Raw genomic sequence first — 144,179 nt, forward strand, 5'->3', positions numbered from 1 at the left:
ATAATATGCAGAACATTCAACTCCTCATGTTCTTTTTATGCATGTGCTTAAGGTCTGTTCCTACTTTCTGGCTGGTTGTATTCTGAGTGTTGCAGTTTCTATATGGATATAGAAAGAGATTTATAATGTCCAGGGGGGAGGGAATGCATGAGAATATCACCTTGCTGGCCCCTAGAATGGAATCCTTACAACTGCAGGACTTGGGCTCAATGTTTTGGTTGGTTCATGTCCTTGTTCTGAGTGGGACAAGCAGTGAGGAAATAAAAAGATATTTTCTTTTCCATTATCTTGCTTTTGCAGAACAGATTTGCTTTCTTTCCAGAAGGAAAATATGTGTGCAACAGGAGTCGTGTTTTGCAGTCCCATTTCATCAGTTTAATCTAGTTTTAGGGAATTATATGAGTTTTTATGTTTTTCTCAGACCTCTAAAGTGGCAGTCTGTCTTGTCATCTTACTTCTGACATATTCACAATGTCTGGAATACCCAAGGTACTTGATAAATAATTCATTTAATTAGTGAATGAAAGTCGCTATTCTTATATTACTGGATTATTAGGACAATTAGGTAGAAGAAATTTTAAACTAGTCTTCCCTACTTAAGTTGATTTCATTAAGTTTTAGTGCCAATTTTATTTCCATCCTACCTAAGTAATGTGTCTATAATTTTAACAAAGGGTAATCACTTGATTTGGAAATTTCAATATAAAAAAATTATATTAAGATCAATAATTTATTCCATAAACATGTACTGAGTGACATTTAGGCTGGAACTATGCCAGGATAAAATTCTTTCTAGCTCTGTAGGGGATACGGGTTTGGGGGTAGCTGTATAAATATGAAGAGCATAGGTTAAATATACAAATATATTTTATATTAAACATAATTACAATGTATTGTAAAGTATAACAGAAGTACAATGTATTGTATTGTATAACAGAATTATGTGAAGTGTGCAATGAAATACAGAAGCAATGGCACTTAAGTTATGTTATTGGCCTTGAGAGAAAGCCATGAAGATTATAAGTTGTGAAGGATGAAGATCTAAGAAAAGGAACATTGTTGGGAAAGGTAGTGACACCTGGGTCCTGGAAAGATCAAGAAATCGCATGTAGTTAACTGTGATTTATAAAAGAGAGAGTGGATGATAACTGGAGGGGTTTGAAAATGCAGTTACCTCTGGGTCACTAAGGATGAATTAGACCCAGAATGTGTGGGTGACACTAGATTCAGAGGGGGCCACATGCTAAAGTGATAATGGCTGGGCAAGACATGTATGTGTGAGGGGTTGTTAGATGTATGCATGGGTAAGGGTTATGTAATTTGAAAGGCTTCCTGTGAGGAAGTCTATTTAAAATAGCACTGTATAGGTTAGAATAGAAAGTGCTGAGATAACTATTTTGCACTTATGGAAAGAAATGTGTGCGTGTGTGAACATAAGTGCATGTGAACTAGAGTTTGGGCTGTGTAGCTGCTTCAGTCAGCCAGCATTGGTTTGGTATCCCTTGGAGCCATGGTTTAAAACACTGGCTCAAATCCAAGACAGGAAAAGTACAGATAAAATTAAAGAATAAGCTAAGAATGCTTGAGGAATAGAACAAAAAGAACTACCAGTGACATTGTTGGGGAAGCATCACCACAGATCTCCCAGGACTCTAAGCTGATATCAGAGGATTGGTGTAGAGTGAATGCATAACCTTAAAGAGTAAATATGAAGATGGGAAACTACGATTAAGTAAGGGGTTTACAGCAAGAGTGGGTCCAAGCAATCAGAATTATAATGTTAAAATCATTAAGAATGATTTTTTCACTTGACATTTTATACTTGACATATACTATTATACTTGTTACAGGGCTACAAAATAGGGGTTACACATTTTATAATGGTCTGATAGTCTGTCTGGAAAAAGTCCAACCATTGTTAATATAACAAAAATGGGTTGTGTGACATTGATATAACCTGGCAGCCAAGGAGAAGGAACTGGAATGGACATGCATGAACAATGATGACTTCACTGTACCAATCAGTGGGGTCAGTAGATGCTGCTGAGTGAGCATGTGAACTGTGTGGCTGCCACATTCAAAATGACTGAGTGAGTAGAGCAATGAGTCTGCATCAAATTTTGCATTAGGCTTGAACATTCCTCTGTGAAACTATTGGATAATTCAGAAGGCTGCAGCTATGGGCAACTGGTGATTGGCAGCTTCATGACAACAACATGCCTGTTCAGGCATCATGTCTCTTGCAGAGATTTTTGCAAAACATCAAATCACCTAGATGACTCAGCCCCCCTACAGCCCAAACTTGGTGCCCTGTAACTTCTGGCTTTTCATAAAATTAAAATCACCTTTGAAAGGGAAGAGATTTCAGATTGTTGGTGAGATTCAGGAAAATAAAACAGGGCAGTTGATGATGATTCAGAGAACTGTGTGAGGTACCAGTGTGCCTACCTACTTTCAAGGGGACTGAGGTGTCCTATGTTTCTTGTATCTTGTATCTTCTTCAATAAAAGCCTCCATTTTTCATACTATATGACTGGATACTTATATAAACATCATGCTCTGGTCTTGGTTGGGTGGAGCCATGGGAGAGATAGGGGAGTGATGGAGGGTGGGGCTACTTTTTTGACTAACAAATGTTTATGTTCACTGTAAAAATTAAACATAGTTTCAAAGTTAACAAAGAAAATAACAATGAGAGAAATGTCATCTTTTAGTTATGAATTGATATGCTTATTTATTTCTGAGTTTCCTGATAACTTTGACAAATTGGGAGATATACCAGGGTGGAGCAAAAGTAGGTTTACAGTTGTTCATATGAAAATAATATGATAATAAATAACATTAAGAGAATAAACTCTGTGTTTTGAGTACTCCCAACTGTAAACTTATGTTTGCCTTACTCTGTATTGGCTTTATGTTGCCTAATAAGAGAAATAATACCAGCTCATCTGCCAAGACAAACTTTGGTGGCAAAAACTTAAATCCACTGTATGATACAGAGAATAGACTGACAGCTATCGGGGGGGAGGAGAGCTGGGGGGCTGAGTGAAAAAGGTGAAGGAATTAAGCAAAAAATTAAAGCTTTATAGACATAGACAGCAGTATGTTGATTACCTGAGGGAAGGGGGAGTGGGGGAGGTAGGTGAGAGTAAAGGCGGGGATAAGTGGTGATGGAAGGAGACTTGACTTTGGGTGGTGAACACACAATACAATACACAGATGATGTATTATAGAATTGTACACTTGAAAACTATATAATTTTATTAACCAATGTCATTTCAATAAATTCAATAAAAGTAACAATAATAAAATAATAAAAAATAAAAATAAATACATGTGTCAGTCTTTATATTAAAGGGCTATGGAGAACCAACATATCCTGCAATGTTTTCTGTTAGGATTTTGCAAAGGACACATCTATGTTGTTCAAAATGGAGTTTTATGTATCTACTATCTATAAAACTTGAGGGAATGACATTAAACCATCACTTGGGGAAGGCATTTCTGCAGAAAAAATGAGCTGGATTCAGGAATATTGTTTCATAAAGGTCTTTCTTAATGCAGGCATTAAGATTAGAGAATCTAGAAGAATGCTTAGTTAAGGTACTCATATGTTATTTTTCTGAATTATCAGTGGCTGAAGAGTCATTCACAAATGCTCAGAGTTGACTTTTGGTGCTTATCTGCTAAGAACCTGAAGCAGAGCTATTGCCAAAGGAATCTGATTTATTGGTTCAAATGAGACTCATGTGTTTGACTTTCAGGAGTTGTGCTTTCTATTGACGCTCACTTCCATCTGCTTCTGTAACGTTCTCTCTCTAGGTTTGTCACTACCCCTGATACTATTCAATCTTCATTTTCCTTCTGCCCATCTTTTAAACATTGGTGCTTTTCCATTGTTTTATTTTCACTGTGTAAACTCTTTTTGTCACAGCATATCCACTCTCTTTAACCACCATACATGTGCTGTGATGTCTCAAACTGTGTTCCCAGTTGGGATACCTCCTCTGAGATCCAGGCTTTTAATTCTCACCACATCTCCACATGGAAGAATATGTGTATATATAAATAGATATTGCAAACTCTACTTCTTCAAAATTAGACTTATCAGATTCACTCTCACTCCTGTGTTTCTTATACTAATACCACTATTTAGTTGGTTATTTAAGGGGGGCATCCATCTGGGAGTCATCCAAGATGTATTCCCTTTGCTCAGCTTTCATGTCTTACATTGCAGAATTCTGTCAACTTTCCTGTTCTTCTATCTTTATGGTAATTGTCTTAGTTCAGGCACTAATAAAATTTAAACAGAACTGTATTAATAACAGCCCCCCACACACAGACACACACAGTAGATTGGAGCACCTTAATAGAATGAATTTCTGTCTCATTTTTGCTTTTCTCACACTTACTTTTAGCTGATAAATGTTTACTGAATTAATACGTAATGTGAAAAAATGTAATTAAATTATGAATATTTCTATCCTCTTTGTTTAAAAAAAACAGGTTAAAGATTTTGTCATTTCATTTATTTCCTGTTCCTTAGTTACCCTGAAGGTTTCCACATTTGTTAACCTGCAGGTTTCCTTGGGATTCTGAATAGAGAATTAAAATAAGAAACCAGAAAAAAAGAGGAATCTTGAGAAAGGGCTTGAAGGGCAATTACTCTCAGAACCTTTGAGAAAGGTAAGTGTATTATATGACTAAAATGGATATGGCAGAAAGAAGAGATTTCAGGGTATGTTGCTACAGTCAGGAAATCTCCCTCAAGTATAGAGTAATGCAAGCAGAATAAAAGAGATATAGAAGACAAAATTTAAAATGACTTTTTGTTACCTAATTGTGTATAGACTTGACGGAAGAGTCACAGAGTCAATGCAGCTATTTGAATGCAAAATATATGAAAAAGTGAATAAATGAATGAATGACTAAACATCTCACCAATATTGTTATCTGAATGGAGGGTATTTCACCTGCATAGAATTTATTGCAGATTGTCCACAGGTAAGGGTTTGTAACAGGAGAATTCTGTGGCATTTAATTTAGAAGAGGCAATTTTGATTTAAGTTTTTTTCAAGGTCAGGTGATGATTATCTCATAATAGTAAAGATGGTTGAACAGAACCATATCTTGATGAGCCTATTAAAATAAATTTATATGTGAATACATATCAAAGCACGGAATAAATTTATCTGTTTGATGAGATTGCTTAATATTTTTAATTTAATTATATTTGTGTATATACTGATCTCAATTTTAATGTAGTTGGTGGGGAGTTTTGTGAATATATATATATTTTGTTATGGATAACATTCAGCTATTATGTTCACCTTTCTTTAATTCACCTCCTAGTTATGATAGTATAACTGCTATTAACTTAGCAAAGAGTAAATGCTGTAGCAAATGCATCCAGTCACGTAGTAACTATTTAAATTTTTATTGTAGATTGGGGACTTTAGGACATAGGCTTGATTTTCACATCATTAAAAATCAATTTTTTTCTGTGATAAGTTTCTTTGCACGCACTGTGATATCAGCAATTTTATTAGAAAATAGCCTCAAGGAAGCATTAATAGGGTGAGAGCTAGAGAACAATGATCCCATTTGGTACACAGGTGGTTCCTTCTTTATAAATATGCAACACAATGAATGGTTGGTAAAATTGAAAATAATCTTACCTTATCTTTTACTATATTCGTAATAATTATCTCACTGTTGATGCCAAGCAGAAATATCTGCTGGGCCCACATGAAGGATTTTAGATTTTTAAACCTAGTTGTAATCTTTTTTGAGAAGAAAACTGGAGAGTAGGAATATCTGGTAGGGCAACTAATTTGTAATTGAAGATATATTTTCTTTATAAAAATCATATAAATGACACATTATTTTGAAGAATTAATTGGATAGTTAGACAAACTTTGATTCCACCAGTAAGGACTGGTTCTGAGCTATCTGACATTTTAAAGCATTACCTTATATTCCTGCTTCCCCTTTTCTTTGGGAATGGAGGTTCTAAATCCGAGGATTGGGGTCCCTAGACTCCTTGGACCTGTGCTAATAAGGTAGACATTAAACACTATGGCTGTTGAACATCTGAATGTGGCAACTCTGAACTGAAATGGGGTATAGTTGGAAAATTTATTGTGTACCTGATTTTCAAGACAGTTTGAAAAAAAATAATGCATTTTTTCAGTTTTAAAATATTTTTATTTTTCATATGCACAATGGAATAATTAATTTCATTTGTTTTTTCCAGTTTTTGATGTGGCTACAAGAAATTTTAAATTACATGTTTGGCTCACATTCTATTTCTGTTGAATAGCATGGCCTTAGGCCCTGTCATAGGATTATTAGTCTAGGTGATATAATTTGATGATGGGTCAGTGGATATGTGAGCTTTAATAATTTTATTAGTTGAAGTGGTATTTCAAGATTCTTAGGATATATTCACTGAAGTGGAATCCCTGAGTCAAAAAGCAGATCCATTTTTTAAAAATTTTTTGAGGAAATTCCATATTGTTTTCATGGTAGCTGCACCAGTCTGCATTCCCACCAACAGTGCACTAGGATTCCCTTTTCTCCACACCCTGGCCAGCACTTATTGTTGATTTGTTTATGATGGCCATTCTGACTGGTGTGAAGGGATAAAGGGGGATAGGATTGAAGGTGGGGCAGGGGAAATTGGTGGTGGGAAAATGGAGACTACTGTACTTGAACAACAATAAAAATATTTTAAAAAATTAACCCTTGTCTAATGTATCATTGGCAAATATGTTCTCCTATATAGTCAGTTTCTCTTTCATTTTGATGATCATTTCTTTAGCTGTGCAGAAGCTATTTAATTGCAGTCCCATTTGTTTATTTTTTCCTTTAGTGATGAGAGATATATCAGCAAAAATATTTTTACACAAGATACCTGAAATTTTACTGCCTTTGTTTCCTTCTAGGATTTTTATGGTATCACAACTTATTTTTAAGCCTTTTATCCATCTTGAGTTTATTCTGGTATATCATGTAAGATGGTGGTCTAGTTTCATATATTGGCATATACCAGTCCAGTTTTCCCAACACCATTTCTTGAAGAGGTTGTCTTTATTCCATTGTATGCTCTTGCCTCCCTTTTCAAATGTTAATTGACCATAAGACATGGGTTTATTTCTGGGCTCTCTATTCTCTTCCATTGATGTATGTGTCTGCTCTTATGCCAGTACCAGACTGTTTTGGTTACAGTGGCCTTATAGTATAGCTTGATATCAGGTATTGTGACCTTCCCAACTTTGTTCTTCTTTCTCAAGATCGTTGAGGCTATTTGGGGTCTTTTTTTTGGTTCCACATAAATTTTTGAAATATTTGTTCTAGGTCTGTGAAATATGCCATTGGTATTTTAATAGGAATTAGGTTGAATCTATAGATTGCTTTGGGTAGTATGGACATTTTAATGATGTTAATTCTTCCAATCTATGAATATGATATATGCTTCCACTTATTTGTATCTTCCTAAATTTCTTTCTTTAGTGTCCTATACTTTTCTGAGTACAGGTGTTTTTACCCCCTTGGTTAAATTTATTCCGAGGTATTTTACTATTATTTTTTATTGCAAGAGTAGATGGCATTGTTTCTTTAGTTTTTCTTTCTGATAGTTCATTATTGGTGTATAAAAATGTCATTGATTTCTGAATATTGACTTTGTATCCTGCTACTTTGCCAAATTCATTTATTAGGTCAGGTAGTTTTTTGGTGGAGCCTATAGGATTTTCTATGTACACTATCATGTCATCTGTGAATAATGACAGTTTCATTCCCTCCTCCCCAATTTGGATGCCTTTTATTTCTTCTTCTTGTCTGATCACTGTGTCTGGTACTTCCAGTATGTTGAATAAGAGTGGTGAATGTGGACACCCCTGTTTTGTTTCTGATATTAAAGGAAAAACTTTTAGTTTTTGCCCAACCATATAAGGTTGGCAATAGGTATTATATATGGCCTTTATTATGTTGAGGTATGTTCCCTCCCTTCCCACTTTGCTGAGTGCTTTTATCATAAATGGGTGCTGGATTGACCAAATGGTTTTGCTGCATCTATTGTTATGATCATGTGATTTTTGTCTTTCATTTTATTTATGTGATGTATCCCTTACTGATTTGCAAATATTGTACCAATTTTGCATTCCTAAGATAAATCCCAGTTGATTGTGGTATATAGTATTTTACTGTATTGCTGGATTAATTTGTTAATATTTTCTTGAGGATTTTAGCATCTGTGTTCATCAAGAATATTGGCCCATAATTTTCTTTCGTTGTTGTGTCTTTCCCTGGTTTTGGAATTAGGATATTACTGGCCTCTTAAAAAGAGTTTGGAAGGCTTCTCTGTTCATCGCTTTTTTGGAGTAGTTTGAGAAGGACAGGTGTTAGTTCTCTGAATGATTAGTAAAATTTGCCTGTGAAGCCATCTGGTCTAGGATTCTTGTTTGCTGGGAGATTTTTAATTACTGTTTCAATTTCATTAGCTGTCATTGGTCTATTCCAGTTTTCTGTTTCTTCCTGATTTGGCTTTAGAAGACTGTATGTTTCTAGAAACAACTATTTACCCAGGTTTTCCGCTTTCTTGGCATATAGTTTTTATAGTATTTTCTTATAATCCATTATATTTCTGTGGTATCAGTTGTCACTTCTGCTCTTCTCATTTCTGATTTTTATTGTTTTGGTTCTCTCTCTTTTTTTCCTGATGAATCTGGCTAAAAGTTCACCAATTTTGTTTATTTTTTCAAAGAACCAGGTCCTGGATTCATTTTTTTTATTGTATTTTTAGCTTCTATGTCATTTATTTCCACTCTGATCTTGATTATTTCCTTTTTTCTACTCACTCTCAGATTTTTTGTTGTTTTTCTAGTTCTTTTACATGTAGGGTTAGGTTGCTTATTTGAGATTTTTCTGTCTTCTTTAAGTAGGTGTGTAAAGATACAAACTTAGGTCTCAAGACTGCTTTTACTGTGTCCCATAGGTTTTGGATTGTTATGTCTTCATTTTCATTTGTTTCCAGGTACTTTTTGATTTTTTCCTTAATCTTACTATTGACCCATTCATTACTTAATAACATGTTATTTAGTATTTAATATTCAAAGGCTCCATGTATTTGAATATTTTTGAGTTTTTTTATTGAGATTGATTTCTAGATTCAAGCTATTGTGATCCAAGAAAATTTTTTGCTATGATTTTGCTATGATTTTTTTTGTAGTTGTTAAGACTTATTTTGTGTCCTACCATGTGGTCTGTCTTTGAAAATGATCCATGTACACTTGAGGAGAATGTGTTTTCAGTGGCCTTGGGATGAAATGTCTGTAAATGTCAATCAAATCCACTTGATCTTGTGTATCATTTAAGGTAGCTGCTTCCTTGTCGGTTTTTTGTCAGGTAGATCTATCCATTGTTGACAGTAGGTTGTTATAATTGCCTATAATGACAGTATTGCTCTTGATCTCTTCCTCAATTACTCCAAGATTTTAAAAATATATTTAGGTGTTCTTATGTTGGGTGCATATATGCCTACAAAGGTTATATCCTCCTGTTGGATTGATCCTTTTAGTATTATGTAGTGACTTTCTTAGTATCTTGCTATGACCTTTGTTTTGAAGTCTATTTTGTCAGATATAAGTACTGCCATCACAGCTTATTTGCCTCCATTTGCATGGGGTATTTTTTCCATCTCTTCACTTTCAGCCTCTGTAAATCTTTTGTTCTGAGGTGGGTCTCTTGTAGACAGCAAATATAGGGGCCATGTTTTCTTAGCCATTCAGCTACCCTATATCTTTTGATTGGAGCATTTAATCCATTTACATTTAAGGTCTTTATTAATAAGCACTTATTCATTGCCATTTTTCCCCTTTGAATCTGTGTTCCTCTCTTTCCCTAGTTCTCCTTCTTCTTAAAGCAGTTCCTTTGGTATCTCTTGCAAGGCTGGTTTGGTGGAAATGTACTCCTTTGGCCTTTATTTTATTTATTTATTTATTTATTTATTTATTTATTTAATCTGGGAAGCTCCCTATTTCACCTTCTGTTTGAAATGATAGCTTTGCTGGATAAAGTAGTCTTGGTTGTAGGTCCTTGTTTTTCATTACTTAGAACACTTCATTATAATCCCTTCCAGCCTGTAGTTTTTCTGTTGAAAAATCAGCTGACAGCCTTATTGGAGCTCCCTTGCAGGGAACTGTTTTTGTCTTATAGTTTTTCAGATTCTCTCTTTGTCTTTAAACTTTGGCATTTTAATTATGATGTATCTTGGTGTGGGTCTCTTTGGGTTCACGTTGATTGGACTCTCCATGCCTCCTGAACTTGTGTGACTTTTTCCTTCACCAAGTTAGAAAAGTTTTCTGTCATTATTTCTTCAAATGGGTTTTCTATACCTTACCCCCTTCTCCTTCTGGTATTCTTATGATGTGAATATGTTACATTTTGTGTTGTCTCCAACCTCCCTTAAATCCTCCTCATTCTTTTTAAGGTTTTTTTTTAAATGCTCTGACAGGGTGTTTTTTCCTACCTTGTCTTAAAAATTGCTGATTTCATCCTCTGCTTTATCTAGCCTGCTTTTAATTCATTCACGTGTATTCTTCATATCAGATATTGCATTCTTCATTTCCAATGGGTTCTTATTCATAGTTTATGTGCTTTTTTTATGCTGATGTAGTTCCTTGAGCATCCTATAGTTCCTTATAGCTCACTAAATTCCTTGAGCCTCCTTATAACCATTACTTTGAGCAGTATGTCTGATAATTTTCTTGCCTCAATTCCATTTAGCTCCATTTCTGGGGATTCTTTCTTTGCTTTTGTTTGGAGGTTTCTTTGTCTCTCCATTTTAGCCATGTCTTTTTGTTTGTTTGTTTCTGTGTATCTGATAATTTACTTTGACTCCCTGCCTTGGTGTGATGGACTTAAGTGGTAGAGATCTTGTGGGACCCAGTGATGCAACCTCCTTGATCTCTTGATCTGGGTGCTGTAGAAATGTCCTTTGTGTGAATTATGTAGACTCTCCTGTTGTATTTGGGTCCTGATAGCTGTTGGCCTATTCTTTGGTGGGATATCCTCTCTGGCTGGCTGACTGAGAGGCTCAACCCCTTACCACATCTTGTACACTATTGTATAGATGCTGACAGAACAAAGCAAAATAACAAACACATACACAAAGCACAAAAACCAAAACAAGCAACCCCAACAACAGCAAAATCAGTGACAAAAAGAATACATAATTATACAAGTGGAAAGAGAAATAGAATATCACAGGAAGGGGGAAAATGAATGAGAAGACCAACAGAAAGAAAAGTGATTATGACAGGAGAAAAGAAAGAGAACTAATATGAGTAATGAATAGAAAGAAGTAAACGGGAAAAGGGACAAAGAAAGAAAAAGAATAACAAAAATATGAAAAGGAAAGAAGAAAAAATGGAGTAAGCAAAGGTAACAGTAAAATAAGAGATTGTAAGAAAAATATATCAACAAAAATAGAAGAAAAATTAAAAACTCAAACATAATAAAAAGGTTATGAAAAAGAAAAAATAATGAAAAAAAATAGAATTTGTCTCAACACAGTTTAGTACTTACCTGCTGGGTTCTCCCTTTGGATATGGCTCTGACATTGTCTGAGGCTGGTGTGAGCCATCTAGCCCTCACCAGCCCATTCAAAACTACAGGCAATCCCCAGTTTTTGGCTGTTTCCTACTGGCTTGGCTGCATGCAGGATGGGCCAACCTTTGTTCCCGAGCTGTCTTTTATCAGCACTGGGTCCAGGGGTGGGTCAGCAAACATCCCAAGCCATTGCAGCATCTGTGTCTGCCTGCCTTTGTCTGCAAGCCTATGGTCAGTCTTAGACTAGTCTCTGACCTTACTGTTTCTGATGGGGCTTCTGGCAGAATCTGGGGAATGGGACTCCTGAATCTCCTGTGGAAAGTGTCTGTGCTTTTCAGACTTCAGGGCAAATGGTGGTTGTGTTCCCCTCCCACTCTCCAAGTGGCTTGTCTGAGTCTGTTGGGGTTTATTTCCCTGAACTCAGCAAGGTAGAGCCCATAGTGGGTGGGGTCTCTAAAGTTTAGACTTTGGGTCTGCTGGAAACCAGGAGGATTTTTCTCTAGCTCTCTCATGAGGGAGAAGAGCCAGTCTGGTTCCCTGGGAAAGTGTACAGAACGGCTGTGCCCTAAAGCCTGTTTCTGACACCCCCTGAGTCTGCATATGTTGCTGTATCCTCAGCAGAGGTTAAGATGAGGGAATGGGGGAGAAAAGAAAAAAGAAAAGGGAAACAAAACAAAATAACAAAACCAAACAAGAGATGCAGAATGGGGCTAGCAGTATCCCACAGGTTGGGGTAATTACTTTTCCCCTGGGAGTGGCTTGCTCTTCTCAAGAAGATGGCTGCTGCAGTATGGAGGTATATTACTGCACAGAAATCCCCACAGCCGCTCCCTCACCTCCCTTCTCTATGCCTCCCACTCCAGACTTTCCTCACATGACTCCAATCTGTACTTCTTTCCCTTTGGTCAAACCCAAATTGAGTGTCTGTGAACCCAAAACATGTGCTTTGGCTCCTTTAAGAAAAAAAAAAAGGTGTCCCTGTCTCTGGTGGGTTCCATTTCTCCCAGCAGACAAAACTCCGTGGCTTGTCATAGCTGAAATCTACACGGGTGGCTGATCCAGGCATTGGCACTGTTCTGTGCTTGGGAGCCCGGTCTGTGGTCCCCACTGCGCTCCTCTCAGGGGCAGCACTTATAGCTAGGCCACAACCTTGGTCGCCTCCTGCCCTTGGGAACAGGGCTGTCCCATTTCACGTCCCTGGCCTTCCTACTGTCTCTAGTTGGTTTATGGCTGTCCTTGGTTAAAAGTCCTCTTTCCAGCTTGCCTTTGGCTATTTATTTTGTGTGGTAGCTTCTCTCTTTCATTTTATTTCCAGTTTTGTTCTGGGAGGAGGTACATGACATATCCTCCTACTCTGCTGCTATCTTGCGACCCCCACCTCTGTATCTTCAAAGTTCCAGTTCAACCTTTAATTCTGTCTGCTGAGTGATTCCAAAATTGAGAACTTAAAAACAAATCTTACATTGTCATGATTATGTGAAGTATATTCACAGCAGAATCTAGCAGTGAGGTTGTCTTTCTTCAAAACAGTTTTTGGACAATTCTACTGAGGCTTCCTTCTTGTGGACTTAAAACACTATAACCTAAGTGTGATAGAGAAAGCTTTATAATATTCTATTCCAACAGAAATTTATGTATAAGATGAACATGATAATATTAAATACACTTACATCATCATAGCTTGTATTTCCCTGAGAATTTTTGCTTACATAAAACTTCATAATGTCTTTTAGAGAGTAATGGAGACCTGCCTCCTGATGCCCCTAATAGGAAAATGTGGATTGTAATTGGCTATTACTGTTGCCCATCACCTCGGGATAAAAGAACTGGACAGGTTGCCTCACAGAAGAGATTCAATTATCTATAGATCTTGGCCCTAGATGAATCACATTTTTAAAATCCACCTTTTTAAAGATAGAAGCAGAGTTGGTGAGTACAGAAAATGCCAGGCCTTTAAAACAAGGACGATACTCAGGTGACTGAAGTTTGAGAATCCAGTGTATCTAATCATTGATTATTAATTAAGTTGAGTAGCAAATAAAAGGATTTTTTTCCCCTGGAAGTCCTTAAACTAATGTTTGTATTTTAAGAGTGTGAACTTTTATTGTTTTACTAAAATACCTTATTAATTAATTTGGCTCAGCAAAAACAAGGGAGCCTTTCTTGATCTTTGGCCAAAACAATTTCTTAAAATAGGTTAAGAGCAGGAAACATAATCCTGTGTCATTCAACTGTGCCATTTGAAGTATGCTATTCTAAGCATCAAAAGCACATATGTTCTTTTAGAAATATTCTTCACTGTGTTTCTCCTTTCTTCCTGCATTAGAAAATAATTAATAAAGCAAAGTAGAAAAGATCTGTTGCATTTTCCTTAAACTGTTTCTTACCTCCGTAAGATAGTACTTGGCTGAACTATATTTAGTTTCTTCAATGCCTATGGAAAAGAGACAAAGCTTTTCTAGTATGTGGCTTTTATTTATGTTCAACCTTGTATACCAAATTACTTGTATTTATTAGCTCTCTTTTTTTTTGTTTTGAAGTTACTGTTTATGCTTGGTTTATTTGCTAGGCATTGTACTAATCTTCTCAAAACCTTAATATTGCCATTTTAGAATTAAGAGGATAACTGATGGAACCTAGACTCAGCTCATGTCTAACTCTGAACTTGTCATTTATTTCACTCCTGTGCATTGTACACACTGTATGCAGCTGAGAGAACAAGCAATATCACATAACTGATAGTGTTCCATTTAATCACTCCAGCTCACCTGCCTATTTCAGTAGTAAACCTGAAAAGCCCTCCTCTTTAAGCCGTCATATCTTCTATACTAGACAATAAGCTCTTACAGGGAAGTAACGATCACTTATGACATATTTTCTTAAATCCTGTGTTTAAAATAACATGCTGGACTAGTAGGAGGTAATAAAACTAAATTATTGATGACAAAAATAATAACTATTAGCATTTGGTATTAGTAGATCATTTCAATTTCTGTTCCCTTCCCATGAGCATTTCTTAAAACTTCAACTTTGAAAGCTTCCCACACTTCTCTATCCAGACAGTTTGACTTCAGTTTTATACTTTACACTCTGAACCACCACAGAGTGAGAAGGTCAGATATCAGAACTTCAGAGTCACTGTTCTTTTTTTGAAATAAAAACTTATGCCAATCCTAGGGAGTGGGCCGTATCATAATAATGGGATGGAGCTGAGATAGAGCTCATATTTCTAGAATGCCAGAGTGAGGTTCAAAACTTTTCTGAACATAATTCCTAAGATATTAGAGGCATTAATTAAAACTGGCGGCTCCTTGCTGCACACACACATGACAAACAGTGGTACTGCACTCAGCAGATCAGTGGGCTTTACTGTGAAGCCTGAGGAAACTTCCTCTGTGCCTTGTCCTATCTATCAAATCATCTAAGCTCTTTGAGGTAATTAAGTGACATAGCAATGGAAACAGTAATGTAGTGGCTGATAGTATTTGTTTTAAATGTTTTTATTTGCTTAGTTTTATATTTTAATTTTATTTTAAAATTAAATTTATTGGGTGACATTAATAAGATCATTTAGGTTTAAAGTGTATATTTCTATGATAGATGATCTATATATTGCAATATTGCATTGTGTGCCTACTGCTCAAAGTTAAATTATCTTCTGTCACCAATATTTGGCCCCCTTTATCCTTTACTATCTTCCAACCCCCTTTCCTCTGGTAACCACCATACTGTTGTCTGTGTTTATGAATTTCAGCTTTATATCCCACATATGAGTGGAATCACATGGTTCTTAGCTTTTCCTGACTGACTTACTTCACTTAGTGTAATATTCTCAGATTCACCCTTGTTGTTGTAAATTTCATCTTTTCTTATGGCTGAGTAGTATTCCATAATATATACGCACCACATCTTCTTTACCCAGTCATCTATAGAAGGATAATTCAGTTGTTTCCATGTCTTGGTCACTGTGAATAATGCTGCAATGAATATAGGGGTGCATATATTTTTTCAAATAAATGTTTTCAAATTTTTTGCATAGATACCCAGAAGAGAGATTGTTGGGTCATATGGTGAATCTATTCTGAATTTTTTGAGGAACCTTATACTGCTTTCCATGGTAGCTGTACCAGTTTACATCCCCACCAGCAGTGAATGAGAGTACCCTTTCTCTACAAGCAGTCCAACACTTGCTATTACTTGTCTTGCTGATAATAGCCATTCTAATAGGTGTGAAATGCTATCTCATTGTAGTTTTGATTTGCACTTCCCTAATAGCTAGTGAAATTGAGCATCTTTTCATATATTTGGTGTCATTTGTATGCCTTGAGAGGAGTGTCTCAGGTCTTCTGCCCATTTTTTAGTTGGATTATTTGTTTGGTGTTGAGTTGTATGAGTTCTTTATGTATTTTGGATATTAAGCCCTTGTTGAAACTGTTGTTTGCAATATCTCTTCCCATTCAGCTGGTTGCCTTTTTGTTTTGGTTGCAGTTTCCTTTGATTTACAGAAGGGTTTGAGTTTGATATATTATCATTCATTTATTTTTGCTTCTTCTTCCCTTGCCTTTGGAGTCAAATTCAGAAAATGTTCTTTAGGATCAAGGTCCATAAGTTTAGTATCTATGTTTTCTTCTATGTAATTATTTCAGATCTTATGTTTAGGCCTTTGATCCATTTTGAGTTAATTTTTGTCTATGGGGACAAATTGCAGTCTAGTTTTATTCTCTTGCATGTGGCTTTTCAACTTCTCTTGCAACATTTACTGAAGAGTGTGTCTTTTCTCCATTGTATGTTTTTGGCTCCTTTGTCAAATATTTTTTGCTTATATACATGTGGTTTTATTTCTGGGCTCTTAATTCTGTTCTATTGGTATGTGTGTCTGTTTTTCTGCCAGTCATGCTGTTCTGATTATCAGTGCTCTGTAGTATAATTTGAAGTCAGATAGTGTGATACCTCCAGCTTTGTGTTTTTATCTCATGATTGCTTTGGGCATTTGGGATCTTTTGTGGTTCCATACAACTTGATGATTTTTTTGTTCTGTTCCTTTTAAAAATGTAATGGGTATTTTAATGAGGATTGCATTAAATCTGTATATTGCTTTGAGTGATATGGACATTTTAACTTAGTTGATTCTTCCAATCTATGAAAATGGAATATTTTTCCATTTCATTGTGTTTTCTTCAATCTTTTTAAATAATGCTTTGTAGTTCTTCATTTATAGGTCTTTCACATCCTTTGTTAAATGTATCCCTAGGTATATTTTTGTTGTTGAAGTGCAAAAGGAATTTTTTTTCATTTCTTTTTCTGAAGTTTCATTGTTGGTATATGGAAAGCAGTGAATCTTTGTACATTGATTTTGTATCCTGCAACTTTACTATATCTGTTTATTATTTCTATAATTGTTTAATTTTTTGGTGGAGTCTTTAGGATTTTCAATGTAATGAATTATGTCATCTGCAAAAAGTGACAATTTTACTTCTCCATTCCCAATTTGGATGCCTTTATTTCTTCTCTTCCTTGATTGCTCTGGCTAGGACTTCCAGCACTATGTTGAACAGCAGTGGTGATAGTGGACATTCTTGTTTTGTGCCTGATCTTAGAGGAATAGCGTTCAGTTTTTCACCATTAGGTATGATATTAATTGAGGGTTTGTCATATATGGCCTTTATTATGTTAAGGCACTTTCCTTCTATAGCTATTTTATTGAGGGTTTCAATCATAAATGGATGTTGTATCATATCAAATGTGTTTTTTGCATCTATTGATAAGATGTTTTTTTATCCTTTATTTTGTTAATGTAAACCCTTCAGGGTGCCAACATCTGTAATTTAAATTCACACAGCCTTACTATAGAATACTATAACACAAGCAAGAGAAACCTGTGCTAATATTTTACAAGCACCACAAAGAAGCTGTATCCTTTATCAGAATGCACACACACACAGGCTTAGTTTGTATTTGTGAGCAAGAAAGTGAATGGGTATCATAAAGGCCAGTCAAGACCTGACCCTAAATTTGAATATACAGGTAAAGTTTTATACTTAAAACATTGCAAACATTGTTTTATGTGTACTTAAGTGGAGGTGATCCAGGCTCATATTTGGTGAACAAAATAACTATGTTTACAGAAATCAAGCAAATCCATATTTTAAAAAAATTCTCTCAAGTTAAACTTCCTATGGGTTTTATCCCCATTATGAAAACTCAGCCCTAAAAGGTAGCGATAGTTAAAAAGATATCTAGCCATAGGTGTGTCACAGGTATTGACTTACCAGGACAGATGGCCTCAAAAGAACAAGAATGGTATGATTTCACTCATATGTGGAATGAAAAACAGAAAACAACAAATAAAACAAACAAACAAATAAACACAAAGAATGTGGTAGTTGCTCGAGGGGAAGGGGAGTTGAGTGAGGATGTAGAGGGTAAAGGGGTCAAATATATGATGACAGAAGGAGACTAGACTATGGGTCGTGAGTACTCAATGTAATAGACAGCTGAGAACTACTGAATTGTATATTTGAAACTTATATAATCTTAGGAACCACTGTTAACCCCAAATATTTAATTAAATTAAAAAAAAAGAAAAAAGTCATAGAAAGAAAAAAAACTACAGATGGGGTCACTTTTGCCAGGCATTAACCCTTTAGGCGCTGGATCTTAGAGAGATGTGAGGTCCCAGGGAAGGGACCAGGAGGGCTGGGGGATGGGAGGGGCACCCGGGGAGTAAGTGAACTCAGCATAGCAGCTCTTTATCAATGGTACTAAAACATTTCAATATTTAACACCTTATCAGACAAATGTTAACTTTGCTAAAACCTCATTTATATTAATAGGTGACACTAGAATTTTGATGCTTAGAAATATAAAAGATTTCTAGTGGTAGAATAGAAAGGTTTAGAAATTATTTCAGTTGTTGGAAAAGGATCTCAGGCTTGCCCATTAATCTTGAATATAAATTCAAGTAGTTTTAATGCTGATTCTCACTGAGAAATACAAAGAAGGAAAAAGTTAATTTCTTCTGTCCCCAATACATTATAATTTCATTTCATTATCTCAATAACCCTGTAGGAAAACATATTAGTTTACTAGGGTCACTGTAACAAAGTACCACAGATTAATGGTATGTTTAAGTGGCTTAAACATCAAGAATTTATTTGCCACAATTCTGAAGGCAAGAAATTCAAGTTTAAGGTGTCAAAGCTTGTTTCATTCAGAGGTGTCTTTCTTTGGCTTGTAGATGGCTGTTTTCTCCCTGTGTCTTCATGTGGTTGGTCTCTCTCTCTCTCTCTCTCTCCAAATTTCCTGTTCTTAGAAGCCAGTCATATTGGATTAGGGCCTACCCTAGTTACCTCATCTAATCTTATTTATCACTTAAAAACCCTATCTTTAAATTTAGTTACATTAAGAGGAGGTATTGGAAGTTTGGACTTCAACATATGAATTGGGGGTAGGGGGTGAAGTACAATTCAGCTCATAAAAGAAAGTTAGGTAATATGATCTCTCCTTTTTAAAAAAAATGTTTATAAAATATTTTGTAAAGTTAATTTTATTAAGGTATAGCATACATATAAAAATACATCCACATTCAGTGTTTGGCTTGACTGCTAGCAAATATATACACCCATGTACCAGCAGCAAAATCAAACTACAGAAATTTCCATCATCTCAAAAAATTCCCTTATGCTTCTCTCCTGGCACTTCCATTTCATCTCTGGCTCAGGACAGTCACTGGTTTTATATAAATGGAGTAATAAAGTATGCATTCTACTATGCCTGGCTTCTTTTTTTTTGTAGCTTAATGCACAATATTTTGAGATTCATCCATTTTGTAGGGTGTATTAGTAGTTTGTTCCATTTTACTGCTGAGTGGTATTCCAGTCTATGACTATACCATAATTTGTTTATTGCTTATAGCTTTTGGCTAGAGTTAATATGAACATTTTTGTTATAGATATTTGCACAGCTAGGACATACACATATTAAAAGGTTTTATTCATTTATTTTTAGAAAGAGTATAAGAGAGGGAAATAAACAATAGATGCAAGAGAGAAACATCCATCGGTTCCTCTCCTATGTGCCTCAACTGGGGACAAAACCAAAAACCCAGGCATGTGCCCTGACTGGGAATCAAACTGGCAACCTTTCATTTTGCAGGATGATGCCCAAACAACTGAGCCACACCAGTTAGGGCAAGACATACATTTTTTATCTCTTAGGTAAATACATGAAAGTGGAGATACTATGTCATATGAGAAGTATGCATTTAAATTTTTAAACTTTTTTTCAAGAAGAATCTGTTAAATTGTTTTCCAAACAGTTGTATGATTTTACATTCCTACTAGCAATGTATGAGAGTTCAGGTTCCTCCATATTCTCACCACCAGTTTGTATCATTGGTGGTTATAATTTCAGCCATCCTTGTGGATACATAGTAGATATATAGTCTCATCGTGGTTTTAAATTTGCGTTTTCCTGATGACAAATAATATTGAGTATCTCTTAATGTGCTTATTGGAAAATCATGTTATCTTCTATTCTGAATTGTCTTTTCAAATATTTTTTCTATTTTTTAGTGATTAACTTCTTAATTTTATGTTTTTGAGTTCCTTACATGTCCTATATGCAAGCCACTTGTCAGAGGTCTATATAATGTAAATATTTTCTTCTATTTCTTTGTCTAGCATCATCAATATACTATGCTCATTTGAAGAACAGAATTTGTAGTTTTGATAAAGTTCAACTTTTTAATTTCTCTTGAGAAATTACCTGACAGCCTTATGGGAATTACCCTGTAGGTAACTAACTGCTTTTCTCTTGCCACTTTTAAGAATCTCTCTTTATCTTTAATCTGTGGCACTTTAATTATGATGTGTCTTGATGTGGTCCTCTGAGTCAAAGTTGTTTGGGACTCTCTGTACTTCCTTTCCAAATTAGGAAAGTTTTCTTTCATTATTTTTTCAAGCAGATTTCCAATTTCTTGCTCTTTCTCTTCTTCCGATAACCCTATGATGCAAATGTTGGAATGATTGAAGTTGTCACAAAAGCTCCTTACACTACCCTCGTGTTTTGAATTCTTTTTTCTTTTTGTTGTTCTGATTGCTTGTTTTTTGCTTCTTTATGTTCCAGATAATTAATTTGATTTTCAGCTTCACCCACTCTACTGTTGTTTCCTGTGAATTGTTCTTTATTCTAATTACTATATCTTTTGATTGTGACTGGATTTTTTTAATGCTCCTAGATCCTCACTAATTTCCTTGAGCATCCTTATAACCTGTTTTGAACTCTGCATCTGATAGATTATTTATCTCCATTTTGTTTAGTTCTTTTTCCAGAGTTGTTATTTTTTCTTTCATTTGGGCCATGTTTCTTTGTCTCCTCATTTTGGCAGCCTCCCTATATTTGTTTCTATGTATTAGGTAGAGTTGCTATGACTCCCTGTCTTGGTAGCATAGCCTAATGTAGTAGGTGTCCTGTAGGGTTCAGTGGCAGAGCCTCTCCTATCACCCAAGCTGGCTACCCTTTGTGTAGGCTGAGTACACCCACCTCTTGTAATTGAGATTTTGTTGCTTTTGGCAGGTCAATGGGAGTGATTTACCTAGGCCAGTCAGTTGAAAGGACTGGCTATGACAACTGACTACCAATCCCACATCCATGGAGGATCAGCTGTGCAGGGGCAGGGTGGTAGTGCTCCAGCATCGTTTGTAGCTGTCCACTGGGTACACTGGCCCTGGGATTTCCTGGATGGTGAGGGCCAAGGTCAGACCCCACCTGTGTTTTGCCCAGGGCCACCCTGCCTGAGCTATAAAACAATCTGAGATGGCTGCTACTTATGCTGGGTCTAGAAATTCCCAGGTGAAGCCAAGCTGTGAATCTCAGATGGCTATTGCTAGTGCTGGGCCTGGGGCTCACTGAGGCCAGCTATTGCTTGTGTGAGAGGATTTAGGAAGTTATACAGCAAGAGTCATGGGTGACTTTTTTTAGGAAGTTATGCAGCTTGGGTGAACCCTTAAGTTGGGTTTGGTGGAATCTCTGGGGATCTCCAAGGTGGGTCAAACAGTGTTAGCCAGATTGATGAAGTCTCAGATATGGCACCAGCTTGCTGGTTCTATGAGGTTTAGAAAAGAGACACTGACCTCTGCTCACCTTGATGCCAGACACTTCAGTCTCTCCCTGTGTACCACTGGTGGTTTTCAAGCTGCTACCACAGCGCTGATCCTCAGAGAGAGTGAGTCTTAGTAGGTGAGTCTTTGGGTGGGTTCTTTAATGGAAACTGCTTGGGGCTCCAGAAGTTTCTTCCACTGATGCTATCCCTGCTGGTTTTTGCAGCCAGAAGTTGTAGGGATTTATCTTCCTTGTACTGGAATCCTGGGCTGGGGGGCTTGGTGCTGGGTGGGACTCCTCACTCCTGAGATATCCCTTCTGAATTTGTATCCACTACATGGCGTGGGAGTGGCCTATTCCACATCTCCACCCCTCCTACCAGTCTGGATGGATGTGGTTTCTTTAATTTTGTAGTAGTCAGACTTCCATTCAACTCAATTCCTGACAGTTCTGAGTGATGGCTGTTCTATATTTTAGTTGTAGTTTTGGTATGGATGTGCGAAGGGCCGAGCCATATCTACCTACACTACCATCTTGACAAAAATCTAAACTAAATTATGATTTTAGGTCAATAGTGTACTGTCCTGATTACTGTAAGTTTAAGGTAAATCTTTAAATGTAGTAGTGTGAGTCCTTTAACTTTAAATAAAATGTTTCAGCTATTGTAATTTTGTTTTATTTCCATACAAATATTGGAATCATCAATTTCTTTTCAATCAAAGAGAAAAATTGGTTTGGACTGAAATTGTGATAAGTCTATAAATCAATTTAAATAGAACTGACATGTTAATAATATTAAGTTTTTGAATTTTTGATATGGTATTCTTTAATTTCTCTCATCTTAAAATATATAGGGTATATACATATGTTGTAAAATTTATCCCTAAGAAATTTATATTTGATGGCATTTTTGTAAATGATATACTTTTGCAGCTTTCATTTCTTTGTTACTAAGTAAAAGAAATCAGTCTGCAACCACAACAAATTCAATTATTAATTCTAGTAGTTCTTTTGTAGATATTAAAGGATTTATATATGATTGTCATCTTCCTTTCCAACCTCTGTAAGACTTTATTTTCTTTGCATAAATGCATTTGTAGGACCTTACTCCCCCACCACTCAGATTTAATGTAGATTAGAAGGGACAAGAGTGAATATATTTACTTTGTTTCTAATTTTAAATAAAAGCTTTTCATTTCCTCCTTTATATAAAAGTTAGCTATAGGTTTTCCATAATTTTGCATTATCAAATTGAGGAAGTTCCCTTTTAATCCTAGTTTAATGAGAGATTTTATCATAGACTAATATTGAATTTTGTTAAATGTTTATGTCTACTGAGATAAGAATATGTTTTCTTCTGTATGCTGTTAATAAGTTGAATTACTGATTACTGATTACTGTATGACTGATATTCAAATGTTAGACCACCTTAGATTCCTGAGATAATCTCACTTTTTATTTTTTTATATTACTAAATTTTATTTGCTGATATTTAGTTAATGGTTTTGATATTTTTGTATTAATGTTCATGTGGGCTAGAAGCCTATAGTTTTATTTACTTTTACTTGCTTGTAATGTCCTTGGCTGGTTTTATTATTAAGATAATACTGTTCTCATGGAATTAATTATGAAGTGTCCATCCTTTTTGTCATTTCTGATTACATTTTTTAAAATATATTTTATTGATTATGCTATTACAGTTGTCCCATTTTCCCCCTTCACTCCCTCCACCCTGTACACCCTCTCCCACCCATATCCCCCCCTTTAGTCATGTTCATGTGTCATACTTCTAAGTTCTTTAGCTTCTACATTTCCCATACTATTCTTACCCTCCCCCTATCTATTTTCAACCTACAATCTATGCTACTTATTCTCTGTACCTTTTCCCCCCTCTCTCCTCTTCCCACTCCCCTGTTGCTAACCCTCCATGTGATCTCCATTTCTGTGGTTCTGTTCCTGTTCTAGTTGTTTGCTTAGTTTCTTTTGGTTTTGCTTTAGGTGTGATTGTTAATAATTGTGAGTTTGCTGTCCTTTTTCTATACATGTTTTTTCCTTTATCTTCTTTTCTTAGATAAGTCCCTTTAACATTTCATAAAATAAGGGCTTGGTGATGATGAACTCCTTTAGCTTGACCTTATCTGAGAAGTGCTTTATTTGCCCTTCCATTCTAAATGAGAGCTTTGCTGGATAGAGCAATCTTGGATATAGGTCCCTGCCTTTCATGACTTGGAATACTTCTTTCCAGCCCCTTCTTGCCTGTAAGGTATCTTTTGAGAAATCAGCTGACAGTCTGATGGGAACTCCTTTGTAGGTGACTGTCTTCTTATCTCTTGCTGCTTCTAGGGTTCTCTCCATTTTTACCTTGGCTAATGTAATGATGATGTGCCTTGGTGTGTTTCTTCTTGGGTCCAACTTCTTTGGGGCTCTCTGAGCTTCTTGGATTTCCTGGAAGTCTATTTCCTTTGCCAGATTGGGGAAGTTCTCCTTTATTATTTGTTCAAATATGTTTTCAATCTGTTGCTTTTCCCCTTCCCCTTCTGGTACCCCTATAATTCGGATGTTGGAATGTTTAAAGATGTCCTGGAGGTTCCTAAGCTTCTCCTCGTTTTTTTTTGAATTCTTATTTCTTCATTCTTTCCTGTTTGTGTTTTTTTTTCTTCCTCAGAAGGTCCACTCTATTGTTTTGAGTCCTAGTTTCCTTCCCATCACTATTGGTTCTCCGTGCATCTTCCTTCATCTCTTTTATGGTAACCTGCATTTTTTCATCTAATTTGTGCCCCAAATCAACCAATTCTGTGAGCATCATGATCACCAATGTTTTGAACTGTGCATCTGATAGGTTAGCTATCTCTTGGTTGCTCAAAAGGATGAGTCCTGGGACATTGATTTGTTCTTCTGTTTGAGACATGTCTCTCTCTCTCTTTTATTTGCGGGGGGGGTCTGGTCACTCCCATTAAGGTGAGGGATGGAGCCTTAGGTGTTCATCAGGGCTGGGCACCCCAGTCGCTAGATTGTGACATTGTATGTGAGGGTGGGGTCAAGAGGGAACAAGGGCGGTAGCTCCATTCTCTGTGGGACCTCAGTCCCTTCCCTGGGATCCTGGGTTGTGCGCTCTGCCCTGCTCCACAATTGTTGCCTTGCTGGGTCTGCCAGCTGCCGCTTGCGTACTCAGGGTCCACCCACTGCAATCTTCTGTGCCCCAGATGCCTTATGAGCTCCTGGTTGCCTTATGCACCCAGTTTTCCCTGTTCTCCCTGCACAGAGACCCGAGCCCGGCTATTCCTCTCTGCCCCTCCTACCAGTCTGGATGAACGAGTCTACTTCAACTTCTTGGCTGTCTGACTTCCATTCAGATAAATTCTCTATCAGTTCTGGGTGTTATTCTGCATCTAAATTGTTGTTCTAATCTTGGTTGTGCGTGGAGGTACGGTGCATCCACCTATGCCTCCATCTTGCCAGAACCAGCTAATTACATTTTTATTAACTAATTTCTCTCATGGTTATAGTTCATCATTTACATCTTCAGAAGCATCTATATAATTTTTAATTGGAAGTTGAATATTTGGAACTTCATGTTGTTGAGTTGTTGTTTTGCTGCATTTAGTTTGTTTATAAAAGATCATCAGACTTTGTCCTGGGAGGCCTTTAAATATTTTGTGGATTAGCAGCTGTTTTCTTTCAAGGCTTGCTTTTAGGTCATGTTAGAGCTTTACTCTAGGGGTATTATTTTTTAACTGTAAATAATTTTTTATTTTTTCAGTATTAATTGGCATACAATATTATATTAGTTTCAGGTGTACAGCACAGTGATTAAACATTATATAACTTACTAAGTGATCATCCCCCAAAATATCATAACCCTGTGACACCATTCACAGTTGTTACAACAATAATGACTATATTCCCTATGCTGTAGCTTACATCCCGTGGCTATTCTCCAACTACCAATGTGTACTTCTTCACAATGGAACTTTTTTCACTCATCCCCCCCACAATCTTCCCCTCTGGCAACTGTCAAAAAGTTCTCTCTATCTTTGAATATGTTTCTGTCCTGCTTGTTCATTTATGTATTTTTTGGAATCAATTGTTGATATATATGTTTTCATTGCCATTTTATTATTCATATTTAGATCCATTTTCTTCATTTTAAAAGTGACCCTTTAACATTTCATATAACACAAGTTTGGTGGTGACGAACTCCTTTAGCTTTTTCTTGTCTGGGAAGCTTTTCATCTGTACTTCAGTTCAAATGATAGCTTTGTTGGGTAGTCTTGGTTATAGATCCTTCCTTTACATCACTTTGGGTATTTCTTGTCAATCTCTTCTAGCCTGCAAAGATTCTGTTCAGAAATCAACTGACAGCTTATGTGAACTCCCTCATAGGTAACTGTTTTTCTTATAGTTTTTAACATTGCCTTTTTTCTTTTTGCTGTTCTGATTGGGTGCTTTCTACTCTTTTTACTTCTAAATTTATCAAAACTGGGTTTCCCTTAAAAAGCATCTAGAACAGGAAATAGGTATGTTGAAGTGCATAGGACAAAACCCCTTAGAGCAGTGACAAAGCATGCTCATTTAATACAACATAAGAAATCTCATTTGTGCTTGTGGGAAAATTGCTAAGGGGAGACCTCTGGATAATCCATCACAAGTTCTCAGTTCACGGTAACTATTTCTTAATCACAATGATGGATATCTTTAATATTAGGCAAAAATTAACAGTTTCACAGTCTTGAGACTATCATTACTCAAAACACAACTTTTAAAGGACATACTCAGCTTTCTTTTTAGGACCTCATAAAGACTTGAATGATCATAAATAGAGCTTAACTAAGACAACAGTTTGGCTTGATAACAAAATGTCCTACTTCAATAGAAGTTTAAGATGATTTATAAGAATGCTGACATTACCTCTGAGATTGATGGTACAAAAATGCCATGAATATCTCTGCAAATTCCTCAATCCTCTTATCACTTTTTAAAAAAGATCATATTTATTTATTTTTACAGAGAGGGAAGGAAGAGAGAAAAAGAGGGAGAGAAACATCAGTATGTGGTTGCCTCTTACATACCCCTACCTGGGACCTGACCTACAATGTAGGCATGTGTCTTGACTGGGAATTGAACTGGTGACTTTTGGTTCACAGGCTGGCACTTAGTCCACTAAGCCACACCAGCCAGGGCATCACTTCAATTTTTTAAATATATAATGTAGTTGTTAGAATAAAGCATATTCTTTATGTACAATTCTTGAACCAGAATGAATTTTATTTTTTCATTACCATTAAAAAGCTTTCCCTTTCCCTTAACTGTTGCAAATTCTTCAAAGAGTTCTTACTAAAAGTCAAGAAAATGTTTTTTCTAGGTACCAGAATAACATATCACTTGTAGTAATTTATGTTGCAGAAGAGTTTGTTTCTATGTAGTACATTCATTCTGTTTAACAATGCTTCTGCTGAGAAGCTCAGCAGAGCATTCCAGGGGTACCTGGAACATTTTCCTTCTGGAGACAAATGCCGCATGGATGGCATACTCTGGCCACTATCACACCGGTTTAAAATCTTGCGGGTTAGAGTAAAGCAGGGACAAAGCATCTCTCATGGGAGAATGTATGTATTGAAGGTCCTTGATCTTATCTCTACCCTCTTACTTTCTTTTTCCCCTCCAGTTTCCCATCTTTCTTTCCAAAGAAGCAGGAAGGGACACCAGTCAGAAATAGAAATATGCTTGCTTGGTGTCTTGATGTCCAGACATCAGGAAGCTAAAAGTAGGATGATTATTTGTATAATCCCTAAAGCTGAACATTTTCAGATACACTGCAATAAAAGAAATTTAAAGGGCAGTTTTATATACAGCATTCTGTCTCTACTATACTGCCCTCATATCACTAAGATGATTTAGCATCGAAATCAGTTTAGTTCATCATAAAAGTTAAAGAGCTGCTGCTGGCAGCTTACTAGTTTCCAAACTTTCCACAGAACTTCAGCCAACATGACATTTTGATTGTATGTGTCCAAGAAGTGGTCAAGGTTGATCTGTCAGCTTTCCACAGAGGAACGTGCTCCTGATGGAGTGGCAACTATAATTGTGTGTGTGTGTGCATGTGTGTGTTTTAGGAAAGGGATACACTGAAAAATAATATCACAATTATGTATTTATAAGGTGTTCATTTCTACAAACTGGAAATTTAACAATAATTGCTAGAACAAATTATTACATTTCTAAAAGAAATAAAAAATGCACATATAGTATTAACCAAAAAGATTAAGAAAAACTTTCAATCCTGTTCATCTTCTTAATTAATGCAGTACAGAGAATCATAAATGCCCTATATCCTTGTTACACAGCATGAATTACAAATAGACCAAAGAAATGGTATGACTTACTTCTAACGGGGTCTGATATGTGAATCCTTTGTCCCTTTCTCAATTATTACAGATGCCTTTCATTATAGAGTTCTCATAATTCATCCAACATAGTCATAATTATGGAAGACAATACCATTGCCATTTTCACAGTTGCATTATGATTTTTAGTGTATTGAATAGAGTAATTATTTATTACAAGTAACACATGAAAATACAAATAAAATACCTTTATGTACAAGGTGGCACGTCATGATTTCTATCTAATATTTAATAATACACTTGCAAATTTCCCTGCATTAACATGGTGGAAAACAATAAATACAAATATTAGGTAATAGAAGAATACTAAGAAAATAGAAAAGTCCCTATGGATAAAAACTGTCAGCTCTGGAAACTTTAAACTCAAGGAAAGGTCCTAACATTGTGGAGCCCTCATGCCTGGGCTCCCAGGTTAACTGCTCACAAACACCTTTCCTAAAATTTGTTCTTCTGAGAATGTTCTTATAAAATGTACAAATGTGACTTTTCCTGTTTCGAAGGACAGGGGATATCCAGGATTTTTTTTATTCTATCAGATTATTGTATGTCATCTTGGTGTCACTTGGTTGGGACAGATGATTGGTATAGATTGGTGAGCCGGATCGAAGTCAGGATAAATTCCACAGGGCGTTCTCTCTGTCTATTCCTGGAGCACAGAAGCTGAAGATTAAGCCTGTAGGGGAAAAACAGTTTATATTTCAAGGAAGTGAGGAAGTGGAGATGTTGGAGATGATGGGGCAGAACAGCTGATTTTTTTCCACCTAATGGAGTCCCTTGAATCTCTCACAAGCACTTCAAACACAACACACCTGAAAGGGAAACCACTATACTGCCTCCCAGACCCGTCCCCTCTCACTCCACGATTCCCGTCTGCGCCCTTACCTCCATGAGTCATCCAGACACTCATGCCAGAAGTGTGGACATTGTCTGTAGTACTAATTTTCCTCATTTCCCACTGCCCACATTCAGTTAGTCACCACCTCTGGAGACTTTTATTTGCTAGACATTTCTCTATTCTGTTCTCTCTCTTCATCTCCATCCCCATTGTCTCTGCAGACATGGAAAAGCCCTTGTTTCTTTCCTAGAGAATGTTGTACTAGTCTTCTGACTTCTTTGCTTATAGTCTCACTCCCTTTGAATTACTCTTCCAAAGTAAACATTTGCTATGTGTCTCAAGCACAAATCTCATCATATTTCTATTCTGATTAAAATTCTTAACTACTCTATCCACAGTGGAATACAATTCAAGGTCTGTTGCTTGGGATGACCATTTAATTAAGAAATTTATTGACAAAATCCATTTTTCTCTTAATAAGTCAGGAAAAGAATGAACAGAAAACTCTACTTCTCTTTCACAGGAGAGCCAGGACTTTGGTTGACCACATTTTTTCAAGCAGGACAGAAACAGCTTTCTCTATTTGTCCAAAGAGAAGCAGGAGATAGCGGCTTCTGTGCCTCAGCTGGGAAAGGGGTAGTGGCCTGACCGAGCTGAGGTTAGATGTTTTCTGCTGCTATGGCAGTGCTGGAGGTTTGCTGGAGTCTGGGAGGAGGATGGTAGGGTGGGCGTGTGGGTTGTCAGTGGTGCTGGGGTGGCAACCTGCACCCTACTCTTTCATGGCGTGGTTGGCAGAGGCAGGGTCTTTGGTAGGGATGGTTGCACTGTGGCCTTGCATAGGGAAAAGCTGGCCACTGGCAGCCATGGCTTGGGGGACAGTTTGAAGGGCAGAGAGTGACCATAGGCTCTCTGTCAAGACTTTGCGGGAAGAACTGTAGAAGAGAGTATTTCTGATGTTCTACCAGACCATCTGCCACTGACAGAGGGTCCAGGACACACCCGAGCATGGTGTGGCTCTAGAAGGAGCACAATGATTATAAGGATGACTGCAGAACACACCCTCCCTCTCTAATTTTGGACTCATTTCCTGGGTGAGCTTTATATCCAAAGTTGGAGGATCTCCCAAAATGAGTAAGTGAATTATTGATGGCATTAATGAAGGAGGAAAGAATCTGATTTTATTCTGCTTAGAAGAAGAAGGTATTTTACTAACATCCTGTGAAGACTTTATAGTTTACTGTGGTAAATGGAACTTCGTATGAGCTTCTGGTCCCTTTTCTGCTCCAGCCTACTTTTCCCAGCCCTCTGGAATTGAACTCTATCCTGTAGGTGAGTGCTTCCTAAGCATTCTACAGTGAAGAACCTGGAACCATGTGCCATGTGATTTTTTTTTTTAAATTTCTAATCAGCTGCCAAGTGATTTTTAAAAAAATACAATAACATGAATGGAATGTTGCAGCAATATCAGATTGCTCTAACAATTTTTTATTTTTTTAATTTTTAAAAATATTTTTTTTATTTATTTTTAGACAGAGGGGAGGGGAGAAAGAGAGGAAGAGAAACATCAATGTGTGGTTGCCTCTCACATGCCTGCTACTGGGGACCAGGCCCAAAACCCAGGTATGTGCCCTGATTGGGAATCGAACCAGTGACCTTTCATTTCGTAGGCAGGTGCTCAATCCACTGAGGCACACCAGCTGGGTTTAACAATATTTTAAATATTTACACTCAGTTTCTGAGTGTAAATATGCACTCTACACTCTATGCACTCTACATATCTGTTGTTGGGTCAGCAACAGATATGTAGAGTGCAGCTCTAGGCTAGCCAATTATTTATGAATTATTTCATATATCATGCAGTTTTATAATTCTTTGCATTTGTACATATTGTTCTCCACCTCTAGAAAAACCTAGGCCACTTTTTTTTAATTATTCTGTAAGTCTCAGACCAAATACCATCTTCTCTAAAAAAATTGCCATTAAACTTCAAAGTGCCATGTCTATCTTTCCATACCACTATCTTATTTCCCATATTATATTAAAACAATATTCCTTATATTTATTTATCTCCACTTTTATGAGCTCCTTGAGGACATTAACCATGTCTTGTCCCTCTTTATACCTGGCTGAGTACTTGGCAAGGAGTAAGATCTCTGTCCCTTTTGGCTCAACTGAATCATGCTCCTCCATAGGTGAGTTTCCAAATGAAGTCAAGAGTTTGCAGCATAGATCAGCAAGGTAAACATCTGAATTTATGTGAGTAGGATAATGCTCATGATTAATATTGCATTGACCTTTTTTTTCAAAGATCTACCATGAATATAGGAACAAAGTGGAGTTTTTATCGGAGTGTCCATAATAGCATTTTATGAGGGGCTGGACAGGATACATAGATAGTGGACACAACAATATTCATCCCCCCAGACTCTACCCCAATGTCTGCCATTTTTGCCAGGCCAATTATAGGCATATGCGTATTTTTGTTTTTTTAAAAAATCTATGGTTTTCAGAGGGCCAATTCTTCTGCACATTCTAAAAAGCATCAAACACTAATTGTGTGGGCACTTAATGCTTCTTATGAAAGCTAAATTAATCAGAAAAAAAAATCTCCTTAACAACTCTAGGAAAGAAAAAGACAATCCCATGTTAAGCGTGGATGGTTCATTCTAGCAGGCCTCAAATCGGCCTGAGCTATTTTAGTGAACTAAGAAATATACCTACTTTGCATTGATTTCTGGTCAAAGCATGAAGCATGCAGAATAACAGTGTTGCTTGCAACCAGAGTTTTGAAAAATTTCAACTATTTATAGATTAACTTATTGTAATGAAATTGACCATCTTCTTGTGGTCTCAGTGAAACACCTGGAAGGCTCTGTCACTCATCTAGTTTCACAGCAAGAATTTTCCTTCAGGGCCAGCTGAGTATAAGAGAGCCCAGGTGAGACTGCATTTTGGACCATCTTCTGTGAGGTGTTCGGTTTCTGGACCCAGAGAAGAAGTACATCCTGGTACACCCCTACTGAGGAAGGACAGTCAGACCCCTCAGCTGGCCTCTCTGGATTTCATGGCCTGAGCCAGCCTTTGTCTGTGATGTACATCTCAACTTCAATGGAACTGTTGTTGCTTACCCTTTCCTGCAATAAACTACAATTTGCAGGCTTTGTCATTTGGAGTCCTGCAAGTCTTCAATAGCAATAGAATCCTGGCTAACCCCCACTGTCAGCGTGTGTATAGTGGCCCAGGTAAAAGGAAACTCCGGTTAGAAGGAAACATTGCCAACAGGCGGGAAGAGTGAATTGTGTCATTCCTGAGGTAGGCAGGGCAATGGGAAGAATTCTTTACAGCCCCCAGGCCATGTATTTCTCTGGCAAATCATTTCAGTGTTTGTTTTTAGACAAATAGACAATGATGGTTTCACTAACACAGATCATTAACTTTTCATCTTATAAAAGTCTTTAAAAATAATCTAAGCTGTAGCAGCCTAACAAAACAGATATTAATGAGTAACTCAGTGAATGAAATTGGGAAACTTACATATTTACTGCCCGAGTGTGGGGAGGATTCACCACGCTGTCAGTTCTTTGTTTTTCCTTGTGCGGAGTGCTCACCTAAAAACAGAGGATATGTTTTCATCTGTGAGCTGAGAGAGTGAATAAGGATGAAAATAAAGTTTCTTGGCTTGTTCTTTGTTTTTCAAGAAAAGTCTAATTTCCCTGCAAGAATGACATTAAAGCCACAATTTACCTCTTGGTAAGGTCTGGAAACTGTTCACAAAGATTTATGAGCTTTATTTGGCCATCCTCTCTTTTTACCCTAAAAGAGCAAGGCTAACTAACTCCCTGGGAGTGGGGAGGGGTGTGAGTGGGAGGTGATAACAAGAGAGGCACCCTAGGGGATGAGTTATTGATTTTTGGTTGTTCTATTAGCTGGCCCTGCCTAAGGAAAACTATGTCATATATTCAAAGTATCATTTTATCAAGAAGACATTCTAGGATCCTCTGTTTAACTCAGAGTTTTGTGAAAATGAATTTATAGGTCAACATGAACACTTTGGTGACATACAGGGGACATTACTCAAAATAAAGTGTTATTCCACTGCCCAGTATAAAGACAACTATTAACCTAGGAAGTTTAGAGACATGATTCCAGATTCATGGTCAATACATTTCACATAACCTGTGTCTCTCAGGTAGATTCAAGTTTCAACACCAGTCACACTATATAAAAACAACATGGATTAAAATCTCCAGCTTTGAGAATAAATGTCATCATTTTGCTCTAGGTTTTAGCTACCATATAGGGAATCTGTCTTTTGGGGATGTCGTTGATGTCACCTGTTACCTGCATGGTCATGGAGGCAATAAACAGTGCCAGAAACCTATGAGGGGAACAAACTGGGTTTGCTCTGGGAGCTTTCCTTGGGTCCCATGCTCTGAGAAACTCCAGACCCAGAGCAGTGGCCCTCATGGCCCCAAGGCCAGAGCAGCTCTTTGCCCACTGAAGGCACAGCCCCTCTTGGAAGCTGTGGATATGAAGTACAGGAATGACAAGTAAACAAAATAAACATGTATTGAACACCTACTGTCTTCTAGAAGTCATGTGAGACAAATTATACGCAAATTGTTACAATTCTTACTCTCTCCCTTCAAGGCCTCTCTGGGACTAAAGAATGTGAAAAAGATTCGACAGCAATCTGATTTCAATAACAATGAGAATAATGACATCAATGGTAAAAGCAAATGGAACACATGTACCTAGAAAAAACAAATGGAAGAAAATACTCCAGACATCAACAGTGAGTGTAACAAGGTTGTGTTTCTTGAAAATTTTAAATTTTTTTTCACTTTGTATTTTTCTATCCTCTACTATGTATAATGTGGTCAAATATTAAAATGGGAGTTGAAGCCATAAAGAGATATTCCAACATGGTAATGTATGTTGATTTGCCAGAGTAACAATAAGAGGAGAGAAAGCTCGTGTACAGCTGGGGGAGCTAAGGACGATTTAGTGAAAGTGCATGCAGAGTGAGACAAACACTGAAGGACTGAGAAGACAGAAGCTGAATCTATGTATGGCTTTACAGATCTAGTAATCTTTTTATTGATCTTTACACCTTTGCTTGTTTCTTATTGATGAACTTTTACATGTAAAAATAAATAAGCAAATACAAGTGTGCCTGCTAATAATACAATGGTAATGGGTAATTACCCTAATTTTAGGAGGGGAGGGGAGGGAGACCAAGACACCATCTCCTCTTTCAGAAGACCTTGAGTGCATCAGGGAAGACAGGGACAAGCAGGGAATGAATGGCATCTGGGGAGTATGCCCTGTTAAGTGGCTCCAAATGGAGCCAGGGGAGTCTGGTGCACCATGGCCAGCCTGGCAGACACACTGAAGTGTTTGAAGTTAATCTGAGCTAATAACACACTTATTAGAATTTTCTAAGCAGAGCAATATTCTAATGAATTCAGATCTGCCTTTTCTTCTTCCAAATGTTCCAAAATCAAGTAATGTTTTGAAACTAAATTCAGAGATGCTATGTTTTGTTTCTTCTGTGGAGTCATGTAGTCCTTAACTAATTTAAGCAGTTTTCTTCAAGATTCTCATCGCCTTTAATATTACAAATGAGATAAGGTGTTTTACCGTTCTCAGATATGATGTCAGTGGAAATCGCATTTAGCATGCATCGTCTCACGGGCATATCCTGCAGTCTGGCATAGCATGTTGAACTTGGCCTGATTTCTTACTGAAGCTGTGTGGTATCTCATGTTTGGTGTTCATTTTTTTCTAAAAGCATGTTCTTGTTATAGTAGGCTTTCTCTTTTACTTAAAAAAAAAACCTCCTCATTTAAGTGATCAAATTTTGAACACATATGGGCTAATATTTTCCACGGAAGATCCCTGCCAGAGAAAGAACACACTTAAAAGGAGCAGGGGTTTGGAAAGATGAACACTGCAGCTGATCTGAGGAGGCTTGAAGGCAAGGAACTGTCTTATCAGCAATAACCGTGGTGCACGGAGGCTTCTAGAAAACCAGACAATTTAGCACCCACTGACATTTCCTTTGAAGGTAGGTGGCTGCAGGGCTGTTTCCTTGGAAACACAATTTCCTGACCTCTAAAATGACACAATTTATTTTCAGATATAAGACTAGAGTTTATAAATTGAAACACTGACCAATCCAGTGAACTATTATGGTCACAGAAGCTCAAGTTCCATTTTGTTACCACTTAGGCACATTAGTGCCCACTGTGTTTCTTAGAAGAACATCACATAAAATGTATCACTTATCAATTCTGAGTGATGGGTAGTCAGGTATTTGTTCTATCAAATTATTTTTAAAATATCTAAAAAAAGTCTACACAAGAGTTAGGGGAAAATTGGGCTAAATCTGTGAACTTAGATCAAACCTAATCATTTCAGATTTTATTTTAGTTATATTTTAGGAAAGATGTCACTATTGGGCAAAAGACATTAAGTAAAGATAATTATAACATAAATTCTGTTGAGTGTAGTGAACATTAGTTTATAGAAAGCATGTTTGAATAAGTTTGAAAGGCAGTGGAAAGGGACTTGTGAGTGTTTCAGGGACCAGATTTCGATAAAACTGGTAGCACAAAGAGCATTTGGAGACCATTATGTTTTAGATGATTAACTCTAGCCTGTGGAAACCGACTCCAAATCACCAATTCAGTCTTGTCCTCTGACCGAACATTTTCCATGGTAATCAGCTGGGTTGACCATTAAGAGGTTATTTTATTAAATGAGGTGTGAGTTCTGAGTGGGGACTGGCAGAAACAGAAGTACCAGAGAACAGATCTCATTATTTCCATGATAAGTGGGCCTCCCTATGGAGAAAAGGGAGCTTGGAGAGCCAAGGGTCTTGACTGTCCTGCCACGGTCCGTTCCACTTATCGCTGCAGCTGCTCTACGAGAGGGAGGTACCAGCATGTGCAGCATTCTCCTTGGGCCTTAAAGAACAGTCAGATATTACATTTGTCATCAAGTAACAGAAGGTTCTTTAGAGATTTCTCCCCCAGAAGCCTCAATTCAGGTGTCAGTTGTCTTTTCCATGGCAGAAAAGGATGGTGCGGTAGGGGGTCCTGATCCCAGCCCCCTCTTCTCAAGGAGGGCCAGAGGCTCCTACACGGAGGCTTCATCCAAGTGCAGGTTAGCACACCGATCCCAGCCTGAGGAGCCCTGGGGCTGCAAAGTTAGGTTAAATTCCCACAGGAGTAAGGGAAAGTGCATGAAATTGTTGTGATGCCTGCATGCAAGTCATGGGCAGGTTCTGAGAACCCTTCTTGACAAGTGGGATAGTCATGCTCAGGATTCTGCTTGAACTTACTCAGGACTAATTCACATTTAGGCTGCTTTTCCCTGGCCTGGTAGAATAGGCCTGGCTACTCAGTGGCACCACGTGAATAGCCAGGGAAAACTTGTGAGTAGTTTCCAATGATCCTATGAATGATGTTTACTCCTCTGCCCATTCAGATAGTTACCTCTGAGAGAGCAGTGTAGGAATAAAGGAACTATGTACATTAAAGATTGGAAGGATACATGAATGAAGACAGTCTCTCTTAAGAGAGTGGCTCATGTGAAGGGTTTGGGCATGTCTGCGGGTTTTGGGTGCTCGCACTTTTCACATCTTCTGTTGTCTCCCTCTTCTTTTATTTTGACACTGTTACAGATATCCCCCATTTTCCTCCCCTTTGCACAGCTTGTAGTTTGTTCTAGTTAGAATTTCCTTACTGAAATTTAATGCAGCCTTTCATATCTTGCTCTTGAAGTGAGAAAATATAAATTTTTGTTTTACAAAAAAAATTTTGCTGCCGTGGCTGGTGTGGCTCAGTGGATTGAGTGCTGGCCTGAGAACCAAAGGGTCACTGGTTTGATTCCCAGTCAGCACACATGCCTGGGCTGTGGGCCAGGTCCCCAGTAGGGGGCGTGTGAAAGCAACCACACATTGATGATTCTCTCCCTCTCTTTCTCCCTTCCCCTCTCTCTATAAATAAAATCTTTAAAAAAATTTGCTACATATTTATAATGTCATTTGTCATTCTATAATTCACACTTTATATAACATTTATATTCTCAGACTATTTTGCATTGATAAAATTGGGAGAACTGAAATGTGTTAATGTAAGTTGGTATTTAAATTAGAGCCACATGAATTTTTTTGTAAAATTAATAATTACTTCTTATTTATCTGTTTTGTAATATTGATGTTTTAAATATGTGGTCTACTCAAAGCAAGAAAATAATCTGTGCTTTTTAATTTTAAAAGCTATATAATCTCACTTATTATTGCTGTTGATACAATATAACTCATAGAAATCATATCTATATTTTGAAAAAAAACCTTTACGTTTCAAATTAAGCAAAATTGAAACCTAAGAAAATGGAAAACGAAAAGCAAATTTTATCAACAGAAAACCATATTTTATCCTCATGGGGAATCTCAATTAAAATCATATGAAATTATACAAAACGTGATTTACATTTTAACTGACAAATCCTTGTTCCTGTGGACTACACACAGCCATTACCGAAAATGAAACAAAATAACGGTGATAATAAAAATCCTGTAGCACATGTAATGTTCTTTTTACCCCTACTAAGGAATGGAAAATCCCCCTAGTTATCACCCGTTCTTTAGAACACATCTACACATTATAAAAAGCAACCTCTAAAAACAAGATAATGCAGTAATTTTACCAAAAATTATATTTTGGGTGCTTATCTTTTCCTTATGGGAAAATTTGGTATTTAGTGGGAATTACTAATTGACTATTCTGAAAGAAGTTATACTTTTCAGTTATGTTTTAACACAAACAAAATCCAAGTTAGATTTTGAAATAAACATTTTTCATCTAATCAACAATTTGGGAGCTTACCAGACTCATGAGAAATTGTCTTAACGGTGAGAAGCTTCACACTTTCTTTATCAGACTGAGGTCTGTTTGGAACAGAAAACATTAAATTAGCGCCACAGTAATTAGCATCACGTGTCTGTGATAGAAAGTAAACACGATATACACAGAATGAAGAAGATACACAAGCGTACGTACTTTATGTGTTTCTATGGCAAAACCTGTGCTTCACATACAAATTCACATACTTTTATAGCATTTTCCACTTCTGAAATTAAGCCAATAAATTGCCATCACTCTGATACAGCAATGATCATCTGATAAATTGAACATCAAGATGGATCATGTGAAACACTTGTCACAAGATCTATATGGCACGTCTCCAGTCCTGAGTTAGGAAAGGGAAGATATAGAAATGCTTCTGAACGTTGAGGGCTACCACTGAGTTCTAGGGGTATCCCTTCTGATGTGGTCCTGGATTCTGCAGTGTAGGGTCTGAGCTATTTTAACTGAGTTCCCACCTATCCCCTCTCAGATTCTAAACAGTTTCAAACTGCTGCTCTTTTCCATGGACATCTCAAAAGCCTTTAGGCCTAATTAAGAAGGGTAGGTGATCTACAAATTTTACTTCAAAAGTTCATAGCCTGATAAGCATACAAAAAACACCTACATAAAGGCAGGGTACAAACTCAAGTCAACAAAGGAAACCACAGAAATGGTTTCTGACATTACAAACCACAGAATTGTTTTTTGACAGTTTGTCTCTTCGTAGCACCTTGGTTGCACCAGCTGGCTGGACTGGTAACAACTATTTCATTTGCTTTTAAAAAGTCAACTCAGAACACACTCTACCATCAATAAAGCCACTCAGAACTGTCTCAAGGGCAGCCATATTCTTCCCTAATTGTGAGAAATGCACTGAAAAATTCACTGCGAAAACTATTTTAAATTCTAGGTATGTTTTCTATGATATTTATCTTTGTAGTTATAGTCATTCCTCTGTGTTTACATTTTATTTTTTGATTTTCCATTTTAATGCTTTATTCAAGCTTAAGAACAATCCTCTTTTAGTTGTTGGAATTTCCCTGTTGAAAAGAGAGAGCTCTGACAAATAGTCAAACTCCATTTACAGTACTTTCTACACAAATTCTTTAAAAAAAAACCCAGAAAGTATAAGTAGAAGATCAATATTTTTCCTATGTAAATGATACTGTCAGAGCTTCTGGGAAAAAAAAAGTGATATAGCCTTACTTACTGGTCATTTCCATTGTCTGGTGTGCCTAAGGAGAGGAGAGAATTGTTACTAGAGTTGGAAAAAGCTTGGCTACAAAAAACAAAAACAAAAACAAACCTTAGACCATGCCATTTTCTATGCAGAAATATTTCTAAAGCCAATTTTTACTTTTTTAATTCTCTCCACTCCCTGCCTTATTGATCAGTTTCTCAGATAATTGTATGGTTACAACTCATTCCTCAGGAGTGTGGCTAATACCAGGCCAACCCCACTGAACTTAGTTCTGTGCTGATGTTCATCCTGCAGTTTCACATGGTGATGTTATCACACATTCCACAAACACCAGAAACTGTCTCTGTTTATTTCCATATCTCTGGAAAACATTCCCCTCAAAGTATTGAATTACCTTTTTATATCAGAGAATTGAATTTCTGATATTTCTTCATCCATTACTCTTTCTGGGGATACAAATCACTGTATTTGTGGTGAACTATGATGTCAATATTGCTTCTAACTGCATTTGAATCATACTAATTCAGTCTCTCAAAAGTGCCCTGCAAAATGTCACTGAGGCAAGTAAGGGCAACTAATCTTTTGTAGGCTTTGCCAGACTGCTCTGCGGGGTCTGGCAGAAACCAGCCTGGGCTTAGAGTGAGAACTAGGGAGATTCGTTCTGCACAAGAGCATGGCCCCCGGAAGCCATGGTGGTAAAACCTCGCATTAGCTGTGGGCTATTAGGTAAAATATACAATCACTTAAGGTCTCCTTTGTTTTGTCCCCAGTTTTGTTGTGGTTTTATTCCATTGCTCCTCAATTCCTCTCTCCTCTTTCCTTCTTTAATCCAGCTCTTGTCATTGGATACATAAAGCCCTTTAAATATAATTTGCCTGCCTTTGAGCATCATTATTTTATAAAGACCTTGGTTTCCCCTAATATTTTGGCTACTTCTACCTCACCTTGGCTAAGACATACCACCATGACCCTTAACCCCAGGATTTAGTTCATGTTACCATGTGCTCGCTCACCACTTAGATTGAACATGGTTTTTCCCACCATCAGTAGGGTTTTAGCAGCATTTTAAAATTCCTATTGTAAGTGCTCTATAGGATACCACCTGTGATGCTCATAACCCTGTTCCAACATGAGTTGGTATTTTTTGTATGCCTGTTTCAAGATTTTTTCCTTGGAACACTGTAATATAAGTTTATTACCAGATAGATGTGTACCAACAGACTCTATGCAGTTCTTACTTGGGCTAAAGCTCAGACTATAGTCAACATTATCCAGATAAGCTCAGTTTCATACTGAATCTGATTTATGTTGTCTTCCAGTGAGCAGAGTAGGTTTACTAATTTTCTGAACTTAACAGAGTCTCACCAACATACTGAAGAGTGGTTACTGTGGGTGTTTAATGGTGCTAATTTAATGATAACAATGCTATAAATTCTGTTTGGCAAACAAAGTTAATGATAACCAAATAGATTTGGCTAATTGTGCAATTGCCAAAATTGGTTATAAAGTATTGTATGTCTTTAGAATAACTCTCCATAGTGGTAGAAATTTTATTTTATTTTTCACAGTGGTAGGAATTTTATACATTTCTTCCTGAATGATTTGATTCATTCATAGAGTCCTGTTAAATAGCAAATGTCAACTTTTCAGATAACTTATTTGCAAATCTTCCTCTGCAAAGCAGTTTTCAATAAAGGGTATTTTTATAAATGGGTCTAGCACATTAAGTTTTTACTTCTCCTTTGCACTCCATAGACTTTAACTTGAATGGTTGATTTCCCATAAAAGATAATATTGGTGGTTTAGAAATTTAGAGAAATTAAATTGATTTATAAAAATGATACTTCCCCTCTGGAAACTCAGTAAGAAAACATATTTTAGACATTATTAAGAAGTTTATTCACTAACTCCCCAAGGGAGAGTCATTGATTTGTTTCCTTATTACTTTCCACTAAGGGCTAAAATGAACACTGCTGGTTTTTTCTTTCTTTCTCTTTGCTCATAACTTCCCGTACATTGTCATGCTCTTGTATGAAGCCAGCCGTGCAATGCATGGTGAAGGACTGGCCTCAGGACCAGCATTCATTAGCATCCTGGGGACACACTGTCCATGGGGTAAACAAAGAATAATATAGCTTATATATCTTATAAAAATGGATTTTTACTTTTTAATAGTATTAGAGACTTAGGTAGAGTTCTGTTAGTGAAATATTTAGAATCAAAGTGAGGAAAGACAAGGTTCTATTTTACTGATACTTAAAAATTCAACTCAGCAAGTATGTAGTAGGTTCCACTATATATTATACACAATGCAGGGTGAATACTACATGATGTATGGCTGGAGAGGCTGCCTGATGTTATGGACTGAATGTTTGTGTTCCCCTAAAGTGCCTATGTTAAATCTCCAAGCCCAATATAATGGTATTAGGATGTTGGGCCTTTGGAACTTGATTAGGTCATGAGGACTGAGTCTTCAGGGGCTGAGTGCCTTTATAAAAAAGACCACAGAGAACTCTCTTGTTCCTTCCACTATGTGAAGGCACTGTGACAAGGTGGCCACCTGTAAACCAGGAAGAGGACCCTCACCAGACACCCAATCTGGCACCTCAATTGGATCTCTCAGCCTCCAAAACTGTAAGAAATAAAAGTTTGTTGTTCAAGCCACCCAGTCTATGCTATTTTTGTTATAGTACTTGGAACAGACTAAGGGGGAACAGGCACATAGAAAAGTACTGTAACTATACTATAGCATGATGAATATTATAAAATTCTATAGCACTTAAAGTGATAATACCCCATTCTGCTTAAAGAGATGGCATGTTGTAAAAAGATAGGTTAAATTGGTGTTGGAGCTAGATGCTAATGGACAACCTGGAGACTGGGCATGGTATAAAAGTTAAATGGCAGGCTGGATGTTCTGGGAGAAAGACTAGCGTGGACAAAAGCACAGATACACAACGCTGCATTACACAAGCAGGGCAGGGGTCTGGATGGAATGACTGACTGATGCTTAAGGTACCAGAGGGGATTGTGAGTGATGGAAACTGAAGGGCAATTCAGGTGAAGTGAAAAATAAAATCCTCCACTTCCTGGAACAGAAAAAAGACAATAAAGATTGGAAGAAATCTGACAAAGTAGGGACCTGAGTTAATAAGAATGTATCAACCAATATTAGTTAGTTATGATAAATATATCACAATATTAATAAAATAACAGCTATAGGGTATATAGAAATTCTTTGTAACTATCTTTGCAGTGTTTCAGTTAATCTAAATCTGCATCAGTTAATCTAAAATCTGATTCAGTTATTCTAAATCTTCAGTTAAAATAAAACATTTCTGTAAAAAAGGATAAAAAATATAATGCCATTATAGGAACTAGAAGTATTTAAGAGGCAGGGAGAAGATGAAATAACAAGACAAAAACAAAGAGTGGGGATGTTTAAAAGAGAGCAGTGTCATTTTAAAGAAAAAGAGAAGAGATGTGAAGGAAGATAATAAAGAATTTCAGACTAGAATCCCACTAAAATTTGCAATAATGTTCAATCCCGAGGAGCCAATTCAATGAGCAGAACACGCTGCCATGGAAGACACTTCATTGGTTGGAAGCTGTGCCTCCCAGGGAGGGACTAAGTCACAGAACGTTCTTCCTGAGATTATGGGCCCCTGAATTAGATTCTTAGCAAGACTTCCCTTTAGCCTCTATTCCATGGAAAACGAAAACAAATATGCACTACAAAAAGCATGTCTTTTTTGTGTTCTTTGCTACCACATTCCCCTAAACACCCACAAAGCTGGAGCTATTTCATTAAAAAGAATCTGTCCCCATCTGATAATATCTGCCACTAGTCCTTATCCCTACCCCTTACATTCACCAGCCTTTCATGGATTTCTCTGTCCCTTCCCCATTATTTCTGTGATCACACAATATGGCATTTTATTTCTTTCTATAATTCTTCTCTCCCCTTAAGAGTTTAAATTAAAGTTTTGATATAGCATGTATATTCTCCTTTCAGGAAAACAAAATGAAACAAAACACTGTTACCCACCTGGGTCTGTCTTTCTGCACATTCGGTACAAGCCCACCAGAGCAAATACTGAAAGTGTTAGTACAATCAAAGTAATAACCACCGGCAAAATAATACCTAAAAAGTATTGGAGATATGGTCAGTTAGCGTGGAATTGAATTTCACAAGAAATAGTTTACGAACTGAGTAAAAGCATGCATGCTTTCTTCTGTAAACATCATTCTATTTAAAATACTGTATTTCAAGCAAAGAAAATTTATCTGATTCATGCGTTTTGCCTCAGTTGTCATTTCTGACATATCCACTGGATGTCAGTCTTGTAGCCTTTCTGAAATAAAATTTCAAACCTTAAGGAGATAGTTCCCTACTTTCCTGGAGACTGGAGTGAGGAGAGGGGAAACAAGAGGCAGAAGATGTTCTCTAGAACTAGAGTCAGCTCTACATTCACACATTGTATTCTTTACTACTTTATATTATTACTTCATAGTGAAGTTATTGGAAAAAAGAGCATATACAGCCTACACTGGGTCTGCTTTAGTTATAAAGCCAGCTTTCTAAAATACTCATAAATATCCTTCCATAATAATATCTTAGAACTAGAAAAGACATAAAATAACATTAATGAATATAATTATATATCACAGTGCATATTTCTAAACATGAACGACAGTTCAAGAAAGATGTGCATATATATATATAAAAATATATATCTGAGTGATTGTGGTGTTTCCTCCTCTTATTAAGAGGAGGGTTTTATTTTTTTTTAAGCATCTGCCTTCTTTTCTGACAGTTGTTTCTCAGGTTAAAACAAGAGTGATGAAAGGAGAACACTGTCCCAGCGATATAACTAGAGACATAGAAATTACTGTTAGCATTCAGTTAGGTGTTCTTATCTGCTTCCTTATGTATTCATTATGTTTATCAGGGAATGAAAATGGTTATCCAACTCATTTGTAGGGTGGTTTACACTTCCATTGTTATTAAATATTTGTTTCAAGTAAATTCTTCTGGGTTCATGTGAGACCTTGAGTGACGCCTCCCCACATGGGACGTGAGTCAGCAGGTCAGTAAAGGCAAAGCTGCCCTATGGAATAGAATGGCTTTTCCCAAACCTAAAATAACCTTTTAGAATTCTAGCTTCATATGTATTCACCATACTCTAAATTTCCAGGGAAATTAATGAATATTCTCCATTTAGTCCCAGCATACACACATATAGGGTGGGGCAAAAGCAGGTTTACAGTTGTGAGCATGTGAAACACAGTTTATTCTTGTATTATTATTTATTAACTATTGTACTCTTGTCCATATGAGCAACCATAAACTGGCTTTGCCCCACCTTGTATGTTATATGACATATATCTGTTTTTGCTAAAATGGAACACTTATTAAAAGGCCATTTTTAACATAAAGGCAGTTTTGTAAAGGTGAACAATTCATTTTTATGGAGACCTCTGTGCACTTTGGCTTATCTGAGATTAGTCTTACCAATTCACCTTGAAATTTGGTGGTAATTGCTTAGCACTAAGGTAAGAAAATAATCTCAAAGGTGTGCTCATTAAAATCAGACTCATAAGCAAGAAATTCTCAAAGCAAGTGGCAGTTAGATAGGATTATAGTGGGATTGCGGGTTTAGGAAAGCTGATAAAAGTCTACTTATAATCCAATCCCATCCCTTATTGGTAACATTCAAATATCCCACATATCTATTATTATGAATGTTACTCACTGGAACGAGACGGGTTGGTTGAAGAAGGACTTGCATTTTTTGCATTCTGAGTGCCTATTATTTTAAGAAAGAAAAAAAATAAATTACTTTTGGGTAAGGTGTGCCAATCCTCACAATCCTCCCCTCATTCCCCCATAACCACTCATTAAAGTGAGCTTCTGTGATCTATAAGTAGGATACTTCAAATAAGTACATTTGATTTCATTCTGAAAGAACTCTGTTTTGCACATCAAGACTGGTAGGGAGTTCATGTATACACTTTGATGAGTTGGGACATACATCCATGACACCATCGCCACATTGAAGTAATAGGATATGTCACCTCCAACAATGTCCTGGTGTCCCCCCTTTTGTGGATGTGCATTTTTGGATATCAATGATAAGTTAATAAAGCTTGTTTTTTAAAAAATGATAGGGTTTTCTTGGTGAGAAGGAATTAAACAAAGCGAGTTTCTAGTCATGCACACAGAAGTCATACCGTGAGCCGTTGAGGCATTTTCTGGAATTGTTGTTGATACTAAGGGAGATATACTACTAGTTTCAGAAGTTGAGGCATCTGGTTGTTGAGTGCTAACTGTAGAAAAAAAAAATCAGAAATCCAGAGTCAGATTATAGTATTAACTCTTCTTATTGCATTTCTTTGCAGATTCAAATACTTTGCATCTCTGAAGATCAGTGAAAACTCTTTCATGTTGAATAATAGGATACATATAATTGTACATTAAATCCTAAGTTCTTCTATTATTCTTGTAATGATGATTAAATTTAGCATCATAAAACCTGAGTATCAGTATTATGTTCTCAAGAACTGCCCAAAAAACTTGGGCACATCTCTTATCTTAAGCTATAGTCTGTATCACCCGCTGCACAAGATTCTTCTGGGATGAAAATCTATGCAAGAGCATTAATCACATTTCAGATATAGTAACTTTGGGTGATAGTGATCTTTTCCCATCACCCATCCTTAAAGTGAACATAAATACACATGACTTCATTTCTCTTCATTTCCATAGTGTTTTTAATGGTTGAAGAGAAAAATTGCAGTAGAAATTACGGTTAAAAGGACTGGGGAAAAATAAAAATATTCTTTTATTTTCATCTTTAAAGCTCAGCAGGCACAAAAGGAAATTTATGTATCTTATCTAGAGAAACTGCTGCTTGGTTTCCACTATTATCCATGATCTTTCTCCCAAGAAAAATGTAAATTAAACTTATTATAATTTTTGTGTGTGTAAGTCAACATTTGCCATCTTTAGTGAGAAGGACTGAAACACAAAATAAATAAAAATATATTATTCAAAATCCAGAAATATCAAAAAATTTCAATGAAATATATATAAGCAAATGTTTCATAAGAATCTAGCACTTATTTTTATAACTTTGGGATAAAATGAAATTTGCATTTAGAAAATTTTTGAAAAATCATTCTCTTTTTCTTTTAGTATGAAGTGATATCTTTTTATCACAACTGTTTGCCTCATCTCTCCACTGCATTGCAAGTTCCTGGAATGGGAAAGCCACCACTCTCATCACACCCCACATGGAGCTCTGAGTACACTGGGTGTACAGGAAAACATAGCTTACAGCCTGGATGAACTAAAGAGGCATCTCTTATAATTATGGCTCCTTGAGGAGTATTGAGGCCATGTATAATTCCCTCAAAGAAATTGATATTGCCTATGGACTGTCTTGGATTTTTCCTTCTGTGCCACCCACAGCCCAGCACGTATTGCATGCTCATGCATTTTTGACATCTGTGGGGGAAGAATAATGTTTAAAGTCTGTACCATTCTTGCCATGCAAGAGCTATGTGGGAGGAAGCTAGATATATGCCCCTAAGAACAAAGAAAAGTGTCAGGCTAGTGCACAGGCAGGCCAAAAAAGGAATATTAAATAAGAGTGGGATTTAGCTGAAAAACCTTGGTACTTTTAGTTGCTTTTTTCAGTGTCAAGTGTTTTAATAAGGATGAATGACCTTTCAGTTGTTTTGGTAGAGAATGAGATGGTTGATTAAATAACCAATGGCATTAATCCATCTGGAATTTTCCAAGGGCTAAATTTCAAGAATTATCTTCTCATAGACAGGTTAAATGGCAGCTTCAGTTCTGAGTATAATTTATCTGGTTCAGATGAAACTCCAATTTTCCTATTTAAAATGTGTTGATGACCCAGTATCAACTATTACAGATAATGTTCTATAGGTAGGCAATATAATTAATTTTTCTTAGAAGGAGAATTCCTTGGACCCCTGAACAAACACTTAAATTTTTTTTTGTTTTACTTTTAACCTCAACCTTCAGTTAGTAAATCATTTATCAATCCAGCACGCACACACACTCACACACACACACACACACATACACACACACTTTACCTCTATTATATGTAATGCCTTCTGGAGTTTTCTATTCTTTCATTTGATTTTTTAAATACTGGTCATACTACACTAATGGAAGTTAAGTCATTATTATATTAATGAAATTATGGGTCTTGGCTGAATTCATCAATTGTGAGCCTAATGGGATTCATTGTGTGACTAAGAGAGTGGGAACCACAATGTGTTCAGAACTAATGATCTCTGCAGGTTTTGTTGATATTCTTTTATCCTACATTACTACTAAAGTAGTATTGACAGAGGAAGTACAAGAGAGGGATAATAGATAAAAGCATAATTCTGAAGACTGAGTACGTGGTTTCAAATCTGATTCTTGTGCTTATTTGCTGTGGAATCTTTGGCAAGTCACCTAACCTCTTTTTGTCTGAGTTTTCACATCTACAAATGGTGATTATAATAATTCCACATCACGGTATTATGAAAATTAAATGAGTAAAAATAATTTAAATTGCTTAAAAAGAACTTGATAGTAACATTTTTATATTATACATGTTATAAAATTATACATTTTAACTTATACTCTATTAATGTGTTATATTATAACATGTTGTTATTATATTAAGATTAGGCCCCTAGAGAGCTTTACCTTTCAACCACAGTCCATGTGTCTAATTTTCTCCAAAATTTTAAGTGTAAAAATACATGAAATACACTTTTAAGAAATCTCCATGTTTTCAGATGCTTTACTGCTCTAGTCAAGAACAAGAGGAAAGAAAGTGGGTGATACTCCTTGATGACTTGGGTTTGTTCTTGAACTCTGACTTTTGGTGATTGGAATGATTATTCAGTTGCTGACATTTTGTGTCATGATTTAAATCCAATTTGCAAGCTTCAGGCCAGAACTTGCAGCTGGCTGTTTGAGGTAGAGACCCTTAGAACAAAGTTTATTGAAATGAAGAGACCTTCAGAACCCAGACTGTTATAAGAATATGTATGCAAACTTATCCTATTGGTGTCTGACAGTGGTACATATTTGGCCCTTACTGTAAACCAATTACTAGATAAATCATTGGGAGTTTTAAAGACAGAGACCTTTTTGATGTCCCAGGGCACCAAAAAGTAAGACTGCATTCTATTTTTATTTCCCTTATGTATTCTATGCTTTTTATTGTTATGTGTACATTCAATGTGTCTGAGGGGCTAAATTCAATGGAATTGAATGATCATTAATTGTTTTGAATTATTTGTAAATAATTGAAACTAGTCTCTAATTGCAATTTGATGGATTCCTGTTCTATTTTTAAAAAGAACTTCTCAGTATTTGAAACTAAATCATTTACTTCTTAAAATATTTTCTTCATGTGGCTTCTGGTAAAGCACATTCTATTTCTTTATCTCCTACCCTATGGCCTAATTCTTCTTGGTCTTTTTGGATGGTTCCTCCTTTTGCCTCTGACTCACAGTTGTGGTGGTCCCAGGACTTACTCCTCATCTCTAACTACACTTTCTTCCGTGATTAAATTCAATTTCAAGGTTTAAATACAACACTAATGCTAATGATCCCCAAATTTATATTCCCAGCCCAGACCTATTTCCTAAACTCTAACTTCATAAGCCCAGATACTCACTCAGAAAATAATAACAATCTAAACCCAACATGTCAAACTTGGGCCTCTTCTTTATCTGTAGCCATCTCATCTTAGCTGATGGCAATCATCCCTTCCAATTGCTCAGCCCAAAGACCTCGGAATTATTCTGACTCACCTCTTTCACCCTATCCCACACATAATCATCAAGAATATCTATTGAAAGCACCTTCAAAATTTATCCAGTATTTGGATATTTCATGCCTTCTACCCTTACACAACCTCAGTCTAAGCTACTGTCATCTGGCTCTTGGAAAATTTGCAGAAGGTATCCTTGCTTCACTGGATGGTCTCTCCTCAGATCTCACAACTACACTTATGAAACATGAGTCAGATCATGTCACCCCTCTGTTCAAAACCTCCAATACTTTTCCATTCCATTTTTATAGAGAGAGCCAAAGGCCTTCCAATAGCCCTTCAAACAGTGGGTAATGTGCCCAGCCAATCCCCTGCCCGGCCCCTGCCCATGTATTTGGTGCAGTTTCTTAAACATACCAGACATCTTTTCAAGTTCTGTCTCTACTTGGGTACTCTTCCCCCACCTATTGGGTTGCTTGTTTCTTGTATTTACACAGATCTTTTCAGGGACACTTACCTGACCACTTTTTTAAGTATGCAAACTGCACCTCTCCAGAACTCATGACCTCTCCTTCCTAAATGGCTCTACACCTTCTCTTTCTCATAGCACTTACCATCTTCTACCTTACGGTGTAGTTTAGTTAATTAATATATTTATTGATTATAGTTTTTCTGCCCTACCAAAATGAAAACAATATTTAAGGCAAAGATCTTTATTTTGCTCACTGATGTTTCCAAATGTTAGAACAGTGTACAGAAGAAGGGTCTGCACAAGTCTTTGCTAAATTCACAAACTTCTTGGCAGCAAAGGTGACTGCTGTTGAAGACTAAGTGTATTAATGAGATGGCCTTTTCAATCCTAGTATTAGGTTTGTCACATATTTAAAATTACTGCATTATTAGTTTTTACATTCACTTTGCAATAACAGAAAAGAATAGATACACACTCTAGGCCAAGAGTAGATGTTGAAGGAAATACAACAGAGTACAAGAGATTAAGGACTTCTAGCACAGCCCAAAATTGATAGATGTGAAAAGATAAAGAGTAAAACTAAACAGTATGTCAGGGATTAAAGTAGGAGAGACTATGTTATTGTTTATTGACTCTTACTTAAAAATTAACTCTTATCAAGAAGGATTTGAGGAATTTAAGCAATGATATATATTATAAAATGAATACAATAGAAAAGGAAATCAAAACAAACACAAGTTGAAGAAACAAACAGGTACCTTCAAAGAGTTAATGTAGTTGCTGGCATCACCAAAAGAATGGACTCTGAGCACCTTGCCCCCCCGGAGAAAAGAAGCATGGTCTACTCTAGGCTTTTGCTATCATAAAGGAAAATGGTTTATTATAAAATAAATGGCACGTAAGTGTTACAGACAATAAATGCTGTGAGCACATTTGGTATCATCCTGTGTTCTGAGTAGGGAATGTGCTGATGTAATCCCTGAAGTCTCTTTTGCCTTTAAGATTTTAGATTCTTGTCAGGGTTCTTTTCAATGCAGACTTTGTCATGGCTAGAATGCATTTGCACCCATAATGGCAGACCTGTCCACTTAATGGGCAAAATATCAAAGGGGGAGATTTCTGCCTTCACGTGATGAGAACTGATTTCTGCTCTCATCAGACCTTACCTTTCTTACACAGTTGTGTTCTTAATGCAAGAAAAAAGTTTTATCTCCAATATCTTTTACATCTCCATATCTGGGCCATCAATGTGACTAACCTGAGGTAATAGTGTCCTCTAATCTGGCAAAAACTGTGAATAAAGATTCATTTAATTTAAATAAGTCTGTAGAAATGTATGTTGAGGAAGGAGGATGTATTTTTCTTTTGTGATTTAAATATGACTAGGTATTAATTTATATAAAGTTATATAAAATATACAAAGAATGAATGAGGCACTGTGCTAATTACTTCCATATGTGCTAATTCACCTTATTCTTAAACATTTTAATCCTGTGCTTTAAAGGTGAGAGATACTGTGGCTCACAAAGATGAGGCAACACATCTGACAACAGTGGAAGAGCTAGACCATAAGCCAAGTATAACTCAAAACCCTTTTATTTCCTTTCCATCAACCCATGTAACCAACACATTTGAAATGAGTTATCTCACTTGCTAGTGGCATCATTATTAATGATCAATTGAGTTTTTTCTGAGCATTCTGAAAGGTTTAGAATGTTCTCACTCCTCCCCCAACATGCTGACTCACAATTTGAATAGTGTGACCTGAAAACACTGAGAAGCTTTTCAACACTTAACTGCATCCTTGCGATACACTTTCTGAGAACAGGAATGTAAGCAGTCCAGGTGATAGACATAACAATATTTAAAAAGATGTGATCATCAAGCCCTGGACACTGTGTGCCAGACATTATTTGAAGTATTTTACAAATATTAACTTACTCAATTATAGTATTATTAATATTTGCATTGTACAAAGTGAAAACTGAAACGTAGAGAGATTAACTAACTTGCCTAAGGCTACAAAGCAAGTAGGTGGCAGAGCCAGGATTTGAATGCCAGCTCTAGCTCTGTGTAGTCAGCCACAATGCAGTGCTCCCTAAGCTGCTGCATTTCAGTAGGAAAAAGTTATAAATGCATGCCCAGTAGTTTTGTTACATGGAATATAATCTATTTCAGTTTAGGCTCTTGTCAAGAATGTGTTTTTTCCTTTAAGACAAATTGAACACCCCCTTCCTTCAATAGGCCAAACTGGACCATGCAGATGCATGCAAGGAGACAGAGAGAATTATTCTTAATGTGTTGAAATAAAACATGCTGTAGAGTTTATTGGGGGAGCACACACCCATAATAATACCATTGAAAAATATTGGCTCATAAAGTGAATGCTGGTGGGTTGAGATTGAGATTTTGTGGCCTTTCATTGTGGGCTGGAGAGGCACAAGGGCAGTACAGAACATTTCAGAGACTTAGCAGATCTCAGAACCAGAGGAGACTTAGCCATACCCAGATTTATACCATTTAAGTGGACATTTACAGAAGACCCTCCCTATGACATAAATATTGATATACTTCTCATTCTATAAGTGAGTTCTTTTATTCTTAATTAATCTTTCAAATATCATAGAATTTCCAAGTTAAAAAATATACACCATTAGGTATTGCTTTGGTATATGTGTATTTTCAGCTTGAGTAGATCTTAACTGAACAATAGTGCCAAGATTCTGTCGTTCAAAATTAGAATACTCAGATAAACAATCCTATGTATATAATGAATCATACTTCATGTTATATGAATTCTGGGAAATCAGCAACCAATCTCTAGGCAGCACATAGGATGTTAAGCACAGAGAACATGATAGGGCAAAGTATCTCCTTTTCAAAGACCAGTGGTCAGGATGGGTGGTACTTTTTATATCTGTTCTGGCTTCTGATTTTCCATTAAAATTAATGTCTACAGTGCAATAGAGTTTAAAATACAGTGAAAGAAAGTGAAGAAAATAGGTACAATGAGATCATTTGAAAGTTGTGCTGGTCACTACCAGAATATTGTTGTAATGATTAATTTCATATGTCAACTTGACTTGGCCAAGGGATGACCAGATACTTGGCCAAATGTTATTCTAAGTGTGTCTGTGAGTGTGTTTTTAGATGAGATTAACCTCTGAATCAGTGACTGAGTAAAGCAGATTCCCCTCCAATGTGGGTTGCTCTCATCTAATTGGTTGAAGCCCTGAGTAGAAAAAAAAATTCTGCCCCTCCATTGACTATGAAGGAACTCTTCCTGCCTGACTGCCTTGAGCTGGGTCATCGGTCTTTTCTGCCTCTTGATTCAAACTGAAATACTGACTCTTCTTTATTTTTTAAAGTATATTTTATTGATTATGCTATATAGTTGTTCCAAATTTTCCCTCTTTGCCCTCACTGCCTGGTACCCCCTTATCTCCAGCAATACCTGCCCCCACTCCCCACTTAGTTCATGTCCATGTGTCATGTGTATAATTTCTTTGGCTTCTCCATTTCCTATACCGTTCTTAACATCCCCCCTGTCTATTCTGTACCTAACAATTATGTTTATGTATGTACCTGTACATTTCCCCCATTTCCCCTCCTTTCTCCTCCCAGATGATAACCTTCCAAATGATCCCCATATCTATGATTCTGTTCCTGTTCTGGTTGTTTGCTTAGTTTTTTTTTTTTATTTTTATTTTTTTAGATTCAGTGTTGATAGTGGTGAATTTGTTGCCATTTTAAAGTTCATAGTTTTGGCCCTGGCTGGTGTGACTGTGTAGATTGAACACTGGACTGTGAATCAAAGGGTTGTTGATTTGATTCCCAGTCAGGGCACATGCCTGGGTTGTGGGCCAGGTCCCCAGTAGGGGTTACTCAAGAGGCAACCACAACTTCATAGTTTTGATCTTCTTTTTCTTAAGTAAGTCCCTTTAATATTTTATGTAATAATGGCTTGGTGTTGATGAACCAATGCTTTACCTTGTCTTGGAAGCATTTTATCTGCCCTTCCATTCTAAATGGTAGCTTTACTGGATAGAGTAATCTAGGTTGTAGGTCCTTGCTTTTTATAACTTTGAGTACTTCTTGCCAGTCCCTTCTTACCTGCAAGGTTTCTTTTGAGAAATCAGCTGACAGTCTTATGGGAACTCCTTTGTAGGTAAGTCTCTTCTTTTCTCTTGCTGCTTTTAATAGTCTTTCCTTATCTTTAATATTGGGTAGTGTAATTATGATATGTCTTGATGTGGTCCTCTTTGGGTCCAACTTGTTTGGGATTCTCTGTGCTTCCTAGACTTGTATGTCTATTTCCTTCATCAAATTAGATAAGTTTTCTTTCATTATTTTTCAAATAAGTTTTCAATTTCTTCCTCTCCTTCTCCTTTTGGCACCCCTATGATTTCGATGTTGGTACTTTTGGAGAATTCCCAGAGGCTTCTTATACTATCCTGTTTTTTTTTTTAATTGTTTCTTTTTGCTGTCTGGTTAAATGCTTATTTCTGACTTATGTTCCAAATCATTGACTTGAATCCTGGCTTCCTCCCCTTCACTGTTGGTTCCCTGTAGATTTTTATTTCACTTAGTGTAACTTTCATGTCTTCCTTTATGTTGTTGCCATACTCTATAAGTTATTTGAGCATCTTGATCACCAAGCCTGCTGACTTTCAGACTGGTATCATTGGCTGTCCTTGGGTACCAGTACAAAGAGGCTTTGGAATGAAACCATCAACTTTCCTAGGTCTCCAGGCCTCCAACTTGCCTACTGAAGATCTTGGGACTTTTTAGCCCGTATAGTGCATGACCCAATTTCTTATAATAAATCTATCTGTTTCCTTCCTTCCTTCCTTCCTTCCTTCCTTTCTTTTCTTTTCTTTCCTCTTTCTCTCTTTCTCTCGTCTTTCTTTCATCTATCTATCTATTCTATTTGTTCTGTTTTTCTGGAGAACTCTAATAGAGTTGTATTTTCTATAAATTGTTTATTCCTTTCCTAATTCATGGAGGTATGGTATATCCATTTTTTTCAGAGCTGAGCTCTCTTATCAAAGAAATAAAGAGGTTCATTTGCAAGGAGAAGTCTGTGAAAAAATGATAATGCTAAAGAAAAGTGAATTTCATCATTGCTTAAACTTGTAATGGCCGCATGCCTCATGATGTCTGCTTACATCTCTAGGGAGTAAACAGCCTTTCATCACTTTGTAGTAGGTATTTCCATCCCCTCATGAGCACAGTTAGAAAAATGAGTAGGCAGAATAATCTGGCAGTTAGAAGGTCACTTCTTTCATAAACTCATTCCTCATCCTTCTTAAACTTCTTTCCACATACATAATGAATAACATAACCCCAGCTAAAAAGAAAAAAATCTTTACTTCCACCAATCTTAACATAAGTTTATCTGAAACTTTTCTATCATTTTATACCTACACAATTACTAGAGTTTTATAACTATGATGCTGACAAATTTCCCTTGGGGACACTTAATGGAAGGCTTCATATTATTAAATGCCTCAGTTAGTGATGGTTACAATTAATCTGCAGTTAGTGGAAAATATTATTCTATATATTTTATAGGGTATCATCCTAAATTTGAAGTCTTGCCAGATCTGTTATAATGGGCAGCTGAAGTTGTATACATGCTTTAGACATTGAGCATATTACCTCATGGTTAGCATTGTTAACAACAGCTATCTACTGAATACTATTGAATGGAATGAATGGATACGTCTTCAGATCTGTATTGATCATTTCCATACAACTACCTTTCTTTTATGTTTTTATATAATATTAAACATCATATGTTTGTATAATTTCTTAAAATTTACACTTTATATTCACTTACCTTACTTATTTTGGATTCCCAAAAATGATCCTATATAAAACAATCATCAACTTCTAGACCCTTACTAATATTTTTTGAAGTGGGTGGTAAAAACATCACTTTTCAAGAAAATTACAGCTATATGCATATGAAAAATGTCAAATGTGAGGAATATGTATGATCTAGTCAAACACATGCATACTAGCTCATATTTATAAAAAAAGCAGTATTAATATTTCTGTAGGCTGGAATTCTACCTCAGCTTCTACCCAAATAGAGAAATACTAATTATTTTGAGATTCTTGGACCTCTGGCCAAAATGGAGGCATAGGTAGACAAACTGTGTCACCTCTCACAACCAAAAGAAGGACAACAACAAATTTAAAAACAAAATACAACAGAAGTGACAGAAAATTTAACTGTATGGAAGTCCAACAACCAAAGAGTTAAAGAAGACATACTCATCCAGACAGGTAGGAGGGGCGGAGACAGCAGCCGGGCAGAGAGGACTGTGGCAAGGTGGTGGCTGCAGGACCTGGGCAGGCAGGGTGACAGCTGGCAGAATGGGCAGTCCCACATTTTCATGCAGATAAACTGGGAGAAACAACTGAGGAGCAAGACAGATCACATAACCCAGGGTTCTGGCATGGGGAAACAGAGCCTCAAAACCTCTGACTGAAAACACCTGTGGGGGTTTAGGCGGCAGCAGGAGAAACTCCCAGCCTTACAGGAGAGTTCTTCATTGGAGAGACCCACAGGGTCCTAGAATGTACACAAACCCACCCACGTGGAAATCAGCATCAGAAGTGCCCTATTTGCTTGTGGGTAGCGGGGGAAGTGGCTGGAAGCTGGCAGAGAGTGGAGCAAGTGGCACTGTTCCCTCTTTGCCCCTTGCTCCACATATAGCATCACAACCCAGCAATGTGGGTTGCCTCGCCCTGGTGAACATCTAAGGCTCTGCTCCTTACTATGTAACAGGCATGCCAAGACAAAAAAGAATGGTCCAAATGAAAGAACAGATCAAAGCTCCAGAAAAAATACAACTAAGCAATGAAGAGATAGCCAACCTATCGGATGCATAGTTCAGAACACTGGTAATCAGGATGCTCACAGAATTGGTTGAATATGGTCACAAAATAGAGGAAAAAGTGAAGGCTATGAAAAGTGAAATAAAGAAAAATGTAGAGGGAGCCAACAGTGACAGGAAGGAAACTGGGACTTAAATCAATGGCATAGACCAGAAGGAAGAAAGAAACATTCAACCAGAATGGAATGAAGAAACAAGAATTCAAAACAATGAGGACAGGCTTAGGAACCTCCAGGACATCTTTAAACATTCTAATATCTGAATCATAAAAGTACCAAAAAGAAAAGAGGAAGAGCAAGAAATTGAAAACTTATTTGAAAAACGAATGAAGGAGAACTTCCTCAATCTGGCAAAGGAAATAGACTTCCAGGAAGTCCAGGAAGCTCAGAAAGTCTCAAAGAAGATAGACCCAAGAAAGAATACTCCAAGGCACATCAGAATTACACTACCCAAGATTAAAGATAAGGAGAGAATCTTAAAGGCAGCAAGAGAAAAGGAGGCAGTTCCCTACAAAGAAGTTCCCATAAGACTATCAGCTGATTTCTCTGGGAGTAAAAGACAGAAAACTGAACTTGAACAACAATTAAAATAAAAGTTAAAAAAATTAATTTGCTATTTTCCTATCAATAAAGTTTTCCTCTTCTGAAAAAAGAAGAAACCTCACAGTCAAGAAGGGGATAGAAAGAAATATTTGAAGTCATGAAAGGCAAGGACCTACATCCAAGATTACTCTATACAGCAAAGCTATCATTTAGAATGGAAGGACAGATAAAGAGCTTCCCAGATAAGGTAAAGTTAAAGGAGTGCATCATCACCCAACCCTTATTATACGAAATTTTAAAGGGACTTAGCTAAGAAAAAGAAGATAAAAAATATGAACAGTAAAATGACAACAAACTCACGGCTATTAACAACAGAACCTAAAAAATACAAAAACAAACTAATTAAATAACTAGAACAGGAACAGAATCACAGAAATAGAGATCACATGGAGGGTTATCAGAGGGGAGGGGAAGTGGAGAGAATGGGGGAAAAGGTACAGGGAATAAGAAGCATAAATGGTAGGTAGAAAATAGACAGGGGTAGGTTAATAATAGCATAGGAAATGTAGAAGCCAAAGAACTTATATGTGCAACCTATGGACATGAACTAAAAGGTGGGAATGTGGGTGGGAGGGGTGTGCAGAGAAGAGGGGAGTAAAGAGGAGAGACTGTAATAGCATAATCAATCAAATATATTAAAAGAAAAAGAGATCCTTATCCTTGATCTTACACGTGAATATTTCACAAATTTGATATATGATCATCTTTGATAAACATATGTTACAATATTTTAAGTAAACAAACACAGGTACAGTTTTTAACAGAGGTATAATTAATATCTTGTTAATAAATGTTATTATTTTTAAAATGAATTTTGATTTAGTCTTTAGCCACAACATATATCTGAAACTGGAGCCTGACTTTCCTTGTGGCTTAAAAATCAGTCTCATTCCTTTTTAGCCCACTATTCAAATCATTGGCTCATTTTATTTTCTGTTTTAGGAGAACTCATTTCCATAACTCAAAATTAAAATCTAAATGGGCTTTTCAATACATTTAAAATAAATTATAGTTAAAGATGGAATTTTGTAAATCAACTTTTCTAAACAAAACAAAGCCTGCTTCATCCCTCCTTAAAAGGAGCTGAGGATTTTGGCAGCTCCCTATTTTCCCATCTGCAGCTTCTCCAGGATGACGGATCTGTTAAGCAGAGGGGAAGAACTTCTCCAGAGTGTGCACAGCATTGGCCAATGCAAAGAGGCCCTTTTTGCCTGGATGTACTGTTTTTGTGTTTTGTTTTGCTTTGTTTTTCTCAGTTCTCTTTTGAGTGCATTTCCAGACTATGTGGATGGAAATAAGAGTAAAAATGTGGTGATGAGATGAAATACAGAGAGTTAATACTATAAAATAACTTCATTCATGAGGAATATTATGTAGAAAATAAATACTTAAAAGTTAAAAGCATAATCAATTCAGTTTTGAAGCCTTCAAACACAAAAAGTAGAATTTAGACTGATGATTATTTTGGACATTTGTTGTGAGATTGTTATTAGATTCACTGAAAGTTTTCATAGCCTTATTTTTTCAATTTTTAAAAAAAGTTACACAATCTTCTATCTTTATTTCATATATTTCTCATTTTATAAATACCAAAGGTCACAAGGATTGAGAACCTAAGAGATTTGTCATTTGCTAACGTACCAGGTAGGATGTAGAAAGACAAGAATTGTCCAAATAATTTTGACTTCAAAACAAGAGGAAGATTTAACATGACCATCTTCCCCTGCCCAATGATCTCTTTCAGTTCCTATTGCTCCATCATCTGAAATCTGTTCAGCTTAAAACTAAGGATGGCAAGACAAGTAATTTGAAGTGACAACATTTTAGGCTGTTAACTGTGGTTTATTAACATCATCTCTTTGGATGCCAGGACCAGGCTTAGTTTGGAAACACAGAGAAGACTGTTCACATATACTTCTCACTATACTTCTGCAGAGGACATGCCAATCATGGAAACAGACCAGAAACAGCAGGTTCTGGTCAGAGGACAATTCCACATGCTTCATCCATTTACCAGGGCTGGTCCCACTCATGAAAACCACAGAACATTCAGGCACAATCTTGCATGTTCCCTGGTCTGCATTTATTTTCAGGTACAAGGTCTCCTAAACATTTTAGTTGCTATGTAATGTTTTCCCTGTATTATCTCACCTTGCCCTCTAACTGGTTTTGTCTCATTTTTGGGACTTTACACATGAACATCCTCAAAGGATAAAACCTTAACTTACCTGGTATTTGTGTTGTGTTGATTGAACTTGGATTCTTAGCTTTAAAGGAAAGAAAAGAAAATTACTGAAATTGAATGCTGAATATCAGACCTATTCTTATAATTATTTCAGATGGCACATGAATACAGAACTTCTATATCTATGCTCATCTATGAATCACTTTCTCTTAAATAATAAAATCACAAAGCTTCATGATTAAAAGATACTTTAGAGCAAGGGTCAGCCAAGTTTTATTTAAAGGGCCAAATAGTAAATATTTCAGGCTTGTGGGCCATATGCCTCTGTTGCAACTACTCAACTTGAGTGTTGGAGTGTTAATGCAGCCACACATAATACCTGAAGTATAGGTATGTCTGTGGGCCAGTGAAACTCTAATTGACAAAACAGGTGAGGGCTGGATTTGGCCAGCAAGGCACAATATTCTGAATCCTGCTTTAGAGCATCTGGGACAAACTTGCATCTTGAATACACCAAGATAACACAGACAACTACAGATCTTTTGGCAGGTGCTCTATGTGTTGTATGCCTAATAGGATATGATGCATCTTCTGACCTGGGGAAAATCCAGGAAGGTTCAGACAGATATCTCTGAAACTTATGGAATTCCTTTAAAGTAAATATAATCCAGAAGATCTTCCTACAAGTCAAATTACTTGATATAATTATGATCAAAATTCATTTCAACAACTTTGAGTATATTCACCATGAAAAATATTTGCCATGTGGAAAATATAGAACATATTTTTGAAACAAATTAGGAGCCCAATAATAAATGTTTAGCATACCCATTTGCCTCCTTGGTACTTTCACTTGACTGGTATCCTTAAATCTGCTTTTTCCCCTGCCTTCCTGGTTCAGTGCACAGCTCAACAGTCCCCTAGTTACACAATGCCAAATGTAGTGGCCTTTCATGATTCTCTTCTGTTTCTCACCTCCATCACCTTTAGCTCCAAAATATATTCCAAATATGTCTTATCACTTAATTGCCTACTATTCCTCTGGAACCCATATCTTTTCCCTTGGTAGCTACAATAATAGCCATCTAGAAAAATCTTTTTAGATTTAAACTTGGCTGCTTCATTAGTTTCCTATTCTTATTATGGCTGGCAAGTCTTTACAGGAAGTAGTCCTTGCCTTGTTCCTTAATTCATCTCCAACAAGTCAGCCCCTGTTTAGATCAAAGTCAGGGGGCTCTTCCTGCCTCAGGATTCTCTGCTTTTCTATGCCTCAGTGTTGTTCTCTCAAGCTGACATCAGCTTCCTTCGACCTTTAATGACTCTGCTCAGATATCACCACTCAGATAAGCCTCCTCCAACCACCTTAGCTAAAGTTGTGTCTTCATTTCCCTTCATACTAGCCCACCAATCTGCTTCACTTGCTCAGTAGTAGTTATACTACTACAGTGACGTACTCTATTTTTTAAAAAAAATTTTGTTGTCAGAATGTAAAGTCCATGACACACAGATTTCTTTTTTCATTTAAAAATGAAGGTATAGTTGATATGTAATATTACATTAGTTTTCAGTGTGCAACATAGTGATTTGACATTTACATGCATTGGAATGTGATCACCACAATATATCTAGTAACAAAAATTATTACGACATTATTAACTCTGTAATTCCTTATTACAGCCTGTAATTTACTTGCTTTATAACTGAACATTTGTACCCCTTCACCATTCTACCTATGCCCTGTCCCAGGCTCCTCTGGGAACCATCAGTTTGTTCTGTTTCTATGCGTCTGTTTCTGTTTTGTTTGTTCATTTGTTTTGTTTTTAGATTCTGTATATAAGTGAAATCGTACTGTATTTGTCTTTCTCTACCTGCCTTATTTCACTTGCGTAATACTTTCTAGGCCCATCCAAGATTCCTTGTTTTACAACAGTTCCAATGCCCACCACTAGGATAGGGCAAAATACAGGGCCTGGCACAAATAATGTCCCATTTTTATTACAAAACCTTTTATTACAAAATCATAAGCATGTAATTCTGTAACATAACAACATCACACTCAAGAACACCATATGACATTTTAGGTAAAATATCCAAATTAAAGCTATAAATTACTACACCCATATTAGTGCCCTACCAACCACACTCAAGCAGGCGTTACTTCTGTTGGACCCTGTAGATCTCTGGTAAAAAAAATATGGAATGAATGAATGAGAATAGATAATAATAATAGTAATAATAATAAATAAGGCTAATTATACGAACCTAGGTTTAAGGGAAAATTAATGCTTTGTTTAAAATATTTAGTTGGATAATCACAGCTACCATTTTTAAAGCACTCTTATGGTTAGTCTCATATATTATTTGTTGATGTCTACAAGAGAGATTCTCATTTTGCACATCTGCAAACATTTTCTGAGACAAGTGAAACTACTTTCTGAAGGGAGTACAATGATTAATTCAGATCTCTTGGTCATAATGCCCATCCTCTTTTACTAAAATTGACAGCTCTTTCTTCCCCTAAACTATTATGAAAGGAAAGCTTACATAATTAAGCCCTACTTTTTATAATACATGTGTGTTTTGAGAAAGGGCCAAGATCTGATCTATAGAGGAAGTGATTACATTTAAATAACAAATGAGTGTAGTGCATCTTTTTAAACTATTCTCAAACCTGGATGTTTAATAAAGACTAACATCTTAGGGTAGCTGGTCAATTAAAATCTGTTAGCTGAGTTTGATTTTCTAAGATGGAACTAAAGTCATGAAATGCAAATGAACTTCTAAACCACTAAACTTTAATTCGCATTAATGTAAAGCTAAGCTTTACTCAAATAATTTGGTTTCAAAACAGAAATCTTAAATAACAGTACAACAAATAACTTTGCTAAATATTCTTATCTGACAAAGGGTATTGTGTTTCCATTCATATAGAGGTGTATATAGTTACACACAGAACATCATTAACAGGCCCAAGAGAAAAAACATACAGTTATTACAATTCTTTACTGATTTGCTTAAAATAATTTACTATAAACAATTCAATTTCCCTTAATATTCTTCCATACATGACATTGACTGAATGATTGTATATGAGATTATTTCTCATTCATCTGAACCATGACTTGTGACTAAGAGTTTGTTATCTTGAGGATTCATCTTGTGTCTGTTCACAAGAAATGATACAAACTAATTAACATGTAAGAAATGTTATGACAATATCCCCGAATAAGTGGCATAAATAAATCATGCCATTACGAGAGAAATAATGAGTCCGGAAGATCAGATAAATTAATGTTTTCCAAAGGATGAGATGAATAGCACTGTGTGAGAGATTCTGTAAGGGGATACTAGAGAGTGGCATTCAATAACATTGAAACACTTAATTAGAAGTTATTTCTTTTTAGTTTTCTTTCAGTATTTGAGTATTTCAAAGAGGAAGTTTTAAAACTCCAGTTTAATGCAAATATGTCATTAATAACTATCATGGGTTTACCTTGACTTTCTTCTTCTTGTTTTTAGAAGAAAGTGAGAACCCAGTCCAGCACTATGACAAATGATGCAGACGAGTTTCCCACATTTGGGGAAATTGCAGGGGCCAGCACATCCAGAGTACAAGGGATAAGCCTGGCCCTGGGAAAACCATTTTCATGATCATGATATCTCCCCTGCCAGGTATTTGATTAATTTTTACAAACAAGCAAGCCTCAAACTCAGAGCCTTTGGAGAGCAACAAAATCTGGCTGGAACTTAATTTTATTTTGCTTACATCATAGTGATTTTATAGCTCCTGCTTATGCCAAGTGAAACTGGTTTTTCATTTATGATAGTTTCTTTTTCAAACAAATTTAAGAATAAAAAGTGCATCAGTTTAAGGAAAGTACTAAATAAATAATAGTGCAGATGGTACACATATCTGGCACCACTCATTCGGTTGTGGGAAATACTGAGGTTTGTATAGAATTTGAAGAAGAAATTGGAAGAAGGGCAAAAGAAGGAGAAATAAGGACCATACTAATGAGAAGATAGGAAACACAGACACATAGGAAGTCAAGAGTAAATCTAGCATGGTGGGCAACGTGGAGAAAAAGCACCCTGATTAGCACTGTAGATTTATATTGTTGGCCAGTTACTCAGTTAGTCTCTTTTGCTGTACTTATCGAACCCCTACTTATCGAACCCAATTAAAAGCTAGTTGTTTTCTATTTCCTTTAGATACTTTACATAAAGTATCTGTACTAAAAATAAGTGTGATATAGTAAAGTGTATGGGGTTTGAGACAAGAGAAACAGGGTTTGAATTGCATCTTTTTAATTTAATCCCGGCCAAGGTATTTAATCTCCTGCACCTGTTTTCTTATTTATGGAACTGGTATCATCAATACCAACATTGCCTGGCTTTGCAAGGACATTTATTAATAAAATAATAACTAAAATTTACTGTGTTTACTTGCCATATACTGTTTTAAGCTTTATATGTTTTATCTCTTTTAATATCTACAGGAATCTGATAAGGGTATAGTATTATCATAAATTATTTTATGAATGAGAAAACTGAAGCACAGAGAAGTCAAGTAAATAAATGATTGTACCATTATTTGACCCTAAGCAATCTGACTTTGGAATCATTATTTATAACCAATAAACCACGTTTCTCTTGGCATGGTTAGAATGCACAATTTTTACGTTAAGAACAGTGTGTTGCCTTGAAAATCACAGGCTTGGGTGTAGGCTCCTCTTGTGTTCAGGCATTAATATATCTAAAATGTGTACTTGGTTACAGTACAATTATCTATGCTTTGTAAAAAAATAAATCCCATATTAGACTAGGACAAATTATTCAAAAGGAAATATGAGATAGACCACTTAATATATATAAATGTTATTAAGTTCTACTGAGTAACCTACTGATTACCTATACATTATTCATTTCGAATTAACAAAAGTGAGGTTTTCCCCTCCAGATTTCAAGTCTGTAATATTATATATGCTATGGTAGCAGAAGTTCTGGCTCAGAAAAATAAAAAATTCTATTCAATAACTTGCCCTACTAGAGTTATGTATTGGCATTTTGCTTATCTCAATTTGCCTTCCACATTTTTTTCCTTTGGCTAAGTCTGAATTCACCAAAGGAAGATATTATGGTAGCATCTTCTTCCCTAAAGTCTTGCTTTCGAATCTGGTTATTGAAACCTGAATGATTCATTTTCCAGGAAGAAAGGCATCTATTTTGCTTTCTTCCTTCCATCTTCCTTTTTCTTTTCTGTCCTTTCCTCAGAAATCATCAGGATGTGCACAGGAAATGAAAAAAGAAGAGTCAGAGAGTATGCCACATTTTCAAGCCTTTAGCAGAAATAGGGAACTCAGGAAGAGACAATCTGTAGTCTTACAACTGAATTTCCACCAGTCCTTCCACATTTTAGATATTGGAAGCTTGACTTTTCCATAGAATCACCCCTCAATGCCCAGCAAGGTAGCCCTGCATGTAAACAATGACAAATGTATTGGTCACGAAATCTAGGTGTTGTAAGGGCAAAGTCAGGACATAGTCTGGAGTGGGTGAAATGATGACACCCCTTTCTTCCCTGAAAAGGTATGTGCATCTGTAACTCATGAATGTGAAGTTATTGGAAAAAGGGTCTTTGCAGATGTTATTAAGCATCTTGAGATGTAATCTTTCTAGATTAGATCAGGCCCTAAAACCAATGACACTTGTCTTTATAAGAGAAGACAAAGACAGAAGAGGAGACACAGAGGAGAAGGCTGTGTGAAGATGGAGACAGAGAGTAAAGCAATGTATCTATAAACCAGGGAACACAGAGGGCTGCTGGCCCTCCCCAGAAGCTAGGAAGCATGATGGCACACAGATGCCCTCCAAAGGATCCTTAGTGAATGAATTAATTTATAATTAATTCAAAGGGCCCCCATTTCTTTAACTCTAATGTCAAAAATGGTGAATGAATGAGGATTTATATCTTAAAAATTTTAGGATTCTAGGAATGTGTTTTCTACAGGCAGAATAAAACGGAACAAGAGCAAACAAGATAAATACACTCAACATTCATCAGATTCCACATATAAGTGAAATCATAGGGGATTTGTGACTTTTAATGTTTCTTGTAATGTTGGTTTGGTGGTAATGAACTCCTTTAGCTTGTCTTGTCTGTATTTTGGAACAGAAACATTTCAGGCCAGAAGGGATTGACATGAAATATTCAAAGCCATGGAAAGCAAGGATCTACAGCCAGAACTGTTTTATCCAGCAAGGCTATGAGAAAGAGAGAGAGAGAGAGAGAGAGAGAGAGAGAGAGAGAGAGAGAGAGAGAGAGAGAGAGAGAGAGAGGGAGAGAGAGAACTTCAAGAAAATGGGAAAAAATTAAACACAAATGTTGTTTTCAGACATCTTTTTTTTTAGACCTTCATCTGCCTTTCTGCAGAGTAAAGCAGAAACTTCACTAACTCTTCTCTACTCCAAATCAATCCTGCACCTGAAACAATGTACCCACAGTGCCTTTATCTGCTATCTGAAGACCCATTGCCCATATAGGTTCTATACAGGGAGATGAGTCATCACCTGTTCAACCTTCCCCTACTAGTAGATTGTTTTGTTTTCTTTCTACCTCTCTGTCATGGCTCCACTAATTTTAAATATGTATCTGAAGGATGGGAATAGAAAGGGTGCTAATCAGGAATCTGGGCAGGCTCCTGGTTTCATCATGTAGAAGTGGAAATGTGTATAAACTCACTATATCCAGTGGGGTCCATGCTAAGTAGGAAGCACCTTGAGAATGAAAATGATCTGGGGAGAAATGAATTTCATAACAAAATATCTAAAGGACTTAGCATACACCTTAGCTAATGGAATGACAAATAGAAAGGGCAGCAGTAAATACTCTTATTTCATTATCTTGCTTTCTGTGTTAATTGATTTTTCAAGAAATGGCTTTGTGGGTGTTTTTTAAAACTACTTGGAACAAAGCAAATTCTCACTGTTCAGAAGCCAAACGAATACAGTAGTCCCTAGAACTGAGATGCAGAGGACATTTTACTGTACAAATCAAAATAAAATGAGGAGTCTTAAGTGACTCATAGGGTTGGCCACTCACTTCTGTATAAGAGCTAGTTTGAATAAACTATGGACCTGAATGACATTGTTCTCATCAGTCACTAAATGTGTATAAGTGCAGCATACTAATTATCTGAGTGTAAGCTTCCACTGCTATGTATTTTGCAGATTCATATTTACTTTTATTGGTGCTTGTATTCAGGGCAGTTGTAGGATGAGATACATGAGGTTTTGATTTCCTAAAGGCACCTTTCAGACATATATTGCCTACAAAATAGGTTCTACTTAAAAGAAGCCAAACACTACCCCAGGAAATGTTCTTCATATGAAGTAGAAATGATCCTGCCCTTCTGATTCCTCTATGTGGTCACTGCCTCATAAAAAAAATTAGTTCACAATTATTGTGTGAAATCAGACTCATTCTAGGTAGTCTTCTTTATGTTGTGCTTAACATGATTACAATAAAAAGGAAGAAAATGGATGTTCTTGATGTCTTTCAAGACAAGAGTGGGCCTTGGACATCATGGTTCCCACTTGCCATCTCCTTTTATCTAAGAGGTCTCCCAAGAACAGACATAGAGACTCTGAGTCATCTGTAGCTGCTGCTTATTAAGGATGATGGATGTGTCAAAAGTACATCCATTATTTATAATAAATGGTATCTGATAATGCTGTTATGACAAATTATTAGCTTTTATAGTCAAGATAATTTCAATAAAAGTACAGATTCCTTTATATAATGGAGGCCAGGATATGGGAAGTGCTTGTTAAGAAGGTATAAACTGGAACTGGAAATCTGTCAGAAATTTGTCTTACTACTCTCTCTGTCTGTCACAAACAACTTAATTTTGCTTATAAGGTTTTTCCATCTTCCCATTTACTGTCTCCATTCTTCTCTATCAACTCTACTTATTCATAAAGTTTTTATTGCATCATAGGTAAGCATGGAAATCACCACAGTTGTCTCAGACTCACTGTACTGAAACCTTGCTGCTTCAGTTTCCACACCTAATCACTTTTTTTGTTTCTTTGGGTTTCTTAGCTCATATGACCCAGGGAATTTGATTGGCCTAGGTCAAGATTTTATTTTCTTTAGCATTTTAACTAAGCTTTATAAAGAAATTAAAAACTAAATAAACTAATTTGAAGTCTACAACTCAATACTTTTTAGTAAATTTATAAAATTGTGCAACAATTAGTATAATCCAGTTTTAGGACATTTTCATTAACACAAAAGACTCCCCTGAGCCTTTTTTTTGCAGTTAATCTCTAGTCCCATCTTCAGCTTTAGGCAACCACTTGTCTGCTTTCTTTCCCTATAAAAATGTTCATTCTGGATATTTTATATAAATAAAATTACACAATATGTCATGTTTTGTGAAAAAGTTCTGTCTCTGGGCATAATACTTTTGAAGTTCATTGTGTTATAACATGTATCAGTATCGTGTCTCTTTAAATTGCTGAATAGTATTCCATTGTATGGCTATTACATGTTTTCGAAAGTTCCAAGTTCATTCCAAATAGAGAATCCAATGGAATATTCCATTTCATCAGTTCATAGATATTTGAGTTATTTTCAGTGTGACTATTATTAATAATGCTACTATTAACATTTATTTTTCTCAGTAATACCCTATCTTGATAACTATATCTTTAGAGTAAGTTTTATAATTAGCTTGTGTACACCCTCCAACTTTGTTGTTTTTGAAAGGTGTTTTGGCTATTGCAGGTCCTCTTTATTTCTATATAATATATTTTAGGACCAGCATATCAATTTCTAAAAAAAACCCTGGCTGCGATTCTGATAGGGATGGCATTGAATATATTAATCAATTATTTATCAACTTGGGGAGAACAGATAACTTGAAATATTGAGTCCTCTAATCCATGATTATATAATGTCTCTCCATTGAATTAGATATTTAATTTCCCACAGAAAATGTTTTGTATTTCAGTGTATAAATCTTACACATCTATGGTCAAATTTATTTCTATATATCTTGCTGTTTCTCATGCAATTGTAAATGGCATTATTTCCTTAACTTTAATTTTGAATTGCCATTGTTAATATATAGAAATATCATTTATAGTTATATCTCATATGCTGTAATACAAAGTATTCTTTATTAATTCTAGTAGTTTTAGTAGTTTCTTGGAATTTTCTGCACAGATGATGATGTAGTCTGCTAAGAAAAACTGTTTTGTTTTCTCCTTTCTAATCTGGGTAAATGGTCCTAGCTATCTGTTTGTGTCTCCATGTGTCTGTCTATCTATCACCTTATTGTACTATCTAGAATCTTTGGTTATAATTTTTAACAGAAGTGGTGACAATGGACATCTTTGCTATGTTCCAGATCTTAAGAGAAAAACTTTAAGTTTTTCACTATTAAGTATGGTGTTTGCTGTATGTTTTTTATTAATGTCCTTTATCAGTTTGAGAAAGTAACTATTTATTTCTTATTTTGTGAGGGTTTTAATTATTAGTGTTTGTTAAATATTGTCAATATTTTTATACCTACTGATTTGACTAATATGGTATATTATGTTATTTCATTTTCATATGCTAAACCAAGCTTGCATTCCTGGATAAATCCCACTTAATCGTAATTTTATATCCCTTTTTATATGTCATTAAGTTTGGTTTGCTAATATTTTATTAAGGACATTTGAATCTATATTTATGAGGGATTTGGCAAGTCAAGTTTTCTTGACTTGCTTTTCCTTTTTATTATTTTTTAGCTTTGGTAGTAGGGTAATACTGGCCTCAGATCTTTATTTATGTACTTTTCCCTCTTCTACTTCATGAAAGAATTTGAAAATAATTGTTTCATTTCTTTTGAAAATAATTTATAGAATTCACATGTGAACACATCCTGTATGGAGTTTGCTTCATGGAACAATTTTAAATTTCTAATGCAGTATCTATAAATGTTTTAGATCTTTTCAGATTTATTATCATTTTGAGTCAGTTTTAGCAATTTGTTGCTTCTAAGAATTTTCTCACTTATCAAAGTTGTCTAATTCATAGGCCCAGTTCATGTTTTTTATTGTGCCAGATACCACAGGTGACTGCCCACCCTTGAACTGATCTTCATTGGCACGCAGCCATTTGTGGCTGTGGAGGGGTAGAGTGTCACTGTACAAACCAACACTGCCAAATGGTTGTCTCATTTGGCAGAGACTAGGAGAGAATTTGGGGAAAGCATGACTCTTCAGTAGCAGTGGTCTAGAAAAACATTCTGAGTCTAATTCTATCTAACATGCTAGTTTAACATTTCAGCACAAATTCTTATACTTACTTTTGTCTTGTGCACTTTGTAATGTTGAAACAGTACTTGGAAGTGAAAGATTTCTCACTGTTACAGTTGCGGTGGTCAAGTTTTTCATCACGACACCATTGGTTGTAGCTCCTAATTATGTAAAAAGAATCGACAGCCATCAGAGGTATAATCAACCACAAAATAGTCTCATTAGTGTCCATATTAACATCCAGTTATAACACAAAGATTAATTACTGAAAGTCTTCTAATCAAGATTTAGAAATTGAACATTTTCATGTGTACCTTTTAGTGATCCAGTTAAAAATAAGAGGCACATTAGACTCTCCTATATGTTTGCAATAGGTTACTCATTTAAGTATAATAGTAATCCTATGAGTTAAATAATAATTATGATAATAATTTCATCTAAAAATCTCAGAAAAGACTTCCAATCAAGATGGAGGTATAAATAGATACACTTTACATCCTCGCACAACCAAAAGAAAGACAATGACAGATTTAAAAACAAAAAGTAACCAGAACTGCCAGAAAATTGAACTGTATGGAAGTCTGATAACCAAGGAGTTAAAGAAGAAACATTCACTCAGACTGGTTGGAGGGGTGGAAATTGGTAGCTGAGCTGGAGAGGACGCATAGCAAGGTGGTGGCTGGAGTACCTGGCAGGTGAGCTGGGAACTTCCACACTTGTATGTGGTTAAACTGGAAAAAACAACTGTGGAACAAGACAAACTGCACAACCCAGGGTTTCAGTGTGGGCAAAAAGAGCATCAAAACCTCTGGCTGTGGGGGTTGAGGCAGAGGGAGAAACTCTCAGGCTCACAAGAGAGTTTGTTGGAGAGACCCACAGGGTTCTAGAAAAAACACAAACCCACCCACCTGGGAATCAGTCCCAGAAAGGCTCAATTTGCTTGTGGGTAGGGGGGGAAGTGACTGAAAGCCAGGTAAGAGCCAAGCAAGTGCCTTTGATTTTTCTTGGATCCCTCTCCCACATACAGCACTTCAATGCAGCCATGTGGGTTGCCCACATGGTGGATTCCTAAGGCTCCACCCCTTACTATGTAACAGGTAAGTCCAGCCAAACAAAAAAATGTGGCCCAAATGAAAGAACAGATCAAATCTCTAAATATAAAACTAAACCATGAAGAGATAGCCAACCTATCAGATGCACAGTTCAAAACACTGGTAATCAGGATGCTCACAGAAATGGCTGACTATTGTCACAAAATAGAGGAAAAAGTGAAGGCTATGCAAAGTGAAATAAAGAAAAATATACAGGTAACCAACAGTGAAAAGAAGGAAACCAGGACTCAAATCAACGATTTGGAGCAGAAGGCAAAATTAAACATTCAACAAGAACAGAATGAAGAATAAAGAATTCAAGAAAATGAGGAGAGGTTTAGGAACCTCTGGGACAACTTTCAAAGTTCCAATATCTGAATCATAGGGGTGCCAGAAGAAGAGGAAGAGAAAGAAATTGAAAACTTGTTCAAAAAAATAATGAAGGAGATCTTCACCAATCTGGCAAAGGAAAATAGACTTCCAGGAAGTCCAAGAAGCTCAGAGAGTCACATAGAAGTTGGACCAAAGGAAGCACACACCAAAGTACATCATGATTACATTGCCCAAGATTAAAGATAAGGAGAGAATATTAAAGGCAGCAAGAGAAAGGGAGACAGTTACCTATAAAGGAGTTCCCATAAGGCTATCAACTGATTTCTCAAAAGAAACCTTATAGTCCAGAAGAGCTGGAAAGAAGCAATCAAAGTCATGAAAGGAGAGGACCTACATCCAAGATTACTCTATCCAGCAAAGCTTTCATTTAAATGGAAGAGTGGATAAAGTGCTTCCCAGATAAGATCAAGTTAAAGGAGTTCATCATCACCAAGCTCTTATTATATGAAATATTAAGGGGACTTATTGAAGAAAAAGATGATCAAAACTATGAACAGTAAAATGACAACAAACTCAAAACTACCAACAATTGAACTTAAAAAACAAAAACAAAGTAAGCATACAACTAGAACAGGAACAGAATCACGGAAATAGAGATCACATGGAGGGTTATCAGAGGGAAGGGGAATTGGAGAGAATGGGGGAAAAGGTACAGGGAATAAGAAGCATAAATGGTAGGCATAAAATAGACAGGGAAAGGTTAAGAATAGTATGGGAAATGATTATATGTATGACCCATGGACATGAACTAAGAGGGAGGAATGCTAATGGGTGGGGGTACAGGGTGGAGGGGAATAAAGGGGGGAAATAAATGGGGCACATGTAATAGCATAATCAATAAAATATATTTAAATAAGACTCAGTAAAGTTAAATAATTTCCCCACAGTCTCATAACTTGTAGCAGGAGAGAGCCAAGACAAGAGTCCAAGTTTTTGTGATGCAAAAGGTAATCACTCAACTACCCTAGAAAGGGGATGATAAGGAAGTAGTAACAGCGGAATATGGTACCATGGTTCCCATGTTGTATGAGAAATAATTTTTAGGTAGGCGTACTAGCCATAAGGAGGAGGATCACGGGATAAATAAAATAATCTTTTAATTATACTTTGTTCATTTTTAAAAAGAAAATTAACAACAAAAATAAGCTGAACTTTCAAAAATAACATTGGAGTAAGTCTACTTGAAACAATCTGTATTTGCACACATCTTATAAAAACAAAGTGATTAATGCCCTTCAGCCTTTTTTACTAACATTGGGTTAGTAAAGAAAAACATGTATGCTGGTTAGTACATGCTTAGGGTTAGCTAGATAAGATGTTGGCCAGAAATGGGGGGGGAAGTGATTTAATAGATTTTTATCAAGAAAGTAGGTTGGAACCTGGAATTGCTGGGGCCTTCCAGAAATGCCAGTTTCCATTCTATAGCATAAGCACCATTCATGTAATGCAAACCCTTAGTGCCGTTGAGAGATTTATGCTAGAGAAATTAATAGTTTGCAAGAAAACTTCACAGGCAGTGGGTAAATATGTCTTCACACAAAAAGCCTTCAGGAATTGGCATGCGAACAAAGGTAAAATAAATTCAAACATAAGCTACATCATTAACACTGCATATGAGAAAGGACAAGTGGCAATGGGCATAAACTTCAGAGACATCTCGAAGTACTCAACTGAGAGGGAAATACTTGAGGAAGTAAAGAAAAGTCTTTTTTTTTAAGATTTTATTTATTTATTTTTAGAGAGGGAAGGGAGAGAGAGAGAGAGAGAGATCAATGTGCGGTTGCTGAGGGTTATGGCCTGCAACCCAGACATGTACCCTGGTTGGGAATTGAACCTGGGACACTTTGGTTCCCAGCCCGCGCTCAATCCACTGAGCTACACCAGCCAGGGCTGAAAAGTCTTTTTGTAGCAGGAGGGCAGAAGCTGACATCTGTAATAGCGTGGAATTGGGAAGGTCACGCAAGGTGCAGAAACTCAGTACTTGAGGATAGAGACCCATGTGGGGGTAAAGATTTTTTTTTTAAACTGAAAGCATTTCTTTTTTTTTTTTTAAGATTTTATTTATTTTTAGAGAGGGAAGGGGGGAGGGAGAGAGAGAGAGAGAGAGAGAGAGAGAGAGAGAGAGAGAGAGAGAGAGAGAGAGAGAGAGACATCAATGTGTGGTTGCTGGGGGTTCTGGCCTGCAACCCAGGAATATACCCTGGCTGGGAATCGAACCTGGGACACTTTGGTTCCCAGCCCGCACTCAATCCACTGAGCTACGCCAGCCATGGCTGGGGGTAAAGATTTTGCTTGTCACTAGAATTAAAAAAGAAAGCTTGGAAAACATGAGAACAGGAGATTCTCTTTAGAAATCTTTGGAGAATAATTCTTCTGTTAAGCTAAAATTGGAAAACATGAAAAAGATACTCTAACGGTCTAACAAATTTCTTAGTATAAAGTAGACCCAATAATCTTGGCAATAGGGGTAGAATATATAGCTAAGAAAGACATGAGGAGCTGCCAGATGAGAAAAATACAAACAAAACAGTAGGATAATAATGGAAGAGCTGACTGAGGATGCAACACCAAAGATCTTGCTTAGAGAACTACCTGTTATTGATATGGAATACACTTCACAAATGAGAGTAGACTTAGAGTCCACACTCACTTCAGGAGAGGCTGTCAATGGTACAGTTAGTCAGTGGAAGGAATCCTGAATGCTTCCAGTTAGGCAATAGAAAGAATCTCAAATGCTTTAAAGGCAATCAAAATATTTTAAAATATCCATAGTGGACCTACAATGAAGAGAAGAAAAGACACAGAGAATAATGCTGCCAGACTTGTAAATTCTTAAATTTTACTGGTATAGGAATATGTTTCAATTCCTAGTCTCAGGAGAGGGGAAAAATGGGTGACTGACACATATTAATATATAAGAATCATAGCCCTGTATTAATGTCTTATTGGAAAAATTGTCCTCCTTGCATTATGAGTTGACACATAGAAGATTCTGAACTCTTGCCAAAAAGTATCTGTCACATCAGAGAAAGAAGAAAACCAATCTTGAAGCTATTCTCCACACTTATATGGTTTGCTTTGTTTTCCATCTGGCCATTTTTTCTATCTGGCTATTTCTCCCCAGATACCACTATGTATCTGCTTTGGTTTACAGCAGCAATTTTCAACCTTTTTTTAATCTCATGACACACATGATCTAATCCACAAAATTCTGTGGCACACCAAAAAATATATATTTTTTCTATCTGACAAAAATAAGTATAATTTTTGATTCATTCCCACCTTATGGCTATTGTTTTGTTGGCTGTTGTCATTTTTTTAACTTGACAATCTAGGGGAAAAGAGGTCAGTGCCCCTGACTAAATAGTTGGGTATTGCATGTTTCAAAAATTCTTGCTGCACACCAGTTGAAAATGCTAGTCTCCAGGTTCATGTTGCATTGTAAGTCAAGGTAATAATAATGTATTAGCTTTGACAAACATTATTTTAGTTGAGAAATATTAATTTATATTGCAACATTAAGATAATATTGACTTTATTTTTAGGATTTGTGTTTTTGAAATTCATGCTTAGAATTAAAACAATTCTAAGAACTTTGTTTTAGCTGAAATATATGCAAGACAAAATATAAATAATTTTTAATCCACATTTGAATTGGAATAAGGAAAATCTAGCATAAGAGATACTTGAGAGAGACACATCAATACTAGAGTATAAGTACAGAGAAAAGGGATTGAGGCTGTTTTATAATTATCTTGAAAATACTAATATGGGATTCATCTTGTGTATTTTGGGAGATTACATTTTGGGGAGGAAGCTTTAAGTGTAAACATTAGTTACATTAGAAATTTAAGGTGTATTTACAACAGATTGACTTGAAAGGGAGGGATTATGGAGTTAAATTTTTCAGGGAAGGAAATTAAGCAGCTTAATTCTTCTGAAATTATATGATTTAATTTATAGTAATTTTTATAGTCAAATTATTTGAAGCTGCATAGATTTTAAAATCAAAGAAATGTCTGTGGTAGAATTACTAAGATTTGAAAAAGTGTTAGTGTGCCTTGTAAAACCCTAGGGAAGAGTATTTTCTTAAATAATTTCCCAAGAACCTACATTTTCAGGGATCACTTTATGGATTAGTATTCCCTAGAAATTCTGTCCCCACGACAACATGGGTAGTCCAGGATAAATTAATTAAATTAATGTCCTGATTTATTTCACAGACTTCTGGGGTACTATTAAAGAACCACTCATAAAAAGATTGTGAGGAGCATAAATGTGTGTGCCAATGGTCCAGGGAGATGTGTCAGAGGGTGCTAAAGACTTAGAAGAGAAGCTTCTTAAGGTTTAGATTAGATTCTCTTGATCTCCTCCCTTGAAGTGAAAATCAATGCCCCAGACTATGTATGAGTTTAAATGTTAAGCTGAAGAGAAAAAAATAAAAAATAATAATAAAAGAGATGTGAAGGAGTGTAGGCCAAACACTGGAGCAATTCAAGAATTTAAGACCGCATCTCTTTTAGTCCTTCCCTCCTTCGGGACCAGGCTATAAAAGAATTTCAAAGTTTTTGAAGAAAACAAAATGGTCCTGTTAGAGAAATATAGGTAAGTTTTACAAATTATGACTCTTGGTGGGAGACAAGAAGAGTTTTATTTTAATGTAAATTTTATATATATTTTTCCATATCATTTACATGGGGGTTAAGTTCATGGCCCACTGTTCTCCCTCTTGCAAGACCACTTAGAACCTAAGTGTAACCGCAAGGCAGGGGAGCCAGAACAGACCACTGAAAGGCTCCCTACCACTGAGGCATTGCTAACAGGTGTTTAGGTGTCTCCAGTTCTGTCCATCATTTAACCCAGTTTACCAAGGTAAGTTCATATAGGAATTTGGGATGGATCCTAGGCCAGGAATAAAGTTGTACTTAGAGGTGCTATTTGCATATGTAACCCAGAAATGAGATGTATTGGAGTAGTTTAGTGACTTCACAGGAATCTAGTAGTTTGGGATTCTTTTTCAAACCTTTGTTCCTCCTTATAGACTTCACTAACAAGTAGATGTTGACTTTCCACTTCCTTAAAATCTATTTTAATTGTGTTTCTTGGAGCCAGAGAATATATTGGTAGGAGCTTCTCCTTTATTTTCTCTTATTATCTAGTGGTCCTATTTACTTACAAGTTTTTATATATCAGTGAATAATACCAATGATGCTTATAGGGACATTAAAAGCTTCTGGAACATTTGAGTTGCTCTTTTGAAAACTGTGGTTCACAACAACTGCACAGTGGGGTACCGAAAGGGGGACTTTTCACCTGGACTTATTTAGTCTTTTGTAAACACAATTCTAAAAAGTTGTTGTTGTGTGTGCATGTTAAGTTGCTTGCATTTGAAGCAGTAACTTAAAAGAAATAACCATCCATAGCAGGCTGGCAATGTCTCCAAAGGGATAGCCTGAAAGCGGGGAAAAAGAAGAGCATGTACCAAAAACAGAAACAAACAAACAAATATTTACAGAATTTGGTGACCACTTTGTGGAGGGAGAAAAAGAAAAGCTGTGTGAGTCTTATTAATACCTGAAAGGATCACTATTTAATAGCCAAATGATGAATTGAGATTAAAATAATATCAATTCATTAAGAAATAGTTGGTTATGAATTTGTTAAGTAGAAAGAAAAATTTGAAGTTAAAGGACCAAATTTCAAATTCAAAATTGTTATTATAAATTTTTTTTAAAAATTGTTATGCCAGTTTAACCTTTCTGAAACTGATATTCATGTCTTTAAATAAGTGTTTAAATAATAATATTAAACCAATCTAAAAATGATAATAAATTTTTTAAGATGAGAGTCAAATGCACTGTTTTAAAAATAGTATTTTAAAAAATTGCAAAGCCCTTGCAAGTCAGGCTTATTATGCTCTGCCTCATGAGAAAAGGATATCCATAATATTCTTTACAATAGTCTCTATACCATTTATTTTTAATTAAATTCAACTTAGCTTTAAAATTAAGTGCTTAAGAAGAGTAAACTCTGATAGACAGTAAATGCACAGAAGAAAAATATTTTTAAAAAAGATTTTATTTATTTATTTATTTTTAGAGAGGGAAGGGAGGGAGATAGAGAGAAACATCAATGTGTGGTTCTTGGGGGTCATGGCCTGCAACCCAAGCATGTACCCTGACTGGGAATTGAACCTGCGACACTTTAGTTTGCAGCCCGCACTCAATCGACCGAGCTATGCCAGCCAGGGCTAGAAGGAAAATATTTTTAAAAAACTTAGTAGGGAGGAATTAATAAATATGTAGATGTTAAGCAATGCAATCGTAAAAAACAAATTGGTCAATAAGTAAATTACAAGGGATATTAGAAAACACTTTGAGATGAATGAACATGAATATGTAGTATATGGAAATGTATGAAATATAGCAAAAATAGCACTGAGAGGGAAATGTATTGGTGTAAACCAATGATTATTAAAGAAGAAAGAAGATTTTAAATCAATATCCTAACCTTCCAACTTAAGAATTTAGAAATAGAAGAGCAAACTAAACTAATGGGAACAAAAGGAAAGAAATAATAAATATTAGGGAGGAAGGAAGTATAACAGTAACAGAAATCAATAAAATGAAGTTATTTTTTAAAGATCAAAGAAGTTGATAAACTTTTAGTTGGACTAACAAAAAGAGGACACAGATTACTAAAAGAATGAATTAAATTGAGGACATTACTATCATCTTAACAAAAATAAGAAGGATTATAAGGCAATGCTATGAACAACTGTGTACCAACAAATTAGAGAAGCTAGAGGAAATGGACAAATTCTTAGCAAATGAACAACTAGATAAGTAAGTCAAGAAAAAATAGAAAGTCTGAATAGACCTATAACAGATAAAGAGGTTGAGATACAAACTTTCTTCACAAGTAAAATACAAGGACCAGATAGCTTTACTGGTAAATTCTGACAAATGTTTAAGGAACAACTCTTCATAAATGCTTCCAAAAATTGGTAGAGAAGGGAATACTTCCCAATTCATTCCATGAAGCTAGCACTAACCTCATAACCAAATCAGACAAAAACATCACAAGAAAAAAACCCCACAAAACCACAAACCTATATCTCATAAGTGTAGACACAAAAATATTTACAAAATAATACAAGTCATATCCAGCTATATACATATAAAAAACATTATATGCAATGACCATGTGGGATTTATCCAGGAATGAAAGCTTGTTCAGCATACAGAAATCAATATCATATTAACAAAACAAGACATAAAAATCACATAATAATCTCAATATAGTAAGATAACATATAAGACACAATCCAATGTCTTATAAGAACACTCAACCAACTACTAATAGAAGAATATTTCCTCAGCCTGATAAAGGACATCTGTGAAAAACCCACAATAACATCATAGTTAATGATTAAAGACTAAAGGCATTCCCTTATAATTAGGAACAAAACAAAGATACCTCCTCTCACCACTTCCATTCAAAGTTGTACTGAAGGTTCTAGCCAGGGCAGATATGCAAGAAAATAAAATAAAAACCATCCATATTAGAAATAAAGAAGCAAAATATCTCTAATTGCAGATGAATCTTGGATATAGAAAATCCTATGGAACCCCCCCCACACACACAACACATGCACAAATTGGAACCAATAAATGAGCTCAATAATGTGGCAGGGTACATTTTTACTATTTGAAAATAAATTTTATAGTAGCAATGAACAATCCAAAGTAAAATAAATAAAGTGATTCCACTTATAGCATCTTCACAATTAATTAAATATTAGAAATAAATTGAAAAGAAGAACAAGTCTTTGATACTGAAAGCTGTAAACATTACCAAAAGAAATTTGAAAAGATCTAAATAAATGGAAAAACACCTCATACTCATGGATTGGAAGAATTAAGGCTGTTAAAATGCCAACATTTCCCAAAATGATCTTCCCAAACAGATTTAATGTAATCCCTATTACAATCTCAGTTGACTTCTAGAAGAAATTGACAAATTGATTCTAAAATTTGTATGAAAATTAAAGTGATTTAGAATTGCTAAAACAATCTTGAAAAAGAAGAAAAATGTTGGAGCATTCATTTCATAACTTAATGCAAAACTGTGGTAATTAAGAGTGTATAATGCTGAGACAAGGATAAACATAAAGATAAATGGAATAAATTTGGAAGTCCAAAAAACACCCATGCATTTATAGCTGATTGATTTTCATTAAGAGTGCCAAGACAATTCAAATCAGGAAAGAATAGTCTTTTTTAAAAAATGGTATTAAGACAAATAAATAATTTCATGTGAAAGAAGGAAGCCAGACTTCTACCCTACATCATATACAAAATCAAAGACTTAAATGTAAGACCCAAAACTATAAAATTCTTAGAATACATTGGTGTAAATCTTGTGACTTGAGCAATGATTTCTTGGATTGAACCCCACTGCACAAGTGACTGACGAAAACTAGAGTGTCACCCCAAACTATGTGTCTTTGACAAAAATTTAAGTTGAAGGCAATTAAGAAACAGCAAATGCAGGAAAAGCTTCCCGTTTTCTGCCTAAAGGCAGGATATAAATTCTTTTACTGGAGACAAACCTTTATCAGCCCAGAGAAGGCACCAGAGGAATTTGCAAACAAAACTTAGTCCATTAAGTTTCCTTTCATATATTTACCTTCCTTCAGTCTGCCACCCTGGAGAGGCTTAACCATTTTTCTTTGTCCTGTCATTCTCTATTTCCCTTTCTCTTTTTTTCTTTTTACAGATTTACTGGGGTTTTTGTTGTTGTTGTTGTTGTTGTTGTTGAAGATGGGATATAAACTGAATTCTAAGCTGCTGTTCTGAGTTACTTTTGTTTTACGTTTCTCACACGATGTGCACTGCATGTGTTAATAAACTGTATTTTTTTCTTTTTTTGCTGTAAGTCTTTTTGCCAAAGTCCCCAGCTGAAAACCTAAGTTGGGTAAAGTTTTGCTTACTCTACATGACAAAAGAAAATATAAATTTTGCTCCATTAAAATTAGAGATTTTAATCCTTCAAAGGATACCATCAAGAAAATGAAAAGACAACCTATAGAATGGGAGAATGAATTTGCAAATTATCTATCCAATAGGATCTAGTTCAAAATATATAAAAAAACCTTTACAACCTAACAATAAAAAGACAAATAGCTCAATTTTAAAAAATGGGCAAGGACTTAAATAGGCATTTCTCCAAAGAAGATATACAATGGTCAATGAGAAGATTCTCAATGTCATTAGTCATTAGGAAAATGTAAATCAGAACCACAATGAGATACCACTTCACAGCCCCTGGAATGGCTATGATGAAAAAGACAGACAACAATATCGGTTAGAAAATAGAGAATTTTTACTCTCATACATTTCTGGTGGAAATGTAATAAAACACAGCTCTTCTGGAAATCAGTTCCTCAAAAACTTAGACATAGAACTACTACATGGTAACTCAGCACTTCAAGGTATACACCCAAGAGAAATGAAAATGCATGGTCACACAAAAACTGGTAAACAAATATTCTTAGCAGAATTATTTATAAGAGCCAAAATGTAGAAATGGCCCAAATGTCCACCAGTGAATAAATAGATCAATGAAATCTAGTTAGTAATCCATATAATGAAATATTATTCAGTCATAGAAAAGAATGAGCTACAGAAAGATGCTACAGCATGGATGAACCTAAGAACATTATACCAAGTGGAAGAAGCAAGGCACAAAAGGTCATAGATTATGTGATTCTATTTACATGAAATTTCTAGAATAGGCAAATCTATAGAGACAGAAAGTGGGTTAGTGACTGCCAGGAGCTAATGAAAGCTGGGAGTAGCAAGTGATTATTAACAAATACAGGGTTTCTTTCTGGGGTGATGAAAATATTCTGGAATTGGATAGTGGTGATGGTTATACAATCTTGTGAATATACTAAAAACACTGAATTCTGTACTTTAAAAGTATATACAGTATGGTATATGACATTATGGTGTGCAAATTATACATAGAAAGAAAGTGGTGGCAAAACACATTATTACTCACCTTCACCTTTAGCTGTAGTGATTATTGAAGTAACCGTTGGCAGCGGAGGTGTTTGTATGGATTCTTTGTTAGTTGTTCCTAGTTTGAGAAGATAGATGACATTATTATTAATCACAATTTCATCTCACCTGCCAAGGAGTAAATAAAAGTCAGTCAAATCTGGAGGTGGACTGTAATCCGTCTATAGAGGTGCTGGATAAGTGTTTGCCTATCTTTATTTTGCGCATTTTCCAGCTCCATTTGTCCAAAATGGGAAATGTAAGTACTGAATACTTGGCTGGCCCTATGGAAACACACACATATACATACATGTACACACACACATTTTTCTATTAGAGGCCCCAAAGGAAGTTTTTACTACAGTTTGTTACCTGAGGATCTTAAAATGTGCCAAAAATATTATTATAAAAACAAATGATTTTCCCATGGGAAAAATGACCTGGTCAATAGGACCTGAGAATAACATACCCCTTTTTTTTGTGAATCACATTTCATTTTGTTGATTTAAGACTGAAATTTCAGGTTTATTATTGTATTTTAGAAGTTCAGTTTATGATAATCAGTGTCTGCAAAATGTTGGTTTTCAATTTTGTCCATTAGCCTTCGATACAAATTTAGGAAGGGATCAAGTCCTGTCTCTCTAATTGGATAAACCTCCTGAGAGCAAGCCCTGCTCTGGGCAGAGCTCTGTCCATCACCTTTGCCATCATTGCAAGGGTTTCCATCTTAATTGCACATTTTTCACTTTTCTGATGTTAAATTTTTTGCCATTTTCAGGAGAAAGAAAATATACATGCTTTAGAATACCCATAAGCACTATAGCTCTGACTGGTATGGCTCAGGGGTTGAGCATCATCCTGCAAACTGAAAGGTCATCAATTTGATTCCTGGTCAGCGCACATGCCCAGGTTGTGGGCCAGGTCCCTGGTTGGAGGCATGCGAGAGACAACTGATTGATGTTTCACACATCGATGTTTCTCTAGCTCTATTTCTCCCTCCTTTCCCTTCTCTCTAAAAATTAATAAGATCTTTTAAAAAAGATTTTATTTTTACTTATTTTTAGAGAGAGGGGAAGGGAAGCAGAAAGAGAAGGAAAGAAACATCAATGTGTGGTTGCCTCTCACACACCCGCTACTGGGGACCTGGTCCACAGCTCACGCATGTACCCTGACTGGGAATTGAACCAGCAATGCTTTGGTTTGCAGGCCAGTACTCAATCCACTGAGTTATACCAGCCAGGGATTTCTCTTTTTAAAACATTTTATTTTATTTTTAGAGAGGGGGGAAGGGAGGGAGAAAGAGAGGGAGAAAAAAATCAATCAGTTGTCTCTCACACACCCCCAACTGAGAACCTGGCCTGTAACCCAGGTACTTGCCTGACTGAGAATCAAACTTGAGACCTTTCAGTTTACAGGCCAGTACTCAATCCACTGAGCCACAGCAGCCAGGGCAATGAGTAAGATCTTAAAAAAAGAATACATGTTTACACTATTAAATCAGGTGTCTTTTGACCTTTGGAAAAATAATCTGATTGGGAAGCTTTACAAAGAAAATAAAGGAGCTTCTCCATAGCATGCTTTTTTTGTTGTTAAAACTTTTAGTGTAATTAAAATGACCATGCTGGTCATGAGGATGAGGGGAATATGGAATCACTTCACTATAGATATACCTTTTGTGATATTATTGTGTAATCTAAAGATAGTTATTTTAGAGGATGATATATTGTATAAAACTCCCCAATATGTAAATCCTCTCACAGGACTCAAGAAAACATCTATACTGGTACACTGCTTAGAATATGAGAATTCAAGACAAATTTCTCATCACTTTCATTATTTGTGTATTAATTATATTGCTTTTAGGATCATGGGCAATGCCCAGTATAAGTAGTTCAACTTCCTTACACCCTAATATAAAAATGCTGATGAAGTAAGCCAGACAGAAAGCAGTATCTTTCTCTGCCTTCCTTCCCTTCTCATTTTCCTATAGACATCATGGACCCCCAGCTGCCTGATGGCCTCATCCATCCGAGCCACCATGCCAGACTTTCTGTTGCCCATCCTGTGTCAGAGCAGACTGTGGCCACAGAGCCTACCTTTCCTCCTTCATCTGCCTCCCACCACTGCTCTTCCAGCTGCCCTCCTGAGAGACTCCAGAGTGGACTCATTTCCTTCCCCTCTTCACTGCTAAATTCAAGGTTACTATATTTTTAACCCTTAAATATTAGGTGATTCTAATATTTTTAATCCAAACAAATATTAGATGATTCTAAGACATTATTATTAACTTCAGGGATTTCATAATGACATTGTAGCTATGTAATAAATTGTCCATATTTTTGAGATGCACATTTAGTATGTAGATGTAAAACAGCATAAAGTCTGGATTCCATTCAAAATATTTTATAACCAAATAAAAAGAGAGAAGTGAAAGAAAAAGAAAGAAGAAGAAAGGAAAAGAAAGAAGAAGAAAGGAAAAGAAAGAGGGAGGGAAGACAAAAAATGAAACAAATGTGGTAAAATCTTGGTTTTGGGAAATGAGCATATTGATATTAATTAATAGCACTCTCTACTTTAGGATTTATGTGAACACTTTTATTATGAAAGTAGAAAACAAAATTTCTCTAGCCTATTACAATTTTTACCATTGAATGTGAATAATTTAAAAGTCTTCTGGGATACTTTTGAAAAACACAGACTAGAGCTTAATTTTTGTTAAATGTGCCCATGAAAAGGAATGAGAAGTGTGAGTGTGTGTGTATGACTGTGTGTATACATACAATCTCAAGTGTTCTATGCACTTGCTTCAGGGAAGGGTGCTTCAGGGTCCCTTTAGAGAAGCCCCCAACTATAAAGGCACTAAAATGTCTCTCAGCTGTGTTTTACATGAGTAGGTACAGAGTTTCCCTTCCAAGTCAGAAACATAAGATACATTCCTGGTATGAAAAATGACAATTCTGTCTGAATTCCTTCACTGAATGTCCTTTCATTGTCTTTAACACAGTGGTTACGATTTGCGTTATTTGGATGGTGTTATGCACCACAAATCATTGTAGGCAGGGTTAGGGGTCTTCCTATTGAAACATCATGAATTCCAAGTAATTAACATAATAATTATGGAACTTCAACCTTTTGGGTCTGCATGTCAAGCCAGTATTTACTGGGGGTGCATTATTAACCCTGGAAATAGAACTGAGACAATTTTTAAAAACCATAAAAGTACATTGTGTAGGAGTGGACTGGAGGCCTCACACTTCCTGATTATGTCATTTGGAGCTTCTGTTGGTTGAAAATAAAGCCTGCACTACATTCTGGAAATAAAATTCCCTGTGGTGACCTCATTGTGTAATGCTTTCTCCTGGTTTGTAGAGAAATTCTAGGCATTTAAGGTTTCACCTTAAAATGAAACGTTTCAGAAATAATGGACTGTATTCATAATACCCTCTATGAGAATCGCCACCCCATTCAGCCCTAATTAACTAGCCCTCATGGGTCCTCAGCATATGTTTAAGTTTGGCATTAGAACAAAAGGTGAGTGAAGAATAGAGAGGCAAAGAAGACAGCTGTGGGAATTTAGTCATTCATTCATCAGGGTATGTGATTATCAGGTCTTTCTGTGAACTTACCATTCTAACCAGGTTTTCTGCCCACAGGTGATCAACAAACAATTTTATTTTTCCTCTCCATTGGTTATTGGGCCTGAGTGAGCTGCCTCATTTTATGTATGTTGCAGGATAAATAATAGAGTATTCATTGGAATGATAACCTCTTGAGTTTTTAATTCAATGATCTCAATGGCTCCTTTTACTTTTCCTGTATGGTAAGATAATTCCCTTTAATACCTAGAGCCATAAAACATGATGCCATTGTCACTCAGTCCAGTAACAATAAAGATGACATTGTTACTGAAAACTATAAATTAAAGCCGTAATCAGCTTGATAAAACTAACAAAATCAGCTTGTTATTAGTATAGTTCTGCCTTGTCAGCTGTGCTGCTTAAGTGGAGAACTAAAACATTTAGGAAGATATTTTTATGATTTAGGAAATGGTGATTTTATTCTACTCTAAAAATAAACTTTGTGTATGTAACCTTCATAATAGGATAATTCTCCAACAGGAAGTGATCCAAGGGGACATTATCAAAGAAGCCTACTGAGATCTCAGGGTTCTGTATCCAATCCAAAATAACATGAACTTCAAAATAGTAAAGTAGCACAGAACTTCATAATAGATATAAGGTCCCAAATTATTTTCCTGTGATTAAATTACATAGGTGGTACTAATTTTATTTGTTAAAGTTAAGAGTAAATTTCACTAAGTGTTTACCCTACCGTTGGGAGATGTTCCAGCTGTTGATGTTGTAACATTTGGTGATGACGACTTTGCGACTTGCATGGAAAAAGATGCTTCTGTTGTAAAAGGTGTTGCTGAGGTTAATGCAGGAGTGGTTTGATTATCTGAAAAAGTAAATTGTGTTGAAGCAGTTACATTAAAATTCATATTTATTTTGCCAAATCTCAGACTATTACATTTAAATAAAATAAACTATATGTGTGTTGCTGCTAACCCAGTCAGTAGGGCATGAGTTTGAAATTAATTTTCTGATTGTTATGAATTCAGTCTTGAGGTTATTATTCACTCACAACCCCATCTGCTTTTCACCAATGACATGAATTTTCAGGATGGCTGGAAGGAGCAGTCTGTGGGTCTGAAACAAAATAGTGTCTGAAAAAACTAGTAAGGAACGAATGTGTGAATTTGAAACGACTATTTTTAAGTCAACTAAACTAATGTCAGCTGAAAAAATTAAAGTGGCACTCTCTGGGCAGTGGATATTTTACTAAATATTTGCAATATTCAACATGCTTAAAGTTTTGGTCATTAAGCCACCATAAATCTGCATTTTCAAATGGTTTATTTCTCTAAACTGTAACAACCAAAGGCATAGAAATAAAAGCAATTGTGATCTATATTATTTATTTACTTTTTTAGAATATATTTTATTGATTATGCTATTACAGTTGTCCCATTTTTCCCCCTCTTTATTCCCCTGCCCCCTGCACCCCTCTTCCACCAGCATTCCCCATCTTAGTTCATGTCCGTGGATCACACATATTCTTTGCTTCTCCATTTCCCATACTATTCTTAACCTCCCCCCTGTCTATTTTGTTATCTATAATTTATGCTACCTATTCCCTGTACCTTTTCTTCCATTATCTCCCATCCCCCTCCCTGCTGATAACCCTCCATGTGATGTCCATTTCTGTGATTCTGTTCCTGTTGTAGTTGTTTGCTTACTTTGTTTTTGTTTTTGTATTTTTAGGTTCGCTTGTTGATAGTTGTGATTTTGTTCTCATTTCACTGTTTGTATTTGTGATCTCCTTTTTCTTAGATAAGTCCATTTAATATTTCAAATAATAAGGGCTTGGCGATGATGAATTCCTTTAACTTGATGGTATCTGGGAAACACTTTATCTGCCCTTTCATTCTAAATGAGAGCTTTGCTGGATAGAGTAATCTTGGATGTAGGTCCTTGCCTTTCATGACTTGGAATACTTCTCTCCAGCCTCTTCTTGCCTGTAAGGGTTGTTTTTTTTTTTGTTTTTGAGAAATCAGCTGATATTCTTCTGGGAATTACTTCATAGGTAACTGTCTCCTTTTCCTTGCTGCTTTGAAGATTCTCTCCTTATTTTTAATCTTGAATAATGTAATTATGATGTGCCTTGGTGTGTGCTTCCTTGGGTGCAACTTCTGTGGACTCTCTGAGCTTCCTGGACTTCCTGGAAGTCTATTTCCTTTGCTAGGCTGGGGAAGTTCTCCTTTATTATGTTTTCAAATAAGTTTTCAATTTATTTCTCTTCCTCTTTTCCTTCTGGCACCCTTATAATTTGGATGTTGGAATGTTTAAAGTTGTCCCAGAGGATCCTGAGCCTCTCATTTTTTTGAATTCTTCCTCATTTGCTTCTGGTTGAATGATTGTTTCTTCCTTCTGGTCCAAACCATTGATTTGAGTCTCCGTTTCCTTCCCATCACTGTTGGTTCCCTGTGCATTTTCCTTTATTTCACTTTTCATAGCCTTCACTTTTTCCTCTATTTTGTGACCACACTCAACCGTTTCTGTGAGTATCCTGGTTACCAGTGCTTTGAACTGTGCATCTGATAGGTTGGCTATTTCTCCGTTGCTTAGTTGTATTTTTTCTGGAGTCTTGATCTGTTCTTTCATTTGGGCCATATTTTTTGTCTGGGTACACCTGTTATGTAGTAAGGGATAGAGCCTTAGATGTTCACCAGGGTGGGGCAACCCATGTCACTGTGTTGTGATGCTGTATGTGGTGGTGGGGGGGTTCCGACGCAAAGGTCTGACCACCCACTCTGCCAGCCACTGCCTCTCCTATTCCTCCAGAGGAGGACCACTGTGCTGCAAGTCCTCACCACCTGAGCTGCTGGTCTTAGCCCCTTTACCAGTTTGGATGAATGTTTCTTTTTTAACTCCTTGGTTGTGGGACTTCCATACAGTTCAATTTTGATTGGCAGTTCTGGTTATTTTTTGTGTTTAAATTTGTGTTGTCCTTCTTTTGGTTGTGTGAGGAGGCAAAGCGTATCTACCTATGCCTCAGTATTAGCTGGAACTATATTTACTTTTAACAATTCTGTTTTGGCAGTAGAAAGTCAATATTTTATAATAATTCTTAGAACTCCCATTGAAATTTATTACTTTTTCAGAGTGAGGTAGGAGTTAATTCTCAGTGATTTATGAAAATTTTTTTTCACATAATATTGTGATTTATTAGCATTTATACAATCTTTTAATCCTCTATTTTGTTATTCTTATCTCTGTACACTCACTGTTAGTTTGAGTATCAAAAAACAACAAACAAATGTCTACAGAGGACTTAGAACAAATATTCGTGTCCATAGAAGTCATTATTTTCATGTTGTAGAGTCAATGGAATACACTGCAGCATTTAGTTTGGAGGATGGATTCTGAATAACAAAGACATATTCAAGTCCTGAACTAGCTATGTCATTTTAGTAAATGTATGTTATCAGTATGACTTCCCAGATTTAAATTTCATCCAAAATTTTTCTCTTTGAAATATTAAATGTCAACTGTAATTAAAAAATTTTAAATATTAAAAAATAAGATATGTAGCCTGGTATTATAATTGAGCATTTTACATTTCAAAAATAGTACAATTTAAATATTGTCTTTGGGCATATTAAAATAATTGTAATCATTTAAAATGTAGATCTAAACTCATCAATTATAACTTTTGTTACATTAAAATATATTGTGTTAACTTCTTCAGTTATAGTGAATAAAAATAAAGTTAATTCTCTTTGAATATAGGAAATACCAATAATCTTTCATGTCAGTGAAAAGCAATATTTCAGATGCCATGAGATAAGGCATATGTCCTGTTTCACTTTATAGCATCCATTTTCAACCTTTTTCATCTCATGGTACACACAAACTAATTACTAAAATTCTGTGGCACACCCAAAAATACATTTTTGTCAATCTGACAAGAAAAGTTATCATTTTGATTCACACTGGATGGCTATTGTTGTATTGGCTATTGTCATTTTTTATTTGAAAATCTAAGGGAAAAGAGATACCCTGATTCTATAGTTAGGTATTGCATGTTTTAAAATTCTTGTGGCACATTGGTTGAAAATTACTGCTTTATAGTTTTGAGGTGCTTAGAAGTGTTAGTGCTTAGTACCAACTTTGTTTATAGACATTGCACAGAAATTGCTTGATGTATTCAGCATATATAGATGTGTTCAGTGCATACAGAAGTGACGAAATTACTTTCTTCACAGGATTTATGGAAATCTAGTCTAAAACTTTTTTTGCCTCTTGGCAGTGAAATAGTTTGTGAAAAACTTCACACCATTGGTGTAGCCCCACTCCCTCCCATAGTATTCATCATGGAGAAATAACATAGCATGGGTGAGGTTATCTTCTGTTAGTCATTTTGTTCTTACTATTTTTCTTTTTCTCCTAGAGTCCATGATGTGACACTATTTTTCTAAGTTTAGTTTGTGGTTAAAGAAGTTAGTTATTCAAAGAAGCACATATCACACTGCCTGGAAAATTTTCTTGTACATAACTTGAATGATTCTCATCTATTGATTACTTAAATATTAACAACCTTGACTTCTGAGTTTAATTGACATCTTCAGATATATTTTTATTTCCTTCCTCCCTCCCTCCCTTTCTCACTTTCTCCCTTCCCTTTTTTTCTTCTACAAACACTTAACAACTAATATGAAATGCATTATTTGATACAGTAAAAGATTCTATAAGGTACCACATAGTATCACCCTTGTGCAGCTTTGAATCTGGTGGGGAACATATGCTTCTACAAAATAAATAATAAAGGATATTTTGTGCATAGACCAGTGTTTTTCAAAGGGCAGTTTATGATGCAGTTAAACAGTGATTTAAAACTTTTGTGGTTTAAAACTGTTTGGCCACCCAAAGTCAAATCTCCTCTGTCACCATACACTCAACTTTGGGTGGTGGGCACACAAGGCAATATCCAGCTGACGTATTATAGGATTGTACACTTGAGTCCACAACAACAACAACAACAACAACAACAACAACAACAACAAAATCTGGTTAGTGGATCATAGGCCTTTTGCCAAATAAAAGAAAAAAAGAGATGATACTAGAATGATTCGCAAATGATCTCATGAACATTTTGTGCAGGTGTATATGTGTGTGTGTAAATTTAAGTGAAATGTGTGCAATACAAAATATATTCCTTACTGTAATTCCAGCTAAAAACTTGAAGGATACTGGACAAAAAACTGGGCAAGAATTTATAAGATAAAAGATGACCACCCTGCTGGCATGCGCAAGGAATGTTTCCTGTGAGAGCTGATATAGGGGCTGGAGGTTGAAAGTGTCTCTGCACAGACTAGAGGAGAGAGCATGAGCAAAGGTCTGGAGTGGGGATGAGAAGTGACTGAGAAGACTGCAAATAGTTCTTTTTCGCTGGACTGCAGTATTCTGTGAAAGGATGTAGTAGATGTTTGGTAAAGTTCGGGAGGCCAGATTATAGAGATTCTTGAACACCAAGCTGGAGACTTGGGACAATATCAATGTGTTAGCGGGGAGCTTTGGAAAATGTCTAAACAGAAATTCTCCTATAAAAAAAAAGTGATGATGTGGCAGCAAATGAGAAAAGACACCAGTGGAATTTCACTGAAAGTCCCATTTTTATGTTAGAAATGTTTTCTGCTCTCTTGAAGTTAGCAAGTGAGATCAGTGAGTTCCCACCCATGAAATAACTTGAGGTAAATTACAAGGAGGCAAATTTCTAGCCACTGATGAGGTATGATACAGATGGACTGGAAGACTTTTCCTCCTTACCATCCTCTTCCACACATATGGCCACTGATTTCCTTGAGTAAACCTTGATTTACTAGTGCTCATAACTACCATTTCTACTATTAATTCTTCAGCCTGCTCAAAAGAGTATGCCCTCTTTTGGCAAGGATTGACAACAACTCCTAAAAGTATTGAATGTCACTACATGCCAGGCTCAATGTGAATGCTTTCTGTGGATTGTCTCATTAAATCCTAACAAAAGGCAGGCAGTATGATGCTCATACTCTTATGAGCATCATTTTACAGATGAGGACTCTGAAGCTCTGAGAGGCTAAGCAGCTTGCCCACATTATGCATGGGGAAGTACTGCAGTTGAAATTTTCATTCAGACAGCCTTGACCCCAGAGAAGATATTATTAACTACCACACATTTTGCCAAGAGTAGGTGGCTTCCCGCAAAGCCACATACCCCGGCTCCACCTGCTCTCTGAACAAGGTGTGATAGTAAAAGGGGGAAGGGACTAGTGTTCTGCCTTTATGTATCGAGAATGAGGAAACAGGCACAACTCACCATTTTTTCTTAAAAATAACACTCATTCTTTTACATACATGTACATACACACATAAAATATTTCCATATTCAACACCACTTTAAGAGAAACTTCCAACCTGCTAAAACTATATTTAAAAATAAAAATAAAGATGTACCCAGTTTAAAAAATGCTGCAAATAGAAGCTTTTTCTTATTGTGTGGTCAATAAGAATCATTCCCACTAACTCCCACTGTTGAAGATTTCACTGTCCATGATGCAAGAAGCAGTTATGATTTTACTGTATTTATGGTTCTAGGCTTGATTTGATGTCATAATAAACTATTTATTCTGAAGTATTATCTCTTCACAAGATATAGTAAGGTAGCATTTTCCTTCTCTCTCTCTCCAAGGTGATTAGAGATAAATTTAATAAGACCTGTGTTTTGCTTGTGCCAGTGACTTTGCTTGTGCCAAGTCAGAGAGTGCTACTCTTGGGAAGTTCTGAGGGAAACAGATGGCATTTTGTCCTGATTCTGTCCACGTCCGTATACCCAGCCTGGGACACCATGACACTAGTTTCCTGTGCTGTCAAAGGACAAAGCATTGTTGGGATTTTAATCAAATAACCATTTTAATTATAGAAATTACATGATAAATTTATGCTAAGGTATTTACATAGACCCTGAATAGTCTCCCTTTCTCTGAAGTTCAAAGTTTGAAATTCCCCAGTGTTCATACACAACACCATATGGGACATTTCTTATATGATTTATACATTTTGTCTTTGAGAATTCAGCTATGGCTGGAAACCAAGTATCCCATTTTCTCCTGTTTTCAAATGGCTGAGTCATCAACTCTAATCATTCTAGGTAACTCACAAATAGTCTCTAAAAGTTAGAATTTCATTTACCCTCATATTGAGCAGCTCTCTCTCCAGTTATCTTTCCTTCCCATGTCCGTGTCTGTAGCCCACTGGAAGTCCACTGCTAAAGAGAACAGAATTTGCTGCTTCCAGGTCAATACTAATACTGGATGACTAAGTTAGCTTTCTAGGACCTGAAACTTGCCAAGAAGTTGTAAATATCCTAACATAATATAATCTGTACATTTCATGGCTTAGAAAATATATTAGTTTAAAGTAGTTTCAGAAGATCACCACCCCAGTTAGCAAAAATGTCCCCCTGATTCCCAATTCAGTGCTCTATTATGCAGCATAGAAAGATCTGTTTTTGTTTTTCATTCTATTATATGGGCATGTGAGTGCATTCCTGAAGGAAACAGTGTTGTTTTCCCCTGAATTACCTTTGAAAAAATATTTACTTTGCCAGGTTTAGCTATTTAAAATTTCAGAAGAAAGATTTAAATTCTTTAAGGACACAAAAGAACAATTTCTTTAGAAATATGTAATTACAGTAAAATGCTAATTACTAAATGATCCCATAAATCCTTAATGTACCATAATTAGGTAATAATTTTCTAACCTAGACCAACTAATCTAGAGAATTTCAGATAAAGTAGATAATTCTATATTTTAATAGCTTATTATGTATTATTTCCACTAATTCGTATCATCTTCATGCAATGCCACCATCTATATCTATTGCTATGCTCTTAGGCACTCAGAAATTTTACACAGATTTTACCGTGAAGCAAAGCCATTGCCAATTATTTAGTTACAATTGCTGATGCTTACTGCCTTAAGCATCACAGCTTTTAATGAACGTGCATCCGCTTGTAAAGTTTGCATGTGATAGCAATACATAAATCAGTATATTATAATTGATAGGAGGGTCCCTTTTCATAATAATTTGTCAGTAATTGCTAGCATTATAATTATTGTTTAATGAGACCCTTATACCGCAATTGTTAGTAAATGGTCATTAATGAAGTTTGAGTTGAAAATTTCAATTTTCTCTTACACATTAAAACATGCATATTAAAAAACAAAACATAATATATGGCAAATTTATATATAAAATAAAAGTATATTTAAATTCATTAATTAAATAAAATATTGCACCTCTTTTCATGTTCCCATTGAAACAGAGGCTTCATGAAAGATAAAGTGGCAACTGCTTTTGATGATCAGTTTCATATCAACACATATTTACACTAATGGTGGGGCTTCTCTTTCAACATAGCATAGGTTCACTTTGGTTCACTGTCAATCAAATGTAATGCACTTAATTTTTCTCAATTAAAAGAAAAAGCAATTATATGTTAGACTATATCCTTAATGATTTCTTTTATTTGCATTAATCCAAAACTTCATAAATCCTTTATGAAACATATAAGTAATACACTAACCAATAAGTTATTTACCTCCATTAATTTTTATTAAATGAAACTATGTTTTTTAGAGTTTGTCCCTCAAGATTTTATATATATATATATATATATAAAATATATATACATTTATATATATATAAAATATATATATATATATATATATATATATATACACACAGAGAGAGACAGAGACAGAGAGGAAGAGAGATAGTTATAAGATTATGCTAAAGTGCCACATAAAATAGTGCTATATGATTAATATTATACACAGCTAGTTTTTTTACACAATGTGAAGTGAAATCAAAGTAAGGTGATGTCTCTTTATGTGTCTGGAATAATTAGAATCATTTTTGTGGAAGCAGAGATTCAAAAGGAATCAAATAATTTAGCACAACATGGAAAAAAGTTTCATATGGATAGTCAAGGACAAGGGAAAGTCAGTAGAGGCCATATAATATATGGCCTGTAAGGGGATATAGATGACTTAGACACTATAAGCAAAATATTTTGGGAGAGGTAAACAAGGGAGTTTAATTTTTAATAAAAACATCAGAGCTAGTGGCAACTCAGAAAATCATTTTAAATTTAAAGTACATTTTCAATTAATTTTAACAAGGTACTGTAGCAAGCAGAAAAGTTTTGAGACTGCTTAAATGTTCTAGGTGGAATAAATTTGGGGGATAAGTAAGAAGAAAATTTCATTTTTTACAAAGAGAAAAATGTGTAGATTAGTGGGAGAAAGCTGTGCTCAAAACAGGAATCTCCTCAGGTTGCCAGCCATCTGTGAGGTGTGTAGGGAGCGCCAAGCCCAGCAGGGTCTGAGTGTGGACAGGTGTCTCAGCCACCTGGCTCCTCTGGGGAGAAAGGTAAGGCAGCATTACATTGGTGAATTTCTTAAACAGAAAACAACAATATCTGCAAAATGGACCTGAAAATCTGAGTTGTTTTGCTGACAAATGAGAGGAGGTGTACAAGGCAAATCCCTCTATTCACCCAGGTGTTAGGTTGGAAACTGTGGCGCAACACAGTTATTCTTCCTTCACAAAATAATTGTGATCTTTAAAATTCACGTTCCCCAATAATGAGATATTTTTAAATGGTGGACTCTATGATAAAGGACTTTTGTATATTGTACCAAGTTTTCTTGAAGAATTTCAATTCCTTGAGGTATAAAAAGGCAAAGGTTCTATTTAATATTTATAGGGGTGGGAGCAAGAGGGAAAAGGAACAATCTGGCCACACTGCTAGGCTTGTAGACAATGTCCCATAGTCCCTCCCACCATGCTGTGCTCTGACTGCAGAGAGGAACTGTGCTTCTACAGTTCAAAAAGTACCTTCCAAGGAAACGTGAGGCTCAGCCTTCACATGCTGGGGTATGCCCCAGCAATCTTTACAAGCAAGTCTCTTGGTCGCACATCATGGCTTCAGGAGGGGGATCAGTTTGGATGCAGCGGGATCCCTCTCAGCCCTAGGAGAAACAGCACTGCTCTATCCCTTCTCTGGGCTCCATCTAGGGGCCACGATAATAAAGGAGGTTGCACACCTGTTACCTCTCTAATGGTAGCTCCTGCTTTCCTCTGAACTTAAAATGTAGTCACTTGAAATCTTGAGTCTCAACTATAGGCTCTCCTGAGCATTTCTTCAGAAACAGGGAAGGCCTCACTAGACACATGTACCAGCAGATCACATGAGCTTGGAATAGTGACTTGCACATATGAAATGACATGATGGGAAGTAGAAGGAAAACAGATCTGGCAATTCTGACATTAGCTAACTATGTAACTTTGATTGAGCCACTTTACTATGCTGGGCCTCAGTTTCCTCTCTATAAAAAGTGGCTGTTGAACAAAGTCTTTACAGCTATAAGTTTAATTATAAAGTAAATATTCATTATGGCAAAAAATAAAAAGTTAAGTTGCATTTGTATAGACCAAGAGGATGCTTGTACTTCAGCAGTTTTACACAATAGCTTTATGGAGATATTAATCTGTTATCTGGGAGAAATCTGAGCCCTACAGGGAACTCTATATTTTAAGGAACAAAAATGTCTACATTCATTTGCAATTTGACAATGTTGCCTGGATAAAGGGTATTTCCCTTTAGAGTGTTTGTCTATGTAGAATTAAAGGAAAGATGAAAGACAAAATTTGAAATGAACATTTGGAATCCTTTTTTTAAAGTTTTCTTTTCCACATAGAAGACCAAGTGTAGTGAGAGAAAGTATTTTGTATAGGTAAATTAATTCCTATATGAACAAACAGAGCTTATATCTAACAAGCTGGTTGTTGCCCTCCCACCGTTGTGCATGTATATATGTATATGCATGCATGCGTGTGTTCATGTCTACATTTAATTGTGGACAACTGAATTTCTAAAAATAGTCTACAGTATTGTATTTGGAGCTCAGACATATTTGACTGAATTTGAGGTATCTTATTTATCATATAATCTACTGTTGTTTTTGTTTTCATCAAATGTAAAGGAAAACTCTCTAGCTGATTTAAAATGTTACTTAATTTGAAGAACAATCTGACAATAACCAGAGGGGAGGTGGGAGGGGACAATGGAGGAAGGGTTTTCAGGAACATCTATAAAGGACACATAGACAAAATCAAGGGGGGTGGAAGCTAGAGAGGGAGGTGGTGATGGCTAGGGTGGGGGGGAATTGTGGGGGGTAAATGCAGACAACTGTAATTGAACAATAATAAAGTAATTTAAAATAAGAAAAATAAAAGGAAAAATAAAATGTTCCTTAATTTGTATCAGTTGAAGGACTATACTTTCAGTTAAAAATATTAAAATAAAAGACAAAAATTGATTTATACCTTTGGAAAACTCAAAGACAATCTTTTATTGCCCTGAAAAGAGTTATTTGAAGGGACAAACAACTTTAAATGATGGACGTTGCAAGAACACAGGCATGTGTGACAGTAATCAAACTCTGATGTTCTAATTCCACCGTTCATGGTCTTTCCCTCTGCATTGCCTAGGTCCTTGGAATGACAGTCACATCTGTGGCTGCAGCATCACTGTACAACACTTCAGTTCTCTAATGACTTTAGAGGACATTTTTATCTTATTGCTAATTGTTATGAAAATAAATATAACTAGTTAAGATAGGAAAAGCATTGAAAGTTAAAAACATTGATCACCAGTTTTTGGTTGACCAGCCAGCCCCTTTATCCATCAGGGATTATTAAATAAATCAAAACAAAACACAATCTCTTAGCTCCAAGTTTTAGCTTATCTTGTTCATTATTAGAACATTAGTGTAAAACAATTATAATAGAAATTTTAAAGTAAAATAGTTAACTTTTTATTGTAATATCAAATGACTCAGAAAATTTATGCAGGACTTTCTAAGATATAACTTCTTTAGTGTCCTTATCACTTTACTTGTCACTTGTCCTGTTTTTAGGGCAATGTTGCAGGAAAAATGTTTATCTTTTTTTGTTTTGGCATAAAGCAATGATATGGTAAATAGATTATTGTTTGGTTTCACTTTTATAGCAAAATCACTAATTACTTCACCTTGATCACATCAAGTAACTATTTCACCCTCTTTATTTCATTTGCATCAACTTATTTTTAACATATATATATATATAATGTCCCATGTGAATTTAAGAAAAGACACCGAATAACTGAAGATAATCCGTGAGCCGGAATTAAAGCAAGCGTCAGTCTGGTACGGGAAGAGGATCATTGCAGGGCTGTGGGGCCGTGTAGCGCGGTTCGAGGTTGGGCCCCACCACTTACCAGCCACACAACTGTCGGCAAATTGTTTAATCTCTTCAGCCTCAGTTTTCAATAGAAACCCACCCCATAGGGGTTTTTTACAGTCAAAATATTAATGTGTATAAAAAGGTTCAGCTCCTATCTGGGTTGCACTTAAATTTGCCATAATTAAAAGCCATTAGGTCAGACACATTTATGTTTCTTGCTTATACTGTCCCTCACTACTTGATTACCTTCTTACAGGGCCATGTCCAACACAGTCAGTAGGTTCAAGATAGTAAAGTCTTTCTGAAAAAAACTTTAAAATCTTCCCTAAATCATAACCTGTCTCCCACTTATGTCCTAACTTTGACAACTACTTTGCCAGATTTTATAAATTAATTTATTTTCTTTTTCTAATACCCTCATACCATTTTTTCCAAGAAATTTTTATTTTAATAGTAGAATGGAAAAATGTCAGAATAACAGAAAGAAAACTTGGAAGCCATTTCCATGCAATGGGAGTAAGAGACTTTACATGGTGCAGTTTCATAGGCCCGGGGTTGCTGCAATGCTGTAGATGTGGTGCCGGGGTCTGCAGAGTTTTCCCAGGAATTATTAAATGTGTATCCACACTCAATACTGTCTGTGTACTAAAAAAAAATCACTCATGTATGCTACTATTTTTAAATATGTGTAGCTTCTACTGTGATTAATAAAATACAAAAATTTTTAAATTGCTAAATATTTGGAAGCATTCTATTTCTAAACACGTGGGTGCAATTGTTATCTTTGTAGAAAAGGAGTTCATAATAAATTCCTCATAAATGAGATTTGTCTTCAGAAAATTGGGGTCCACTTCATTGTACAATATATCTTTGTATATCAATAAGTAAAATTTTGTTATTTTGACTAAAGGCTTCATCTAGTATCACAAACTGAATCAGAATTCGTTATCTTGTTTCAACCGTTCTGGGGAAATGGTTAGGGACAGTCTTTACACACCTGTGACTCATACTTTTTTATTAGAAGCAAATAAGCAAAGACTTACAGAGCAAAGGATTTATAAGCCCTTTTGATTCCAGTATATCCTATTTCTAAGTGCTTTTGGTAAATCTACTTCCCACAGTTTCTCCACATTGGTGATAAAAAAATTGTGCTCACCCACATGCCCCTTGGGAGCCTATCATGAATTTACACAAGGACAAGGGAGTTATGGTATCTACTTTCTGATTTTAGAGACTAGTTTTTACATGGCATGTTTTCTAAATTAAAAATATTCTGAACTTTTCATTAGGATGCCATCAAAGTAGTCACTTGTGGTGGGTTAATTAAATCTAACACATTTAAAAATAACTCTGTATGTCGAGGGACAGATGCAGCCCTTGGAAAAAGAAATAAATTACACTGAACATTGCAACAGATTTTTGTATTTAATAGTAGGCAACAGACGTTTCCAGAAAACGCTTTCAAAGCCTGTTTGCGAAGTATCTGCTCTCTTGATGCGGGAGAAATCAGGAAATTTATTTGTCTCATTATTTTAAAGTAGTACCTTCTTGCATGGCATCATCCACTTTTAACTAGAAAAATGAACCCTCCAAAAATCCATTCCCAGATGCCAAGACTAGGCATGGAAAATGAAGACTTGGATGGAAAATTTGTTCTCATTAGAGAACAAATGGTCAGATGTGGTCTTTCTAAAGGTGATTTTTGGAATGCAAAAGGATGTCCAGGCTGTAAGCAATGTAAGAGAAAGAGCTAGAAAGATCTGAATAGCTCTTCTCGACAAAAACAAAAAACAAAATAAAACAAAACAAAAATGGAAACAATTTGTTAGTTTTTTACCCCTGAGGTTGAAAAGGCAGAATATATGGAGTAACAGAAAAGAGAAAAGGCCAGGTAAGAAGGAATTTTAATGGCAGAGATATTTAAAACTCATCCTTAACTCTGACGTCAAACCTTCCTTTCGTCAAACCTTCCTTTCTTCTATAAACTCGGTTTCTACACATGCAGCGTGCAAATACCAACACAAACTTTAGTTAAGAGGACCTTTCTGGGCATGTATGAAGGAAAGGGGAACTACATTTTCATTGCTGCTAATGCAAAGTTAAATGTTGCAAGATACCAAATGGAGTACAAGATTTGAAGGACGCAAGTAGCTGCAAGAAAGGTGAGCCTGAGAACTTAATCTTCCCTCTGCCACAAAGGATTTGTTTGCAGAAATGTGGAGCACTGGTCTTTCCTCAGAGCAGAGAGTATGTGTTCGATTGGAACATATTTTTATATTAAAGGATGGAGATATCCCGGTGACTTCCGAGTTATATAAAATTAGTTTCTTAGTTTATTAAATACCATTTACTGGATTCAGAATTGCTGAGTCATATTTATGCTCTTGCTGAGCAGAGGATGATAATAAATTTGTTCTATAGTAAATTATTTCAAACTATAAATTGTTTGCTTCATAAATACAGCAAGATAGATAAAAAATGTAGATCCTCAAGCTATGGAATAAACACTTCAATGCAGCAGCAATAATTACTGAAATCTGAGATATCACTGGTATTAGGCAATAAAGTATTTTGTAACTCTGAAGGTTGCCATTAAATCACAGTTGACATTTGTAAACTAATTTTTTTCTGGTTTTGAAGACAAATTCCTGTCTGAACAATTAAATTTACTTTCCTGACAGAGTAACAGAGGTAGTAAGAAAACCAATTATGTATAATCTCTCATTATTATCAATATGTAATTAGTTTATTTTGTTCAGAATGCCTAAACATATGGTACCTTGTATAATTAAACCTTTGTATTTGTTTAGAATCATTATGTAAGATATACCAGAAATGATAAATTTCAAGCAATTAGAAATGAATATCAGGTTAGCATTAACATTTCTGTGTACCTTCTACTATGAGTGCTGTACTTTACAAGAGACCTTTATTAAATTGTAAACATAAGTAAATTTTTTCACAAATAGCCAGAATCCTCAAAATGTTATAACTACACTGTATTTTATTTTTTAAAATATATTTTATTGCTTATGCTATTGCAGTTGTCCCATATTTTTCTCCTGTTTATTCCCCTCTGCCCTGTGCCCTCCTCCCACCAGCATTCCCTCACCTTAGTTCATGTCCATGGGTCATACATTTAAGTTCTTTGTCTTCTCCTTTTCCTATGCTATCCTTAACCTCCCCCTTCTATTATTTACTGACCATTTATACTTCTTGTTCCCTGTACCTTTTCCCCCATTCTCCCAGCCCTCCCTGCTGATAACCCTCCATGTGATCTCCATTTCTTTGAACCTGTTCCTGTTCTGGTTGTTTGCTTAGTTTGTTTTTGTTTTAGGTTTCGTTGTTGATAGTTGTGAGTTTGTTGCCATTTCACTGTTCATATTTTTTATCTTTTTTTCTTAGATAAGTCCCTTTAACATTTCATATAATAAGGGTTTGGTGATGATGGATTCCTTTAATTTCACCTTATCTGGGAATCACTTTATCTGCCCTCCCATTCTAAATGATAGGTTTGCTGGATAGAGTAATCTTGGATATAGGTCCTTGTCTTTCATGACTTGGAATACTTCTTTCCAGCCTCTTCTTGCCTATAGGATTTTTTTTTTTTGAGAAATCATCTGACAGTCTTATGGGAACTCCTTTGTATGTAACTGTCTCCTTTTCTCTTGCTGCTTTTAAGATTCTCTCCTTATCTTTAATCTTGGGTAATGTAATTCTGATGTGCCTTAGTGTACGCTTCCTTGGATGCAACTTCTGTGGGAGTCTCTGAGCTTCCTGGACTTCCCGAAAGTCTATTTCCTTTGCCAAATTGAGAAAGTTGTCCTTCATTATTTGTTTAAATAAGTTTTCAATTTTTTGTTCTTCCTCTTCTCCTTCTGGCACCCCTGATTCAGATGTTGGAACATTTAAAGTGGTCCTGGAGGTTCCTTAGCCTCTCCTCATTTTTTTTTAATTCCTCTTTCTGTTTATTTTTTCCTTCTCCAAACCATTGATTTGAGTGCCTGTTTACTTCCTGTCACTGCTGGTTCCCTGTATATTTTCCTTTATTTCATTTTGCATAGCCTTCACTTTTTTCTCTATTTTATAAACATAATCCTTTCTGTGAGCATCCTGATTACCAGTGTTTTGAACTGTGCATCTGGTAGGTTGGCCATCTCTTCATTGCTTAGCTGTGTTTTTTCTGGAGCTTTGATCTGTTCTTTCATTTGGGCTATACTTTTTGTCTGGGTGTGCCTGTTACATAGTAAGGGGTGGAGCCTTAGGTATTCACCAAGGTTGGGTAACCCAGTGGATGTTGTGACACTGTATATGGAGGAGGGGTCTGAGAGGGAACAGTACTGCTTGCTGGGCTCTTGTCTGACTTTCAGTCACTTTCCCCACTACCCACAAGCAAATTGGGCCTTTCTGGTGCTGATTCCAGGGTGGGCGGGTTTGTGTGTATTCTCAGATCATGTGGGTCTCTCCAACAAACTCTCCTATGAGGTTGGGAGTTTTTCCCACTGCCTCAATCCCCACAGATATTTTTCATTCAGAGGGTTTGAGGCTTTATTTCCCCATGCTGGAATCCTGGGTTGCACAGTCTGTCTCGTTCCCCAGTCGATCCTCCTGGTTTATCTGCATGCAAATGTGGGGCCACCTGCTCCACCAGCTGCAGCCTTGCCACGAGTCCTCTCTGCAAAGTTGCCCATCTCCGCCCCTCCTACCAGTCTGGATGAATGTTTCTTTAACTCCTTGGTTGTCAGACTTCCATACAGTTTGATTTTCTGGCAGTTCTGGTTATTTTTTTGTTCTTAAATTTGTTGTTGTCCTTCTTTTGGTTGTTCCAGGAGGCAAAGTGTATTACCAATGGTTAAAAAGTAAATCTTGGGTTGAATTTATATTGAACATATGATCTACTGTTGACATTTTATACTGAAATTAAATCCCTGGGTTTAAATTTATTTGTAAATCATTATTCTTTACGCTTTATTTATAAACATATCTGTGCTCTTTTGTGACCTCAGCAGTGTTGATTTCTGTAACAATTTGGATTTGTGATTTTTTTTCTGATATAGATTCACTTTAAAATCTGGGAAGAAATTATAGGAAGAATATGTTGTTGACACTTTTCTCATCTTGTGAGTCTTCTGTAATATTTGAAAGCATTACACTTCATAATCTTCTGAGTTATAAAGGTTGAAATATAATGTAGTTGTTAAATTTAGAAGAGTCACTTATCAACTATTAAAGTGTCCTCAAAACTCTTGCCCATTGTCCAGCCTAGTAGTGAGAACAAAAGAGTTGACAAGAGGGAATGCCAAATTTAGCTGTAGTGGTCTCCTAAGGTTTAATCTCCAACAAAGTGTGTCCCAAATTTAATTCACTCCTCTACCACTTTTGAGTATTTCATACTCTTTATCTACTATTAGTTCCTTATTTTCTTAAAATTAAAACACTTTAAAGGTTAAATTTAGTTTTTAACTGAAATAACCATAAAAATGAAAATATGAAAAAAGTCATTTTCTCTATAGAGATCACTAACAACGATGGTTCCATGCTTGAGTCCTGCTCTCCCTGTGTTGACAAGTGAAATCAGTGGGTGTAAGGCATAGAAAAGACATAAGAACAAATGCACACTGATATATCCAGAAGTATGAGAGAGATTTCAGTCAATGTTACTTTAATCTGTGGCCATATATGCCTACACTTATCTCAAGTACCACCAGTTGTACTCATTACATACCCTAGGAATACTGCTTCAGGTGAAAGCCTTTTAAGGCCACCCAATCAATTTTTTTTAAGTGTTGTTCAAGTACAGTTTTCTTCCCTTTACCCCCATCACAGCTCACCCCACCAGCCCTCCCCGACGCCCTCCCATTTTGCCCCTCTTGTTATTGTCTATGTGTCCTTTATACTAGTTCCTGTAAACCCTTCCCCCCTTCCCCTGAAATCCCCTGCCTTCTCCCCTCTGGTCACTGTCAGTCTGTTCTCAATTTCAGTGTCTTTGGTTATATTTTGCTTGTTTGTTTGTTTTGTTGATTAGATTCCTGTTAAAGGTGAGATCATATGGTATTTATCTTTCACCTGGCTTATTTCTCCTGGCTTATTTCACTTAACATAATGCTTTCCAGTTCCATCCATGCTGTCACAAAAGGTAAGAGTTTCTTCTTTCTTTCTGTTGCATAGAATTCCATTGTGTAAATGTACCATACTTTTTTGATCCATTCATTTATTGATGAGCACCTAGGTTGCTTCCAGCACTTGGCTATTGTAAATTGTGCTGCTATGAACATTGGGGTGCATAGGTTCTTTTGGACTGGTGTTTCAGGGTTCTTAGGATATAATCCTAGCAGGGCAATTGCTGGGTCAAAAGGCAGATCCATTTTTAGTTTTCTTAGAAAATTCCATACTGTTTTCCATAGTGGTTGTACCAGTCTGCAATCCTACCAACAGTGTACTAGGGTCCCTTTTTCTCCACAACCTCTCCAACACTTGTTGTTTGTCGCTTTGTTTATGATGGCCATTCTGACTGGTATGAAGTGGTATCTCATTGTAGTTTTAATTTGCATCTCTCTGATAGCTAGTGATACTGAGCATCTTTTCATGTGTCTCTGGATCCTTTGTATGTCCTTTTTGGAGAACTGTCTGTTCAAGTCCTTTGCCTATTTTTTAATTGGGTTGCTTATCTTCTTAGAGTGGAGTCATGTGAGTTCTTTATATATTTTGGAGATTAAACCCTTATCTGAGGTATCATTGGCAAACATGTTTTCCAATATGGTTGGTTCTCTTTTCATTTTAATACTGTTTTCTTTAGCCATGCAGAAGCTTTTTATTTTGATGAGATTCCATTTGTTTATTCTTTCCTTTATGTTTCTTGCTCTAGGGGACATATCAGTGAAAATATTGCTGTGTGAAATATCTGAGATTTTCCTGCCTATGTTCTCCTCTAGGACGTTAATGGTATCATGACTTATATTTAAATCTTTTATCCAACTTGAATTTATTTTTGTGTATGGTGTAAGTTGGTGCTGGAGATTCATTTTTTGCATGTAGTTTTCCAGTTCTCCCAACACCATTTGTAGAAGAGGCTATTTTTACTCCATTTTATGTTGCTGCCTCCTTTGTCAAATATTAATTGACCGTAGAGAGTTGGGTTTATTTCTGGGCTCTCTGTTCTGTTCCATTGGTCCATGTGCCTGTTTTTATGCCAGTACCAGGCTGTTCTGATTTCAGTGGCCTTGTAATATAGTTTGGTATCAGGTATTTGATCCCTTCTACTTTGCTCTTCTTTCTCAAAATTGCAGCAGCTATTTGGAATCAGTTATGATTCCACATAAATTTTGGAAGTGTTTGTTTTATGTCTGTGAAATATGCCATTGGTGCTTTAATAGGTATTGCATTGAATCTGTAAATTGCTTTCACCGCATCAGTCTTAAAGTACCATGTAATGCACCAAGTTACAGCTTGTCCATATGGCAGAAAGTCAGCCTTGACTCCATTTTTTTAATCCTCACCTTTTCCATTGAAAAATGAATTTTTCAAACATGTATTGGTTCTTACCCTTTAAAAGGCAAGGTCACTGGAGCCCAAAGATCAGTATTGCTTAAGTGCCTGATAATATTGGTAGAAAGAAAGGGCTGAGTAGGTGATTGATAATCATTTACTGTCTCAAATACCTATGTGGAGAAGAAAATATATATTGTCCCCCGATCCATGGTTTCATTTCCCACATTTTCTGTTACCCATGGTCAACCACATTCCAAAATAATAAATGAAAAATTCCAGAAATAAACAATTAATGAGTTGTAAATTGCCCATCCTTCTGAGTAACATAATACAATCTCATGGTATTAGCCCTCTCCTCTGCACTGTGAATCATCCCATTGTGTAGTGTCTCCATGCTGTATGCACTCCCTGCCCATTGGTCCCAGGTAGCATTCTCTGTTATCAGATTGACTGCCATAGCATCGAAGTGCTTGGGTTCAAATTACCCTTACTCTACTTATAATGGTCTTAAAGCATGAGAATAGTGATACTGGCAATTCGGATATGCCAAGGAAAAGCCATAAAAGGGCTTCATTTAAGTGAAAAAGTGAGAGTTTGGTACTGTCTGTGGTTTTAGGCATCCAGTGTGTGTCTTTGAAGTATTTGTTACCCACAGGCAGGAGGGGACTACTCTACAATCAGAAGTCAGGGCCCTACAATAATCTAGTTAGGATTGACTAAGGCTTTTGACTTTGACATTACGAACTAAATTATAAGCCAGTAAAGGACAAAATGAATTTAGGAGTTTGGTGCAATCATGACCTGGTTTAAGAAATAGAATATTATCAGCTGTTCAGAAGCTCCTTGGAAATCTTCTGTGAGTTACACACCTTTCCTGCTGCTCGAGAGGTTACCCATAGCTAATCTAATTTATGGCCATCACTTCTAGCCATTCTTTATAGCATGGATTTTCAACTAGTGTGCTGCAAGAATTTTTAAAACATATAATACCTGTCTATTTTAATCAGGGGCACTGACCTCTTTTCCCTTAGATTGTCAAATAAAAAAATGACAACAGCCAACACAATAATAGCCATATGGTGTGAATAAATCATATTATACCTTTTTGTCAGATCAGTAACAAATATATATATTTTTTGGTATGCCACAGAATTTTATTATTTACATGTTCCATTACACAGAAAGGGTTGAAAATCACTGTTTTATAGATTTACTTTCTATATGCACATCTCAATATAATAAAACTTGGATTTGACTGTTTTTAACTTAATGTAAATGGAAATATATTATATTTTTTGTATTTTGTTTAATACTATATTTTATGATATTTTATTTTGTTGATTACAGCTGCAGCCTGTTCACTGTCATTGTATACAGTTCATTGAATAAATAAACCATAAGTTGCTTATTAACTTGCAATTCTAGTCATTTGTGCTCCCCTAGTTTTTGCATATTATGAAAAATTGCTATAAGCTTACTTCATTTCTATTCTTATGAAAAAGTTAAGTACCTATATAAGTCTACCCCTTTTTTGGATTGAATTATTTTTATTTTTCTTACTGATTTATAGCTTTTTAATATATATTTCTAGATGAAGTTTTTTTGGTTGGTTGTAATCATATCAGATATTTTCTGACATTTTGTGGCTGTCTTTTCACTTTTGCTATGGGTTTTTTTGATAAATAGACTAATGAATTCTAAAACAATAAAGTATGTGTGTTTTCCTTTAGGTTAGTGTTTTTTGTATATTTTCATAGAATAAAGTAGTAAGAATATTCTCCTATATATTCTTCTTAAAATTTTCAAGTTTATATCCTAGTAAATAATTCATCTGGAATTGGCTACTTGAATTGTTATACAGAAACCCCATATAATTTTTCCCTAATGTCTTCCTGATTGTGTCACCAGCATTTAGTGAAAGGCCAATGCTTTCCCAATGCTCTGTTGCACTATCTTTATTTTATATCAGAGATCCATATACGTGTAGGTTCATTTCAGAGCTCTCTATTCTATCTACTGATCTACATGGCAGAGAAGCCATTATTGTTTAATATATCTAACTTGCAATAATTTGAAAATTTTTGATACTACATCTTTGATATGGGATTTGATATCTGGCAGAGCAAGTTCTCCTTTCTTGTATTTCTTCAAGAATTACTAAGATTTTCTTGTCTGTAATGTATTTCCACATAAAAATTTATAATCACCTTCTTATATTCCACAATAAAATCTATCAGGATTTTATTTGTAATTACATTGAATCTATAGGTCTTTTAGGAGACAATGAACAAAATTAAAATACTGGGTTGTCAAATTAAGGAACATTATTATATATTAGTGATGTTTGAGGTGTTCTTTAATTCCACTCAATAATCTTTTATTATTCTTCTCATAGAAATCTTGAATATCTTTTATTAGAATTATTTATAGGTACTTGATATATTTTGATTTTCTGTAATGGCATATTGTTAAGTTTTCTTTTAAAAATTTTTGTTGTGTGGCTAGAAATACAATTAATATGTAAATTCTATATCCAGAAAACTTGATGCATTCTTTTTTTTTAATCCTCACCTGATGACATGCTTATTGATTTTAGAGGGAAGGCAAAGGAGGAAGAGAGGAAGAGAAGCATCAATGTGAGAGGGAAACATTGATTGGTTACCTCTTATACACATCCCAACTGGAGACCCAATCCGCAATGTAGGCACGTACCCTGACCAGGAATTGAATCTGCAAGCTTTCAGTTTATGGAACAACACTCCAACCAACTGAGCCATAGCGGCCAGGTAGATGAATTCTCTAATTCTGATAATCTATCAGTAAATTCTTGTGGATTTTCTACTTATACAATTATATATCATCTACAAAAAAGTTTCATTTTTTCCTTTTTAATTGAGATGTTTATTTTCTTGTTTTTTTTTTTTTAAGATTTTATTTATTTTTTAGAGAGAGGGAAAGGGAGGGAGGCAGAGAGGGAAAAAAACATCAATGTGTGGTTGCCTCTTGCAGGCCCCCAACTAGGGACCTGGCCCACAACCCAGGCATGTGCCCTGACTGGAAATCGAACCTGCAACTGTTTGGTTTGCAGGCTGGTGCTCAATCCACTATTTTCTTGTTTTACAGCATTAGCTAGCATAGTTAGTACAATGTTTGAAAAAAGTAATATTTCTGGTCAAGATTGTGTTATTTTCATTATCAAAGGGAAATCTAACATTCCTCTATTATGCACAATTTTTATGATGATGACTATAGTTTTTGAAGCTACTTTATCAGATTAAGAAAATCCCCTGTAGTTTTATTTCCTAATTTGTTATGAGGAATACATATTGAATTATTAATAGTTTTTTCAGCATCTGTTCAAATGATTATATATTTTTCTCTGTATTCTATCAATGTAGTGAATTATACTGATTGATGTCCTAGTGTTAAACCTACTGCACATTGCTAATGCAGTCCCAACTTTGATACACTTAAGTACCTTTTTTTATGATTTACTGTATTTTTACTTTTTTTATAAGGAGTTTGGCCTATAGTATTCCTTTCTTATAATATTTCTGGCAGGTTTTGATTTCACCCATATGCTAGCCTCATGAAACAAGTTAGGAAGTAAAACCTCTACTTCTATTCTCTGGAAAATTTTATATAAAACTAGTTTACTTATTATTTAAATGATTAGTATAATTTTCTAGTGACACCACCTGGACTGGGAATTTTTGTGTATGGGTGGGAAGACTATTACTTGCTGATTCAATTTTTTAAAAGATTTTATTTATTTATATTTAGAGAGGGGAAGGGAAGCAGAAAGAGAAGGAGGGAAACATCAATGTGTGGTTGCTTCTCTCACACTCCAAGCTGGGGACCTGGCCCACAACTCAGGCATGTGCCCTGATTGGGAATTGAACTGGTGACCCTTTGGTTTTCAGGCCTGCACTCAAGCTACTGACCTACACCAGCCAGGGCCAATTTTTAAAATGGTTAGAGGCCTATAAAAGTTTATATTTCTACTTGAGTTAGTTTTGATTGGTTATATTTTTCTATAAATTTATTCATTTCATATAAATTCCAAAATTATTTGCATGAAACTTTTCATGTTATCCACCTAGTGAACAAATGTTTAGCAGCATCTGTAGTAATGTCTCCTTTTAATATGTATTTATTTGTTTCTTTTCTTATTTTTCTTGACTAGTTTTGGCAGAGGTTTAGCTGTCTCATTATTAATACAGAAATTGTTACATTATATATTTCTTTTCTAGTTCATTCATATTTGTACTTACTTTTATTTTTTCTTCCATATATTTTATTTAGATTTATTTTAGTCTTCAAAAAATTTTTTAAACTAATATGTGATTTTAAGACTAAAAGTTCCCTCTCTCTAATCACTGGTTTAGTTGCATCATGCACATTTTGTTATAAAATATTTTTTCTTTCAATTGAACATAATTTTTCATCATGATTTTTCCTATATTCATTGGTTATTTATAAGTGAATGTCTTAATTTTTAAACATACTGAGATTTTAATTGTTCTAATTACATTATTAATTTATAGCATAATTACAATAAACTAAAAAAATAGAAATTTGGGTCTTTACTTTTTTCAAAGGAAAAATCGATGCAAGCTTTGGCATGGAATGTGAACATTAAACTTTTAATCAGGTACAAAGATGTGAAATTACAAAGGGGTGGGAAAATAATCATACGTAGATTTTCAAATAAGATATCTGAAGCCTGTTCTGTGGACCCTTGAGTTTTTTTGTTCACTTATAACATCAGAAAAATCAAAATGTGGAATGAGACGTGTAGATATTATCTGAGAGGAGCTTGTCTTTGCAGAATACTCTTTTACATTTTTGAGTCCCATTTCCAGTTTCCCAACACCAAGGAGCAAGACTTGATAGCACTCTGCAGTTCAAATCTACCTTAACATGTGGGCCCCACTACAGCTGAAAGGCATAGTGTCCTCAGATCTGACTCACACCTGGGAAATCAAGAAAATGAAAGTTTGCTGTCTAGCTGCTTTGGTATGGGAACAGAAGAATCATTACTATGTTGAGAATAGGCCTGCCCTGGCAGGGATTTAGAGAGAGAGGTAAATGATTGTTTCCTGTGGACCAAATGGAAAGACAAAACAAGTTTTGTCCTTAGAGCTATGTAGAGTTGGATACTTCAGCATCTTGAAGGTCTCGTTAGTATAGGACTGCCAGTGCTTTGGAAGGAGTAACCAGTGAATTCACAGAATAAGGACCCATTTTATGAACCAAGTAGCTACAGGAGAGGCCCAAAGGCACACCTTTGAGGAACCCATTAAAATGCACCATTCAGCAGCTGGCTTTAACCATGTGCCAAGCTCTGGGCACAGCTTATAGTGCCAGGTCAAGTAACACATTTCATTCAATGTTTTCACTGCTCCCTCACCCTGCTCCCAACATGGAGTGGTCACAAAGAGGCTGGAGAGAGAACAGAGAAGCAGAAAAATAGAGAACATATTAAAAAGGTCACTTTGTAGAATTTTTTTTGGCACTGGCATGAACTACAGGACAGAATTTTCAATTATGATAAAAATAGGCAAAAGGATTAACTCAATGTTCACAGGGCCTAAGCAGCGAGGTAAACAAGAGAATCAGGTAACGTGTAAGTGCGCACAAGTTTGTGGGAGAGAGAGTGTTTCTCTATTTAAAGGGACACATTATCCAGCTTTAACTGAATGCTGCCATGAGGAAATGTGAGTCCCGGAGTTGCCCGAAGAGCTAAAAATAGGATTTTCTCTGTTTTTTTCTGTTACTGCTATTTTGTGAAATGTTCTTATTTTTAAGTACTATTCCCTTGTACTCTTAAAGCAGTGTTGCCAAACAACACACACCTTCAGGTTACATGCCAGAGATTGCTAGTTTGTGAACTTCGTGAGAAAGGCTGTTGACATCTTATAACTTATCTCAGCTTACTAAGTAATAGCAGAGTAAGGAACCCATTGACAAATTTGTTTGCCATTTTCAATACTAGTTTTCCTGCACATCTTGCTCAAATTTAGAACATCACAGATTTTTCATTTCCTTTCATGCTCACAAATTATTTATTAATACTAGTCTTTTAATCCTCCCTACTGTCAAAATTCCCTGGGAAACAGAATAAATTGTGTTTGGAGTATCAAGCACATCCTGACCCCACTTGAAACTTTGATGAAAATCACTGTGGCTGTTTCCCTAATCAAATACTCTCTTACTCAAGGTGGCTAATTTCTTTGACAAGTGTGTAGAGAAGAGGCCCAGGGTCTTTTTGTGTTAACGAAAACAGGTGGGAGGTAAGTAGCAGAATTGAAAGCAAACAATAAGATCTTATAAGTAGGGAGTGAAGGGTATCTCCTCAAGAAGAGATGGTCAGAAAAGCTGAACTTAAGCCTGTGTGCCTAGGGAGATTTCATTCCTTCAAATAATATTTGTCTTGGCCAAATCTTGTTTCCTATTAGCCTAAACCAGTACAAGCAAAAAAAATAATAATAATAAAAGAGAGAGAGAGATTACACTGAATTAATATGAAAATTTTCCCTGAGAACACTAGATCCCAGAACTTTCCTTGAAAGGTAAACATCTCTGTTTATCTTGTGGGTATGGGCCAGTCAAAAGGACTCAGATGACTAGTCAGGAAACTTGAGTCCAGTCCAAGATCTCTCAGAGAATGTGTTGATGTACCAATGTGTAAAAATTATCAGCAGTAATTGCTAGAAACAGTTTCTTTTTGTTTGTTTGTTTTTGGTTTTGTTTTACTAAAAGGGGTTCTGGGGATCCCTGGGCCTGAACCCTAGGAAAATATATTTTTAATAGATACTTAGGTGATTCGTATGCATAATAACTGTTAAGAGCCACTGGTTTGTGTCACAAAGTGTGTGTTCTTGGGCTTTCCTCCTCTGATAAGGAGCACAAACAACACCAGTTTTCTTAATCCCTGGGCAATGACAAGGGTTCAATGAAATAATTGATTGATGAAAGTGCTTTGAAAATGTAGAATATTCTGCAAGTTAAATGAATGGAGAACTAAGGGCTGGCAAGAGATTTAATAGGAAGAAAGAAGTCCACTGGACGCTGGGCCTGTAAAAGTGGCCAGAGAGACTTTGGGGAATACTTCTCTGTAACAGAGCATTTAGTACTCCCTTCATCTCTCTGTTGTTCTTCCCCCTTCTCATTCTTCATCTTTCCCATGCAGCCCTATCAGAGAGGCTCTCTCATTCTTGCAGACTCTATCATTATCTCAATTTTTTTAACCTCATTCTTTCTTTCCATCTTCTGGATGTCAGTGAATTTCTCTCTCTCTCTTCCCTCTCACCCCATCTTTTTTCTTTTCTTCCCACCACCAAATCTCTTATATACAAATAACACCATAATACCACGTGGAAAAATTTTTTTTCAACAACTAAAATAAAAAATATTTTAAAAAATAAATAAAAACATCATTTGTTGGTGTGTACTGTGAGAAATATCTCTCAAGGCAGATAATAGGCCTTTCACATGCAAAGCAGATACTTTCCAACAGTCCTATCTGAAAATTCCCCAAGGAGGTAAACATTAGGAAATACAATGAAAACTTTGCTCCTGTAAATATATCTAGGAATAATGGGATGAAAGTGAAGCAAGATCACTTGAGGTGAAATATATATAAATTGTTGGTTATAATAAGATCATACAATTGTAGATCTGGAAGAAAATCTTAGTATAATTTAGATAAACCACACTCATTTTGTAGATGAGGCAATTAAAACCTTAAGCAGCTAAAAAACATTGCTTGGCCCAGACACACAGCAAACTTGGTATCTAAAACCAAGGGCTCCTGGCTCTGAGGACAGCACCCTCTCCACCATGGCACAGAGCTGACCTATGACACTGGTCAGCGCTCAGTGAGCATAAAACATAAGAACTTTGTGATATTGTGAGAGGGAGAGTGTGCTAAAGTAGCCTTTACTTTATGTAAAATATTGGTAAATAGTACACATATTGTGGGGGTTTTGTGTCTTTATTTGAAAAAGTAAAAAGCTGTTAATACAATGTCACTTGTCCAAAGGACATTTTGATTATTTATTGATCAATGAAAGTTTAAATACCTGGGAATAACTGAATTATATGATGTCTTTGCTTCTGGACATGATGAGAATACAGTTAATTTCTCAAAACACCAAACCAAGACTATGGGAATACAGAAGTGAAATCTATAGTCAGCATGTCTTTATAACTGAATTTCCATAACATTTTATTCTAGTGGGGGTGAGAATTACTTTGATTTAAATTGTTCAGGATTCCATGATAAATATGATAAATGATGTATATAATTATAGGACACTGATTTTTTTGTATTTGTCTGAGCAAGACTTGGGAATGATTCAACACTTGCATTCAGATAATCATGCCATTCTTGTGTGACTTGAACAGTTAATGTAAATCATGGACAGCCATTTTCTGTTATTTATACCATAATAAGATGGCAAGTTGATTTCATAAAGCAAGTCAGATAAGACCAGTCAAGCAACAGAGTATCCCAAAATGACACTCACAACTTCTCCACTAGATAGGCCAAGGATAAAAATAAATATTACCCTCAAGTTACTGAAAACAAATCCATACTACCTTGGGCATTTTCAACTCTGCTGACTTTTGAAGAAATACAGTTCTCCAAATTAAAGCAAGAGCTAGTTAGTAAGTATAATCTAAGTGTCAAAAGATATGTTCTGGGGGGAAAAAGAGATTAATTACTAGGGGGACCCCCCCAAAAGAACTAATTATCTTCTGTTGGGGAGCCCCTTGTAGTACAAGCTTCCCCACTAGGTGAGCATTCTAGGAACCCATCTGTATCAGTGTACCAGCTGGTGGTGTTGTGAGAGGCTGCACTTGGCTTCAGTGAATATTGGAGCCTTAAGTACATTTTTTTCAAACATAGTAACAATGAGTAGATATGCAAATGTCTTCAACTCCTTTCAGTTCATTCCCTAAGAATTCAATGAATTCAGAATATTAAGAGGATTGTTATCACTAAAAATTCATTCATAGCTCTATTGTCTTAGCTGTTGGGTTAGGTATGTCGAAGATGCTCTGAGAGGTAGCAATGGCTTCTGAATTACTCAAGTGGCAAACTTCTATGCCTGTTATTTTCTATCAGAAAAATCCAGCTACTGCAGTTTCGCTACATTGGAAGGTGGCAGACTATAGGAGAAGATTTTGAAGAACAATGTCCTTTGGTTTAATTGTATTACCCTAGTATAACTTCCTATTATCTCCAAACCTCTGTTTCTTAATTAGTAAATAGGAATAATAAAGCTGAATTTGAAATGTTGTGATGGAAGTAATGTGTTTAAAGTGTCAGGCACAATAAATAGTAGATGTCAGTAGATGTTAAGATGATTCTTATTTGGGTTAACTTGTACCAAATCTAATGATGATCTCCAGCTTCTGGTTTTTGACACAGCTAAGTTAGATTTAGGCTATACTATGACCGATTAAATGAATTAAAAAGCAGTTCGCATTTTGGATGAGCAGTATACCAAGAATGAAATCAGTGACATGGACATTTTTGACTACTATCCTTAAAATATAGTTTATTACTGACTCTAACAGACAAATGATTGCCTTAGAATAGGACCTGCTTAGAATATCATTTAACCCGTGCAACAAAAGACTGATCAAATCTTTTTGATTTTAGTTTTTTTTTAAGCTGAAGAGGAAGAAAAATAGTGAGTATTAATTAGTATTACAGAAACTGTAACTAATCTATACCTAGGCATACATTATTATCCAAACTAAAATGTTTCCATTAAAAAAATATAATAAATCCTGTGCTGTCATAGCAATGGCTGGACTAAACATGGCCAGAGCGGATAGAGGGAAAGACAAAACAGGTGTCAGTTAATATTGTGGTTGCTTCTAGAGACTAGTTATGACTACTCTATGAATATATTATTCTACAAGACCTAGAATTTCTATTCAAATTTAGAAAACTATTTTTCCTATGACTGCCTGAAGTTTGGCTACAATATAGTGGCCCTTCTAGATGTAATTAACACTGCTAATATTTCCCATGTTGATGCTAACATTGAGAGTAACAGTACAGAAGGATCTTGTTTGCTAACTGATAGAGCTTTCTCTAACACTTCGAGGGGCAATATGATCCTAAGCTGATAGACACACCTATGATTCATAGGGATTCAGTAACAGGAAAAAAGACACTACACAGGAACCAAATGTCCCTTAGAGTAAGTTCCTGCTCTGACATTCACTGTTTTAGCAATGCACATCTCAGTTTGTTCTCAAAGAGGAAGAGGAAGTTGGTAAGTGATGACTAAAAGAATGAATAAAAATTACTTGGATTAGATCATTATTTACAAGTTAAAATATTTACTTGAAGCTTGAAATGTAACTTCATCAATGGAAAGAAAAGGTTGGACAATTATCCAGTAAATTAAAAACTTTTTTTGAGACCTTCAACTTTTTGTTGTTTTTTCTTAATATCTAAGTAATTACCATCAGCAAGATAAAATTGCCAGAGAATTTGCTGGTGACAACTGTTATGAATCTCTTGAAATTATGAATTCTAGAATGATCACATCTACTTTTAGGTACAGACCATTAAAAAATAAGTAGTGGAGAAAGAAGGCTAAACAAGTGCATTGGGAACGGAATACTTTCCTCATAGATTTGTTTCCATGTTGGGTCCCTCTTCCTGTAAAAAATACCCCATTTTATGTAATATCTGTTGATAGTAATTAAACTGAAAAGAAGTTATAGTAAAATGATCTTTAAAGCAAGTTATGTGTTTCCTAAGATAACACATGAATTACTGTAACAATGTGTAGTAGTTAACTTTCTTTCAACTTCTCTTTTTGTGAACTTTGCTTTTTTAGACAGCCATTTTTTATTCTGGGGAAGTTGGTTTCGAATGAGGTTTCTCCTTGAATATTTCTAAATATGTGAAAATGTTTCAAGTACTTGATGCCCCAAAGGAGGGGAAGTAGAGTCGATCTATTTAGGTATTCTTTCTCCCAATGATTATAGACATAGCAGTTTCTTCTTCCAGATTTTGTGTAAATTACTATCACCTGAAACTAGGTTGTCTTTCTACCCCTATCATCTCTCTTCCTGCTGAAGTTTGGGAATTGGCTTAGGTTTGATAAGAAGCCCCTTTCCTTATATTTGATGTCTACTTTCATAGACAAGAATGAAAATAATCTACTTGTATTCATGTTAAGTTCTATGATTCATACCTGTCCATAACCTTTTCACAAAGTCAAGGTAGTAATCTGAAAAGTGATTATAATAGGAAGAAACTAAAAATAAAAAAACAGTGTAACTATATCATTTATTTAGCAAATTATACCCTTATGTGTTTAGGACTGTTACTAGACAAACAGATAATAAGTATGAACTTTACTTTCAAAGTACTTATAGTCTGGTAAAAGAGGTAAGTTATAAACACAAATAACTATCACAAAATTAGAAAGAAGTACCATAAGGCAGTGAGAAATATGAGCATCCAGAAGAGAAATCAATTGCTTTCTATGTTATTACGTTTACAATGAACATGGTTAAGAATTCTTGGAATTCAAGAGTAAAGAAAACTCCCTCCTTCAACATCACCTCCAGTTCCCGAGGAATTCCAACTACCCACGAGACAATTCCAATTTACCACCAGATATATCTATTTGAATATCTTATTAGGATTCTAAACTTACCATGTCCCAAATCAAATGCATCATTTTTCTCTCTAAACCACCTTCTATCTTTCCATATCTTTGCTCTGAAGCCATTTCCCTACTTCTAGTATTAAAATAACCCTCTGTATGTCCAGGTCACTCTCTCCCTCATTGCCAGTCAATAACATGTCAAATCACAAACTTTCCACTTCTTAAAACTTTTCTTCAGACCCTTCTTTTCATTTTATTGACAGACTCTTAGACTTGCAATAACATTTGAACTATTTTCTTTAACTTTTACCTTTCCTAACTGTGCAGTCTATATCCTGCTCACAGATTAATCTTCCCAAGGTATAGCCCAGTAGTATAATTTCCATACTCCAACACATTTAGAAGCTCTAAACTAATTAATTATATGAGACAATATTTTTCATCTTGGTATTCAACATATCCTGAGGCTGTATTTCCATCCTTATTTCCCGACATTTATCTATGTTCAACCTGTGACTGTCTTTTATTTCCCAACTGGACTATACTGATGTTTAATGTTCCTACTCAGGAATTTACATTTATCTGGAACCTTCTCATTTTCAAGCTTCATAGCTTATCATAATTTCCACTTTTAGATGAAGATGTTTCTGATGTCCCTCTACCCCAAACTAAGATACAACCTAATCAAAGTTATAATTACTTGGCTCCTTCCTCCCCGCCCCCCCACTTCTAAAGGCAAAGGCTGAGTCCAATTGATTTCCATAAACCTACAGCATTTAGCACAGTGTATGTTTCAGTGTGTACAATCCATTTCCCCATGAAATTGAATGTTCAATTACTAACAAAGGAATTTCTCCAAGCAATTAAATTATTCCTCAGATAGCAATAAAGTGATATTTGTTCTTACTTGCAAGTGCCTAAAACATTTTAATATTTCCTAAATTAATATAAAGTTGAAAAATCAAATGATACTTGAAGATTAAGTTGCTTTAAGGCATCCTTTTTTCTTGGGATCCCTCTTTTATTTAACTTCTTTCAGTCACAACACTCAAAAGCTTATTGATTTAGACTTACAAGCCAAAAGGGCTCAAATGCCACTGTAGGGGTCTGTTCAGTTTGGAATATAATTTAGAAAACCTCAGGAAAAAATGACAGTTCCTTTTCGGGAAACTTCCATATATATCTCAATGGAACAGCTTTCCAAATTGGAGACTGTAAAATATTATACCACCAACCAAGTAATAGAAAGTCATTCACTTCCAAATAGAAAGATTCCCTTGGTTTTCTCAAAGATCACAAAGGACTACATTGTATTGATTTAAATCTCAGACTGACTTGACAAAAGAATAAGAAAGAAAAATAAAGTAGTTAATTTTTTTTAAAAGATCATTATTTAGGAATAAATTACTATGCAAAGAAAAGCATGGATCATTTTGACAACTTATGAATTTAGTATAGATGAAATGCCTCCCTCCCCACCTCCAAAAATCAACTCTGTCGATGAAATATGTTAAGTATTCTAAGTTTTGAGAATATATAAAGCTTTGAAATCTGTGTTTCTGGTAAAGGGAGTTAAGGAAAAATCTTAACAAATCAGTTTGGGAAATGCTTCATTTCCTGCACCATATCTGCAAAGGAAAACATAAAACAGGCAGAGCCAGGTGCAACAAAATCATTCACGTGGATGGGAAAATCTCTTCCAGCTCATAGGCACCACTTAGATGGTCAAATTACACCCCCAAACTAGAGCTTTCCCTTCTAAGACAAATGGAGTGGTTCTTACAAGCACTTGCCTAAAGTTAACAGATAGGCTTGTTGGCAGAGGTTGAAGAAGGTAGTCATTATGTAACTGCTATCTCTGCTCCAATGACAAATATCTTACTTGAGTTAATAGTTCATTAGAAAGAAGATACTGTTAACCGAGAGGTTAAGCTCATTACCAGTGAGCTAAAAGAGTCTGGTGTTTTCCCAAAAATACCCATGTAGAAAAATCTACTAGGCCACCTCTGGGTGGTCCTTCAACTTTCCTTCTTCTTAACGGCCACATTTTGCAGGCTGCTTCTGTTGATCTTATTCCTCTTTGCTTTCAGAAGGACAGATTCATTCAGAGTTTAACAATGCCAGGAAAGTAGTGTCCTCATGATGCTCATGGACCTGAAACGGAGAGCAGCCTCACCCCAACTTTCAGAGTTTACATCGACCTGACACCTGCTTGTGACCAGTGTTTTCAGAGCATCAGGATTCTGATTAGTCGTTCCCGTGCATACTGAAGAACTACTTCTAAACCAGCGCATTGATTTCTGTGACACCTCATAAATATCCTTTGTTTAAGAAATCAGATTCTTAGTAATCCTTCCAAGTAAATGTTATGGCCTTGATAGCCATGGCAACGTAACCCTGAAAACTTCAAGATGCATGGTGAACAATCATATGTGATTTTGAAGTATTCAGGAATTTATCCTAAATTTACAAATATATTTGAGAAATTAATGATAAATGTATTTTAGAAGAGTGTGCTCATTGTGTTTTCCTACATTATCACTGGAAATTAGAATTTTATAGGAAGCAAACTTTTGAAAAGAGCACAAGCAAAATGAAATTAGAACAGAAGTTTTTATATTTTCCCCCCCAAGGCTCCTCAGAGTCAGAGTCAATCTTTCCCCACTGAGTTCTTTTATGACAGTTTGTATCGCATTTATTAAGTCTGTCTTGTATTGAATTACATGCTTATTTCTCCCAATAGTATATTTACCACTATGGGCAAGAACAATGCCTTGTTCATTTTTTATTCCTTGCACTGCTGAGACCATGGCAAGAGTCTAAGAAATATTGATTTCATTTAATTGTTTACTGTGACTACTTCTAAAAGGGTTAAAAGACAAATGTAATCATTTCTTGCAACTAGTCACTAATAGAGTCAGGGCTTAGGCAGGTACACATATAGCCTTTAATATATAGCCTTCATCTGAGTTTCAGAATCTGCAATCAGTGGGTAAAGTTTTATGTCCAGAACACACTGAAATGTTATGCAAAATGTTGTGTGTAAATATGTGCATATTTCTGGAGCAAACATCTATAAACTTTAATCAAATGACTCTCCTCTTTACCTACTGCACTCCTCAAAATACTACGATTCACTCCTCTAGGCACTTAACCTCTCGATTTATCAAAGCTGAAATACAGCTGGTAAAAGCATAGGCCAGCATCTGCAATGAGATTTTTCCAGCTACAGCCTTTCACCCCTACATGACAACCTTGTTATTTCTAGACTTGTGTCTGAAAAGAGAACACTATAAACCAGCTTTTAATTCCCAGATTTTTATTCTCTAAAAAGGTCATTGTATATTTCCAGTACCTTTATGATGCTGTTAACTACACTTCAAGGCCTCCGCACAGGCAAACATTTCCCTTCAGGGAAAGCAAGCATCCTCGCTGTGGAGCCTGCTCTACACACTCAGGCGGCACCCACACCCTCCACTCAGCAAATGAACTGCTGCATCTAAGTTTCAGGGGAAACTCCCTGATGGTCAACTGAGGCTAACAGCTCCTGCTAGTGACATCTAATCTACACCATCAGAGGAATAAGAGAAAATGGTACCGTTGCCTTCACTACGAAGACTGGAAACAAGCAGCAGACAAAGGATGGTCACTTGCAGCAGTTTCATGGTGCCGGTGGAGTGTTGCAGGAGCTCCTCACTCCAGAGTCAGACAGGGACAACTCCCTTCCAGTCTGGCAGGACCTTATTAGCAAATGGAAAAGGTGTGCTGAATGTGAACAACCACTGCCCATTCCTACTTATTTCGGGGGCTCTGATAAAGAACCGGAGGAAATGCACACACTCCCTTTGGGAGTTCAGCAGAGAGGAGATTTATTGTTTCAGTCCCTTACAGGAACTTTTTTTTTTCTCTCTTCCTTTGGCAGCCACTTGTGTTTTTGTTACTACATTATTTTGTTCTTCTTCAACAAAAAGGTCAGGGCGGGTTTTGAACAGAAACAGATCTTTCTTGAGAATAGGTCATACAGCTTTCTAACTTTTGTTTTGAAATTGCTTTTTGGAGTGCTTATAAAGGGGCCTCTTTAAAGAGTGACTCAGTTTGGATAAAGAGGCTTTAACTGCCTGAGGGTTAAATTTTAGAGCAAAATCCAAGAGGAATCAATTTTTCTTTTCTATTTCCAAATTGAAAGCCAGATTAGTGGCCATCTTCTGAAGATAAGTGCAAAACCTGATTAAATAGAACATGCTCTGCTCTTAAGCAAAGAGACTTCTTAGGGATGTCCACGGATGTTTCTCAGGATATTTCTAGTAGAACTAAGCAAAGATTTGCAAATGTTCACTGATTATTACTGGTTTTTATTGTTGGAATTTGATGAATAGGAAAAAAATACTTACAATCCCTCGAGGATGCCCTGTTCTAGAAAAATGCTATTAGAAAGGCACTGGCATGGGATGCTCGTGCAACACTCCAGTAAGTGGGAAGGAATGGCTTCCTCAAATCAGAATGCCAAGCAAGCTAGATACTCCATGTATCAGTGGTCTCTTTAATATTAGAAGCAATTGACTAAAACATGGTGAGTACACAGCCACGACCCTGGCTGCATTCCCTGTGTGCCAGTAACGCTATACTTTTCCTCAGCCGCAGTCTTCACATTTCATCTCAGCTGGTTGCCCTTTTATATACTTTTAGGCATAAGCCTCCTGGGTGTCCATGGATCAGTATAGATTCATCTGCTCCACAAAAACAACAACAAACAAACAAACAAAAACCATTCCAAAATTATATGTTTACCTGTTTATAAGGAGGAGGTACCTTCATTTCACTGCTGCCTAGGGCCGGGAAGGATTCATTATGAGAGGGGTTAGAGCAAGTCAACTGATCAAAATGCCCCAAAACACTAGCTTGTTTCATCCAAAGTTATGCCACATCTTAGAAGAGCCTCCAAGTTTCTATTTTGTGTATATGTGAGACTTAATTATACCATTTTTTCTAATTAATTTTCTAAGATGACAGCCTTTGCAGTTGTTCCTTTATTTGGCATATCCTGGAGAGAATAAAGATAGCAATGTGTGTGAATACATGTCACATGCACAGGCCAGAAATAAGCCAGGGTGTGGCCGTGTCCTCACAGCCCAGCACTCACATTACCTCACTTCCTGCTCCTTGCTCTGCTTTATCTCTGGAGCTTTCAGCTCACGGGGTCACCACTGATGTTGGTCACAATCATTGTTGCAGGGATTCAATAACAGTGTGATTTCTCAGCCCTCACTGCAAGGCATTTCCATGGAAAAGACTAGATACCTATTCCAAGAATGCTTGATAAAAAATATTTTGTCTAGTTAAAAGACAGGACCTATAGATGAAAACACTAAAATAAAATTTTTTTAAGCCCTGGGTGGCATAGCTCAGTGGATTGAGCATGGGCTGTGAACCAAAGTGTTGCTGGTTCGATTCCCAGTCAGGGTACATGCCTGCGTTGCAGGCCATGACCCCCAGCACCCACACATTGATGTTTCTCTCTCTCTCCCTCTTTCTCCCTCCCTTCCCGCTCTAAAAATAAATAAATAAATCTTTAAAAAAAATTTTAAATGCATTTTGAAAGGCTAGGTAAAAATAGAAAAGTAATATGGTGGATCATCATTGTCTTAATAAATCAGAAGGTATTTTAAGGTAAAATAGTTCATTAAAACAGTGGAGATTGCCACTGAAGAGATCAATGATATAAATAAAAATTACAGACACAGAAATATATATAAATATAGATATATTTTCAGATATCTGTAGAAAGAGATTAATATATAATAAATATTAGGATGTTTTATTTAATAAGTGATTTTTGACAAGTTGTTAACCATCTTAAAATAATTAAAGTTTCTATTTTACTTCAAATACCAAAATAAATTTCTTACATGTTAAAGATTTAAATGTAAGAAACAACATCAAAAAGTTTTAGGAGAGACTATGGATGACTATTTGCATGTAACTGGGCTGAGAGGACATTTTATACGTGATGACAGAAGTAGAGCACCTCAAAGACAGATTTGATCTGTTACATGAAAATTAAAAGATTTGGCTTGACACACTATGACCAAAGATGAAATGGCAAGTAACAAACTTGTAAAGTATAATACACAATAAATATCTAATATCTTTAGTACATAAAAACTTCTTATTAATCAATAATAAGACAATGATTCTGAAAGTGAAAAGTAGACAACAGAACATCATAAAAGAAGTTCAACAAAATGAAAAAATACATGCATTTCACCCTGACTGTTGTGCCTCAGTGCCAGGCTATGAGTGCCAGCCTATGAATTGCAAAGTCACAAGTTCAGTTCTTAGTCAGGTAACTGCCTGGATGGCAGGCCAGGTCCCAGTTGGGAGCCTTGGAGAGACACAGTGTTTCTCTCTCTCTCTTTCCCCTTCCCTACCTTCCCTGCTCTCTAAAAATAAATAAATAAATAAATAATTTAAAAACTATATATGCGTCTCATTAGAAAGCAAGTGAGTAATAATAAGGTATATTTTCTGACAACATTCAGTTTTGATGAATGCTCAGGTTTGGTTACTGTCTTATTCTTGGGGTTTGTCCTTTCTGGGTGTGACTTGGCAGCATACATTAAAACTCTTAAAGAATCATACTCTTTGAACTTGAAATCAGTTGTTTAGGAAGGTTTGTTAAAAATGAAGATGCTCCTTAAAGTCCATGTTCATGTTGCCAGCAACATTAGTTATTAGGAATAAGCTGAAATAGTATTCTGTAAACACTAGAATAGATAAGTAGAATAGTAAACAGTATTAGAGAAATTTCATGCATGTAAAAATATTCATATATTTTATGTACCTATGTATTTATATGCATGCATACATTTAACATATATGTGAATGTATATGTATCTATGATGTGTGTGTGTGTGTGTGTGTGTGTGTGTGTGTGTATAGAAAGAGGGTGAGAAAGAGAAATAGAAAATGTTAACAAGTATTAACACTGTTCATCTCCTGGTAGTGAACTATGGATTTTTTAAATCTTACATTTGTTTATTTTTCTTAAATTTTTTATGTAAACATGTGTTTTTTATCTTAAAAAAACAAAGCTTTCATTTGATCCAATACTTTTGTTTAACTTAATATTTTGAGGGAATATTTATACAAACATCTTATATTCTACCTTAATTGAATATTTTAATTAGTAGTGTGTCACTTAAGAGTATTTAATGAAATAAAACATATGAAAAGAACTAAACCACCCTGACATGAGAGATGTACAGATGTTTTGCTTCTGTTTTTTCACAATTTACCTCCTGCATTCCTTGTCTAATCTAAAAGATAATTTGTTGTGATATTTTTCTTTTGTTTCTCTTGCCCAAGGAGATATATATATGTATATATACACGTACACAAACAATACTACTAACAGAAATGTAAGAGATTTTACTGCCTATGTTTTCTTCTAGGAGTTTTATGGCATGAAGTTTACATTTAAGTCTTTAATTCATTTTGTGCTTATTCTTGTGCATGGTATAAAAAAGTAGTCTAGTTTCATATTTTTGTGTATGTACCTGTTCAATTTTCCCAACACCAATTATTAAATAGATTGTCTTTACCCCATTGTATATTCTCAACTCCTTTGTTAAATATTAATTGATTGTATAGGTGTGGGTTTATTTCTGGGATCTTTATTCTGTTCCATTGACCTACATGCCTGTTTTTATGCCAGTACCATGCTGTTTTTATTACTACAGTCTTGTAGTATAGTTTGATATGAGGTAGCAGATTCCTCCAACTTTGTTGTTCTTTCTCAAGATTGCTGTTGTTATTCAGTGTCTTTTGCAGTTTCATATAAATTTTTGGATTATTTGTTCTAGGTCTGTGAAATATTCCACTGGTATTTCAATAAGAATTGCATTGAATCTATAGATTGCTTTGGGTAATAAAGATATTTAATGATGTTAGTTCTTCCTATCTATAAGCACAATATATACAAAAGAGACCTGTCCAGGAGGTTTCCAGTCATGTCATATGAAAAATAAAGACATTCACTAAGAAGATACAAAATACAAGATATATTGTACACAGGACAGTGACACTTCAGTCCCCTTCAAAGTAGGCACCTTGGGACCTCACACAGTTCTCCCAGTCACCATCACTTGCCCCATTGTGTTTTCCTGAATCTCATCAACAGTCTGAAATCTCTTCCCTTTCAAAGGTGATTTTAGTTTTGGGAAAAGCCAGAAGTCACAGGGTACTAAATCTGGGCTGTAGCAAGGCTAAGTCACTTGGGTGATTTGATGTTTCACCAAACAACTCTATACAAGATATGATGCATGAGTGGGCACATTGTCATCATGAAGCTGCCAGTCACCAGTTGCCTATAGCTGTGGCCTTCTGAATCACCTGAATATTGTCCATGAACTGTTCAACCTTAATGCAAAATTCAATGCAGATTCATTGCTCTACCTGTTCAGTCATTTTGAATGCAATGGCCACACAATACACATGCTCACTCAATAGCTTCTACTGCCCCCACTGACTAGTACAGTAAGAAGTCATTATTGTTCATGCATGCTGCACATTCCAGTCCACTCTCCTTGGCTGCCAGGTTACATCGATGTTGTGCAAACCATTCTTGTTACGTTAACAATCATTCTACTTTTTCTGGACAGACCTCATACTTCCATTTATTTAACTTCTTTCTTTCTTTATTTCTTCAGTGTCTTTTAATTTGGGGTATACAGGTCTTTTATCTCCAATGTCACTAATCATCAGGAAAATGAAACTTAAAACCACAATGAAATATCACCTCATATCTGTCAAGATGGTTATTATTAATGAATCAACAAACAGCTGGTACTGGTGAGGATATGGAAAAAAGAAAACCTTAGTGTAATTTTGGTGGGAATGCAGAGTGGTGTAGCCACTATGGAAAACAGTGTGGATGTTTCTCAAAAAAGTAAAAATAGAACTGTCTATTTTTAGAATTGTCTATCCTTTTAATAGAACCCAGCAATTCCACTTCTGGATATTTATCAAAAGAAACCCACAACACTAACTTGAAAGAATATGTATACCTCTATGTTTATGGAAGCATTATTTACAATAATAGCTAAGATATGAACACAACCACAGTGCCCATCAATAAATGAGTATATTATTACTAGGCCATTATTACCAATAAACAATGGATTATTACTAGACCATAAAACAAGAGTGAAATTTTACCATTTGTGACAGCATTGATGGGTCTAGGGGGTATTATGCTAAGTGAAACAAGTCAGCCACAGAAAGACAAATACCATGATTTCTCTTACATGTAAAATCTAAAGAGCACAATAAACAAATACACAAAATTGGAACAGGCTCATAGATATAGGGAACAGACTGATGTAGCTTTTGGGAAGGGAGTTTGGGGACTATGTGAAAACAGTGAAGGAACTAGGTAGTACAAATTGGTAGTTACGAATAGTCACAGGAATGTAAATCACAGCATAGGAAATACAGTCAATAATATTGTACTAATTATGTGTGGTGCCAGATAGGTACTTGAAATATCTGGGGGAACACTTTGTAAAGTATATAATTATCTCACCACTATACTATACACCCTAAACTAATGCAAAATAATATTGAATTTAAATTTAATTGAAAAATAATAAAATAAAATAAAGATAATTTTCTCACATTACACAAACTCAACTTGATTGGAATTAATCTCTTAGAACTCCTGATATTTAAAGACATAAATATGGGGGCAGGGGATCATAAAACACAGTTTCTCAAGATAAGATATACAAAAAATTACTTTAGTACTTATTCTTACCTAATATTTTCATTTAGGGGCTTCACTGGCAAATTATGGATGAGCCTGCATATCAGCAGTTGAAATGATTGGACCTCATTACACTGTGTGGCCATCCATTCTCCGGTTGGACCATTCTCCTTGTTAAAAAATTAAAAATGTTTTCTTTATCCTTATCTGCCTTAAGAAACTCTGGAAATCACTGTCATAGATTGATTCTTTTATGCACAAAACTAAACTGAAGTGTATTTATTTCATTAGTCATATAAATGACAAGAATAAGTAAATGAGATTTTTCCAAGAATTTTGGGGGAATAAGAGCTTATAATTTATTTAGTTATGTCCAATAAAGCACAGTAATGATTACCTCCTTGGAAATCTAGAATATGTAAATAAACTAAAAAATAAACAGGCAAGTATAAAGTTCTTCAATACTTTTCTCAATTTTCGGTTTAGCCCAGCATTTGCCATACACCCCATATCCACAGATGTCTCACTTTTTATGTGACAGAAATAGTATCTTAGGAAAAAACATCCTTTTCTTCTGTTAAGTAATATTTACTAAAAGTTATTGACTGTGTAGTATATGCCAGGGAGTTTTTATAGATAAGTTCCTAGAAAAGTGTGACATGTAAGTTGTGGACCCTGAGTAAGAAGATACCTACCAAGAATGGCTCCCAAGGTCAGCTGGCTTCAAATTTTAAAAAAAACACAGGTAGCAGACAATTTCTACACAGAGACCTCCCATGCAAACTACATTTCAGGGAAAAGCCTGCACTAAACTCCCTGCCCGTGTACTGAACGGCCTGTCTGTACTGTACTTCTGCCATCCAAACCAACCCTTTAAAGGAGTTTCTGGAATTCTTTTTCAACTGATAAGACTGAGGCTTTCCTCATCCAATCGAAGCTATGTGGTTGTATCTCCCATCAGCTTCTTCATCAACCAGTCAGAGCAGTTCCTTTCTGATCAATCAGGACAATGCTTTTTAGACCAAGCAAACTGAGGATTTGGAGTCTTCATTTGCACAAGGACAAACCTATCAGGAATCAGAGCAGGGGAGTTCTGTCTATGTAAGTCAGAGCCCTTCTGGCTCTGAGAGCAACTTTTCCTTTCCATGGAAGATAGGAGACCATGTTTCCCTTGCTGGAGCTGGAACAACGAAGATATCTTACTGGAACAGAGTGAAGCAGACCAGCACAGGGCAGAGCAGACCTGGGAGGAGCAGAGCAGAGCTGTCTAGCTACAGAGAGACCTGGCCCTGAGGTTGCTTCTTTGCCTCAGAGCCTCCTAATAGCCCTGCTGTATCACAGTGGAGCTGTTTGCACTGAATAGTTTCCTTCTTGACCACACCTTAAATTGGGGATTCCACTTGGTGTTGAATTGGCTCTACCAAAGACATACAGTTAGCAAAGTAAATAGTATCTAAGCACCTTTACTTTTCCCTTTACATATGCTCCACTGATTTACTCATTTTGCTTTATTAATTTACTTATTTAAAGGTTACTCTTTTTATTTCCCTGCCCATTTTAGTTCTTGTTCTCATTTTCCCAAATTTCTTTTTTGTATTATCCATCTCTATGGCCATTTCATAATACACAAAAGAATCTTTCACAGGACCAGATCTGAACCAATTTAAAAGCTGATGAGGTGATTTATTTACAGCTCCCATCCAAATTCCAGATCAATGAAAGTTGCAGTTAATTATCTAAAAGCTGTGTTGTTTTCTCTTTTTTTCCAAACAGAGAAAGGCAACTTGCAGGCACAGCTTCCTGGTATTTATAGAAACATGTAAACTTACAGTTAGAAATGGAGTGTTTGTACTGGCTCACTCTTCTTAATAAACCACTCTACACATAACTCCATGAAGGAGGTACATTACTAATGGTCCCTGGGCCATACATACCCCAGGGATTCCAGAAACTGCTGCTTGCTCTTTATCTATATTTTATTCCAAGTCTTCTTTGGGCATTCTCTTCCAGGATTCTGACTTTTGGCCTAGCCTATGTTTCTCCCTGTTGTTGTTTTAGTGTGGTTTGCCTTTGGATGCTACATATCTGATCAACATTGTACTAACCCGTGGAGAGTTTCCAAGGTGATGATATTCTACATCCTCCATCCAGACTCTTGTCAAAATTGACTGAGATCTGTAGCCAAGACTTTTACTGCCTACCAAATATTCAGCTCCCCATACTAGGTAGGTATACATGGCTAGTTCTGGCCAGAGGCTTTTAAAAAAGTAATGTATCACAGACTGAATTAACAAACAAAACAGAGGCAGACTCATAGATCAAGAGCAGATGACAACTAGTTGGGTGGGGGGAGGTTAGGGAATGGAGGGATTGAGCAAAAAGGAAAAAGGATTCATGGACGTGGAGAACAATGTGGTGATTGCTGGGGGGAGGGAGTGTAAGGGGACTAAATGGTAATGGAAAAAATACAATACAGATTAAATAAAAAAATGAAAAAGTAACGTGCCACTTCCAGGACAATATATGAAAGAACAGGTATAAGTCCTCTCTGTTTTTCATTCCCTTCTCATGGAACTCTTTGAGACTATGCATCCCAGATGGTGCATCCTGCATTCCTGTGCAGAGCAGGGCCCTTCACCTCTAATACCATAGATCTGTTGTGGATTTGCATGGGCAACCCATGAACAGCTGCTAGATGTAACCACTGAGATTTCAAGTTTGTTTTGTTACTAAAGTGTATCCTGACCAGTAAGGGTCTCATTTACCACTTTCTTTTAAAAATGCTGAAGTGATAGAATTAAAATGATATTGGTTATACTTTTCAGACATCATCAGCCTCCCACACTAAGCAGTAAATTCTTCAACAGCAGAACATTTGTCTTCGTCATCTATCCCCATAGTTCAGGGCAGTGTCTGACACAAAATAATTAACTTTTTTTGTATCAACTAGGTTGACCTTTGAAACCTGATCCTAACCTTTTAGAACAATCTTATTTTGAGTCCTATTTTCTCCCCCACATTTACTTGCTCTTTTTTTCCTTTAGCAATAAAATGCATCAAAGCCCTTATTGATCTAATTGAAGGTCATTAATTGGTCCAGGAGGTGGGTGGAGAGGGAAGAGGACCAAACACCTTCGTAGAGATCACGTAGAGTTTCTTATTTGACTGAGACGTACTAGTATAACATGAGAACGTGGGTGTTAGGGGCAAGCATCCTAGCTCTGTCATTTTTTTCTATGTGACTAAGTTCAAGTCCTCTTCACCTTAATAAAGCCATCTATTAATACCCTATTTTTCATCTTTAAAATGGAGGAAAGAAATAGTTTTTTCATGGAGCTGTGGAAATAATACATGAGATTCACATATGTAAATTACCTGAAGCACTTGACACCCCTCACATTCCTGTTACATGACACTACAACAGAAGCAATTTTTTCGTTAAGTCTTAGTTTACTCCTTTACCAAATAACAATGACAATTCTTGACTCTGAAACTACCAAACTGATAGTATTGTTTCAAAAAGTAAAGATAATTGGAATGAATGCATTCTAAAACCTATTAGTTTTTATATAAAAATAAGACACTATCTTTTAAGTTTTCTGAAAAATTAAGAATATGTTTCAATAAGTAATACAAATAGTTTTATGAACAGAGTGTTAATAATTAAGAACATGGCCATCATTAAATACCATGTCTTGCCAGAACACAAAAAGTTCTAGCAAAACGCAAATGGTTTTTAGAGCAAGCTACTCAAAATAAGTCATTTCTATGTCATCACCAGCTAGAATAGTTTACAAATGTTTTCAACTTGATTAAACTAGCACTGGCTAAGTATCTTCTCACCCTGTGTAACTAATCATAATAGTATTTTGGATGAAAAACAAAGCTGGCACCCACTTTGACCAGTCCTTTCAATTGGTCAGAGGGAATTACATAGCAGCCGCTTTCACAAGAAGATGAGCGTTGTATCTGAGCACATGTCCAATCACAGAATCGAAATTTCCTGCCTTAGGAAGTTTACAGTTCTAATATCCTGGACTGTCTGATGTTCCACCACTAAGAATTTTGCCTACATTTACCATGAATCTTATCATCAGAATTACCTTATATAGTTTCTCAAAAACATATTTTTAGGCTTTGTCCATAAACTTTCAATTTAGGAAGTCCACAGTGGGGATCAGGCATACATACAGGAATATATGTACAGGGTCCAGCAAAAATGGTGCCCTATTTTTATTATAAAATCTTTATTACAAAGCCATAAGCGTGTAATTCTGCAACATAACAAGATCACACTCAAGCACACCATATGACATTTTAGGGGACATGTTCACATTGCTGTCCATCTCGTGGGAGACATTCATGTACCCTCCCAACCACACTCAAGCAGGAGTTGGACCCTGTATATGTTCTCGATGAGTTTGATAGTCATCTCAGTTAACAATTATTGATTCCAATCACTATAAGATATATTTTTAATACGTGTGCTTACTAATATATAAAAGGCAACAACTTCATCTTCTGGTCCTCACTCTCAGCAAACATGCCAAAAGTCTTCATTTTAATTCTATTCGTCAGCAAGTTTCAGCCACTGTGCTGTGGTACAATGGTACACTGCAAGAGGCACACTATAAGAATGTTTGAAACATGCAATGCCTGACTGTTCAGTCAGGGGCATTGATTACTTTTGCCTTAAATTTTCAAGTTAAAAAATGATGACACCCAAAACAACAAAAGCCATCTGGTGTAAATGAATCAAAATTATACCTGTTTTTCATTAAAACAGCAAAAATATATTTTTGGTGTGTTGCAGAATTTTAGTACTTAGTTTATGTGTATCACGAAATGAAAAAGGTTAAAAATCACTGCTATAAGTCTTTATAATTGATTCTTATCAAACCTTCTCAACATCAGTATAATGAAATTTCCAAAAGCAGTAACAGTATTTTAGAAATTCATTTTTACAGAATTTTTACTGCTTTAAATTGAAATATAAATTCCATTTATATTGTCAAACTCACAGCTAATTAAACCTGGATTGATCTTTTCAAGTGGCAATGAGTCTGGTCCATGGAAACACATAATTACTTTTTATGATTTTGAGCCTTAAGTCCCAAATATTCTAAATTGCCTTGAATAATTAATTGTTCATGAATCCCCTTTGGAAGATCATTATATTTGCATCCTGATTTATAGAACAAAAATACAATGCCTCCATCTTCTTGAGGTAATGATTATCTTCCAAGTGGTTTTAGGGCTTTTTTCTTTCTATTTGGCTGAGGTAAACACTCAAATTTGAGACACGGTGACTAAGCTCTGATTCCATTAGAATGGTGTTCTGTCTAGTCAGTTTAGTTATACCACGTTTTATTTCATGCTGTCCAAGTAATCTTCTCATTATTAGTTTCCAACTGAAGTGGAATTATCCTCCTGGGAAAAAATTGCCATGCTGACCACTTGCAATAAGGCAAGTGTCTCAGCTCCTTAGCAGTAATTATGTTCTATATAAATTTATAAATTAGCATTTGTGCTTCTATGTAACCAATCTCTTTTGAATATAACTAGGTTGGTTTAATTCCCCACATTTGACAAATCTGAGTTTCTGGATTTTTGAAACCGAAAACCAGTAGTTGGCCCGCTGCGGCCCAACCAAGCCACGAGTGCACTGGATGACATCTCCGTTTTTATTGTTGTTGTTGCTCCTGTCACCACAAAGAATTCTAAACTTCATTATCCACTGAACTATATAGAACATATGTTTTTCTTTATTTTTTCCAAACAACTCTTTTGAACTTCAAGGATGGCTCTTTAAACCTTGAATTCTGTAATTGAAAATTGCTTTCCCATATTTATAAACTCTGATGGTAGTCTATTTGTTTCTTTAAGTACCATTCCACTGAAACTCTGGTTTGTTAAATTACTTGTTTAAAGAAAGAATTTTTTCTTTATGTTCTTGTTAACATCTACAAGAAGTTTTGGTGGAAGCTTATTGCAAGTAGCAAAGACCACTAAACAGCAAACACACCATTGTCACAATCCTATGTAATGGGTGTCCACTTCCAGCATTACAATCAGTAGTTTTATCCTGAAATTGTTATTTGCAGCTTCCTTCTTTGTCCTTTAAAAATGAGAAAATCCTATAAACTCCATGGCTGATGCTGCTCTTGAATTGAGTAGCTCTGAATTTCTAAAACTGATTTGACTTTTAAATAATGTACGCCAAATTTCCATAGCATATTGGACACAATTGATCTTGCTTGCTTTCTCTTAAGTATAATTTTAGAATACATTTATAGTTTATTGACAAGAAGAAGTAAAGAAAAAAATGAACCCTTCTAAGTGTGTGGTTTAGAAGGATATCTGACAATTATTAAAAATATTAAGATTTACCCAAGAGATTTCTTGTCCCAAAGTCCAATGTTAACTTCTGAAAAATATCTTAAGTTTTTATAAAACTTTAAAACTGATTACAACACCAAAAATAAAACAAAGAAACAATAAAAAACTGGAACAAATTATTAAATGTGGAAAGAGAAGAAAGAGAAAATACTCAATGCTTATATATTAATTCTATTGGCTCTAACCGAGTCTGATGTTAAACTATGTATGAGTAATAGCCATCAAGAGTCGTAGTTTGTCAACCTGAGCCTGGAAATACTGTAGCGCAGTGCTTCTCCAAGCATAAAAATCACCAGGATGCTTATTAAAAAATAAAGAGCATGGGTTTTCAGTCTGGAGGAAATAGTCAAATCCTAAAGATAAGACCCCAAAATTATACTATTGAGAGGTTCACCCAGGCAATTCTTATGTATGCTGAAGTTTTGGAAGCACAGCTATAAGTGTTTTGTTTTGCTTTGTTTTGGTGTGTGTTTTCTTTTATTTGTTTTCTCTAGGGCTTTCTAAGTGTGACTTCTGTGTGGAGCCTGGGATCTGTCAATCAGCAACTAAGAGAACAAAGCTCTTGGTACTTGGTGATAATCAATGTGGTTTTCATGAAAATATTCAATCCATATTAGATGTTCAAGGTCAGCTTCCAAATAAGGGAGTCCATCAATACCCTGGACTCCAGCACTACCCCACACACATCCTTTCTAGCTCATTAGTAAGTATAGGAATGTTGGTGAGGAGTGAAAGAAAGGGAATGTTTCTGTCTATTTAAATGCTGGTTTGGTGACTTCGTTAATTAGAGAAAACAAAGGCCCACAAACTACAAATTCAGATATTTTTCTAAACCCAAACCTGCAGGGCAATAAAACGTGTTTTGGGAAATTTGTCCATAGGTAGACCTGAGGCTGAGATAGTCATCTTACAGCATAAAGTTATTTGATGATTACAATGATCTGAGACTTTAGAAGGACAAAGACTGTATATAGAACAAAAAAACAAATAAACAAACACAAGAAAGATGTCACTGGAGATGTGAGAAGAACCCATGGCCTGAAACTCTGCTTTCTATTTTTTTTCAGATATGTTCTTGTTATGATAGTTATTATTCATTCATAAAAAAACCTCCCAAAAGAAATAGCATACCCTGTTTCTTCTGTTGATTTTCTTCATGATAAAAAATAATGAAAAAAATAGGAACACTTGCTCTACCAAACATAAATTCATCTTTCCCTTGACATTTCAGGAGACAGAATAGCTAGAAGACAAAATATGAGCCTCAGGACTACTAGCCCTTTAAAAGTCCATGGCAAGAGCCTCTGTTCTGCAGGAAGCCAGACTTCCTCTCCACTTAGAATTAGGTGTCCTTCCCCTGTCTGCATTCTGCAAGAAAAGTCAAACACGGATGGGTGAGACCCCACCAGAGACAGATCTAGGGCCAGAGGCAGATATACCGCAAAGCTAATGAAATCTACACTTCAGAGACTTTCACTTGCAAATACTTATATCAAGATCATCTGGGTGGAACATAGCAATGTTTTCATGTAGCTATACATTTTTGCTATAAAATTGGCAAAAGGAAGATACTTTAAACTGAAATCCATTAAACTTACTGTCTCTCTCTCCATTGTTTCTCTTTCTCTCCTGCTGGGTAGCACTGGAATGAATATTTTGGAAAAATGGTTAAGGGAAAATTGAGTTGGGAATTTAGTTAAGTTTGGTGGTATATATTTTTGGTGGTTTACAGTTGTTTTTCACTTGGTTCATTACAGCTCCTTTAAGTTATAGCAAGCTGCTCCAGTGTGTTGTGCACAGTGTTTAAGGAACGTCTATACTGGTCACGGCACTAACTGGCCTTGTGCATGCACAGGGAAGATCCATTGTCTGATTCCAGTATGAAGATATTCTACGGTTCTTGTGCGGAAATTTTATGGATTGTGGAAACAAAGCAATGTTTAAAATTATGGAGTTGGGTGCTAATTTATGGATAATTCTTGTGATTATCAGTTATATTTCTCTTTGTTTGCTTGAGTCAGGAGAACACTTAATAAACATATGGTAAAGTAGAAATGCAATATAAATTTTTATTTTGATAGGAATTATGAGAAATAGGCTTTATCAGGCTGCCAGTATTTCTTGGATTGCTGTCCCAAAAACCAGATGTATACCTCTGCGCAGTCACAAGTGGAGGCGGCTGCACGAGAAGTGACCTAACAAATTTTGTTTAACCCATCTTGAGAAAGATTGGTTATTTTTCTCTTCTCCCTGTAAAAATATGGTTTACAAAATCTTTGTCATATAAAGAAAAGATCAAATATTGCCAAGCCAAAACATGTAGAACACAAGTGTTATAAGAACATGTTTTTGGTGACATTTATGATATTTGCTGGCTTTTAAAATATGGAATTTCTGTGCCTTTTTCTTTCATTCTAAATGAATCAATACCTTCATATATTGTCTCTTTTTCTTAAAAATGAAGACTATACTTTATGAACTTCAGGCCCCACAAAATCTTTTTCTTGTCTTTTGTGGAGTAGCTAAATGGGGAGTATTAAATTGTCTACAATATTCAACTAAAAATAACATGGTTCTGAAGAAAAAGGGCTCTAAAACTGTGTCATGTAGCATAAAACTGCACCAGGTCTCTGCCTTTCAGTCTCTCTCTCTCTCTCTCATACACACACACACACACACACACGCACGCACACACTCACAGACTGTCTAGACATTTTATCCTTTAGAAAACAGAGCAGACATTCTCCACATTCATCATTATAATTTGCATAGGAGATCACTAAGCCTCAGTGAGAGAATTCTACACTAACTTTGTTTTCTTGTCTTCACAAAGGCCAATTAATACTTCCCCTCTATCGATTGCAAATCTACTTGGAAAGTTCACTCTTCTCAAGTCTCTATGTCTCTAAACACTATTTATCAAGAGTAATCTTTAAACTCCTCTTACATTGCTGAGCAGTTGTCCTCAACCATTTCTGCTGTAGATGCTAGCTAGGAATACAACAGGAAGAAAAGTCCTATTATCTCTGGAAAACCCTTGATCAGATGAATAGATCATATAACTAAATCTACAGGACTAATGGCTGGATACATTTTTGGACAGTCTTTGATCTAAAAGAAAACCATTCAGTTGGTTGAGTTTACACTAAAAGAAACTTGAGAAGTCTTTATTTAGTCTAATACTCACACTAAAGTCTTAGAAACTAAGTAGGTCAGGCCAGGATCTGAACCAGCCTCCCTATACTTGGTCCACTGATTTTCTGGTTACATTCCTCTGCTCTGTCCACAATTCCAGTGAGGGCTGACGGGATTGTAACAGCAATAACTTAAAGTTCAGCTCACAGAATAAAATCTTAAAAACTAGATTGAGTTCAGACTTGTGACCAATTTGGAAATTCTCAGAGAAACTGGAGTCAAACAAATAAAATGCAGCAATGAAGATTAAATCATCACTTGTTCAGCATATATTTATTAAACACCTACTATGAGCCCATCACTGACATAGGGACGAGGTATAAAGCAATGAACAGGACACCTGCCCTTGTAGTGTCTATGGTATGAAGACAAATTTGAATTCCTTTAACATTAGTTAATTAATAATATTTAATTACTTATTGTATTAGTTTGCTCACATTGCAATAACAAAATACTATAGCCTGGTGGTTTAAAAACCAGAAATATATTGCTCACAATTCTGGAAGCCTGGAAGTCCCAGCTCAAAGGGCTGGTTGATTTGGTTTCTTGTGAGGACCTTCTTCTTAGCCTGCAAAGGGCCTCCTCACTGTGGTGGAAGAGACAGAACAAACTCTTGGGTGTCTCTTCTTCCACGGCACTAATCCCATCATGAGGGGCAAATCTCATAACCTTATCTAAACCTAATTACCTCCCAAAGACCTCATCTTCAAACCCCAGTCATTGGGGCTTATGGTTTCAACTCATAAATTTGGGGGACACAACTCAATCTTTAACACCTATTTGATTAAATACATAGAGAAACATAATTATAAATATTTAAGTATTAAAATTATCATTAATTACAGTTTTGATGACAGTCATAAGAAAAATGTAAATTATGTAATGAAAATACATAACAAAACCCTCACTTCTAATAATTTAAAATTCTCTGAAGACTAGCCATTAAATGAAATCCAGAGGACGAGTGAGTCTTAGATAAGCAAACACAAAGGGCACTGGGAAGTTGAGAAGATTTGGAAATAGAGAAATATCACTGAGTTCTAGGCAGAGGAAAATAGGTTATCATGGCTGCAGACAAATGAGTAAGAAGGACATAGCAAAAGTGAGATCAGAGAGGTGGGCAAGAACCAGGTCATGCAAAAGCCTATCTTCACGGAGCATGACAAGGATATTGCATGTTATCTTAAGGGCTAAAAGTTTTCATGGACTTATTCTAGGAGAGAGAGTAACTTGCTCCCTATGAGAGCAAACATTGTTTGTGAACGTGCTTAGGAGGTCATAACGAGAGGACTTAATGAAAGGTTAAAGTAATGATTGAGGGAGAGTAAAGTGTTGCTAAGTTTCTGTCTTGCAAAATTTAAATAATAGTGGTGTCATTTACAGAGTTAAGGAACAATTGAAATACACAGGGTTTCAGATGCTCTAAGTTTGGTTTTGAAGTTTCAGTGTTAGGTTCTCTTGGGATATTTAAGAAAAGATACAAGTATCTACATGCATATGTCTATCTGAGGAGAAAACGCAGGGGCTGGAGATGTAAATTTAGTGCATGCAGGGTATACATTGTCATTTAAAGCAGCAGTCTCCAACATTTTTGGCACCAGGGACTAGTTTTGTGGAAGATAATTTTCTCATGGACAGGGCAATGGCAGTGGGGGGGTAGTGTTCAGGATGATTCAAGCACATTACCTTGAAGCTCACCTCCTGCTGTGCAGCCTGCTTCCCAACAGACCCAGACCAGTACAGGTCCATGGCCCAGAGGTTGGGGACCCCTAGTTTAAAAGAATAGCAATTGGTGAAATTGCTAAGGAAAAAAAGGGCCTACAGTAATCCTAACATTAACCGTTGAGGGAAAGATGAAGAGTCTACAAAGACAAAAGAAATCTAAAAAGTTTAAAATCTGTTGACTGAAAAAAGAGAAGAGTTTTCCAAGTAGAGTAAAAGACCCACACTATCAAATGGAGTTACACATTAAGTAAGATGAGGCCTGTAAAATGCCTCAATGCAATATCTCAACAGGCAATGTGGATGAAGCCATTTTGGAACTGACTGATGCATGATTAGAGGACGGGAAATCATCCCAAGGCAATGTACACTGCAAGTATAAGAGACCTTTGTTGAGCAGTTCAGGAAGACTAGGAGAAAAGGAATTACTGAGAAGGGGAAACTCCTTTGGTGTGGGCCCATTATGACTAAAATATGGGAAACTGGAAGTGCAAATTGCAAGTACATAAAGAAAAAAATTTTGTTTAATTGGGAAAAAGAGAGTAATTACTCAAAGGTAGGTGCAGGACTTAGGAAATTTTTGAAAGTATCACTTCTACTGCAGCAGGCCAGGTAGATTGGAACTGCCTATGATAAAAGCATTGTTTTAGTACAAGCAAAAGATGGCTTGACCTAGGGCGGAAATGGACTGATCTAGATGAATTAAAGAAATATTTTGAAAGTACAATTTAGAAGGCTTAGTGATTATTTGTACATAAGAAGAGAGGGTGAGAGAGGAGTCGGGGTGATTTTCAGATTTCTGGTGTGAGTGAGTAATCAGGCAGATGATAGAGCCGTCTACTAAAAAGAAGCAGCTGCTCTGTGGGGCAGAGCATGGATTCAGATTTGAGCATGTTGAACATTAAAGTGTGAGTACTTGATAAAGTCTGTGGTGTCTATAAAACACCAAATAAAAATAGACTGTCAGCAGTTGGACTGCGGTTCACAAGAGAGGATTGAGTCAAAGACATAACTTTGTAGGAGGCAGCTCTGAATTATACATGGTAATTAAAGCCGAGGAGTGGATGGGATGCCAAGAAAGAACATGTGAAGAGAGGAGAGGTCATCTGAAACACAGCCCTGAGGAATGCTATCATTTAAAGGAATCACAGTAGAGAAAAAGAAAAAAATCAGTAACCAGAAAGATAAGAGGAAATCCAGAAGAGGTCCTTGTTTTTGCCAAGGGCAGAGAATAAATAGTGAAGTAAGTCATCGATTTGCAGCAAAAAATTCTAAAAAGTTAAATCTGATAAGGATTTAAATATTATTTGGATGAAGAGTCATGTGGATCACCAATGGCTTTTCTGGGAGCTAGTTGAACATAGGGTTAGGGTTAGTGTGGAAACCAAATTGCGGAGTTAATAAAGAATAGACAGAACACACAGACAAACGTTTTAAGAAGTCTGTAAAGAGTTGAAGAGGCAGAGGTAAATTTGAAGGGCTTTATGTAACTCGTATTCCTTTGGCACTGCTCACCTCTCAGATCGTTGGTCTCAGTGGAGGCCAGCCAACTCTCTATAATCAACACAGGTACCTTGTCTGGGCTCCACTGGTCCCTTGCCCTGGGAGCACCACCTTTCCCTCTTAGCTACTTTATGTAGCCAAGCTGACCAGTTGCACTGCTGGATCTTTTCTGGTTCTCTTATCATTTCTGAATTTGGATGAATCACAGCCATACTGACAGATTCCAATCTGCAATCTGGCATTTAAGAGTACCAGACCACAAAACTAAAAAAAAGTGGAGAAGTTAACTGCTCAAGGGGCACACACAGCCCAGTGGAAAACGAGAGCTAGAAGGGAGTTTAGCAAGTCAATTCCCTCACTTTCTTCCTCCCCAGGACTACTGTGGGCACATTTTCTTCTTCAGCCTGTCCAGAAACATTACAAGTGTCAAACAATCATCTGTTGAACACCCTGCTACATGATTTAGAGCTTATAGCGAAGGGGTAGGGTAGCTATTTGCTAAAACCTCATTCAATGTTGCTTTATGTCCTTCTTTGCCACACCTTTCCTCTCAAATATGGCATCAGAAATTTAATTTTTGTATCAGGCTCTCTAGTTTCTAGTAAACCTGAGCTATTAAGGATCCAGGAAGGCCTTTTTTGTTGTTGTTTTTTTAAAGATGGCAAAGATCTGAGCATGCTACTGAAGAGAAGGATTTTTTTAAAGAAAAAATGTTGAAGATGCAGAAGAAAGGGAGAATCATCACTGGGATACAGTTTTCAAGTAAGGAGGTAGGATAGTCTCCATAGAATGTATGGAAGGTGAGACTAAGTTGCACTAAGCTCTGATTATATGCCAGGGTCTCTTTTCAATGATAGGAACATATTTTTATTATTTTTTTAGTCTTCACAACATTTGTTGTAATTTTCATCATTTTCCTCATATTGCAGAAGAAACAATGAAGCACAGAACTGCTAAAGAATTTTTCCAAGTCACACAGAATTTAAGTAGAGGAGACAACTGTATTTCAAGTATCTATTCCAAGACCAATATCCTCACTCAATGTATTTTACTGTTTATCTTTAATTAGAATAAGATAATTTCCTCCACTGGGATTAGAACAAAGGTCCAATGCAGTTACAGATATGAAGATGTTTGTGGTACATTGGGGAGGGAATTCCCTCCTTTTCAAATTCAGAAAATTGCTCCAATTTTCCCAGCAGCTAATGGTGAGTGGGAAAAGGGTTATGTTGGGAATTTGACAACAGTATAGAAAATTATGTCATTTCATTTATAAACTATGTTATTACAATATCCTCCGATTCATTCATACTTCTCCAACTCTCTTCTCTTTTTTCAATATATTCTCAACACAGAACCAGAGCAAGCCTGCCTGTTAAACTCAAGTCAGATCACATTACTCTGTTCAAACCCACCAATGGCTTCCCCTCTCATTCAGAGGAAGAACAGAACAATCCTTAGGAAGACCTGTAAGGCAGCCATCACTCACTTGTGCAGCTACCTGTCTCTTGTCTGAACTCTTCTCCTACAACTCTCTCTCTCTTTGGTCAGCTCTAGCTTCCCATGGGAACACCAGTGATGATTCCAGTGCAGGACCTTTGCACCTGCCACTTCCTCTACCTGGAATTCTCTCTCTCTAGAAGTCTAAGTGGGTAGGGTTTTTTTTTTTTTTTTCACATCTTGCAGGATTTGCTCAACACTTGCCTCTTAGAGAAGTCTTCTTGGCCACACTAACATCTCAACTGTCCTGTCCATACTTCTCAATCCCATCTTCTTCCTACTTTGTCTTGGGCACATGTAATTATTATATCATATACTTCAGATTTTTGTCTTGTCAATTGTCTATCTTTCCCACCAGAATGTAAAGATCTTCAAGAGCAGAGGTTTTTTTATCTGCTTTTTCACTGCTGTATCCCTAGCAGCTAACACAGTGCCTGGCTATGGATGCTCTATAAATATTTGCTGAATGAATGAATTGTTGTTGAGTAAAGTGTAGTAAGATATCGAGGCAATACAGGCCACCTAGTTGAGGGTGGGGACCATGAGTGTGTGATTCTTTTTCTACAGCTCTCAATTGCTAGGATACAGTGACAGGGAAGGAGAGGGAGGGGCTTTTTGGCCATAAGAATTTGTCTCAGAGATGTTTTTTCTACTTCTTTCTACTTTAGACAAAATCTTGGGCTTCTTTTTATGTCTCATGAATCTCTAGACGGTTGGGAATTAAAGACGAGCCATTTTTAGAGGGCATGTTAAAATTCAAATGAGAGTTCCTTGTTAGATATTTGATAAATATTTTGAATTAAAGAAATTATTTTCACATTAACACATTGAGCTTAAGTGCAAACCTTAAGTTGCACATCTGGCTTTTTCATTTGGGACAAACTTGTATTTGTTAACTGTGATTTGGCTACTTGGATGCCCTATCCAATCAGTGTTTAAGTTCGGAGGGTCACAAACCAGGCTTAGAGTCCTAATATGTAAGTTAGTACATTCCCATCTCATTTCCACTCCCAAGAAATGGAAAACGTTGAGTTATTTAATGAAAAAATCTTCCCAATCATGACAAACAAGTCTTGCAGTGCAGCATGGAGAGGTTGATCTAACCAAGACAGGGGATAAAGGAGACATTGTAATGAGAATTTAAAGAAGGCATTTTGATCTTCCACTGATAATGACATTATACAGGAACAGTGTTTTTTTTGTAAATTTTCTGGGCACAGAAAGCTGCTAAGGTGTTCTGTAATTGTAGAATCCTGGGTCCAACTCAGGATATAATGTGTAAGCATATCTAAGGCAAAGCCTTAGGAACTGAAATTTTAGTAAGCATCATAGCCGATTCTATTGTAAGTTGTCTATACACCAAACATTAAAAAAATGTAGAAAATAGCCCATAATAAAAATAAAACAAAATTAGCCTCTAGGTTACTAAATTGGTGAAAGTTAGATGCTAAAGCTTTAGCATCTTCCTGCAGGAAGAAACTTTATACCCTCATCCAGAGTCTTTTTATTTTTATTTTAAACAAATGTATAATACCGTTGCTTGGTTATTTGTTTTAAGATGTTATAATTGAATTAAAACAGCAATTAGAAGAGGGAAAGATGACTGCTAAAGCCAGGCAATCTGAAGTCTAATGATAAGAACTAATGTCTGAGAGTCTGTCAGGGAATTAAAAAAACAAAACTACTTTCCAAAAGTACACAGAGCACAGGAAGAATTGTAGCCTAGGACCTATTTAGGTAGGAATAAACAGATCTCAATAGCTCCGGAGAGTATCACTGCATTACAAGCTAACAATGTCCCTGAGTTAATAATGAAAGATTCAATCATTTTTAGTGGTCTCTGTTTAAGACTTCAGGGAAGCATAATGAGTCTTACAAAGAGTTAGATGAACAAAACTAATATTAAATATAGATTGGAGGAAATTTCAGTTATTTGGAAAATTAACAGAAGTGAAAAATGAATCCCCCAGATTAACGAGGTCCTCACATATTTTCTGAGTGGGTAGTGGTTAAATAATGTCCTTAGGTTGAACCTGGAGCTGACTTGACATAGGAATTCGTCTGAAGAAAGGTGTCATAATTTGTATTGAAGGTGCCAGAAACTGGGGAAGATTCCTGCTTGAGGCGCACAGGGCTGTGAGTCACAGAAGAAACTACACCCGTGTTCACTAGAGCTCTGCCAGGGACAGGCTCTGGATGGGCAGCTGCAACGTCAGCAGGGAGCTTGTTAGAAGTACACACTCTCAGATCCTACTCCAGACCTCCCGAGTCAGAATCTGAAGTTTCACAAGATTCTTGGGCACATTAAAGTTTGAAAAGTACTGCCTTAGTGAAAGCTCAGGTTTCTGTGTCAAGAGATGGAGTTGATGTTGAAATCTGACAGTTCAGAGTTCAGAATCACACAGAGATGAGAAATTCAAAAGGCAAATTCAAATTACTGTATAAAACTGCCAAGAATAACTCAGGGGCATTCATATACTTCTTAAAGAGGGGACAGAGGTGAGCAGGGTCATAAATATGATAGATATCTCATGCATATTTTTGTTTAAAAACCTCACAGGTTTATCTTAAATTGTTAAAGATGTTTTTACTATAATATCAATACTTAACAATGAACACGTCATGTGTACAACTCAATGAGTTTTAAAGTTGTTTAGTGAGATAAATTGTATATACAATAAAGTCTATGATAGCTTTTGACAGATGTATAACCCAGGTAATTATCATTCTGATCAGCATATAGAATATATTTATCTGCCCAAATTAATTTTTACCCCATAGGCAACTACTGTCTTATTTATATCACCATATAAATATAGCTTTGTTTATTCTTGAACTTAAACAGTAGGTACTTATTTGTGTCTAGACCCTTTCTCTTATCATAATGCTTTCAAGAGTCCCTTCACATTGTTACCCATATTAGTAGTTTGCTACATTTTATTGATGAGTAGTATTACTTGAATGAATATACTAATTTATTTATCCATTCTCCTATTGATGGAAATTTGGGTTGTTTCTAGTTTGTTTATTTTTGCTTTTAAGAAAAAAGTCTCTATTAAAATTTTTTGTACAAGGCTTTTGTGGATGTCTCATTGCTCTTGAGTAAATATCTAAGTGTGAAATTCTTTTTTAAAATTTTTTTCTCTTACAGACCACACTTATTCCAACAACTATTCAGTACAGTTTTTTCCATAAATTACTTTATTATTGTTCAATTACAGTTGTCTGCATTTTCTCCCCACCACACCTACCCCACTCCAGCCAAACCCACCTCCCTCCCTTGCTTCCACCCTCCCCCTTGTTTTTGTCCCTGTGTCCTTTGTAGTAGTTCCTGAAAACCCTTCTCCCAACTGTCCCCTCCCCCCTTCCCTCTGGCTATTGTTAGATTGTTCTTAATTTCAATGTCTCTGGTTATATTTTCTTTGTGTTTTTCTTTTGTTGATTATGTTCCAGTTAAAGGTGACATCTTATGGTATTTGTCCCTCACCACCTGGCTTATTTCACTTAGCATAATGCTTTCCAGTTCCATCCATGCTGTTGCAAAAGGTATAAGCTCCTTCTTTCTCTCCGCTGCATAGAATTCCATTGTGTAAATGTACCATAGTTTTTTGATCCACTCATTTGCTGATGGGCATTTAGGTTGCTTCCAGCACTTGGCTATTGTAAATTGTGCTGCTATAAACATTGGGGTGCATAGGTTCTTTTGGATTGGTGTTTCAGGGTTCTTAGAGTATAATCCCAGCAGTGGAATTCTTACTAACTTCTGAAGAAACTGCCAGTTTTCCAAAATGGTTATACCATATCATGGCTTCACCAGAAAGATGGGGAAATTCCAGTCACTTCACCTCCTTGCCCGCATTTAGTATGGTGTTATCAGCCTTTTTAATTTTAGCCATGTGAAATGGCTGTGGCTGTGGCTGTGAAACCGTATCTCACTACAGTTTTAAACTGATAAGAACAGATACTACACTTGATCTTAGCCAAAAGGCTGAGAAGTGATACACTGTGGTTTTAATATGCATTTCTCTGTTGAAAAATGCTGTTTTGTGTGTGTGCTTATTTCTCATCTATCTTTTATGAGAGACCTGTTGAAGTCTGTGGAAGATATATTCACCAAAATAATAACTACAATAATATCTCTCATA

At 36.0% G+C, this 144,179-nt stretch overlaps 1 protein-coding gene, 1 non-coding gene and 1 pseudogene across 2 annotated transcripts; all 3 read right to left on the reverse strand.

Moving 5' to 3' along the window:
• Positions 1–27,863: 27,863 nt before the first annotated feature.
• On the reverse strand, positions 27,864–119,742 carry EMCN (endomucin). Its single transcript, XM_045820195.1, has 12 exons — positions 119,551–119,742; positions 85,249–85,374; positions 80,918–80,995; positions 69,416–69,526; positions 59,098–59,136; positions 45,307–45,402; positions 44,829–44,882; positions 43,121–43,216; positions 39,082–39,106; positions 37,851–37,912; positions 32,488–32,561; positions 27,864–28,791 (listed from the first exon to the last, which is right to left on the reverse strand). The coding sequence occupies exons 1-11, from the start codon at positions 119,615–119,617 to the stop codon at positions 32,527–32,529; spliced, it is 789 nt and encodes a 262-aa protein (XP_045676151.1). The 5' UTR covers positions 119,618–119,742; the 3' UTR covers positions 27,864–28,791; positions 32,488–32,526.
• On the reverse strand, positions 62,571–62,734 carry LOC123806981. Its single transcript, XR_006783560.1, has one exon. It is a non-coding gene; the product is annotated as a U1 spliceosomal RNA (small nuclear RNA).
• Positions 119,743–143,934: 24,192 nt separating the features above from the next.
• LOC123806984 lies at positions 143,935–144,034 on the reverse strand (annotated as a pseudogene).
• Between the last annotated feature and the right edge of the window lie 145 nt (positions 144,035–144,179).

This window comes from Phyllostomus hastatus, unplaced genomic scaffold (assembly GCF_019186645.2).
Source record: "Phyllostomus hastatus isolate PE091 unplaced genomic scaffold, TTU_PhHast_1.1 phas_scaffold_39, whole genome shotgun sequence".
Classification (NCBI taxonomy): domain Eukaryota; kingdom Metazoa; phylum Chordata; class Mammalia; order Chiroptera; family Phyllostomidae; genus Phyllostomus; species Phyllostomus hastatus.

Excerpts from the sequence above, each read along its gene's own strand:
- EMCN (XM_045820195.1), bottom strand. The coding sequence starts at position 119,617 with ATGAAACTGCTGCAAGTGACCATCCTTTGTCTGCTGCTTGTTTCCAGT. Across the intron at positions 59,137-69,415 it reads ACAAAGTGCACAAGACAAAA|CTAAGAATCCAAGTTCAATC; the intron begins GTAAGTATAAGA and ends TTTCCTTTAAAG. Across the intron at positions 44,883-45,306 it reads AAATGCCTCAACGGCTCACG|GCACTCAGAATGCAAAAAAT; the intron begins GTATGACTTCTG and ends TTAAAATAATAG.